This window comes from Netta rufina (assembly GCF_964035555.1).
Source record: "Netta rufina genome assembly, chromosome: 27".
NCBI lineage: Eukaryota > Metazoa > Chordata > Aves > Anseriformes > Anatidae > Netta > Netta rufina.
In genome coordinates this window covers 3628722-3771856 of record NC_140151.1, presented here as the reverse complement: position 1 = coordinate 3771856, position 143135 = coordinate 3628722, and the positions used below count along the sequence as shown (strand labels likewise).

Genomic DNA, 143135 nt, shown 5'->3' with positions numbered 1-143135 from the left:
TTCTGGGTCCCAACCAAAGGCAGACATTGCTTTATATAATTTTTTTTTTAAAAAAAAGCTATAGCCACCATAAAGTGTGGCTGAATCTTTTTCTTCTTTGATAATAGATCTTCCCGTTCCTCTAGAGAGCAGCAATAATATTTGATGAATACAGTGAATGCTGCAGCATTTTTTTTCTTTAAAGGAGCCCTACTGGGCATTGAATCAGCAATTATTATCCACCGGGCAGACATTTCTTGGAAGTAGGGCTGGAGTATGGGGGAGAGACATGATTTTTTAATTTTTATTTTTTTTTTCAGAAATAAGCAGCAATAAAGCACTTTGTACTGCTGCTTTCCACCGTCTGCTGTACAAGCTATTCCTCTAACCTCTTTTTCCTTAGGGATTGCTGCAGAACTTGTTGGTAAAACTCTTCAAAACAGCCCAGCATGCAGCTTTAGGGACGATGCTCTGCAGGGAGGTGAACCTTGTGCAGGACAGTGCTTGTTTCACAAGTAGGGGCTTGGGGAGAAATGGGTGCTGGCTGAATGCTGATGACCAGCATAGACAAAGCTTCCATCGGTGTTTCACTGTTCTCTCAAGCATTAGTGCTCTTTAAACAACTGCAATACCTGGTTGGAGTTTCATAAATGTAATGGTCTTGGTCCCCTGAAAATCTAAGTATTTGTTTGAGCAGTGGCTGATGACTCATTGCGTTGTGCCTTACAGCTCTATATTGAACTACTCTATAGCCTTACCTCCTTCATGTCATTACAAAGATATTAACACTACTTTGTCTTAAGATAAGCTCATGCTAACTACTTTAAAATCCTGTTTTAATTTGTTCAGAACTTCTCTATGTATTTTTCTAAAGCAAAAGTTAATTTTTAGAAGTTCTTTGGGCTTGCTATATTTTAAAGCAGGACCTTGAAATTTAATAATGCTGGGCATTATGTCAGTTGAATCTGTTTTGTCCATTACAAAGAAGCCTTTTAATGACGATCATAGTTTTTTTCCAGAACACTTGTAGATTCATATAAATATACCAAAATGTTATATTAATATATACTTATTTTATTATTTTCCTTTAGTGTTTAATGCCCTGTACTGTTTACAGCATGCAATCCAAATTCTGCATTGAATACCATTAGGTTTTCTACTTTTTCCCCATGGGCTCACACTAATTGATTCTAAAATGCATAAAATGGTTGAAATGTATGCAAGGAAAAACATTCCATTATTTAATGAGCCACTCAAAGTCAGCTCCTCGTCCTCCAATGTTTATGGAAAAGCAAGGCCAATTGTAGCCAGCCCCACAATAAGTCTGGCTCGTTGGCTCTTCCCAGCCTGAAATCTTAGCCTTAAAATAGAGCCACGAGCCCAGCAGGGTTTATTAGGTACACAAAAATAAAGTAAAAAATCTCAATCATCAGTCCCTGCTGCTTCTAACTCAGCAATAATTCTAGTTCAATGCTTGCTGATAGCCACAAATCTAAATTTAGCCAGTTGGCCTTGGCTCAAATATGCTCTAAGTTCTATCATGTCTGTATCCCAACTTGTTTGGGAACGTGATTTTGGTGGGAAACTTGCTAGAGTGATAAGAACTTGAGAATTTGTTTCTGAGCTCTGAAGTCCTGGCTACTCCAGGAGCTGCTGTTCAGAAAAACAGCAGGAAAAAACTCCCATTTACCAGCTTGTGTTCCGGAATCTGCTCACATCCTTATTGTTTCTTTTTTCAAATCTATTTTTATTCCAGCCGTTCCTAGCTGCACATCTTTAGGGATATGCAGATGTTACATAATGAATAAGTCATTTTCCTTGTAGAATGACGAGAGGAGTGGAGGCTTGAATTAGGAAATCTTTCTTGTCAAGTTCTGCAGTTTTCATAAAGTTATTTATATAGTCAGAAGTATCTATCTGCCTGTAACATCGGTTTTATCAGGCTTCAGCATTTCATTTGGATAGCTCTAAGGGGATTACTCAAGTTAATAAGGAGTGTGTGTAGGAAGACCGCAGGTCTTCCCTTCTGTCTTCCTCCCACACTTCCCATCGAAGTCTCAGAGCCTAGTAAACTGCCTTAGAACACTTGGAACTGAAGCCTATGAATCTTCTCTGGTAGCTAATGGGCAGATCATTCATAGTGCACGTTGTGTAGCTACAAGAGGAATATTAAAGACCTGGCTCTTGAAATGTAAGAGTTTATCAAAGAAATTGAATTAAAAGATGGAAAAAAGGAAAGGGGAGAAGCAGCATCAAGGTTTTTCCAGCAATTTAATTTCAATGTGTGTTTCTATGTTTCATTGACTAATAATAGAGTAAAACATTGTCTTACTGTTGTATTTTTCATCTACAAATCTCAAGATGCATCATGAATGCTAATCAGGAAACTTCAGAAGAAATTTGGATTGTCCTACCCAAAAAGTAGTTACAGGATGTTTAAGCCCTACTGGCAGTGTTTTCTAAAGATGGTCCTATTGCATTTGCTTACATAAAGACTACAGTCATCTAATAGCTCCTTATAAGCTGCTCCAAAATTACACCACTGCAAAGTGAAACCAAAACGAGGACATGTTTGTTAGTCTTATGTTAATTATTTGATTACTGATTCTGGTTAAGATTCTGATGAGTGTCCTTCTGAACAGAAAACACTTGCTAGTCTTTCCTGTAGTCTGTCAACGTTTGGAATGATTATGTGCAAAATGAAAACTCTTTCCCCGGGCTAGTATACCAGATATGTAAACCTATCCTATTAAAGGAGTAATTTACTTAACAAGGCACAAAATTGGCTTGCCATCCCATGAATAATTGGAATAAATGTCTGCCATCTGAGCCCTTGCTGCAGTCACTAATGCAGATTGAGATTTGCAAGGTTTGGCTGCACTATGTGCTAAAAGGGCTTGCGTGTACAGCTCGCAGAAACTACCTCTTGGTCTGGGGAATTACAGATGGGACCCATAAGAATCCCTACACATGCTTATTTTAGCTTCCACCAGCCCAGCTTAGAAAAAGCTTTATGTTCTGTTGGGATCTGAGGATCCTTTGCGTGTAACATCCTTTGTTGTGGAACATCATGTGTGATCTAGTATGTGGGAGCCCCTCTCTATGTAGGGTGTATATAGGTACCTCTTACAGGATCAGAGGCCTGGAATCGGGAAAGGAATTTGAAATAACTTTTAATTACATGAAGTCAATCAGGAAGCAGAGCAAACAATACAAAGTTAGGGGTCTGTCTATCTGCGTGTTAGACAACACTTGTTAATGTCCAAGCCCCTGGAGCTAAAGTTTGAATCTGAGCTTGCATGTATGGCAGGAGTCTGCTGCAGACGTGTGTTAGTTCCCACAGAAGGTGAGCCTCCATTTGAGGTTTTATCTAAGTCTTTCAATTTGTTATTGTCATAACAATAAATATAAGGACACTCAGTGGGATTTTGTTTTGGACAGTTTTATCTTCAGATTCTTCTGTGATCATTCGAACCACAGCGGTTTTCAGGATCGAGCACTTACAAGTTGCATTGCTGGACCAGTACTGCATCAAAGATGATAGCTAAGTGCTGTAGCTTTGCTTTTCATGGTAGCATACTGTGAATTATTTATGCCATCTCTTTGTTGTCCTGGTGGCTTGGATGAAGGGAGAAAAACGCATGCGTATGCGGCTTCATTTATAGACCACAGTAAAATCAGATACAAAGCAGGTAGTAGAATCAGTTTCAAGCTGTTGTAAAGATGTGCCGTGGACCTACATGGACAATCAGGTATTAGCTGAAATTGGAGCACCAAGAAATTTTCTAGAGCTCATCATAGTGGATCTGTTGGTATAACAGGTCTATATTTTAGTCTTGTATTGCTGTGTATTGGGTGTTATATTGGCAGAATAGCTTGGATAAACTGTCATGTACGTTCTGGTTTAAATAGATGTAAGCATGAGCCTCACTTTAAAAAATATAAAGCTCTAATTGAATGTGTGAACCATCTGGCTCCTGTTTCTGTAGTCTCAGAACTGCACAAAACCTTAGTACGTGTATCCTCATCACCTCTCTGTAAGGTGATGGCTCCCCATTATCCTTGTTTAGCACGTGGGAATTGAAATCACAAATACCCTGGACTAGCAAAGAGTTAGTTAGCTAACATGGTTTTATGCATTCCTGTGACTTCCACTAAGCACATTTTAGCAATTTTGTAGTCCTAAATATCTTTGTAGTCATGGCTGTGAGTCATTTTCTGAGAATGTTCCTGGGAGAATGGAAACATGAATGTAGTTGTCTGGAGTTTTACATCAACATTGTTGCCCCTGAAATACCTTGTTCTTGTGATCTGTAACTATTGGTTCTAATAATAATAATAATAAAAAAAAAAGAGATGTTGATTGGGTACATATTTACATTAATCACAGAGACAAGGTAAGTGCATTTGATTTTTGGTACAAAGTGATACTGAAACAGGCAGGTGGCTTCTCGGCTATAGCCCCAAATTCTGCACATCCTTGTGCACCTTCTATTACTGGCTAAAATAATACTTTACAATTAAGTAGGTTACTGAAGAGTTTGTAGATTCTATTATATGTGCAGCTGCTGCAACATTTTAAATTCAATTTGTTAAGGGATATAGACATCATCTCTATTAAGTTATAATGTATAACTTAATGTAGTGTAGGAGGGACCATTAGCAAATGCCATATGCTAACCTCAGTCGTGTCCACACTGTAATATAAGTTAGGAACAAAGGCGTATTCCCAGATGCAGTTATCTCCTATGGAAGAGACCTATAGGGTCAGCACGCCCATTGTCCACACTGACTTGAGGGAAGAGGTTTGGGTGAGGGAAACACACAGACAGATGCAAAGCTGTATGATGGATATGCCTGATTACAGCATGAACAATAGCTGAAGAGAGGTTCCTGCAGAGCTTGCTGCTGTGAATTTACTCAAAATTTAATGAGCCCAATCTGCCACCTTTGCATCCAGCAGGAATTTTGCCATTGATTGGAAAGATGGCAGAATGAGGCCCAATACCAGACAGTGGCTAATATTATTATTGCACAGCTTTGCAGCTATTCCTTTTAAGAGATAAAAAGCCACCAGTAACGATACTTGCACATGCTCATGTTTGTAGTTTATAGGAAGTTAAGCTGGGGTTACAGCACTTTATGCTCTGCTCTGAAATGACTGTTCTACCATTACACCTAGTGAAACACCCCTCAGGTGTCCTGACTTTCAGTTCCCTTCTCCTATGCAGTGGCCTAGTTACAAGTCTACCTTTCTGCCCAGAGAGCAAAACAGAATCCAGCGATCCTGAAGCTGCTCTAATTAGCCCCTACTTTCCAAAAACCAGGAATAAAACCCTGACTGATGTACCATCAATCACCTGGTCTAGCTATTTGGTTGTGCTGTTTCCTTCAAAAGCTTTTTCTGGAGTGTTTCAGCCCAGTTTAGATTACTTTTCCAGCTACCTTATCTTTTATTTTAATGGGTATTCAGTATCTCACATTGTTTTGTTGGCTTAGGACAAGACTCCAGTGTACCTCTGTAGCAGGAGTAATATATAATGTCAAGAAGGAAGCTATGTAGAACATAATTACTTGCAGTCTTCCTAAGTAACTTAGAGTCATATTTAAGGTTAAATTTCATTCTCGGTAGTCATGAAAGCCAATTTGATTAGTAGCTTTATGCACAGAAGTTGCCGCTGATATTAGATTACTGCTGCTTTTTTCCCAGATTTTTGCCAGTGTTTATTGATTAAGTGTGCTGCTCCAGGCACTAATAAATAAATAAATAAAATCATGTCCTGCAGCTAATCAATGGGCTGGTTTTTAAAAGTCTGCAGATCACGTTACAAGGGCAATTGCTATTGTGGGTTCAGCAGATGCGGCTGCAAGCTGTGGATTTTGGATGCAAATGTGATTTTTAAAAAAATAGTGTCTCCCTGCATCTCAGCTCTCTGGTTATAAAAATGGCCTGTTAACGCAATCTGGTGCCGGAATGCATTTGTTTAAACACCTTTTTAAGTGATAAGGCTGACACAACCAGAAATTTCATCATTTCTTACTACTCTTGTTTTTTGTATGAGGCAAAAAGAATTTCATATCAGAAAAACATAATTTATCCCATCTTCATTGGTCAATATCATCGGACACAGTACCCCAGTATACACTGGTGAAGAATTAATTCTCATTATTTTACCTAACTGCAAGCAATCTTGCACTCAGTGCTGTTTTAATGGGGGTAAACCATTTAATGCATCTTTTGACATGCCACAATCATGATTTCTTTCCTTCCATTGCATATATAAATGTGAACATTTTATTTTGCGCAGTCTATTTCTCAATTGTGACTTAAAGACATTCATACCTGTGGCATTTTGACACTCTGATATTCTTAAGGGCCCTTCCAGTGTTCACATAAGGTAATACAGAATGGCTGAAAATGAAATACAGATATTTGAAAGTTTTAGAGGAGGAGGAGCTGTATGAGCAGAGATTGCCACAGAGGTAGCTTTAAATTGATAAGGTAAACAAATAATGGTAGAAGTTTTGCCCAAAACGGCACAGTGCAGTAAAAGGAAGGTCAATCTGAACCCATTAGGTTGTCACCCATTAACTGATACTACTGTCCTGCCTTACAACTGCACAATATAATGTGGTATCCATACAAGAAATCAGATAGCAGTGTTGAATCTGATCTCACCCATAATTGTTTAACTCCATCTTTATCAGTAGTCTGTCCTGATAAATTACTGGAACCTAAATTAACTAAGGAAAGGAAGACTTTTTATTGATTTCTATGGACTTTTAATTAGGCCCTCACATAAACCTGCCTGAATTCATTAGAGTTCTGGGGGCTTTTTCAAGTATCCTGCCCAATTCTGAAGTCTGTTTATGTTCCTAACTTCATACCAAGTCATCAGGAGGTTCGTGTGGAATAGAGGATATCTCTATGCACCCCCACATTCCCCTACAGAAGGGTCATAAACGCTTGGAAAATTTTGAGCTGCCGTGATAGTGCTTTTAAGTACAGCAGTGGCTGAGGACTAAAGCTGACATTAAATGAACCTTCTCTTCTAAGTATTTGCCTATTCAATACTCTGTTTCAGTGCTCAGCAATGCTTATTTCTGCATGCCTAAGTGTCCTTACTTCTCTTTTCTGCACCTAATGCTTCCTATATTTTACTCGTTCAAATTGATAACAAATGTGCTCTTTTGAAATGCAAAACAGTTGCAGAAACAGAAGAGAGAACTCTGAGTTGGGTCTGAAGCTGTGATGAACCTTTGTTTTAATAACAGGTGGGTTCACAGACATGAAAGAAAAAGCTTTTGAGGGAGAGAGGCTTGTCTCATGAGGCTGCTAACATGTTCTCAGCTTCAGCTGCTTTGAACCACCGTGTTCCAGTAGACATTGCATTTCAGCCCAAACCTCTTCGATTATTTCTAAGGGAAGGGGGGATATCTAACCACAGAACACGGAGCCACAGTAAGAAAGTTTATAAAACACCTGAATAATCAAGAATCATCCTACAGGATTTAAATTTTTAGTACCAAGTCACCATAGGCCAAATCTTGCTTGCTTCAATTTTAGTCAAAGGATGTTTTATAAGAATAGGTTCAACAGGGATTTGGCCTTGTCTTTCACAAGATCATTTTTGTCTATCTTAGCTGTGACATGTCTGCAGAAATGTCAGTGTGAATTGTCTAGTGATCAACAGTGATGGCAAAACATGACACTTGTGTGTTTGCAGATAACAGCAAACAAATTGAACTTTCATATCAGGCATGTCAATATACCAAGCAACTCTATTCTTTTGGAAATAAATGCTCTTTTCTGTTTCTTCTCTTCTCTTTCTCTGTTTCTCTCCCACACCCACCCTTAGCCACTCTTTTCAGTAGGTAGAACCAACGGTGGTTATTCAGACATTTCAATTTTGGTTTAGTCTTTGTGTTTGCTGTGGTTTAACCTGGCAGGCAGCTCAGCACCATGCAGCTGTTTGTTCCCCACACCCCCAAGTAGGATGGGGGAGAGAATGGGGGAAAACAGTAAAAGCTTGTGGGTTGAGATACAGGCAGTTAATAGGACAAAAGGAAGAGAAATAATATGATATATACAAAGCAGGCGATGCATAATGCAATCGCTCACCATCAGCTGACTGATGCCAGTCCCATTCCTGAGCAGTGGTCCCCACACCCCCCATATAATTGTTCAGCATGTCCACATGGTGTGGAACATCTCTTTGGCCATCTGGGGTCAGCTGTCCTCCTTCTGTCCCTTCCTGGCTCCTTGTGCACCCCCAGCCTCCTTGCTGGCAGGGTGGTGTGAGAAGCTGAAAAGTCCTTGGCTTAGTGTAAGCACTGCTCTGCAACATTAAAACATCAGCATGTTATCAACATTATTCTCGTCCTAAATCCAAAGCACAGCTCCATACCAGCTCCTAGGAGGAAAATTAAATCTCTTCCAGCTGAAACCAGGACAACATAGCAAGCTACAAACCTTTAGGTTTTGAGTGTTAGTATTCTGAGGATGAGAAGCCAAAGGTTGCTGCATGTTATTACTATTATTGATTGGGAAATAGTGTGTTATCCAAGCTGAATCCTTTGCCTTTAGATAGCCTTTGTTTCTCTACCAAAGAACTACAGAAAAGAGGAGGACTTGTTTAAAGCACATTCTCTTTTTCTACCACATTGTTTCATGATACCTGTGCTACGTGGTATATATTTCTTTCTGTACCAATCACCTCGGTGTACTATCAGATCTCATCTGGAACAGTTACCATTTTAAACTGAATTATATCATGTCGTGCAGATTGTTTGGAATTTTAATTTTCTTTTTAGAACTAGGATAAAGAAAAGGGTAAACTGCTGAAGAGCCTGTATGTCTGAGACTTCAGGAGTTCAGCACTGAAAGGGATCTCTGCTACATTATTCAGGAAATAGTGGGTAGACAGCATACCTAATGAGTAGCATCAGGGATATCTGGACTTTTTCTTTAATGCCAGTGCCTTTGTACATCTTGCTAACGTGATTTACAGTGCCTTAAATGAATTAGTGCTACAGCTTCACTGGTCTTGAAAGAATACCTATGCATCATCTTACTTTGACACAGCAGCTAATCGCATCCAGGAGAATTAAAAGGCATGTAGCCATAAATTCTGGCATAAGCTTCAGATAAGGACTGGAGGTGAAAAACTGAGTGGGGAGCCAAGTAGATTCTGCAGCTTGCAAAGTACATCCTGGGCATTGGGGCAGAATTCTGAAATTCACAAGGTCAAAGTAAGCAAAAGTTGTGTCTGACTCAGATGATCAATAGTTCCTGCCCTAATCACTTGTTTGCACTCCCACAGCTCACTGAAGAAACTGGGAATATTTATATCTAGGTCTCTTACCTCTGAAGCTTAGATCAGTGTTCAGACAGACTTCTTTCAGATTCAGCTTGAAGGCAAAGGACCTATACGTGCAGAAGTAAATGTGTGTGTGTAGCCTGGATCTTAAGTGCTCATGTTCTCAGCTATGATCCAAGGAAGTTTGTCATTTTGCTTCCTTACTGCTCCAGCCCACAGCCCCAGGTCCTGTAGCTGATAACCTCTATTAGTAGACAAGGGCTTGCTTTCATTGGCACAGTTATTGTGAAAGGTACCTCTAAATATAGGTATAAAAACGTACAGCAGCCTTACATGACACAGACAGCTTTGAATCTCTCTCTTATGTCTATATAACCACCACTGATTCCACTAGCTTGACTGAATCCTTGCTAAATTACCTCACAGGAAAAGAAGAATCAGACCCCCCTGCTTAACAGAAACCACTGTACTTTATTTTCATTCTGTTTAAAGCAAGAAGGATCCGGTGCTTCAGCTGTCAGCAGGGAGACAGTAGTTATTACCCGTGGAGCTGTTACAGACAAGCAAGAGCACTGAGAAGCTACTGACAGATTTTTATTTCAATTACTGGTAGGCATCGATGTGAATACAAAAAAACATACATTTCTCCATTAGGTATGCGTGCCTGGTTTATGCATAAGGGCTCAGTGACTTTCTTGTTTGCGTTTTGACATGACATCATTTTCCTCTGTAACTGGACATTCTCTGAAAAAAATGTCACTGCTTTCCTCCATGCTTCATTATAGTTTGTCTTTATGTTTCCCCCCCCAGCAGCCTCCGGCAATTAGGCTGTTAATGTAGTTAGGGGTGGATGGACGGCAGCAATCTGGGCTCTGAAACAGAACAGCAAGCCCTACGGTCCTGCAGCACTTCCCTCTTGTCCACGCTGCGTAGTCATTAATAAAGTCCCGCAGGTCTCTCGCTGCGTGCTCTCAGAATTTGGGCTGCCCTTCATGGGGGAGCAGCGATTGTGCCGGTTTGGCTCTTCCCAAATTCAGATAGGTCTGACCTCTGCCTCTGCTGGAATTTGTCTGCAGCAGCTCCCTTGCAAGCCAGTGACAGACAACCTAGAATAGGTGAACTGCAAAATATTTTCTCTGGGTTTCTTTAAATCCTTGCACAGGACTGTTAGTCAGTGGCAAGAACAACAGCAATCAAAGCTAAAGATGTGAGTGTAATAAATTGCTTTATGTGGTAACCTGAGGCAGACAACATTTTGATGTTGGAAAAAATTCAGATCAGTTGTGAAATGAAAACTCAAAGGCATTCCTTTAGAAAATGTTTCTCTGCTTTAGCTTCAGCAAAGTTCTGCTTTTCCTTCATCCTTCTGAGTCAACTGTTTACTGAGGGTGACCTGAATTTACAAAGAGCTGATTTTCTACCAAAAAATGCTTTTTTTTTTTTTTTTTCAAGTGAACTGAAAGTACCACTTCCAGCAAAGTTTAACAGAAGCTTGTAAGAGAATTTGGGTAGAACCTGTGCCTTAGCTTGCCATATAGCCAGGGTGGCTTGGGGAAAATTGCACTGTCATGCCAGCCTCGTATTGGGTCTTTGCAGCAAAGATCCAGGAATTAGGATTCTCAAGCAGGCATTTAGGAGTGCTTGCTGCAGAGGAAGCACAAATATGTGAAAAGCAGCAAACCAAAATATTCTTTACACTCGCATTTATAGACAGACACATGCACACATTTGGAGGCTTTGTTTTGAAGCAGGAGGTATCTTTAGTGAATGTAGATCATTTATATTCTGGTGGGTTTAGCTTGAATGCTGCACAGCTCCATGCCTGCTTGTCTGAGGCAGCTTGCTCTGAGAAGGGTTAAGCTTTGTGTTTGTCGACAGCATTGCAGCAAAGGGGATGAAGTAAGCTTGAAGGGCAGAAACGCTGTACTGCATCTTTAACAGGGTGTGTCCCATCCATTGCTGCAGTCTCTGCTGCAGTGAGGTTTAAATTGGGCTCTGTCTGTCTCGTTAAGCCTCCTTACTTTATGATAATTGGAGATGGCTATCATATTCAGACACAGCGCTAGAATGGCTGCTGATCTGAAAGCGACAATCAGCCCACGAAGGGTGGGAAACTTTGGATAGCACAAATCCCCTGCCCAGTCACCCATTGCGTAGTCCAAAAAAAAAACTTTTTAGTGATTTTGTGCTTTTAGTGAGTTAAAAGGCTCTGTTCCATATATAAAGGAGCTCGCCAGGGATTTTGGCACTCTGTAGCATCGTACTGTGTTAGTAACTTCGCAAAGTCATCGAACATGTTCTGCAGCAGCTGCTGAATATTGCTGAATCAATTTGGCACTGAGAAAAAGATTGTTAGGCTGCTGAATTTCCCTGAGATTTGTAAGTCCCTCAGACTCATTTTACATGCAATTATAAAAGACACTGGCTTTTCACAGTATTGACAAGCAGGTTTCAGAGGATGAAGAGGACTGATTTTGAAATAAACTCCTCTGCCTTCATGACTGCAGTGCTAGCTGCACTGTGTGGGGCAGGTCCAACACCACTTGCGTAGTCATTGCGTGCTGTAGTTATACAAAGCCTGCCGTGGTCTCCTGAGTGCTTGTTCCCTTTGTATTATAAACATCCATCTGTGACGAATGTCATATTTAAATCCTGCGAGTTTGTGTATTGCAAAGTTGGTAGATACTGTTCAGTTATTTTTATTTTGAAAAGGAGACGTTTTCTTAGACTACCTTGTAATTCATTGCGTCTGACATATGGTGCTGCTCCAAGAAGAGTGTTCACGTCACCAAATGTAGTTTCATGCTCAGATCTCATCCTTTCTAATTGAAATGTTGGTCATTTGCATCTAAGACTTGTTCTACTAAACTGAAGCAGTGACAAATATTTTGTTAACCTAAATGAAAAGGTAATATTTAACCAGAACAAAACTATGATTTAGGCTATCCATTTAAAAGCAACTCCCATGTTCTTACACACTCATGCTACTAGCACATTTGTATGCAGGGGCTTCTGCAGAATATGTCGAGTCCACCAGAAACTAATCAGGCTTCCAGCTAATATTAAGGGCAGATTGCAAGATCAGCCTCTGTAATTATAAGATGGCAGACATAATTTCTGCTTGTCTGTGAAGTGTTCGCTGTACTTCTGGCACTGAAAATGAGATAAGTTGTTCAATTTCCTCCTGTGTCGTGAGAGTTCACTGTTCTAAGTCCTGCGGAGACTTCAGAGAAGATTGCAGGGAGCAGGGAGTGGATAGCATTTCACTTAAAATTATAGAGCACATATATTTTCAAAGAAAGTGCAGAGCCAGACTTCAGAGCTCATTGAGCAATGTTACCTCTGGAACAGAGCAGACCCTTTTAGATGACACTGTGCATCAACTGCAGGAACAGTGAAATGCTGCTGATTCATCTCTATCTTTACTTTCCCTTATGTGAGCTCTAGTGCCACCAAGTGCCCATCCCCCGGAAGAAAGCAGCCCAGCCTGATTGACGCAAACAACGTCCAAATAAGCTCTTTCAGGGAATGCAGTGATCTGCAGCAGGTGGGATCAGAGCTAAAATAATCTTTTCTGAAACAGAAATACGAAGGCTTGAAGTTGGGATTCTTCCCAAGCCTTAAAACTCCTTGTAACCGAGCTCTTAATAGCAGATTTAGCAATGTTCCCAGCTTAAATTTGTTGGCTGATAGAAATAATGGTTCAGTAGTTAATAGACTGGGTGTAGGTCCTACAGCACAGCTCACACCAAAAAAGTAGGACCAGCTGCTTTGTTTGTGATCAGTTCCTCACAAACCAGAGACTGAGCAGAATTGTGAAGGGCTGGCCTGAAAGCAGGCGTGAGGGGGTTAGGCTGGGTTTTGCATGTAGGGAAAGAGCTGGAAAGAACATTATTTATTCTGCTGGCCCCCGAAATGCCAGTTCTGCAGTGACAGGTGAAGGAAAGGAGACACGATACTAATCTGTGATCATGGCAGCCTTGAAGCAACGGTAGAGGAGACAATAGATCATACAAATGCATTCATCTTATGTAATTTCAGAGAAGGAAGCTTGCCAAAATTGACGTAAATAGAAAGCCGGAACATTTTTAGGTGTATACTCTACTTGATTCTCAAGTGGACTCTGCCAGGACTCACTGTGCTGCTTTTTTTTTTTTTTTATACCACTCAAGGTGATCCAGGTTTGTCCTGCATTCCTTCCTCTGTGTTGTAAGAAGGCAATAACGGTTTTTTTTAGAGCTCAGGTGATAAAAATTCTTACTGTTCTCTTCCTGCGTGTAGAACTTTTACTGGTTTACATCATTTCCAGCAGTCTGATATCAAGAGTTTAGTCCTTGATTCCTTTGAAACAAAGTTTAAAAGATTTTATACTGGCTAATTATGCTACTAGAGCAGTGCTGTTAATGAGGCTGGAATACATGTTCAAGAAATTAAACCTATTGCCCGAAATAGGAGCAGATATCCTTGAGCCTTTTGTACGAGATCTCCCTTTGGATGGGGGAGGCTGTAGCCTGGTGAAAAATTGTTCCCTACAGTGCATTTTGTAATCACTGCTTGCATATGAACCTGACTGACTTCTTCCTAAAAGGGCAAAAGCTGGAAGGAGCCAAGTGGCAGATAAAGCTCTCTGAATTTTCATTCCCTATCTTAGAAGAAAGAATGTGGAGTCCCTTAGGCCAGGCAAGACCATTGTGTGCCTCACCAGGAGATCTGTCTGTTCCCTGCCGAGCTGAAACAAACATTTCCATGTTTATAGGGCTGGCGATGGCTTCATCAAATTGCAGATCAAGTCTGCTTCTGCTTTCCTTCCCTCAAACAATATATTGAACTGCTACCTCTGAATTAGTCATCCCATCTGGCACTTGCTGAAACCAAGGAGCTAAATCTCCAGGCAGAAGAGAGTGGGGCTGGTCCCTTAGCTGACGGATTTGTATTTTAACATGTGAGAAACCTTCAGAGGCCTGAGAGGTGTCAGCGTGTCACCCAAGGCAGCCAAGCGGGGCTGATGTGCAGCAGCTGAGAGCCAGCATGCCCCTTTGCTTTCTAGTGCAGCCTTTGGACAAGGAATTACAGATTGCACGTGAGCATGCACAAGAAATGCTGTTAGGATAAAAGACCTTGTCTTTTTTGTGCAGTTTTTCATTCGTTATGCTGCAGCCTCGGTGTGTGCAGTTTGTATCTCGAGACTGAACTAATGTGCCGGGCTGTCACCTCTTTGTGGTCCTGCACGTGTTAATGACAGAATGTGGGCCCAATCCTGGAGTCCTGCAGGGCTTAATCCTCCCCCGTGAAAGCTGGTGTTGGGTCAGATACTTTATCTTGCTCGCTTTAGTTTTGCTGTCAGTAAAACAATACTGTAATTGTCTTCCTGCCTTTCTTGCGGTGCAGTTCCAATGAATAAATCAGTTTCTAGACCGCTGTGTTAGAGATAAGTACAATTTGGGCAGAGTGTTGGCAATCTGTGCCTTTTGGATTTCTATACTAAACTCACTAATTAAAATCCAGAAGAGTAGGAAGGCAGAGGGCTTTTTCTTACCCTCTACAGAGCGTTACCAGTTGCCAGCAAGTAATTTTATTTTCTTTTGCCCGGTTGGTTGCTTGAGCTCTGCTCCAGGCAGTGCGTGTGCTCCCAATGCCTGGCAACAGCGACCTGACGTCAGTCCCGGCACACTCCTGAGCAGCAGAAATAGCAGAAATAGTGCCTTGTCACCGTGCTCTCCTTGGGCTGAGCTGCATCATGCTGCTGCAGGGCTAGCCTGCCTTCGGTTGCCTGCACAGAGCAATGCAGAAAGGCGCTTGGGGGGTAATTAGTGCTGCGGGGGGAGCATGGTGCATGCTGAGGGCACGGGGCTGAGCACAGTGGTAGCTGTTTCCTACGGTACCAAGTGGCTCCTTGTTGGCTGATGGCAATTTCAGTGCACAGCAAAGTGGCAGAAGTGCTGCCTGCCGTGGTACAAAATAGTAATCCATGCAGGGCAGCGGTTCCCAGTCCCTGCAGGACCCGTGGAGCAATGTGCTGCAGGGAGTCACCCCTCAGGCAGCTGGCCACACCTCGTCTCAGGGACTGCTGCTCTCTGGGACTCCTGCAACTATTTAGAACATGAATGTTTTTTGCCGAATGTATATACAGCATGCTCAAAGTAAAATGAGGGTGGTACAGGATAGAAGCCCACAGAAGGTATCGTTGCATTGCTCTGAGGTTTGTCTTCAACATGAATTTACAAAGTTGAATGGACACTTAATCCCTGCTAGAATTTTGCCCTGCCACGTCAGGCTTTGAAAAGTGCAGACGTTTTGAGTTGCAGTTTATGTGTACATCTGCAGAGATCCTCATAGATCTTGATGCCACAAACGCCCTTCTTGTTTTAAGCAGTAAATACTGGGAGCATCAATGAATGACAGTTTTATCTCATGTTATTTCTTTGTGCTGGAGGAGGTCGTTTTTCACATAGAAGAGCATTAAATCGCTTCTTTGCTGTTGTTTGCTGCAGAAATATTTGAGGCAGGCAGGGATAATAACAGGAAATAATTTTGCAGGGACTGAAATACAGCCTGCCAACTCTTCGGCTGTGCGAAATGCCCCCTCCTGTATTTACCTGGAGCTGTTTAATTTGCTTTTTTCCTGCTTCTGAGGAACCAGGCCGCTGGCCACAGGCGTCACAAACCTGCTGGAGCCTTGCCACAACCAGGTGCAGGGGGTTTGAGCACTCTGCAGGGAAGAGCAGCTTTCCATGCTGATCTTTTAGTGGCATCTAGCGTTTAATATTTGTAATAGCATCCTCTCACAAACATTTGGAACTGCAGTAACCTTGAGAATTTCCCTTGATATTAAGCATTTGTCGATCTTTTTTAAGCGGAATATCACTTATATGAGGGATGTAGGCTTAGACCTTTTAAAAGCAATGTTTTCCAATGCTTTCCTTCTCCCTACATCCCAGTGCTTTCCTTTGATTTGGGTATTTAGTGAGCCTTTTCTTCAACTTTGATGTATTTGTTAATAGTTCTCACTCTTAGTGGTTTTTCTAATCTCTTTCCCCATAGTCGAGATTCTTTTTCCCAACAATTGTGATAGTTCTGGTTCTCTGAAGGGATGAAACAATCTCTTGGACTCCTTGCTAGAATTAACTTCACACTTTGGGAGCATTGAGACAACAGAGGGGGGCGTCTGTGAATGGTGCTGGCAGAAAGTTTGTGTTTGGGCTCTGTACCCCTTGCATGAGAGGGGAAGGGAGAAGAAGAAGGCAGCACAAGTAACAGACATGAGAAGCAGCATGGAAGTTGAGAGAGCTTAATGGCCAATGCCAGAGATCTTCAAAACCATAGACACTACTGCTGATAGGTGTTTTATTTTGCCTGTTCAACCCATTCTTGCAAGCAGTGAGAAGCAAGCCCACTTCGCTTCCTTTCCTTCTCTTCTCTGGTTCACTTTATAAAAGAAAAACCCCTCTACAGTGAGGGTATCTCAGTGTATGGGACTGATGCACTAGAAAAAGTGATTATCATATTGGTATTGTTTCCCAGTTTTGGTTTTCCAGGTTCTGAATACATCTTTCATCCTTTTCAATGGGAGAAAAGAGAAATAAGTTGAAGAAAAAATAATTAAAGATAAAACTCATAAAAAAGAATCAGTATTAGATGAATGGAGAAATTCTTAGGACTACAAATGTATCATTGAAGTGCTAATTTATTTGTATGCAAATGAGCCATAAGAATGAGACATAAGAAAGTCATGGGCTTTATTTTTTCTTCTGAAGTGTGCATCACATAATAAAATTTTGTGCTTATCCAGAGCCTTTCCTCTGAAGATCTCAAAACTCCTAATGAAAATTAACCAAGCCCTGTAAGTAAATACAAGAGTTTGTCTTTGTTTAAGGATACAAGGAATACCTAGAACCCCAAGTTGTAGGTGAATATTTCTGAAGAGTTGCACATAAGCATTAATTGTTTACAACAAAACAAAGCAGCTCTACCTCCTTATAACTGAAATCCGTGCTAAATGGAAACTAGCCCGAGCCACAAAATTTGTATTTGGGTATTAGATTGGGTGAGTTCCTGGGTGAGCCTTTATTGTTTGTGGCTATGTCTAGAAACTACAGCACTTGGTTTTAGCTTGTGTTTACCTGTTGTAAGATCTATATTTGATTTTTCTTTTTATCAGCATTGATTTATCACTTGAGAAATAATCACATATGACAGTGGTGACAAGCAAATATCAAAATCCTGTGGGATCAAAGTTGGATCCTTCTACTCTTGCTGCTCTCTGTCCATCTGAATCTGCATCTTCCCATCATGAACCTGATCACTGTGATGGATTTGACAGGAAGCAATCTCTGATCAACGGCTGAAGCAATTATTCTTCTTTACAGAATGTCTGAACTCCTTAGGAAAAAACACTCCTGTATGTAACAGGCATCCAACTTAAATAGGTGGTTTTAGCTTTCTGGTATCCTCAGTGTCAAAATCAGGGGTTTAATTTTGTAGTAATACACTTCATATAGACTTCCCAGGAGCAGAGGGAGAAAGCACTGCTTTTAAGAAAGGAATTATTGATTGCAGTTGCCGAAGAGAACTACGACATCTGCCCATGTGTCCTAAGAATTATTGGAAGCTCATTTCCAGCCATGAAAATTTTGATTAAATCTGACCACACACCTCCCTGCTGAGGACACTTTCGGGAACAAGCTCTTCAGACATTAAAGATGTAAGAGATGCATTAAATATAAAGCAGTCGATATCCATAATTTAGCTGTGATGGATAGATACCACAGGCATTGCAAGAGGGCTTCTACTAATAGGCACTTTGGAATTAGCCAGTGATTCTTAATGAAAATGCCTGCCAGCACTTCCTCCTTTTAATCTTTCTCATGATATCAAAGAGGAGGGAGGAGTGGGATCGCTGGAACAAAAGTAAAATATAAATTCAGGGTTTGCAAGTCTCTTGGTAGCTATTCCAGTTGTGCCATAGCAGCTGGAGCGGAGGGTTCTGGCCCATGTGGTAGTAAGGTAGGAGCAAGAGAAACTCAACCTGGATTCCTCCTGGTGTAAGTAAGCAGAGTCACAGCCTGAGGTACCAGGCTACTAGCGAGAACCACAGGCATCCACGTCTGTACCTGCAGTTCATGCTGTTACGCCAAGAATTTTGCTGAAATCTTCCTCTTGTTGAGGTTTGAGCATTGTTGAGTCAAAGCATTGCTACTGACTTCAGCTCTCAGTTCCTCAAGTTTATTCTTCTGTCTGGGGATTAACTGAGCTCTGTTGAATCTCATTGGTTATAAAAAACCAGTTCTGTTTTCCATAGTAATGGGAACAGTATAATGCAAAACCCCCACAGTAGGTTGACATTAAAATTATTTTTCCAGCAATACCTTCCTACAAAACATCTCCACAATAATTACTCTGTTAGATAGAACAAGAGGATCTAGGCACTTTCACAGTGTGAATGGGGGCAGGTTTTTTGCTGTTCTATTTGCAATTGCTTACATAGAAAACAGTGTTAGAAAATGAACATGTTTTAATGTAATAATGAACAAAGGGCAGAAAACAACCCTATGACCATTTAGCTCTGTAGAAATAAACAATCAGTTGAAAGGACATCCAGGAGTATTATGGCTTTTTGATAGACTAGTACCAGCTTGAGACAGAGAAGTTTAAAAAAAAACCACTAGCTGTGAGAGTGATATTTACAGGCTTCTTCCTCTAGCCTCAAGTGGTCTTTAAATAAAATAGCAAAAGAGTAAAATGGAATGGTTAAACCAGAGTATGGCAATTATCTCTGAAGTAAGTTACTTGCTGCTTGCTTTTCATCATTCTTAAGTTGTAAAGCTCAAGTTGGTAGCTGAGGAGGGAGTGTTAACCTAGAACTTAACCAGACACAAGCCTCAGCCACACAAGCAAATTCCCTTTCTTGGTGTCTGACGAAACACCAAACCACTCACATGCCTTGATAAGGGACATTTCTGTGGAAGTTTCTGGCCAGTTTCAGCCATGCACTAAAGATACCTATCTGCCCTTCTGGCAGCAAGTCAGTTAGTGTAAATCTGCAGAGAAACACCAACACAGGTAGAGAATTACTCATTTACAGCAGTTGACAATGTGTATTCTGCTGTTTACTTAAATTCGCTGCCTGCCATCGCTTACCGTTTTATGGCAGGCTCCATTTGGGTAGCTCATACCTCATCAGATCCCTTGTTGACAGGACGAGGTCATGGGGATCTTTTTATCTTCACAAATTTTGCAATAAAATCTCAGAGCGCTGAAGGTCTCGGAGTTCTGTCAAACTTGCTTGTGCTGTTATTCCCTAGAAATAGCCACGAATTTCAGTCTAGCAATTTTGATTATGAGATTTTACCTGAGGCCACTGACTTGCAAAACCTTTTTATGAAACATGCAGCAATCTTTCCGACAAAGGGAATTGCAAGATAACCTTTGCCTCTGCCTCCTGCTAACCTTTTTAAAAGGAGTTCAAAAGTGAGATAAAACAATTTGATACCCAGCTGTTGCGAAAGGTCTTGGCATCCCATGCTGAAATGTAGCAGTCAGATGATCTCCTGCTAAAATTAAAGTCACAACCCTTCTTGTTATCACTAAGAGCAACATTTGTGGCATGAAATGTGAAAAGCAAACAAAATGGATTTCAGTGAAGCTGTGCTGATTTACATCCACTGAGGATCGTGCCCACCTAATGAGTACTAATATGAATAATAAAGTCTGGCTTTCAGCAGCAATTCATTCATGAGCTGGAGAGCTGGATTTGCTGCTGGCCCATGGGATTCTTTATCAGTGCATGTGGCAGCAATAAATGGGCTCAAGTGAATTGTAGATGATGATGATAGTTAAAAGCAGTTTTAAAGCGAGATCTCTGAATGCTCTACCGTTTTAGGTATCGTTTCTCATTGTGTTTCATTTCAGGAATATTGAATTTGGGACTTACTCCTACAGGAGTAAGGTCTGGCCTTCTTGTATCAAGTTGGTGCAGGTAAGTAAATGCATGCATGCATCATGCTGGTATTTGCAGTGTTGAACATACCCTTAAGTGTTACAGAGGTGGTGTTAACACCTTGCACTTTCTAATGAAGCAAAATATCCTAATGAGTTTTGCAACTATTGCAGATGTTGATTGCGTGATTGGTGCTTTGATTTGCATGGATAGGATTCATGCCTGAACAAAGGAAGAGATCACCATCTGGATAAAATGCAGACTAGATGGGAAGATTCTTCTGTCTTTCCTTAATAAGAAACAGAAGGAGGAGGGGTAGGAAAACTAAGCTTTGAAATTTTAATAAACTCAGACATGAAAATACAAAGCTATTAAAATAGAAACGCCAACTAACTGATTACTCAGAACCTGTTCATCTGACTTAGGGTTACATCAAGGCAGAATTTTTCAAAGCTGCCTAAGGGTTGTTATAGTCCCCATTCCTGTTTAATTGAAAAGGAGTCAGGTTTCGGTACTCGGATGGCTTTGGATTTTTTTGCACAAAATCATGAAATGGAGATGGTTACATTTCATCCAGAATCCCTCTTGAGAAAAAGCACTAAGACTGTCTAACAAACTGTTCTGCTACTCAGCACCATGTTACCTCAGCTTATCATTGGCATAACTGTACTGAAACGAACAGCTCTGCCTCATTAGGGCTGAAGAAATGCAGGGCTGGCTTGAAGGGAATCCAAGGGCACTGCAGAGCTTCGGGGCTGCAGCCATGGCCCATGCTAGGGATGCTAATCATGCCAGTTGCTGCTGATGAGGAGAAATCAAGTCCTATTGACCTCTCAAGAAACCTGTACCTGCCTATTATTTGACTACAGGTCCTAGAATCATTAACAGTGGAAGATTCTGGGCATTGCTGAACTCAACAGAGTAATTCATATGAAGAAAGCATCTCTGCAGCTTCTGGATTTGAGCTAATAAGGCTGCACGGCACGGTGCTTGGGACGTGCAGTGTCATGTCTTTATTAATTGGGACATACACTAGCAAATCTAAGCCTGAGTGGCTTTTAGCAAAACTTGCTGTTCCTACATTAATTTCAACACGAGTTAGCTCTGAGGTAACTCTCAGATTCCTACTAGCATCGTTAACAGCATCATTAAACATTTAAATACCTTTACAAATCTGTCCCCAAGACGTGCATCAGTTTTGGGAAGGAAACTCGGCTTCATAATCACATAATTGCTTTGGGGATTTTTTTTTACACAAAAGCAACAACTTTTACGTTGCATTTTCTCCATTATTGGTCCTCTCAGCAGCACTGTTTGCCCACAGTTCTGCTTATTTACCAGCCCAGAATACCGTGCAGGATAACTGTTTGCTATCATATGCAGTTAGCCTCCCGGGGAGTTTGCTGCTCTGTTCAGAGAAATACTGAATGCTCTGCTTAAGAAGCAATTTATGCTGTGTATAAATAAAACAGAAACAGTGAATACCCATTTATGTTGGGCCTTGGGTCAATGAGCTGTGCCCAGAGCTGCTGTGTACTTCTTCCAGTGAAGAAATTGTTTCCTTCCATCACTGCAGGAGGTCTGAACAAACCGTATTTGCAGAAGAGAGGGATCTTGACATAATTCATGGACTTGTTGATTACACTGTCCTGTGCTTGCTCTTCACTCCCAAGTAGCAGAAAGTGCTTCTGGACAAGTTTGTTGCACCTTACTCCCAGGTGGTGATCAAAAGATGGTAGTAGTAGCTGCAAATCACAGCTTAGGTGATGAATGCTTGCTATTTCTCACAGCTGTGCTGGTATAGAGTAATCCAGAACGAAAAGAAAAAAAAAATTGCCAGTGAAATTGGTGGTTCGTACAGTGGTTTTGTTGACAAGTTGTTTAGAAATATCCCTGTGACATTAACAGAACAACAAAATGAGCTGACAATATGGTAATGCCAAGTAAATAACCAAACTACCATTATCGTACAAGCATTTGCCTTACTTGGATAACAAAATGTGCAGTGAAATCTTCAGCTATATAACTATATTTCTGTGCTGTGAGATCTTCAGATAAGGTTAATTGTTATTCCACGATAAAACGTGTGCAGGCAGCTGGGTGTAAATGGGGCTTTTTCCCATTTGTGGTGTATGAATATATTTGCATATTTAGCTGATTATATTGCTTACTCTGCTGGTTTTTCTTTACGATTTGTGCTAGTGATCAGAAAATAAGGGTCAGTTTCTGAACTAGACCTGATCATTCATCAGCAGGAAGGCTTGAACTATTACACTAATGAAGAGGTGGCTTTAGTTGTGGTAGGAGCTTTTTTGGGGATGTGCTAAAACCACTTAACATTTTGTGGAACAATACAGTTTTATTATTTTTTCTCCACTCTGTTTCCACGTCCTTTCTGTTAATTTAGATTGTAAAATGCTTGATTCCAGTACCATATTTTTTTGGTTGTATATGCACAACACCTAGCTAGGTAGGATCCAGGCTGGAGATCCAACTGGGAGAGTACTTAGTGCTTCAGGAAAAACTTTTTTTTGCCTATTCCCTTCATCCATTGAAGGTGAGTACATTCTTTAGCTGCTGTAGTTCTTATTTGGGACATAGGAGGGCACTAGAATTACGTTTCTTTAACTCCGGTTATTCCACAAAGAAAGAGATGCAGGTGGGTAGTACTTGAGGAATGTTTCTAGGACATGTGGCTCTTTCTAACTTTACGTCTTGAAGTGACAAGTGTAGATAAAGGATTTACTCCAGCAGTCAGATCAATTGCAATTGCGTTGTTCTTTCAGCTGTGAAAGGTAAAAGGCACAGAAGTGATACGGTGCTCTTAGTGTACTAACGTGAATAAACCCCCGTCACCCAAATTCTCTCCCACTCTGATGTGCAGCATGACCTCAGTCTTGTGGTTTTGATGCGGTATTTATGTAAACAGAGTTAATTTCTAATTGTAACCTTGATGGGAATTTAGCTATCTTCTGTTTGGGGCAGAGAAGAACAGGGTCCAGACTGTTTACCATTGGTGTCCCTGGTTAAACTGCACTTAAGCATTGAAATTAAAAAAATAATGCATTTGGTAACATAAGATTAAATAAAAAGTTTCCTAAATAAAACTGACTTTCAGGGATAGCTGCAATTTCCTATTCCATGTGCCCTAATATTTGCAAATCATTGTATTTGATGAATCATACGCCAACTACCCTTACTTCCGTTCAAAAAAAACACAAGGCAACAACAACAAAAAAAAGAAGCAGCTACTCTAGTTGCTGCTTGTCTGTCTTTCATGTTTTGCTCTGTTTTTCATTTGCTGCCAAGAATTTGCTTTAACTGGGTTGGAAAATACTGATGCAGCTCAGCCAGCTCAACTATAAAATCAGGAATCTTAAAATCAAGGTGCTAGGCTGTCAGGCAGACTCGGTTAGAGAACCTCTAGCCAAAGGCCTTGGCAGCCAGAATACAGGTGGGCTTTCAAAAACTCACTGCGTTTTCCTCCTCCTTAAGGGAGTTTTTCTCCCTTAATATTCTGGCCTCAGATCCAGGCACTTTGCACAGTCCCTCCCTGGTCACCTCCAGACGCTTACCAAGCTGCCTCTCTTCTCGTTTTGGGGTGATGCTACAGAAAACTACTGCTCAGCGTCGCTAAATGGAACAGAAGAAGATTTTGGCCGAAAAGAAAGAGGTGTTTTTCTCTTGCGAAGGAGGGTTATTATAGCTAAGCTTGGATGTTAGCACGCACGTGGCACCTTGAACTGCAGCGAGGAATGTTTAGCTTGAAGTACTGCAGCTTTTACAAGACTAACACTTCAGGCATGGCTAAAGCAGCCCTCCAGGGCGGATGGAAAGTTCCCTGGACTGGGAGGAATGTGGGGTGATGCAAGAGGAGCCGTCTCCTCTGCATCGTTTGTTCTGCCACACACTGCAAAAGGGTCACAGAGAGGCCTTATCCCAATAGTATAGGGGAATATTTTTGAATCCAGACAGTGCAAGATCAGATCAGAGGAGCTTAGACCAACCATCACCCCGTTTAGTTGTCTTGATAGCCTAATTGCGTTGTTCTTTGTGTTAAGGTCTCCAAGAATTTTGCAGTATTAAGCTTCCTTTTAGAGAAAAAGTTTGGGTGAATCTCCCAGAGTAAAACTATTTGCAAAATGCATCAATATTTGCTCTTCATACAAGTGCATGAAGTTGTTGGATGCCCCCATGCCGTTCCTGTAAGCCCTCAGCTCACCACAAAACCCCTACAAGGTCTGTGTTTAGTGGCACTACTGAATCTTCAGCTAGAGATACTGTAGGCTTTGTGGATAAGAACGACAACTTCAGGTAGGTGTCAGTACAGCATCAGAGGCACAGTTGGCTGGGTTGAGTGAGTGTTTTGTACAGAACAGATTAGTTAACCAGTTCCAGCTTGCAAATCTTGCTGTTTTGTTGTTACAACTTGTTCCACGCACTGACAAACTCCGCGTGGACCCTTCAGGTGCCGTGCAGGTACCGAAAGAGCCCGTGTCCACGTTTAACCTTCTGCTGCTTGGTGCTTCAGTAGCACGCAGCTGAACAAAGTTGGGAACACCCCAGTCGTGTCGTGAGCAGCCCTAGGGAGATCAAAACATCGTCTGAGAGAAGGGTTTGGCTCTCTAGTGGGAACTGGGCGTAACGTTACAGCACATCACAGCTGGATGAGTAATGGACTGGGCATGCAACAGATTCGTAGGCCACGCATTCTTGTCAGATGACAGACAGCAGGTATTGTTAAAAAGCACAAAATATTGCATGGTGGTGCTATGATATCAGGTGGCCTTGGGTTTAAAGTTTTGGCTGGCAAAGAACAAGTTTATTTGTCGGAGAGGGCAAATTACCAGTACTTAACTCTCATTTATGTTACTCTGCCACTTAGAGGCGTCAGTGAAGATGAAGGCAAATTAAATTTAGAAGAAACACATAGATGGGAGAGTGTGGTATGGAAAGTATGCTCGGAACACACAGGAGGGATGGAGGCTGGGAATCAGCAACGAAGTGATCTGCATGAGCTGAGCAGCAGAGCTGCCCCTAGTGCTCCTCACTTGGAAGATAAGATTATTTTTTCTCCACATTCGTGTGCTTTAGTGCAGTTATACAGGTGGTTGCGTTTTCAAACAGTCACACTTATTGCAGTGTTCACTGCTTGGCATGGAGACAGGCATACTGCAAAGATAAAAAGCACATTAGTGACTAAGAGCTCCCCAGGGAGAAGGACCTGGACCTTCTCAGGTCCAGTTGGCTTTGTAGAAACCCCTGGCTACCCGCACAGCCCAGGGCAGGTCGGGCGGTGGGATGGGATGCTCGGGGAGGTGGTGGGGTCACCGTCCCTGGGGGTGTTCGAGGAGAGGTTGGACGTGGTGCTTGGGGACACGGTCAGCGGGTGGACCAGATGACCTTAGAGGGCTTCTCCAGCCTTAACCATTGTGTGTCTCTGTCACCAGTTTGAAACTCTCCAGCAGGTCCCAGTTCACCGGAGGCTTACACCAGGAACCCACCCAGCCCTGCAAGCAAGAGCCTCGTATCTTCAGCAGAGCACAGCCCCGTAAGCTTCCTAATTTTTTTTTTCCACACTACTTTTAAACTAACCCTTCAGTTTCCTTCCTCCTTAATGGCTCACTGCTCCAGCAAAGCCTGCCGCCAGCGGCTCCCCGGCTGCTCCAGCAGCAGGAGCGGCCGCAGGTGAGTCCCAGCGGGCGGAGCCGAGCCGAGCCGAGCCGTGCCGGGCCGCCCCCGGCCTTGTTCCCTCCCCTCTGCTCCGCTCCTTGCCGCTCGGCGGCGGCCGGCACTCGGGCGGCTGCGGGCAGTTGTCCCGCATGGCGGAGCGGCCCGGGCCGGGAGGCGGTGGCACAGGGACCGAGCCGGGCCGAGCCGAGCCGGGGGAAGCGCCGCCGGGATGGCCCGCTGGATCCCCACCAAGCGGGAGAAGTACGGCGTCGGTGAGTGCCAGCCCCAGCTGCTCCCCCTGCCCGGCTCCTCTGCTCCCCCCTTTCCCTTTTCCCTTGCTCCCCCTTTTCCCTTGCTCCCCCTTTCCCTGCTCCCCCTTTCCTTGCTCCCCCTTCCCAGCTCCCTGTGCCTCCCCCCCACCCCCCAAGCCCTCCCCATGCAGCACCTCCCTTCGCTTCCCCTGCTCTGTGCCTTTTCTTCCTCCCCTGCTGCTCAGCCCGCAGACCCTCGGTTCCTTTCTCCTCCCCACACTTCCTCCACTGCTACCTTCTTTTTTCCCCAGTTTCTGCCCTCTTCCACTTTCAAGTTTCAGCCGCCGGCATCCACTCTTTGGACCCGTGCGGATGGAGGCTGCGTTCAGCGCCCGCCCTTGGAGCTCTGGGTCTGTGGGCTCAGGACTGACCTTTGTAGTTTTGCCTCTGCAGCGTGTTTAACAGCACGGAGAGATCTAATGTAGCAGCAGAAATGCCTGCTGTTGTCCCCAAACGGAACTGTGGATAGGAAAAGTAACGCCAGGATAAGAAGTTTGCAGTGTGGGAATTGGGGATTCTGGGGGATGGCTTTGCAGGGGGGGTGGAAATCTTGACAGTGATATTTTGAGGTGAGGGGAGGAGCAGTGAAGGCTTAACTGGCACCTTGTGCCTTCTGCCCTGTCCCGATAACAATTAAAAGGAGGAGGTTGGACACTGGCTTGCCTCTCTCTAGGCGGAACATAACCAGTGGTGCTGCCGATAAGTTCCCATTTTCTTGCAAGCGTGACAAATCAAAAACCACACAATTCTGAGGTTGATTGCAAGAATTGGACGGGAACGATATGCAGGAAGCCATGACTGACACACAGCTCCTTACAGTTTATTTTAATGCAGGGCGCTCTTTTGTGCCCTGTGGGTTCCTCGGTGGACTTTTTTTGATGCGAGGCAAATTTCTCATTTCATGCTTGCCAAGTGTCAGTTGCCCCAGCTCCCATGAGGTTGCTTGTTCAAGTTCAGTCCTTGGGCTGAAAAATGAGGGACCTCATCCAGCACAGCTTTGCGTAGTGACTCTGAAAACCAACTCGATTGCAAAGTGGCTTTGCAGGGAGGCAGCCTGCTCCTTGCAGGGCTGTGGCTTAAGTTTGGCTAAATAGCTTCAGAGGTACCGTATGCAGCACGGCCTTATCTAGTTCTGCTCTGGTAACCAGGAGGGTGTGGAGTGCTGTACGCCCTGAACTTTGCTTCTTTCTGGGCAGCCAATAGCCCAGGCTGTTTGTACGTGGCAGCCCGTGTGTATGACTTAGTGAGATTACTCCAAGCGTCAGGAATTAAAAATGTTGGGTATTACAACCAAATAAGCTACATAATCATAATTGAATGGCTGGGCTAGATCGTTGTGTGTTTTTTTTTTTTTTTTTTTTTTTTTTTTCTGTGCCCTTTTTTTTTTTTAAGCACAGCTTTGAGTAAGGCTCTGCTACCTGAAGAATGGCCTTGGGCAGCGGGATGAATCAGAGGCACTCCTCTAGTCAACATTTCATCTTGCTTCCGGGGTGATTTTTGTGTGCTGGCTTCAGCCAACTGCTGATTAGGACATCTCCTCTCCACAAAGGGCACTGGCTTGTGAGTAAGCAGGGTGGAGGAAAAATTACCTCTTCCCTTATGTTGCCGACCAAAAAGTGCTGGTGGGAAGCGTCCCCGTAGGTCTGTGCGTTCAGACAGCTGTGTGAAAAGGATGCTCACTTCCCCTGCCTGCAGACTCATGGACCAAACTGACCTAGAGGCTGTACTGCTTCCACTCTTGCTTTTATTTTGCAACACAGCTGATGGAGTTAATTCCCAGGCAGTAAACAGAATTATTTATGCAGTGACAAATTTTATCAGGCAGTGTCTGATACGTGGTGTTAATGAATCTTAATTTGGTCAGTTTGATATTCGCAGAGCTGTCGGTTTCCCGTCTGCAGTTGCATCCTGTGCCCTGTTAAAGCCTTGCTCTCAGGTGCCAGTCCTCTCTGCATTCCTGCTTAATGTGACTGTCAGAAACAATAATCAGGCCTACTCGTCATAGGCAGGCTAAGCGTGTTCATGGCTGTTTGTAGGATCTCAATTTCAGTCTGTAGGGGTACTAATACTTGGGATAGAATGTAGACTGATCACATGAGATGGAAAAGGTCCACTTCAGTATGGAAAAGTGCAGAGCAGGGGCATTAAGCTTCTTCTCCTGATGCCTCAATCTCAAGAAATTGACGTGGGTTGAAAGGAAATTGTGAGCCTCTTGTGCTGATAATGTCTGCTAGCCAGGGTGCCTGGTGGTACGAAATATGAAGGTGGCTGCGACAAGGGCAATGCCACTGGTTCTTGTAGTGTGGGCCCGTGGAGGGTAAGAACTTCACTCACTGGTAGCGTGGGCAATTTGATGGTTGTGAAGTGTAAAGCTAGAAGTTCATTCCTTTTAGAAACAACAAACACACGCTGGGTTTGTTAGTAATTCGCAGTTTGGAAGCTAACCCAGAGCTGCTCGCTTTTTTATTTATTTTTTAAATACACCCCTGTAAATCATACCAGCACAGTAGGAAATTCCGAGAAGTTAACGGTGTGACTCAGTGTCACTTGTCTAATCTTGGCGGTTCGGTTCAGAATGGTTTATCTCCTGGGTTATATTCTACAGATTGAGGGTTCAAATGGATTTGCTGCCTTCCAGGAGTTTTGTTCTCAATTGGTTAAACCTGTGAGTGCTACCTTTAGCGTGGATACTGCTGATGGCATATGGACTGAGTTTGAAACTGGAAATTACAGCATCCTAAGGGAAACATACGTGAGAGGCAAATGACTTTCAGTTTCTCACTCTCGATGACTTTTCAACCCAGTAACAGATGTGAGTTTGGAACCTTCAGCCTTGTAAAGGGACAGAAACACTGCTGATCGTCTGCTGGGCAACATCATGCCTTTTGAAGCAGCAATTGGGGGCCTCACTAAGCTTCCTTGCAATACGTTTCACCTCTAGGTTGGGAAGGAAAGATACTGAAGTTGGACGGTCTTTGCTCCAGACTCAATGAAGTACCCTATTCTTGGAGCAGTGCTTTTCTCAAAAAGAAGTTGGCACTTGCAGAATGGCTTTCACACAGACTCTGTTCTGTCAAAAGAGTTTGCACTGGAAGAAAGAATACCTGAATGGCTCCCCGCAGCTTTTAACTTTTACTTTCTGCTTGTTTTAAAATGATTAACTTAGGGAATCCACAGTTATTTATTTTTTTTCCTGCTGGCAGTGACACAGGCTTGCATTAACTTTAGCTTAAGTATTCCACTTCAGTTGTAAAAGCAATTCTTTCTTCGGTCATCAACTGCTCTTAACCTGTAAGTGTTCTTTGTGGACTGGAAGAGACCGTGCTCTCGGTGCTTGGCTTCAGCATGAAGTATGAGAGAAATCTGGAGTCTGTGGAATGATAAGATCACAGAGTCACAGAACGCTAGGGATTGGAAGGGACCTTGAAAGATCGTCTAGTCCAATCCCCCTGATAAGATGTTCCGTTGCAGTGTATCCAGGCTGCTATCAGAAGTAGTTGGAGCCCGTTTTTTTGATTGCTGCCTCATGCAGTCTGAAAAAGCAGCAATGGCAGCGTGGTAAGCCAGGGCGGGGAACTGAGCCAGCCCCAAACCAGTTCAGAAATAAAAAGTGCTGGGTTTCCAGCCAGAGTAGTTTCCAGATGACAGCAGTGATGCGTCAGGTACGCATGCTTTCTATGTCTTCTCTGACTGTGAGCTAACAGGATGAGAAGTGTTTATTTACAGTTCTGTAGGTGATTTGTGTATGTATCTACCCTTCAATCCACAAATATGGTCTCCTACAATGAGAATTCAACTGGAGTTCTGCTGAAAGAGCTTAGAGGCGTGAGGTCCAGAACAGCTCGTGTTCAGGTGAGGTTGGTGGCTTGCACCTGGAGGCACTGCTGTGGTCACCTCTTGAAATGTCTCTTTACCCAAAGTTTGGGGATAACAGCTGCTCACAGAGCTTGTGTGCTGGGACTGGGCAGGTTATCGTGCCTGAGCCTCTGCAGTTGAAGGTTGTAATGGAACATTTGCTCCACACACCACGAAATGCTTCAATCCAACAGCAAGCTTAGAGCTTGCAGCAAAAGGCTGAAAGCCACAAATTGCCATGTTCTGCTTGGAAGGAGCAGGAGAAACCGAAGGTATTATTTGTTGCCTATGGTCTTCCAAAATTGTTAGATGTATAACTTCGTATGTTATTATGAGCCCAGAAAACTTCACTGGTCAATGAGGTGTATCAATGAATTGTTTGTATTTTAGTAATCTTTATAGACTCAAAATCAGTCATGTTTTGGGTAGAAAGTGTCGTAAAATGTTGGGCCCAAGGGAATCTAATTGAACAAAGCACTTCAAGTAGTTTAGTGGAAAGTATTTTGGTTCGTCTGGTACATTTTTAAAGAAAAAAGTTGAGAAACTTTTGGGCAGCTCTAATTCCCAAGCTTTCTCTGCCTCTTCACATCCCATTCCAGGGATTTACATGTTGTATTCCAGCTATGCAAATACACGGGTGGCTGTTTGAAAGGGGCTGGCTTGTTTTGATCCAGTTCCAAAAGCAGCGGGGCCATTTGCTAGGGCTGAAATACCTCGGCCATGTTACCAAGAGCAGCTATTTGTTACAGGGGCAAGTAGCAGCCCCCAAGTTTTCAATCTATCATCTTTTATTGGGTGGGGGGGGTGTTGAATAGATTTTTATTTTTTTAACAGACAGGTAATTACCCCTAATAGTTATTGGTGACCTTTTAAACCCATTATATTTCTCCCTGCTGGAGGGACCAGCATGTAGGACTATTCTCGTCGCAAAGAAGTATTTACTCTGCTGAAATACCATGTGGTGGTTGAGTTACAATCAGCTGCGTCATGTCTTAGGAATGGCAGTAATTTTTCAAATGTAAACCAGTCCCTGGCAGCTACATTTGTGATTTATGTGAGCAGAAATGCAAAGGATCAGAGAGGAAGAGAGAGTGCTGCAGAATAAGATTTTCTTACTAATGGTTTGATTTGTGATGACTTCTGATACGCTTGGCCATCAGGTCTTGGTTTCATGTTCAGACTTCATATATCTTCTGCAAAGTTGTCTCGAAATCCAGTCTGTGATCAAAGGAGGCTCACAGCACTGATAGCAGTACATCATGTCAAATTAGAGCAAATTTCATATTTGTTTCAACTTGCTGCTTGCCTTGTGCTCCCCTTCCTGCAGGCTGCTGCTAATTGGCAACGTTAAGTGCACTCTGGTGTGCTGCTTTCCTGCCCAGGCTCCAGAAGGATGCAAGAATCTGGCTGCATCTGGATGCAAGAGTACCTGGCTGTATGAGCAGCCCAGATTAAGTAAATTTCTCTCTTTTTTTTTTTTTTTTTTTTTTTTTCAGAAAAGTGTGCTTAAGGATATCAAATTAGACATTTAGACCTACATCAGGTTAGCTTCATGGGAGATGTTGTTTAAAAAGGGAGAAAATGGTACGATGATAATATATTTACCTAAATTGGTGCAAAACCCTGCATGAATATTCTCCATCAGCTTAAGATGGATTTATTTGGATTGCAGCTAATCAGTTAGCAATAAGTTCAGGCTGGATTGAAGGCCCATGTATTGCCATGTGGGCAGCAACAGATTATTTTTTTTATTTCAGAAGGAATACCTAAAACTTACGTCACTTCAGTAGATGTTTATGTATAGAAAAGCACTGAGTGGTTTTATGCACCTGGTTTGTCAATGCATTATCTTACTAAGCATCCTCTTTTCTTTTCTTTTTCTTTTTTTTTTTTTTCTTTCTTTTTAATGTGATTTAACCTTTTCCTTTACATTAGGGCAAAATACTGTAAGGACTGAAGAAAAAGCCATGTCGTTCATGTCTTATTGCATCTTGATTCCGTTTTCATCTCCTGTTTTTATATAACGCTTTCAACTGCATTAATACATCCTCATCCAAAAAGCACATTGCACTGCTTTTTGCTGACAGGCTGTTCTGAAACATGCACTTAACCTTTTTTCCTGCAAGCTCTCAGATTCAAGATTCTCACTCTCGCCTTGATTTCTAGAAATTGAAGTTAGTCTCCCAGTGGCTTTCGCTCAGCACAAAATAAACTGGTCGTGTGCTTCAGAATTTGTTTGTACAAGCTTGCATCCTGTTCTCTTCTGTGTGTTTCTGAAAGGAACTTCATCTGTGCTAAATCGGTAAAAGAGCAGTCCAAATGCATGTGTCCAGTAAGTGGAAAATTCTTTATTTAGAAGAGGCTGTGAGGGAGGGGCAGTGCTGGAGACCACAGGGGGGGAGCTCTCCTGAGCTATCTACCAGATTTTTTGTGCCTGTGTGTGTGTGTTTGTGCTTTTTTCACTTTTATTTTTGGTCAGGGTTGATAGAAATTCTGAGTTTTCACAACAGAACAGCTGAGCTGTGTTACTTTTTTCCAGGAATGGATGGAGAGAAGTACCTCTTAAGTCTTAGTGCAGCTGCTTAGCTTTTTTGTTTGCTTGTTTTTGTTTTCTGTTATGTAAAGAATTATTGGATACTGCTCATTTCACTTGAAGAATGAGAAAGGAAAAAGAGATCTGATGAAGTGATTGCTTCTCAGCCCTCCTTCCCCTTACAGAAAGGAATGCGGAGAAGTGGCAGTAATGGAGTAATAGAAACAAGAAGCGTGCGGCCTTGAGGTGAAGCTGAATTACTGAACGAAGATGTAACAATGGAAATGGAGCATACGTGATAAAGATGAGCTGTGCCTGGCTGGATTTACGTGTGGGAGCAAATGTTAGGGAGAGGTTTTTTAAGAGCAGCGCTGTGTGTAGCCATTGGAACCAGGAAGGAACCTGTGCCTGCAGCAGCAATGGATTGGGGCTTTTGTACCCGGATTTTAACTGGAAGCCAGGCAGAGTTAACACCCCAAACCACGGACTGCTGAAAGCTGTGTTTCATTCACATCCTTGGAAAATTCCAGTTGTGGCTTCTTATCCAATTTTTAGATGGATCCCAGATCATGCTTAGGCATGCTTTGCTGTACTATTTTCTTCCGACATGTTTCTTTGTCAAAGGTGCAGAAACTTCCAAGTGCTGAGTGTAGCTGTGTTGCTGCAAGGTCTCTTCCCACCCCTGCATTTCCAGCATCCTTGTGCTCTCTCTCTTCATTCCTATCCATGTTACCAGTTTGTAACTTTCCAATTATTTCTGCCTGGGAACGAAGAGCTGACAGAGATTATGATGGGCAAGATTTGCCCAGTTGAAACTTTAAGGGCAGATAAGCGTTGTTGGGTGGGAACCCTGCCTGCCAAAATTTGCAGCTAGTCTCTCGAGTTACAGCCATTGTCTCGCCGGCAGCAGCTCAGATTTGCAGATCATATCATCATGGCAGAACATTAGGTCAAGCCTGCCAGCTGTTTTATGGGTGCTTTCTGTATGTCAGCAGAGTATAATACATCCCATTATTAGTCTTCTATAGGATTACTCATTTTTGCAAGTGCTTTAGTGTTTTTGAAGCTTACAGCACATAGCACAGAAGACCCTGTTGGGACAGCAAAAGAGCAACAACAAAACCAAACAATAAAAGCAAGGGGGGAGATTTAAATGTTTCTTTTAACTATGCATGGCCCAATACATGTTTTATTTGTGTTTACTTGCTGACAGCCAAGTAAATCTCAACGTGTTTGGAATCATTATTTTAAATTATATAGAAACAGCAGCAGTGCTGGATTTCAGTTTGCAGCCAGAGAATGAATAAATCAGCAGTCTGCTCTGCAGCTACGAGCAACCCTGGCTTCTTGAAGCTTACTGCCTTCGTAGCCTGCATTGTGGTAATGAAAGGGAAGGAGGCACAGGTGGGAAAGCTCTGCAGTCCATACGTAGTTATACTTTGTAGTAGATGTTTTTAGCTCTGGGCAAGCCTTCCTAAGTCTGTGATAAGGACAGTGAGTTTAGCTTTCAGAATGTAAAGTGAAGATAGAATTAAAAACCTTACCTGTTTGCTAACAACAGTTGTTATAAATCCAAAGTCTAGAACTTAATAGTCTTAGGATTCGCTCTCCACAGAGGCTAAACAGCACTGTCTGACTTTGACTGGAGTGTTTCCCTTACCAGATTCCTAAAATTAGTTTTCTGATCTGTACTGTGTCTCAGTAAAAACAAAAAGCAGCCTGTTGCTCCTTTCTTTCCATGATAGAAAACAAAAATAAAGTTAAATTAACCTCTTAGTTCTAATGTACCTACAGAATTTGTAGTGGAACCAATACAGGGAGATCTTGTAATTACAGAGCAAAATAGGGGTTGGTTTGTTTGTCTGTTCCTGTTTTCCAGAATATCTAGAGCCTTCCCAGCTCTGTTTTCTCCAGGGCAGAGAGAAGCTACCGTGAACCCACTCCTGGTATATAAGTAGCTGTCTTCTTCTCTAGGGCTACGCACATTTTCCATAACTACTCGTGTTCTTCCTCCATTTGTTTATTATGATTTGTGTCTACCAGTTAATGTTGAAGGTAATAACTGCAAAGCTTTCAACAGGAAAGCTAAAAACCTTGGTGCTGTTGACAGCAAGAAGTTTGAACTCTTCAGAGCAATATCTGATGTTTTCTTTCTGAGTTAATGGTGGTATTTTTTCTTTAATTCTTTATTCTTTTTGTTATTTATTTTTATTCTTAATTCTTTAATCAGTTTTTTAAGTTCCTCAGTTTATCAGCTGTGTCTAAAGTTTATTTGGTGTGTAAGTTGACCATGCAACTTACTGCTCCCAGAGTCCTTTCTCTTTTTTTGCTAATCCGTATTAGCTTGAGTCTGTCTTCCCTTGCTTTTGGTGCTTACTGTATTTCTTAAGTAGTTCCCTGTGAAACTAATCCTCTGGACTTCAAAGGCACTGCTGACATGCAAAGGACTTGTACCCATTTCGTGGCTTATTCTTACTTTGCACAGTAGAAGCAATATTTGTGCAAGTGTCTTGTGACTTTTGGCTGCTTTAATTCTGGGTATCGAGCTTGAGATGTGACGGTCTTGATTTTCAGGATCTGTCTCACTCCGTCTTTTTAACAGTCAAGCCTCTTTAGCTCTTGTGAAGCATCCAAAACTGCTGCTTGCATTCTGGAGCTTCTGCTGAGCTGTCTTCTGTTAATTAGATACCAGGCTAATTGTTCAGAGGTGTCAACAGGCTGGAAATACCAACCTCACTAGTACCAGCTGTGCCGACTGGTTCTGAATTTCACACTGGCCTCTTGCACATTCCTGTAGTTCTTTTGCCATGGGGTTGTATTTGCTAGCACAAATACAGCTAGGAGCTATGGAAGTTACTGATGAAAGTTTATAAAAACTGGGAAAACTTCAACCAATTACAGATTGATCGAGAAAGAATACAGGTATAATAATCTCACCCTGTCATTAAAAAGTGGAAAAATATACAACAGAAATTTGTCAGAGTTTCTTTTATATGCTAACATGGTAAAGGCACAAACATGGCTAAGCTTAAAACTGTCTTAGTCCAAAGTCATAAATGCATTTATCCCCTTGCTACCAAGTGAGGACTGTGTTTTCAGCTCCAGTGCATTTAATTTGTGGTAGAATGCCTAAAATAATGTCATGAATTTTGGTGCATTTGCCAGGAACATAAATAGGAATTACTGGACTGCTTTCTAGGTGGACAGTTCACTGCTGGCTTTAAAGACTGAGGGTGTTAAGAGTCCTCGTTGGACCAGTTGCAAATACAATTTAAGTTTCCAGCTTAAATGATTTAAAAAAAGGTCTTTTTGGTACAGTACAGACTGTACCTCCTAGGAAGATCTCCCAGGAGTAGAGCGGGGAGCATTGTTCAGAGGATGAATTGCTCTGGCAGCCTCTTGAAGCTTTCAGATAGGCGTCTGGCACATTGTCAGGATGTGTCTAAAAACAGTCATGATGGTTCTGTGGAGAGTCTTTAGCCACTTCTTGCACTCTCATTTTTGGAGGTGTTGCCGCAATAAAAGCGGGCCTCGGCCTGGAAAGTGCTGAATCTGGGCAAAAATTTCCCTGAGATACGAAGGCGGTAGTAATAATTTTTTGTTCTTGGGAAGGGTGCTGCTTTGATCTCCCTGGTAATAAAACAGGTTATAACTTCAGTTAGATAGTTCTAATGCTGTTACAAACTGTCACAGATAAACAGGGGGCAATTTGTTAGGAAAGAGGGTTTGTGTGTGTGTGTGTGTGGTTGTATTTATTTATTTATAGGAGTACCTGCCTTAAATATCGGAGGTCTTACTCTTGCAGCACTTACATTTTCAGTGCTCTGACAGTGTAATGGGTGCTTTGAGCTACAGAGAAGTGGAGTTTAATGTACAGGAATAAAATGAAACCACGGACATCCATTATGGAGAGCAATCCATTCCAAAGCCCGTGTGGAATAGGAAGCACTAAAGGTCCAGAGGCCGACTGAAATCCCTCTGGTTATGCATATTAGAAATGCTACTGGTGTTAGTCCTGCCTGGATGAGTTATCTCAAGGGCGAGCTTCCACGGAGGGGCTGTCTGCTGGCGGCAGAGAAGCTTTTGGCAGCATATCCCGAGTTTCCTGAAATTAGAGTTGGCCAAGCCGTGCTATGGATTCATCTCATGCAAATTGTGAGAGCTCGTCTGTCTCTTTCCAAGCACATTGATGGAAAGGGGAAAGCATTGGAGGCCTGGGAACACTTGGACACAAATTTGTGTCTGTGTTCCTGGTGGGTTGGGGCTGCAGCTGGTGAAATGGGATCCCTTAGCTGTGTTTCCCCTGTGGGTCTGTCAGCTTGAGTTCAGGGTTGCTGTGTGTAGGTGTGATGCTAGCAGGAGACAATGCTGAAGGTTTAACTCAAGTGAACTTGATGGTGAAGACTAGCCTGTAGGCACACTTGGACTGCGTGCTCAAGTGTTTTACTCATTAGACCTCCTCTCATCTCTGCCCTCTCTCCCTCTGGAAGCAATGCATACAGTGAAAACTTATTAGATAGTAGCACTCAGTTCTGTACAGTAGTATTTCCAAGTTTTCTTTTCATTTCCTTTGATGTTTTGCCCAGTAAGATCTAGGACAGTAATTTAAAGCCAGTGGCAAATTCACTTAATTCTTTTGAAAGTGCCACACACTTTCAAGTTGGAAATTAGCTGAGTAGTCCAATTTATCAAGTGATGGCTGCTTTGGTGCGGTTTTTTGTTTGGTTCGTTCTTTTGTTTCTACAAATCTGCTTGAAAATTTTGTTTCAGAAGTTGCTCTTGTGCTATTTTTAGGCACAGAAAGTACACTTTCAGGATTGGAGGCAAAAGACAGGGTGATTACACACTTTGTAAAATGCAGCAGTGATTGTGTGTGCCTTGTGAGTGAGCATCTGTTTCTTCACAGGCCATAAAAATGGAAACGTTCAAAATCAGAGGTTACTTTTGTGAAAACTGGATTGAAAACCCCTAAAAGGCATGTGCAATTGTCAACACCGGACTAGAAGCACTGCAGTATTCAGAAGGCTGTAGGTACGGACCCCTGTTCTGTAGGAGGTAGCCCAGAGTGTTTATGTGCCTGTTCTCTTCCAAGGCTCTCCAAAATGGAAAGTGCAGAGAAGATGCATAATATTTCCAGGGCTTCTCATGATACCAGTGGGCCAACCTGAATACAAACCAGATTCAGACACAGCTAAAGCCAATGGTAAAGCTGTTGAATTCTGGGATCATGTGACAGATGAAAGTGTTTTGAAGTTAGAACAATGCTTTAAAGGACAAGGCTGTGATTTAATATATCTTTGGGAAAATACTAGTCTTTCAGGCTAGGTGTTACTGCTCAGATTTCAAAGAGGCAAAATAAACCTGCAAGGCGTGGAAGATACACACCTTACAATAATATCAGGCACCTATTAACCTAACGAGATCTGTAAGTCACCTGTCATTATGGTATCCAGTTCCTGTAGCCTCGCCAGTAGATGAAAAGGAGCAGTCTTGTGTTGTATCGTGTGTATTGGGAAGGTCGCTGTGTCACAAACAGTTAAATGTATGTCGTGGTGACTGAATGAAATAATTAACACACCAGACTGATGTGTTTTGTGAAGTTAGAGCTGGTGAAGGATGCAGCTTTGATAGCACCAGGATCTGAGACCTCGCAGATTGCAGTATTAATAACAACATCGGCAGCTGTTGCGGCACCTTTCCTCCCTGAGCCAGCTTCATGCTGCTCAGAATTGAGTACCACTCCGAATGACAGCTTAGTGTCACTGGTGGCTTTTCCCCTTTATCAACTAAAGGAAGGTTGGCTCGATTAAGCAGCAAGATCTTCTGGCAGCTGGACTGTGAACTGTGAAGTCAAGGCACACCTTCCAGACCCAACAAGCAGTGCGTTGTCATCTTTATGGACTTAGGAGCTGCTTGTAGCACGTGAGTGCCAGATTGGCTGCTCCTGCACGTGTTCATTCCCCTTGAACACCGACATGCTATTGCACGTTGTTTGGTTTAAATCAACCAGACCTGGAATAGACCATGGCCTTAAAAGTGTCTTACACTGACATTAACACTTGTGATTTTATCTTTCATCTTGTATGTTTGCACACTGTTAGGTGGGCAGCACTATTGACTGCAGGAGATAGATGGAGGCTGGTAGAGCAACACGAACAAAGCCAAGGGCTTTCCTCTTAAGTATGGTCTAGGTAAGCTTGCAGATATCCTTAAATGATTGTAGAAAGAAGATGGATCAAGGCAGCCTGAAAAAAAGTTCATAAAAGTGTAAATCTTCAAGAAGAGAGAGGCCAGGCTATTTTCTTTCTCTGTGTATCTGCAAAAGGGGATATTTCGTGATGTTCCAAGGAGGCTAGAATTGTAGGGCTAGTAGAAGGAAATTCATTTTGATAAATCAAGCACTGGGATACATTGTCTGTAGTGTAGGAGTTGGCTCCCACACTGGTTCTGATTTATTCCTCCATTGGCTCACAGCATTCCCTCTTACTCCAGACATAAGCTGAGACAGCTAATGTAGATTAATTCTTTATCTGAGCTTAAAACCCCTAAGGGCTCTTTAGAGTGAAAATAACAAAAGGAAGTAGAGAGCCTGGTGAAGAAAATTACACAGCTAACAATTGTGTGTGTATTACCTATATGAATGCTACTTCCTACTATGTACTGTGACTCTGCTGTGCATTATTCTGGTACTTATTTTCAGGAAGATAGTTTAGAAAATTACTATGCATGTAAAAACAGCAGATACACGTCTGTGTGAATGCCCAAGTGTGTTTGGCTAGACTTGGTTTCTGGTGGGTTTCCTACTGTAGGTTTTCTTTGCTGTTGGTTTCCATGGCCTCGTTTGAGGAGAAGGCAGCGAGAGAGGCTAAGACTTTAAATTTCTTTTGTCTGGGCAAAATGTGGGACTAAGTGGGTGAGATTTCAAGGCTTGTGCAAGTGTTGTATCTGCCCATACAGACACTGGTTTAGTATGTCATAGTGCTATAACCAAAACGCTCCATGGCCTTCCTCTGCTAGCCACTGATACAAAAGTAAGCCCAGAAAAGTCACTGCTCATCAGGAAAACTTACTGTACAGTCTTGTCAGCGTAACTGGGGTATCTGTGTGGCTCAGATCACTGAAGCAGCTGCAGTCTGGCTAATTCTACCCCAAGCATGCTTAGGAAGAGGCAGAGCAGTTTATGCTGAGATGATATTACTGATACCAATATTAGCATTATGGTTAGGACATATATCTTTATCCTTTATTGCAGGATAGATGTACCGTGGGAACAGAATCTCCTTTATTTTCAGGCAGCTGCCACTGTGGTGTAAACGCTTTGCAATAAATAATTGAAGGGAAGATGACTAATGGGAATTCTGTAGGCATGAAAAGATGGAGATTATTTCTTTTTCCTTTATAACCAGTATGTCTTTTGCTTCAATAGTTCTGAATCATCTCAGCTTGCCCGATCCGAATCTACTAAGAATCTCTAATTAAAGCACAGGGGCTAATTTGTCATTGGGACTGCTGCTTGATGCAGAGCATTGTTGTGGAACCAACTGTGGTTTTTGTTGGTAGAGTGCAAAGCCATCAGAGACCATTAGATCATCTAGTTGGAACATTTATGTAATGCTTGTGAAGCCGTCCCTTTTCCCATGGGTGAGGTCGTTAAGTTGGGTTTCTCTAAAGCAATCCAGGCTTTGAGAGATTAAACCATTGATCCTAGCATATGATCCACAGGCTGTGATGGAGAAGGATGGGAATATCCAAATGTTGGTGGTAGCGTGACTGAGGAGGAAATCTTGCCCAATCCCAAATCTGGCAATCAGAGCATTTGTGCAGGGCAGACTGTAAAACCTTAGATTATTAGCCTGTCCCATCTCCAGGATAATACTCTGTTATTCAGAAGAAGTCAGAAACATCTTAGCGTGCTTTTTATCAGCTGGGTTTCTGGAATCACACTTGACAGGTGAGCAGCTCCCATCCCTGTTTGGATTTGGTTATTGGCATAGTCTTAGGCTGGACTCTGGGTGTTAGAAGCATGTTGAGGACAGCGTGAATCCTCCTGCTCTTCTCATGGTACATGGAAGGAATTAACCAAAAGTGACAATTTTGGAATTCAAATTAGAAAGGCCATACTATATTTTCATGTATAGGCAGATTATCTAGTTTCTCAGTTCATTTTTAATGCTCATTTTTTAAGATAACTATGAATGATTTTAAGGATAAGTAAGAATCCTTCCAAATGTACTCCTGTGCAAGAAGTCTGCCTGAATCAGTAAGATGATCAAGGTCTACCTCTAGCTCATCAAATGATTGACTCTGAAGCTTAATAATGGCTGTTAATTAAGCCTTCTTATCCAAATAATGCCACTATTCTGCTTTACATTCAAAATACTGAGCATTCGCTTCGAAGTTTGCAGAATCGAGGCCGAATGTCGGCCTCAGCCATTTCAGAAGGGGTCATTTTTTGCCTAACAGCATGTATGTTTCCCAGTGTTGAACCATGACTTGCTTTTCTGAAGATATCTGCCACACAAATCTTAATTATGCTATTTTCAAATTTTCAGACACAAATTCCTGGGTCGTACAAGACAGTTTTTTGCTCAAACATCAAAAAGCCTTTGTTCCCATTAAGAATTAATTCCTTGGGCAGTTCCTTGTTTTTTAAATAAAGCCACTGTTTTTTTGGTTACGTCTTGGCAGCAGACAGCATACCAGGCTTCTCCGAATGGGCCTGTCCAGCCTAAATGCCATTTCTTAACACAGGGCTGTTGCAGCATGAAGGCACATACTTCTGGTTCCGTACAGAAGTTTTTGACTCCTCGCTTGAAAGATGTAATGAGACGAAGTCTGGTCGTTGCTGCAGCACTGAATGTGATTCTTTGTTCGGAGGAAGCAAGGCGCAGCCCTTTCCTATCAGATAGTGGCGAGGGCAGACTTCAGAGAAGTGGGACGTGGCATTTGGAAGCTGTTATCGGGTCTCTGGGATGGGTGGAGGGGTGGTTATTTTGAGCCCAGTAAGAAATAGCGGATCTGGAAGTGGCTGTGTTTTCCAGGCCAGTAATCCACTTTTCAAATATGTTTAAGCAAGTTACTCTGCTTTGAATTAAACACAAAATGGTAGGTGACAGTTTCTGCCTCATTCATTTTAGTTTCAGATGTTTTAGCTAAGCTTCCCTTTTCAAGCTGTCTTGAAAATGAATTATGCTGTTATGGCTAAAATGGCTCAAGGAATTAATATTTAGTTTTCATCTGAGTGTGCTGCTGGTGAAGTCTATGTGCCGTTCAGTTCTGCCTCCTATTTCCCTGCATGTAAGAGAGAACAATCACTACCTTTCTGTCGTGTGTCAGTGCTGTTATGTGAAAGGTGCTGCATTAGTGCAGGAGGTCACTTCTCCAGGGATGTGTTCAGCTGCACTCTGAAGAGCTGATACAAGTGGCACTGAAGCTGATGGCACCGTCACCTTCTTCCCAAATTAATGGTGCCCATACGAACTGAAGGAGTAAGCCTGACACTGCTTTTGTTGAAATATTTGCCAAAATAACCCACTGGTTTCACTAAAAGCCAGGTCAGGCTCACTTTATTGCTGACAGACCTCTGGTGAATCAGGAATGTGCTGTGATTAATCTTGTCCCTTCGTCCAGCTGGAGATTGACAACGAAAGCTGCTCTTCCCATCAGAACCCTGCCCTGTGCCAGCCTGCCTCCAACTCTGCCTTCTCAGAAGCCTCCAGCTCACCACTAGCTATTGCTCAGCGCCCTGGAAAGCCCAGGCTGCCCCGGAGGTGTCCTTTGCCACACATTGCTCATGGTGCTGACTGTTGGGTGATGCTTCAGACCGAGCCGTGCACCCCCTGACATCCCCCTTGCTCACCCAGTTGTGCAATGCCTGGGGAGTTCCTCCAGATCTGTTTGAGGAGTCGCCTTCTGCCCTGGAGCATGAGAATTGCTTCTTATCTTCACCTACGTAACTCTGGCTGCTGTCATCGGCCATAAAGTTATCTGTTGCCCTCTTCAAACCACCTCCAGCATTTACTTTGCTGACCTTCCCTGCCGGTGAAGTGCTCAGGCTGAATGCACAGCTGAGGAAAATATTTCCTAAACCTACTTGCTGCTAAACAAACTGGGGAGCCTCCTTCATGCAAGTCAAATGATACAACACATCGCCTGTAGTTATACTTGAAGAATAAGTTCATTAAAACAAACCCAGTATCTCTTAAGGATCGGGGTTTTCTTCTCTGCCTCTTTGTTCAGAATAAATCTGTTAGACTTCAGTGCTGCTTTTCATTCAGGGCAACAAAAGGAGCAGAAAGGCTGTTCTGAAGTGAATTTCAAAGGACAAAATCTCAATGGAAGTTTAACTTGAAGGGAAAAGACTTAACTTCACATATTCCTACAAATTCTGTGACAAAAGTCTTTTTCTTTTTTTTTTTTTTTTTCCTTCTTCCCTCCTTGCAGCATTGTCAGGTTTTCGTAGGAAGGATTTTTATTTTTTCGTGCCGTGGCCGTGTTTGTTATGTGTGGCTTCCTTTTCCTTTTAAGTTGGAAGGAGGTCAGATTAAATACACATGATGAAAAAGAGGCTAAACAGTTCAAATAACTGCGGACGGACAGTTTCAGACGGGGCTGACTTGGAGCAGCAGGAAGCATCGGTTGCAAACAGCAGAGCTCCCAGGGAAAATATGCCAGCAATTTGTCTTTTATAACCTTGCACATAACCGTTGGGTAGGAGACTTTATATACAGTGGCCCTCTGTTCTTGCTTCATTCAGTCTAGCAAAGCAAGATATTAACAAATCTCGCCTGCCTTTGATGTACGGTGGCAGAAGCGTGTTCCTTCAGCTTGTAAGTGCTACATTTGGGGATGAGAAATCTTCCCTATAAAGCAGGGAGGGAGAAAAGGGAGTTGTATAGATAGTTGTTTCTCTTGGGGCTGTTGTGCTTTTGGAGGGGAAGGGAGCTGCATTCAGTGCTCCCTCTTCTCGGGGCTGTTGTGCTCTTGGCTTTTGAATGAGCTGCCTGTGCTCTCCAAAGAAAGGCTCGTCTGATGCCCGCCCACCTTTCTGTTGGGTGCTTGGTGCTGCTCAAACTGCTTTTGTCTGAAGCTAAAGCAGCAATTTTATGGAAAAATACAGGCTTGTGCTTATAGAATGTCTGTTTGTCCCAAAGAAACCCCAGGCAGCTAGAAATAATGTGTAGGAAACCCTACAGGGATAAGCACAAGTGCATTCCCACAAGGCAGCCGTTCCTCGCGTCAAGCCCAGCCCTGAAACAATCATTTGAAGGCAGCAAATAAAGCAGGGAGCCTGCAACCACGGGAGGAAACTTCAGAAGACACAATGTCATCAGCCAAGCTGGGAACAGGCTAAGATGCTGCTGTTTAAATCTCTTAAGTCTGGCAGCGCGATGGGATTAGTGGTGTCCGTCTGCACGCTGCTCGGTGCCTGGCTTCACCCAGGGAGCGACACCTTGTGTGCTGTGTCCCCGTGCCGGCACTCAGAAGGAAGCCTGGATGGTTTTATTGATCCAAACCCCTTCCTGCTCCACTTGGGGGAGATTTGGGGCTGCCCTATCCAAGCAGGGGCTTGCAGTGTCCCCGCTTAACTTCAGGATTTGGCAGGTTTACTGCCGCAGGAGGCACGGCCGTGGGGAGTTTACTTTCCTTTGGGCCGGGCGCTGCACTTTTCTGCTGACCTCCACAGATCCTGGCGGAATTATTTGCTGCATCCAGCAGAATGGTTTCTTTTTAACCAACTCAAATCCAACATTAACTGGTTCTTCTCCCAGATGAATGCTCCCGGTGCCTGGCAATAAGCGGCGCTCCTCAGCACAACGCTCTGATTTCTGCGGTCATGTTTGTCTTCCCATAAACATTATACAAGTTTTTCTGCAAAAATATCAATGGAATTTTTTCCCTCTAGGGGCGTTCACAGTGTCTGAGCTGACTGTCCAGCTCACCAGTCAGTTTTGAGTATCTTGGCTTAATACATTATGGTTGGATATTGAAGGGTATATATAAGATGCTGAAGCAGCGCCATATAAGCCTGGTACCATCCCTGCAATCCCCTTAAAAACAGTGCAATAATTACACACACGCCCCATGAGGGTCTCTGCAGGCACTGGAAGTCACAGCAGGCATGAATTAGGGCCACGGCGGACATGCACTGCCCCTGCAGCTTAAAAAAAATAAGTGCCTGTTAGCGATCAGGGGTTCCTGCAGATATTGCAGTGAACTGACACAGCCTGCCAGCCTCTGCTGGATTATTTATAGTTACGATATTTTAAAGAAAGTTAGTATATTTGAGATAATTTCCGGCGTGGTAAGCCACAGTCATTTGTTTGCCCTGGATCCTTGCCAGGAGGCGATATACCTCATCTTGCGGAAACGATAGGCATTTGATGCGAATTTCCTGACACAGGAGCTGGAGTTTTTATATTTAATTTTCAGAGTGTTCTTCAAATACAAACCCGCTGAAGGCTGAGGAATTTTCCCAAAGCCCTCTGAAAAAGCGTGCCTGATTTATTTGCCTTATAAACATTGTGCTTGCTTCACTAATACATTTTCTTGGGAAAATGCTTTTTAGAGATGTAAATACGATATTTCTATATGAGAAGGTCACACTGCTATATTTAAGATGTGGATTTTCTCATCCCTACTTACACCAGTGCTAACCAACTAACTAAGATCATCTCATTTCGGTAAAGGATTGCTCTATTCTGACTTTGATTTATCAATTCATTGAACCATAGCAAAGCATTTTCCTGGCTGCTTGAGGCAGCTTTTTACTTGAATTGTTTTGAAAGCAAATTCAAAGGGAGCTTTCTCATCTTGCCAGGCAGCTCTGAGGAGGGCTCTGCACTCCAGGAAAGTTGCAGAGACCAGGCAGTTTACAAGTGTGGGCTTCTGGACTTAATCCTATTCCAACTGGAAATCCGATAAGCGTTCAGATTAGCTTTAGGGATTAAATTTGCGGAGAATCTCAAGTTTTCGTGCTAAGTTTGGTTGGTGGCTGGGAAGAGCCTTCAGTAGCAAACAGTCCGAGGCACTTGGTACAGAATAGTGGCATTTTTCTTATGGCAGACGACTGATACTGTTTTGTGTGTTCTTGTGAATGCTATGGTGTAGTTAGCCTCATGAAGCACTAATAAAAAAGGCAATTATCTAATTGATTCTCTGCCTGGGGTAGTAGTGACCTTTGCCGGGCAGGCTGTCAGTAAAATGTGAAGTTGCAGCTTCTTCATCTGGTGTCATGGATCTGTGTTCATAGAGGTGAAAGAATAACTTTGGCTGCTGAGAATAATGTGTCATCCTTGCAGGAACTGATGGTGGAATCTGGAAATAGATATGCTCCATACTAAGCTATCTTGCAAATGACACTCTGAAAAAGTAACTTTATCATATTTTTCCAAAATCATATTCTGCCTCTGGCAGGTGATGTGTTACTAGATTTCAAAATCTGATTAGCTCACAGCTTTTCTGATTGTTTAACTCTCTCTCTTTCCCTCTCCCTCTTTCCTAGCAATCTACAATTACGATGCTGTCCAAGATGTGGAGCTCTCCTTGCAAGTTGGTGATACGGTTCACATTTTGGAGATGTATGAAGGTAGGTTGCAGATCACTTCCAAGAACTTTGCAGTAGTGTTTGAAAGTAAATAAAACAAAGCAAGATATTTTAAGTGTAAGCTTCATATTTAGATTTTCAATTTCTGATAAGTTTTCCATGACTAAAGTTTACTATGTCGTGCTTGCTGCATGCACCTGATTTTTTTTAAAGAGTATAAAAATATGTGAAGCAGCAGTCACTTCTATGCTGTTCCTAGCAAAGGTTTGTCAAGGTAAGATTTTACTGACAACTCGAAGCAGCACTGCTATAGAAAGAAGCACTTTTACTTCTGGCTTTTCATTCTTGTTTTTACACCACACATTAACCTCGTGCCAGGCCAAGTAATGAACTGATCCAGATGGGAGGGAAAAAACAAAAGAAAAGCTTTTAGCCTGAATTAGTTCTTTGATCTGAGACAACGGAGGCTGTGGTTGAAAGAAAAGTAGGGGGCAGGTCTAATTGTTTAAAAGTAATGCTGATTTAAGCAGTAATATCAAGAACTGGCAATATATGCTTTTAAAAGATACCAGTGATGGAGCTTCTATGTGCTTTTTAGGCTGTCTCTCCTAATACTTTCCAGTAAAGATTTTCGTAACACGTACCTTAATGTAAAATATCAAAATTACTTCTTTACTCAAGATGAAAACGATACGTGCTCGTGTTTCCTACCTACTTATTAAACTAGACTGTTTAATGAGGATTTCAATATCGGGAATGGAGCACAGCCGTGTAATTATTTTAAAGATTGCACCTATCTATCCCTAGTTCAGTTGGAAGGTTGTGTCTACACTCTTCCAAAGCCTAAATGCTCTTTCCAAAATATAAATGCAATCATTTTCAGAAGCAGCATCAGTTTGAAAGAGACTCGGTGTACAGCCTCTTCAGTATCTCTGCTGGGAACGGCACGCTGCTTGTTTAGCAGTTTGTTCTTAGCCAATTGTTCTCTTTCCATTCCTCTTTGGCCTTGACGCTGGAAACAGCCAGCCGGTTCCTACATGTCAAAGCAGATTATGTTGCTGATGTGTGTTTTCACACTGATGTGTGTGATAGCAGGGAGTGTTGTGTTGTTTGGTGTTTTTTTTTTTTTTTTGGAGGGGGGGATTAGTGTGTAATACAACTAATTAATGAGCTGCTTTTGTCAGTGATAAAAACTGTCTTTATGAAGAGCATGCATTGCATAAATTCCAAAATGTTGGAGTGTTTTATGTTTTTTTACAGCAAGTTTTTTGTTCAGTCCTACTCATTGGTAGCAGTCAGCTGTTTGTAACAGAGTGACAGCCAAGAACACAAAATGAATCCCCAGTGGCATTCCTTTTATTACCTGAAATGTCTCACTTTGGAACTTCAGCCTGAGAGGACTGATTTGTCAGTTGTTTGGGAAAGCTAATGCATTTTGCTTGTTTTCATACGCTGAGCTGCTGGTGTGCATCCTAGCTTGTGACTGAAGACCTAGGAATTACCACAGCACAGCTAAGACGTTTTCCTGGAAATACAAGCCAAAAATTTGAGCCAGACATTTGTGAATCCAAAGGAAGAGATGTAGATGTCTCTGAGATGGTAACTGCTGTGGGTCTAGTCTTGTTTGCCATTAATATAATTAACCTTAAAACTCTGATTCTTGCAATGTCTTACTTGGGCTTCAAGTGGGCTTTGAAACAGCACAGTATATTTATTACGTATGACGTTGTGGAGGATATCAATTTTCTTAGACTTACCTTCCTTTAAAACAAAAATACTTGTACCTAGGTGTCTTGGTCTTGATACTCTTCATATTTGTAAACTGCAAAGCAAGCTAATTTTTCCCTTCTTTCTCTGGTTGGCTGTCTGATTGCTGAAGGGCATGAGGTCTTTGTACAGAATGACTTTTTCTACTCGATGATAAGATAAATGCCACTTATCCAGTTGTTTGCCAAATATTGGCAAAATTGGGCATGTGCTGCAAAATCCAAGAGCTAAAGGAAATTTGCTGCCTTCAGAATTTTGAAGAGTTCTTCAGTGCAGGCTTTACGTTCTCTCTCTGGGGACCTGTCCTTGAGTGGTGAGCTGGGGAGGATACGTTTCTGTTCAGGGGAATCATCTCTAATCTGCAATATGTGTTATTATTTTTTGCAAGCTGTGGGAAATGGCCACATTGTGGATAGAAGGAATGCGTGCCCACACTCTGGGATTCAGACCAGGTTCTTCTCCCGATGCAAATAAGTTTGCACTGAATTTGTTCCTAGTTTGAGTCTTTATAATTCCTCTGACTGCTGCAAGTAAATGAGGCCATCCCTTGCCTTATTTCAGTACAGTGCAGTGGTGTATGTTGTGGCCCTGAGAGATGGGACAGTACCATGGGAAAGGATCAAAGACCTTGTGGTTAAGCACGTGAGCTGGGGCAGTCTCTGTAACTGCATCACTGGGTGTAACTTGTAGTTGTTTAAACTACTTTAATTTGAATGCTTTTATTCATATTTCCTGTTGTGTTTTTTTCCATTTGTTTTTTGTGTTTTTCTACATGTTGCATAAAAAGATTTAATGAAAGGTAAAATTAAGGACCTGTGTTCCTTTTAAAACAACAACAAAAAGTCTTTATGGTGTTTTGTTGCAAGAGTTAGTCTGCTATCCTTGCTTTTTCAGTGAGACTTCACCTTAAGAGACTGTTGTAGTAGCTGAAATTTGCAATGCAATCTTCAACTGGGAAGTTTTTCTCCTTTTAGCACATCTCTGCTTAGAGAAAATAGTTGAGAGAAACTCTTAAATAGTCAGTCGTTCCTCTGAAGTTATAGGCAGGTGTTTTTCTTTAAAGAAGAAATCAGCCAGTTGGCCAGTGCCAAATGCTTCCGTTCTTTTTAAAATGAAGGAGAAGATTACTGAAAGTTGGAGCAGAATTCTGACAAAAATGCATGAAGTGTTTGCTGAAAGAGTTTTTGCAGAATTATACACAACATGCTTCTTATGCAGTGATCGTAAAATATTTTACAGGAATATGGTTAATGGCAGGAGGCCATTTCAGATGGGGAAGCGTTGATATAAGAGGGCTGAGGAACTGTGTCAAGTGGAATTGAAATCACTGGGCAAAGATTTGTGTTAAATTCTGTCAGCTTCGTGTCACACCCTAAACAACTCGTACTATACCATTCAATTAATTACCACATAGCTAAAAATAGAATCTAATTCTTCTCATCCCTAATTCAGTACGTTACCCATTGGTACATGATCAATGTATAACCTTCATCCCGTGGAAGGAAGGGAATTTCTTCTTCCCTCCTGATTTACTGCTGGAATATTGGGGATTATGATTGACTCATCATCGCATCATTGCTAGAGAAGGGGGCTAAATGTGTGTTTTTAAAAAACAAAAATCAACACCCTCCTAAATTGTAATTTGTGGGTGAGAGCTCTCAGATCCATGGCTCTTCATGGAACCTTCGTGGCTGAAATATAGAAATGTTGTTATTAAAAATAAATAAATAAAGCCCTTCCTTCCTCTGTTTTCTGCCTGATTATTGTCTTCAGTCCCTTTGCCTTCTTGATGCTCCCTCTGCCAGTCAGAGCATAATCATCTTGCATCAGTAATGTTGTCTGCTTGATAGCTCTGAACACCATCCATGCACTGTGGACCATGATATTTCCTGCATGTTTGCAGAGAAGTAGGGTCATTGTTTTCATGCAAGGACCTTCGGGAGAGGAGTCAAAAAGTGGTGCTCTGGGAGTGTGGCTGACCAAGACCTGTGGTTGCAGAGACCTTTGGAAGAGTGTTTGTAGGGGCTGAATTGGTGCAGGTCTGCATCCTACCCCAGGGCAGCACAAGGCACCTTCCTGGCCGCACGTCAGCATTTAAAATGGAACAGATCCTTCTGAAATGTTTAGTGTTGTTATTTCCAGAACATTAACTTCAAGAGGACTGAAGGTGATTGGAGACTGTTGGAGAGGGCAAGGAACAGGCACCCAGAGGCAAGAGTCCTTGGTCACACATGGCTCTGACACAGCCGAGACAAATGACGAAAGTGAGGGTGGAGAGGAAAAAGCCCTTTGCCTCCTACAGCTTGGAGACAGCGGAAGAAGAGCCAAGCGACTTTCTCACAGCAATGCTTCTCTTCTGTCTACTCATTAAGCAGGGCTTGCTGGAGGGCAGGAGAAGGAAATACAGCCGTTCTTTCACACACATTTCACAGACTTTGAAGTCACAATACTGGTTTAACCGCAGGTGCTGAAGAGTCATGTACTCTGAAAGAGGCATGTGCTTCTGAGTCTGGGGGGTCACAGTGCAGGCTTTGCATTTTATACTTTGCTTCTTGATATTATCTTGACGAGATCTAGCGATGTCTGTACCAGGGCAAGCAGATTTCTTTTTCCTTTATCTAACAGAACATTCTCTTTCAGTTTTCCTTTGAAGGAAGGCTTTCTTTTTCTATGACTCAGTCTAAAGAACCTAAATAATGTGAAGCTCAAGCACAATCTTTGTGATGATTTGGGTGAAAACGAACTTCATAGAAGACTTTAAAAGGGGTGAAGTGGAGTAGGACTTGGCATTCTTGAATGTACTTCTCTTTGCCATATACACACTATATGATCTTGGGCCAGTAGTTGTGTGTGCATGCCTGTATTTGCCTCTGTGCTTATCTGTCAGATGATCTGAGCAGTTATTCTTGTGCTGTGCAGATGATTTGTGAGCTTTATGGAACAAGGATTGTCACTCTTACCAAGTACCATGGGACAGCCTGATTTTGGTATTCAGCCCTATCAGTGTAACCCAAATGAACGAGATCAACAGATTTATGCTGTAGGATTGTGGTGGGAATGACAATGTGTACTTAATTTCATGTAGAGAGGAAAAAAAACCTTCTGTTTCTCTTTGACAGGCTGGTACCGAGGATACACACTCCGAAATAAATCTAAGAAGGTATGACCTCACTTCTCACTAATTTTTATTTCACACCTTGCCAGACCCCATGCAGTGCTGGAATTTGGCTATGCTCCCGCTGTATCTCTTGTCTTAATCCTATGCAGATCAATATGTCCTTTTCCTTAGTGATAGAAATAAATGCCCTTGAGCTAAACATTGCAGAACCATTAATGAGGTACTTCTCCAATGTAGGCACGCGTAATGCCATTTGAACTAGGGGAATTGCCTGTTGTATATCTGCATACACTAGTTTATTGCCTTATTATTAGGGCCTTGGACCTGTATGCATCCAACATTAGTTATATATAGTGGTGAGGTTAGGGCTTTGATTTGACTTGGAAAATATTCCAAAAATTATGCATGCGTGGATCTCAGCCAGGCCTTCTGAGGTTTGTGAAACCAGTCTGAAAACTCCATGGAAATCTGGTTTCCCATAGGAATCCTGCCACCTCTCATGTGGTAACATCCTTCACGAGCTCTATTTTTCAGGCCTAAAGGGGGATGAAAATAGAAAAAGATTGTAGCATTCCTAGAAGGGTTGTTGCTCCTAAATAATACATAGTTGGGACTGGCGAATTCCTACAAATGCTATGTGTTGTGAGCTTTTCTAGAGAACCGTGGGTCCACAGCATCTTAACAAATGACTCCAGAAATGTTTTGTAGCAAGGGTGTATGACTGATAGTTTGCAAGATTTTACACTGTTTTGTATAGGAAGGTGAGTGTCATTACAGTGAAGCAAGAATTTCAGTTCTGAGATGTAGTAACATCAAATATAGTGTTCAAACATGCAACCTGACTCTCCTTACTTTGTTTTTCTGAGATACACTGACTGGCTGACCAAACACACTTCTGTTGTGGGTAAACAGTAACGTCAGTCACAGCCACTGTGCTGCTGGTCATGCTCTTACCCTCCTTCTCCTGCTTTTTGTTGAATGCATTTTTGTCATGTCATATGCTCTAGTGTGATTTATTTATTTACTCATTCTGTTTATTTATTTTAGGGCATTTTCCCAGAAACATATATCCATTTAAAAGAGGCAACCGTGAAGGACCGGGGGTAGGTTTGATCTTCTTGAGATGTTTCGTTGGTAGCAAAACCAATGATGGAATCCGTTTCATTTAAAGACAAACAAAAAACTTTGTGATTATTGTAGTGAGTGCTTCTGGTCTGTGTGTACAGCACGAGATAACACCTGTGCTGGACTTCTGGAGCTGCATAACTTCTCCTTTGTACATCCCAAAACAGTTGTAGGCATAGATGTAAGAGAAATAGTACTTGTAAAAATAAGAAAGGTCTGCTAGACAAGTTAGTAGCAAGGCAGGTCGGTCAAGTTACGTTGAGATCCTCTGGGGAATCCTGTGAATCATAACACATTGCTGGTCACAGCCAAGTAGCCAGCAGGAGTGTGGATTCCTTCCTGCCTTGGAAAACATTTTAGGAAATGATTCCTCATTTGATTCTTGCAGTGGATTCTGTGATCATTATGGTGTGAGGGGAAAATAGAAAGACTTGCAATAGAAAGAGACTTTAGAAAGTACTTTATTTTTTTCATTAAATAACTGTAGTTGAGTTAGCCTTGGAGGCGGGTGAATATTCAAAACTTATTTTTCGTTCATTTAGCATTGTGTTTCTGGAATGGATCCACTGAGAAGAACAAGGCAGAAAAAAACTTGAAACATTTTTGCATTAAAATTATATTTGCATGTTAAAGTTTGCGTTAAAAATGGGTAAAAATGTGGATGTATGGGTTGGAGAACCAATTGAACAACATAAAAATCATGGTATCGTGAGTGAATTGTATGAAAATCTAGGCTGCTCTTAACTTCTATTTACATATTTATGACAAAAGGAGGTTTTACTACTGGGTTTTGATCTTGAGTATAATGCCCTTTTTCTATTTTCTCCTTTTTTCTTTAGACAACATGAAACAGTGATTCCAGGTGAACTGCCCCTTGGGCAAGAGCTGACTTCCACCCTGAGGGAATGGGCAGTTATCTGGCACAAGCTCTATGTGGTAAGCTTGCTTCGGTGGTTGGTATTCAGCAAAAGAAGTGAGAGAAGGGCTACTTCATTCAGGTTGAAATGCAAACAGTGTGGAAGTCTTTCAAAGGCTCTTATTTCCTTCTGTGCAGCCAGAAATTTGTGTGTACATGGCAAGCAGTAAGGCTTGTTAAGAATGGGAGTTTCCAGAGTCCAGCTATGTTGATAAGAGACTTAGAGCTGCTGTGTTTCAAACCCCACGTTGTTGGGGCGGGGGGATTCGGCAGCAGTTGAGCGTATGTAGAAGCAGAATTATCTTCAGTTATTAAGAAGATAACTGTCTCATGCTTTGTTAACTCTGTCCTGTAATTTTTTGTTTTGTTTTGTTTCAATTGTCTGGCAAATAAAATGAACAAAATATTAAATGATGTCAGATGAGATAAGACTGGGCCTTTTCCAGAGCACTTTAAGATCTCTAAATAGAACCTGATGCAGAATTGAAAACCTCTTATTCTTGTAAAACTGACCTTACAAGGGGCTAAAAAAGTTCAGCTCTCCTCTAAACAAATGTGCAAGCACAGACAGAGTGGCAGTTTAGCCCGTGCCACAAAGTGTTCGCTGTACTTGAATAATTTGTGATGATAGAGCACTGCTGAAGACTTGACTCTCAGCATCAGCTGCCACAAGTCACACTCAGCATTGTGTCAGCTGGTCGGGGTTGTGAGTGTGACTCACAGTTTGCTGTACGGTGAGGCTTCCTGCTTTGCATCCCTCCTGTGTGAGAGCAGGAGATCTTAGTGAAGTTGTGCGAGAAACCATAAAGCTTTAACAAAACGCTTAGCAAGGGTGAACCCTGTGTTTCTGGACATCATGTAGATATTTAATGGAATGCCTGAGCCTCACCCCTGAGTGCACGTACAGGTCAGGTAGGCAAAGGAGAGGAAGAGATCTAGGGCTGTGGGTGCTGGTAGGACATTTGACCTACCAAGGTCCCACAATATGTGGCATTCTCAGTAGAGAGAATGACAAAGAAACTCGACAAAGTTACTACAGAAAAATCAGCTCAAGGTAATGCACAGATTCAGTAGTTTTGCTAAAGTTGGTGAAGTTCTTGCTCAAAGAAGCACAGCTGGAGTTCACAAAGAACTGCCTTCTTTTAAAGGTGATTATTAATGCATGTTAAGAAGAGCCAAGCGATTTCTCTTTGGTCAGTAATGTGTTCAGCCTGCGGAGTAGTATGTGCCCTGAGACTTTAATTAAGATGAGAGAATTGTTTTAAATTAGCTCTAACAATTCAGTTTATCCAGAGCAAGTTTTGCTATTGAAAATTTCATGGGGCCACAAATACGTTTTGTTTGTGAGCCACGAAACCACAAAAATTTGTTCCACCCTCTTAACTTAATGAGAAACCGTATGTGACGTTATTGCTGTGTGAAAAGAGAGTTTTATTCCTGACTTTTTTCCTTGCTGAATAATTTTAAGATCATAGCCTCAGAATCTGTGTTTTTTTTTTTAAGAGCAAAAGTCTTTCATGTTCCTGTGCTTAACCAACATAACTCTTAAAATAGTCCTGGAAAATGTTGTGGTTTGAAATGGATTTGAGTTTATTTTATTTTCCCCCTGCAGTATGTATTAAAAGAAAAAAATAACAAAGGAGGAAGGAGATATTTGAGAGAAAGGGAATACAGAGGATTTCTTTATTTGGCAGCATTTCATTCCACTTTAATTTCTTTGCTTTCCAGCAGACATTGTACCAATGGGTATATCTCCACTGCAAAATAAATACGAAAATGAGCAGGGGTTTTTAACTTGGGCTGGTTAATGGGAGTTAGCTAATGTAAACAGGTGCAGAGATAACTCAGGGTTAGCTCGTGCCAAATTAAGATATGCTCTGAATTTCCCTGAAAGCTAACCCAAGTTTTCTTCCCTTTTTAACGCAGGTTAAGAGTACACTTATTTTTGCCTTTGTTTACCAAAAATGTCAGCACTATCTGCCTTGTATCAACTATAGGCTCGTCTAGCTTCCGCCAGCCCCTTGACATGGGTCCAAACTGAAGGAAGATGGCTATTTATAGTTCCCTTTACATTGATATTCTCAAGCATGAGTAGTTTTTATCATTCCTGTTCTTTGCAGGGCCCGGAACGGGGCAATAACTGAGGTGAGCCTCTCGTTCTGCCATGTGGGAGCAGTTGGGGCTCGTGGTTAAACATTAACAGCCCTGATACAGCCAAGTGACACCAGTCAGCTGCCAACTGGATGAAGCAGCAATACGCAGTCGACCAATTCCCACTAGCTGTTGGGTGAGATGTAGTCAAAAAAAAAAAAAAAGATCATTTTGGAGCTGCAGAGCCATACGCTGTGTCCCAGTTGATCAAAGCTATGGCACTTTCCCTCTGGAAATGAACTGCACTTGACTCTCAACGTAAGACAGTTGTAGTAACTGGCTAACCATGCAAAGGAAAAAAAGGAATGAGGCCTGAATTCCTTCTTCAGACTTACAGCTGACACTTTTAAGGGCTTACTTACTTACCTAAGCATGTACTGCTGCAAGTATGGTGGCTTACTGCATAGCTAATCCACTTCTGAATTGCAGTGTCAGCCTTGGAATCTGGGGCTCTGTGAAAGAGGTGTACAGGTATGACTAATTTATTAGGGTGGAACCAGTTAAGAGTATAAAAAATATTTAATTAGAGATGATAACAGTAGAAACGGGAGGAGGAAGCTCTTTAACAAAGCAGGTTTTGATGTCCTGCTCAGTCAGTGCCTTGTAATTACAGATGCTGAGTCCATAGCAAAAGATGAAAATGCAGTGACTGCAGCAGAGCGGAGCGAGGACTGGGGTAGACGAGGCAGATGGTGTCTGGGAAGCCTCCTTCAGCCATGTTATCTTTTAATTGCATGTTTGGATGATTCCTGGCGTGGTGGGTTCTAAACAGCTCCTGTAGGACTGATAAAATGAACTTTCAGGAGCCTCTGTTACCATTTTGCCTGGGTTAGTGCTTGAGAGCACGGAGTGAGTCAGGCCTGGATTGCACTAAGGTCTATGCAAATATAAACAAAAATGAGTGCTCTGAAGAGCAGACAAGCTTCAGCCTTATTTACTGATAGGCACCAGCCGGGGAGATGATTGCGTTTCCACAGAGCTGCTCTGATTTCCATGAACTCCTCTCTGGAGGTCAGGCATGGACGTGGCAATCCAGGTGTGAGTTACCATCAGGTAGAGTGTGGACCTTGAAATATTATATGCATACTGGCAGGCAGGCAGCCATGAAAATGCATCCATGGACTCAGCTCCCTTAGCATTCTGGTTTTACAACATAGTTACTAACACTGTAAACAGTGGTGGAGGCAGAATTTCAGTGAGTCAAGTTTTTCATCGTGTTAGCGTTGTATTTTGGTGATGAGCTCTTTTTCATGTGTACCAAATAGGTTGAAGAATTACTTTGGCTGGTAACAGCTGCAGGAGGGATAGGTGTGAGGAAAAAGTTTATGTGGACTTCAGTGTCATAAGTAGTTACGTTTTGATATCACCTTTAGACTTTTAAAAGCAAATGAAATGTTTGCTTTAAAGAGTTTTACCATCTAAACAAGCAAAACAAACAGGACATGCATAAAAACATCACACAACATCACACATTCTGAGTGTGGCAGACCCTAAATCTTAAGACACTTAAACCTTGACAGTGCAAAGTGCTGGAGAATTTTCTCCATGGCCTAATCTTGTCTTGTCATATGGTGCCTCTTTTCTCAGATATTTTTAGTTAAATGCAACTTGAATGGTAGATGCAGTTGAATACTTCTCAGGAAGCTTACTGGGCTTATAGTTTTCAGGCTTTCACTGGCTTGAAATTGTCCCTTGTTTTCTGTAGGATAACAAGACAACGCAGTTCCGTCATGTCCAGCAAATGACTTACAGTCTGATAGAATGGAGGTCGCAGATCCTGTCTGGAACTCTTCCCAAAGATGAACTGGCTGAGCTCAAGAAGAAAGTCACTGCTAAAATTGACTACGGTAACAGGTAAACTACGAACACTGTCCCAGGGTCAGGAGAGAATCCCATATCCCACTGAAAGCTCTGGAACTGTGTTATGAGAATGGATGCAGATGTTTATTAATACAAAATGGTGTAAATAACCACACGAGGAGAACACTGAATCAGGCTCTCCATTTTCTCTTGGAAAGGGGATAATTACAGCCTTCAGTTCCCATCAGAACATGGCTAACCTGGCAGGTGGGCACGTAGCAGTTGGTTCTTCATATGCCAGCATTCTCTTTAACTTGGCAGGAAGCCTTACCTGTCTTAATTCTGCAAAACTGCTGGCACAAGGTGGCATTTCCCATGGAGCACAATTTGTGCCTGGCTATCTGGAGCCAGGATTTGGATACTGCTAATGAACTAAACTGCTTTATCAGCAACTGAGTAATGTGATTCTGTAGGCCACCAAAACTGCACCTTTCACTGGTTTATACAGAACAGAGATTGTCTCCAGAACTCATTTATCTACCTGTCAGACTTGATTCAGGTCAAATTAGTCAATTAAGAAAAAAGCTTATGGCAAAGAGTAATAATCAGCCATAACCCATAAGCTTTATAGTTATACCTACCTGTTTATTTTAAATATGTTTAAGTGAGAACAGAGATGATGTCATCTTAGCATAAAGTTACCTAATTATTTTTCCCTTAATGGGAGAACTGCGGGTGGAGGAGGGGAATGAGGGAACAGCATTTCTAGGAAAACCAGCAATGTGATTACTGGAGTCAATTAATATTGGCTGCCTAGAGCTTGGTGAGTGGTTTGTGCTCTTTGTCACCTCTGCTTCCTATATATTATGTCACTTCTGTCCTCTGATTTGCATGCTGCTCAGGATCCTAGGTTTGGATCTGGTTGTACGAGATGACAATGGGAACATCTTGGACCCAGATGAAACCAGCACGATCTCTCTCTTCAAGGCCCACGAAACCGCATCCAAAAGGATTGATGAAAGAATCCAGGAAGAGAAGGTACATCTCTTGGTGCTGGCTTTGCCCTCTTAAGTAACTAGTACCCACTACATTTGTACATTCCTCTTAAGGATATTGTGCTACTTTTACAGCAGATCTAAATTCTTTTATGTAGTTTTTAATGGGAGCACTGTCCTTCTTTGCAGTCCCTGCAACAGAATTTGGACCTCCGAGGGCAGCCAATATTCAACACAACCCACACGTATAGCCTGTATGTAAACTTCAAGAATTTTGTCTGCAATATTGGAGAAGATGCAGAGCTGTTAATGAGCCTCTATGATCCTGACCTCTCCAAATTCATCAGGTGGGCTTCTATTTGTATGTATAGAAGCAATTTAGTGCTTGTAAAAAAGTCGATGCAAGTTAGAAAGGAAGAGCCAGCAGAGTAGTTTTTTTTGGTTGCTGCCTCAGTGGTGATGCAGAAGGGGATTATTTGACTTCTGATAAGAAGTCAAGGTTCTGAGCACATGCACTCCCCTTCATAAATCTGGGCATTTCTGTGTTACATTAGTGAAATCCCAGATTGTCTATGTTCTTAAATTTTCCTAATGTTTTCACTAGACTTGAGGCAATGGATTAATCGTGTACCTTTTGGTCATGTATGGGCATGATATTTGCTGTCAAGTCAGTGCAATTTCACACCTAAGAGCTGCTTATTTAGTACTGGTCAGGGAAGATACGAAGAACTTTATCAAGGAAACATGTAGGTGTCAGGCACCCTCTGTCTCCATCATTGAGGTTATCGGGTGTAGAGATGCGGTCACAGTTGAAAGAGGAAGGAACTGAGAGTATCCCTTCTCTCCATGCCTGCCTTCAGTGAAATGAGTCACCTCAGAATCACGTTGGCATAGAATATTTTGGCAGAGCTTTTCAGATACTCCTAAAAGATCAAAACACTTTTGAGCTTTTTCCCAGATAACGGGAATGTCAGGTTTTCATTTTTTTATTTTATTTTTTTGCTTCTGTTATTTGTAGTGAAAATTACCTGGTTCGTTGGGGCAGTAATGGGATGCCTAAAGAAATTGAGAAGCTAAATAACCTTCAAGCAGTCTTCACTGTAAGTTACTGTATTTACATCCTGGAAATTCTTCCCCATGCTGCAGACATGAGTTCTGGATTCTTTCCATTTCCCCTCCTTTCCTTTCCTTCCCACCTCTGGCAGAGAGGAGCCACATGGGGCATTTCAAGGTGTTTTTCATGGACACTTAAGATCTTAGAGGCAGCCGCAGAGGAACGGTTCTGAGAAGTGTTTTGTGATGTGTCAGTCCAAAGCAGTAGTAAAGATCTATTACTTTGAAATGACACTGTCAGTGAGTGCTGCTGAGTCCTCTTAGGCGCTTCTCTTCCCAAGCCTAACTGTTATGAAAATCTAGGCTTGAGATTAGAATTGTTTTGGTTTTCAGCTCGTTGCTCTGCTGATTCTCTTCTGTATTAGAATTTATTTGCCACAAGTTGTTAGTGGAATCATTTCTGACAAGTAGCAAAAGTGGCACAAACCAGCTGCCTTGTGATTGGATCTAGTGCTGTGGCAGTTAACACTCCTTCCAGTACTGTTACTGGGGTACTCAAAGAGTAGTAGGATATTTAGGAATTGCTGTGTGGAAATTACTACAGATACACTAGCATGTTGTTTTCCTTTTTTTTTTTAAAAAGAGGAGAGTTCCTTTTAAACATATGTACAACCTAAGAAGTCTTTTACCCTCTGTCTGTTTCTCCTCCATTCATAAAGCAGATTGATGTAACTTTATTTTAAATGATTTCTAGGATTTAAGCAGTTCTGACCTGATCAGACCAAAAATCAGCTTGGTGTGTCAGATTGTGAGGGTGGGACATATGGAGCTAAAAGACGGGAAGAAACATACGTGTGGACTTCGGAGACCGTTTGGTGTGGCAGGTACGACAAATTCAGTCACAGGACAAAAGAATATGGTCCAGTGGGTGGGACAGTGAGCTAAAAAACATAAGCTGTACACCGGCAAAGCCTATTAACCTCTTTGTGTCAGCATCTCTGTCTTCAGAATGGAGGTTCTGATACTGAGCTGTATAATGTGCTCCTTTGGGATCTTTCAATTAAAGTAGTAAATGAAGATGACACGCTGTCAGCATTCACTGTTTGGTTTGTCACCATCTGAAGAGATAACACACTGCTCTCAGCGCAGTAGACTTTTCAGATCTTTGCTAAAGAGGGATTTGCTCCTCACAACGAGTAGGATAAAAGTGGATATTTCCTAAAGGAGCTTTAGTGAATGAGACATCCAGTTCCCATTCAGTTCGTGTGATCTCTTGTGAAGAGACTTGCTTGAGATTAGTCGGAAAAACAGTTTCAATAATCAGGATTTGAAACCTGGATCTATTTTTTTTGCCTTGAAATACCTGAGTCCCACCTGTGTTTTTTATCAGCATGAATATTCACATTTACTACCATGTGCTGACTTCTGCATCAATGAAAAGATGCTTGCTAAAGTTTTAACGATGAGAGTGGCCTTCTGTATTGCTGTCATTAGTGGCACTGGACCAAACTAAGCAACTGTTTTTTTCCATTCTGATAGGGGAAAGCTCTCTGTAATCTCTTTAGCAACTTGGCAGAACTGTGTGTTGAATTTGTGTTGTTGCAGTGATGGACATAACTGATATCATACACGGAAAGGTGGATGATGAAGAAAAGCAACATTTTATTCCGTTTCAGCAGTAAGTACTGGACTTCAAAGTTCATCCCATATCTGGCTCATTTAAGCCAAGCTGTCCTTTGGAGAAGGATGAATTTGTATGGAACCTGGCAGCATACCAAGGGCTCTACAAATAGATTAGCTAATGGCAGTAGTCAGCTTTTTGAAGGAAAAGATTTTTGTCAGTCCTCTGACACATTTGTTCCCCTTGATTTACATGTCTGTATGATAGGGTAAATTACGTAGGGGGTCTTGGCAATGCAGCTAGATACCCATATCATCTGAAGTAAGAAAGAATACAGTGCAAAATAACGTTGTGGGGTTTTGGGGATGTGACCTTAAAAACTGTTATGAGACTGATGCAAGATTTTGAGTAACACCTGAGCACACAGGGAACACAGTCCTCATTGTCACTGCTGTGCAGCACCCAGTGTATTGTCAGCCTGTAACTTTCCAGATTGCCTTGTAAAGGTGGGTCAGAGAAGAATAAGAAAGGGATTTCTCCCTCTGTCTGGGAAAGAAATTCAAGCCCCACTGTCTTTTGAGTTTCTGTAATGCTAGAACTTGTGTGTTCAGCCTGCTCTCTGATTGCTCACTTTTTTAGCACACTACAGTGATTAAAATGAAACTTCTTTGAGAAGAATCAGCTAGTTACAGGCCTAAATACAGCAGTCCATTTGGTGTAGCCGTATGGTGTTGCAAGGTATTTTCAGGGGAGAATTTTGTATGTTTTTTTTTTTTTTTTCTTGTGTGTGTGTTTTTCCCCTACCCTCTCAGGACCTGAAAGGCTGCAAAGAAGGATGTTTTTTCATTTGCAGAATAATGGTAGTCTCCTACTTTTTTTTTTTTTTTCTTTTTTCCTCTATTTTCTAATGATTTTTTTCTAATGAGTTTAGATCCAAATCTGGACACCTCTAATGGGGTGGGGAGTCTGAGGAAATACTTGATTCATTATTGATGATGTTGGACTAGGAGTGAAATCTGGTTCTAGATCCAAGCTCACTAGATGTGTTTGTGATTAGGGACAGGTTCAATATGATGTCATTAGAGCCATATTAATTAAGACCAGCTAATCTACGTAATCTCTTAGGGACAACTCAGAGGCAAACCTGAATTCAGGGCTCATTTCACCCGATGGGAGCACAGGGCCCTGTGTAGGGACATGGTGAGCTGTTCCTGCATGGTGACACTCAGCCAGACTTATTCTGCAAGGCAGCCTGTGGATGGAAGGAAGAACAAAAGGGAGCTGCCTGTGTTTATGGTTGTCCTGAAGGCTGCTATTTCAGCCTGATAAAACTGTTCATGGAGTCTTTTAGGAGGCCCAGGTTACTTATTCTAAGCCAGATCTAGCACCGACGTAGCTCCTCGTTTGAGAGTTTAGATGTATTTCCATTGAGTTTAGGCAGGCGAAGGAAAAACTTTCATTTAAAAAAAAATATATTTGGAAATTAGTCAGGTGTTGGCCAGCCCTTGTCTTGCAGAGCACATGCTTGATGTTGCTTCCATGTCTGCTTCCCAGTCTGTTGTTCTTCGCAGGATTGCCATGGAAACATACATCAGACAGCGACAGCTAATTATGTCCCCACTGATAACTTCCCATGTGATCGGAGAAAATGAGCCCCTCACTTCTGTCTTCAACAAAGTCATCGCTGCAAAGGAAGTGAATCATAAAGGGCAAGGTACAGCAGTCAGGCGAGAAGCTGATGGGAAAACCTGGTGTGGGGAAAGGTTCCCCTTGCTTACAAAGGAAAGTAAATGGCTTATGAAAGTCCAGAGATCAATGCTTACTGGAGGTTGCTGCCTACCCTGAGCCAAACCTATGGTCTTTGTAATGACTGCCATCCCAGCACGCTGGGAGTTAAAATGATTAAATACAAGCTGTTCTTACTCAGGTGAAAAAAATAAATCATCTTTCTGGCTGGTGACTTACTTGCTACAAACGTAGTACTTTTTTTAATATGTGCATACAATATTTGGAAGTGAACATGGCTTATTGCTTATTCCAAATACTTTCTTCTGGATTCTCCTGCAGTTGCTTGTGTATCTGGCTTTTACTTACTCGTGCGTTTTCATGTTTCATGTTCATATTCAAGAACAAGAAGCATAGTTTCATGTTTTCATACTATTTTTTTTCAGTAAGGTAAACATTACCCTTCTTATCTTAGGTCTTTGGGTCTCCCTGAAACTGCTTCCTGGCGATCTAGCACAGGTTCAGAAGGATTTTTCCCACCTTGTAGACAGATCAACTGCTGTGGCTCGCAAAATGGGATTCCCTGAGATAATTCTGCCTGGTAGGTCCCACGTGCTTCCATACTTCTGTAGGGTAGAAGAGGCGTAAAATTCTGTAATTTCTGCTATGAACAGATTTATTATAAAACTAGCTTAAAAACAATTGTTTTTCACTTTTCATGAAGTTTCAAGCTGATCTCCTATTTTTTTGTGAAAAATCTTCCTTTGAGAAGCAAATGAAAAATGATAGCATTTGTACTCTGGAGGAAAATATCTGTTTAGACAAAAAGATGGTTTGTTTTTTTTTGCATAAAGTTTTGACCCTGCTTTATTTAATCCATTCGAAATGGATTTAGACCTCACTGGTCTAAACGGATAGAGCTCACAGCATTAAAAATTGTTACATGAAGACATGGTACTTTTGTATTACTCGAGGTGAAGTTGCAATGATGTTGCAATGATGTGATGTTGAATGCTGTCAATTAACTGGTATCAGCAAAGGCTATGAAGAAGAAAAGGATGTTGTGGTACCCTAGGATGTCGTCTTCTACAATTGTCCCTGCAATGAAAAGAACTCATTTAGTGCTATGAATTTTAGGTGATGTTCGAAATGATATCTATGTCACCCTGGTACAAGGAGAGTTTGACAAAGGCAAGAAGAAGACTCCCAAGAACGTAGAAGTCACCATGTCAGTACATGATGAAGATGGCAATCTCCAAGAGGTATGATGGCCGTTGTGAGATATATCGAGGCTGCTCAGTTTGATAGATGATAGCTCTGCTGGCCAGGACCTTATTTATTATTCAACTGTATGCAAGAACTGTATGATAATGAACAAGAGATATTACAGGTGACTAAATTTGAAGTCACTTTTTTTTTAACATTAATAACAGAAGTGAGTAAAAAAAGAATCATAGAATGACTTGGGTTGGAAGGAACCTTCAACATATCTAGTTCCAAACCCCTGCCGTAGGCAAGGATGCCACCCACTAGACCAGGTTGCACAGGGCCTCATCTGACCTGGTCTTTAACACCTCCAGGGATGAGGCGTCCACAACTTCTCTGGGCAACCTGTTCCAGTGCCTCACCACCCAAAATGGTGACATGGTTTCCTTGATCATGAAGCATAGACTTTGAGCAACTCTGCAAGCTACGTGCTTTGAAAAATTCCAACCTAAGATACTTCTTTCTTTCATTCTAGACCTTACCTTTTCTTTTTTTTTTTTTTTTCCCCATACCCTTTGTCTTTTTGTCCAAAGAAAGCTATCCATCCTGGTGCTGGTTATGAAGGTGTCTCTGAATATAAGTCTGTTGTTTATTATCAAGTCAAACAACCTTGCTGGTATGAAACTGTAAAGGTAAGTGTGTGCAATTTAGTCTTGCTCTATTGTGTAGAAAAGGAACTAGCTTAACATTAGTAGGTGCATCATAATCTCTCTGGAGAGACAGAATGCTGGTGCTGCATTTTTTTCTTTGTATTATCATGTGCAGGTGTCCATTGCAATAGAGGAAGTCAGTCGTTGCCATTTAAGATTCACTTTTCGTCATCGGTCGTCACAGGAATGTGAGTATCAGAAAAGACTGACAGAAGTATTGTACTTCAGCTGCTCATGTTGAGATTTTGAGTATCCACTAAAGATGTAACACTTGCATTTCTACTTATTTCCAGTGCTGTGGATTTTTTTGGAAGCAAAAACAAAACAAACAAAGAAACCTGATACTTCACAGCCTTAGGAAAGGGTTTGGGGCTGGTTTTGGTCTAAAATTTGTATGAGATAGGGAGCAATGACCCTCCTTAGAAGACAGTTGTCAATGCTTGTTGGTACTTGGCTTCTCAATGTATGGTGTTTTTTTGTTTGTTTTTAATTTCTTTTAAGTCCTTCACAAAATTCAGTGCAAGATTTGGTAGGACTCTAATGATCTTCTTATAGAAAGATTTCTGGTAACTTAATTAAGCAAATGAAAGGTAAATGAGAAAGTTTAGAGCCAGGAGACTTCTTCAGACTTCTTCATAACGCTGTGAAAACAGATCAATAATGTTAGACTGATCCCTTGAAAGACTAAGGAAAAAAGTCTTTTAAGGCACTTGGAAGATGGAGTGACACACTTTCATGTCCATAGCTTACAGGTAGATTTGCAAAATCCTAATCAAAATTTTTGTGTACAATTATATACGTCCAACCAGCAGGACAAGTAGCCACTGAAACTGTGTGGAGAGAGAAGCTTCAGAGAGGAAGTTTTTTTTCTGGGTAATTCCAGATACCTGCTTAAGGGAAGGGAAGAGAGCTCTTTCTGCTGTGGGTCACCAAGTATGCTGCTTCCATTGCATTATCATGTGATGTTATTAAATAAAGAAGCTGCTGTAGTTACCCAGCTGCACTATGGACAGTATGGACGTAAATAAGATAATTACTAATAAAGATATTTTTTTGTGTGTGTTTACAGCTAGGGATAAGTCTGAGAGAGCATTTGGCATGGGCTTTGTGAAGTTGATGAATGCAGATGGAACAACACTCCAGGATGGCAAACACAACTTGATTGTTTATAAGGTAGCTTGGGTATTTGCACTCCTTAACTTCTGTTTAACTAATCAAAACAACTCTGCTGGCTGATATATTTTTTTTTCTTAGCAGTGTAAACAGTGTTGTATTATTGCAGAGATTTTTAACAACCTCTTCCAGAGTAATAGGACAGTAACCTTTTTTTGTAAGGTACCACCAGCTCTGCTTTCACTACTCAGTTTTCTAACTCCAAATCTGGTGCATCCTAGTATGTATCTGTAAATAGTGTCTTTCCTCTAACATCATTCAGTTAGACAGCATGCAGTAAACAGGCCTCGTGAACACCTGCCTTAGAAGATCAGTGTGTGACAGGAAGAGGGTCGTGGTGCCTTTAATCCCAGTAAAAGGAAAAAGCTAATGCACTGCTATAGAAATCTACAAAGTGTGTGTGGGAGGTGTACCTCATAAATTCTGTGGTTTGTGTCACTCAGAATGAGCTTAGCTCATTGGCAGTGTATGGGCAGCTTCTGTTCCTTAAAGTTAGAAGCCCAAACAATGTAAGTGAACTACAGGCATGAAAAAATGCTTAGAGCCTCCTGTGGCTGTCACTGTGTTGAGGGGTGTGTGGTGGTACGGTGTCTGCAGATGAGAAAGAGGTCAGATGAGGTGTTCTTAGCGTGTGAGATAACCCATTTCATTCTTGTGGTCAACCAACAGGGTGATAACAAGAAAATGGAAGATGCTAAATGCTATTTAACCCTTCCTTGTACAAAAATGGAGATGGAGGAGAAGGAGGCCCCTTCAGGGAAAAATCTGCACCATCTAGCCAACTTCACACCCACTAAAGATAGCACGAAAGACAGCTTCCAGATTGCCACTTTGATCTGCTCCACCAAACTCACCCAGAATGGTAGGTCTTGACACCACTGGGATACTAATACATGCTTTATATTTGAAATAAAGAAGGTAATTTCTGCAGATTTTTTGGTGTTGCAGCACATGTGAGCTTACTGTTTTACTTTCAATCTTGCTGCTTCATACATCAGTGACAGCTCAGTCCCAGCATCAGTATTGCCCATACAAACTACAGAGATGTTTTTGCAGTCCCTAGTGATCATATCACATGGATATTTTATCTAAATTACCAATGTTAAATCTAGTGGGTTTGTCAGCATGTATAGAAATGGTACCTGTTAGTGATAGTGTAAATGTGCGTTCAGAATCCTTTGTTAAAGGTTAATTATCTTTTTTCTATTGTTTGTCAAAAATGTAGCCATTAAAACTAGTCTCTGCAGCGTGCTGTTGTGCAAAGTAGGCAAAATAAAGGTAGTTGTTTATATGTGAATCAATACAGTACGTGCTGGTACATGTTGTGAGATTTAAATGAGTTAAGCTAGTACAGTTAGGGAGGGCTCTTGGTATAATACACTCATTGACTTTGGAAAGGAGACATGTGAAAAGACACCAACTGTGACTCCATCGAGGTGTACGCTTGCAGCTGCTGGGAGATGGGCATGAGCTGTTCTCATGAGCCACGCCAGTTTGCTTAAGCTAAATGCCAGACTGATCCATCCGTGTGCAAGAGGGCCGAATCTGAATTTCATTGTCTAGTTGTTGCTCTAGAGCAAACACAGAGCATTAGCAAGAAAAGTCACACACTCTAATAAATGTCCTAGCTTGATGGATCTTCTCTTGAGTGAATGAGAAGCATGCAGATTTGTTTGCCAAATGTTATCAAATTACACCAAGGTTTTCCATTAATAGCAAAATGAACTCTCTTGCCAAGACAGAAGAGCCACCTCAAGGTAATGTTCTGAACGTCAGTGTGAGTTTTCCTTGTAAGCGGATTCTAAAAATAACCTCTAGTACTTTTTCTGTATTGTTCTGCAGCCAGTAAGTCAGCTGTGTTGTTGTAATCTGTTTCTAATTGCTGATGTTTTGCCCTTGCTAGTTGACCTCCTGGGTTTGTTGAACTGGCGTTCCAATTCTCAGAACATAGCCCACAACCTAAGGAAGCTCATGGAAGTGGAAGGAGGAGAAATTGTAAAGGTATGCAAAGGTATATTGCATTGCATCCAAAAGCTCCCTCTATGTGCTTAGCTGTTTTTTCCAGCTGCTGAGTAACAGCAGAACAAAAATATATTCTTTCTCCCAAGAGCTCTCATTAGTGGAATTCAGCAGAATTACAGAAGTTAAATGTTAAGAGAATCAAGGAGATGGTGGTGACTTTCTTTTCCCATGTAATGTTGCAAAAGAGAAGATACATGCAAAGCCTAGCTGTTAATTTCCAGTAGCCTAGCTGCTAACTTCCTATAGTGGCTCTGCTCCTTCTTTGTGAATAGGGACCTGTAGTGGATCTAGGAACAGAATGCAGAAAAGGCTCAAAGACCCTCTAGTCAGAGTGAGTAACAGGTGGGGAAGCACCAGAGAAAATGACCTTCTGAGGGAGTTAGGAGGTGATGTTTCCTGTGGTTCTCAGTGTGGATCTTTCGGGATTATGCAAGGTCATGGCTTTAACTGTTTTAATTGCTGAGCAACTAAAGTAAGTGCTGTGTCATTGCAAACCAGTCTCTATACGCTGTACATTTTGTAATTGGGGTTGATTTGGCCCAGTGCAAAGTGCAGCTACATGGATTTGGCCCAGTGCAAGCTGTATTCAGCAGCATGGACCTTTGCTCTTGCATGACAGGCTAGATGAAAAGGCAGGAGAACAGAAAAGAAAGTGGGGACAATCAAAGCTGATAAGAAAAATCCCCCTTTCTCCTCCTAGTAGGGATAATAGCATGATCATCACGAACAGCATGTGAATGAACACAGGATTAAGATCGCTTTTTCAGTGTTCTTTTGTGTACAACTTTTACAGTTCAATTGAGCTAGGCTGGAAAGGGAAAAATGATCCAAAAGAACAGACTCCTGTGCAAGGTTACAAAAGTAATACTCTTTTCTTAACCTTTTACTATTTGTTCCTCTAGTTTTTGCAAGACACCCTTGATGCACTTTTCAACATAATGATGGAAATGTCAGAAAATGAAACCTATGACTTCCTTGTGTTTGATGCACTGGTGAGTGACTTTTTTTTTGGTGAATTTTGTATGTTTGTTTTCTGGCCACATTTTCAGTCTATTCATGATTCCTCTCTTGGGTGGACAATTGGTATTTCACTCCAAAGAGCTTAAAAGTGAAGTGACTTGTTTGGAGTCACGGTGGTGGAATAGAGGCTGCGCACCCTAAATCCTAACCCAGTGCTTAATGCATTAAGGATGAATTCTGTTATGAAACTTTATAGAAGGGTTGTAATAAATGAGTAAAAGACTTGACAGGAAGTTTCAGGATATTTGGAGAGGCTGTTTCATGTGAGTGTGAAAGGCAGTGGCTTTGGTGTGCAATAACAAACTTGTGTACTCAGTGCTGATCAACAAGTTGACAGTTCAGGAAGAAAAGTGAAGCCAGATGTATCCAGCTGACATTGGTTGGGGCTAGTGACTAAAGGGGGACAGAATGTCCTAGCTCTAACATGCCATTGTAGTAGCAGGACTGAGAAGTTCCAGCCTGCAAAGAATCATTTCTTAGCTTTGAAAAACAACCTTCAGCAGCTCTGTGCCTATTTCTACACTCTGACAGTGTCATAGCATGACAGCTTCACGGAGTACCTGCCCTTAGCCCTAAGATTTCCTATCTAAATGCTGATGTGCCCTGCCTTCCCTCTGAGAAATGATGTAGTCACACACACACATACCACTATTTAGTCAGAAAGTGAACAATGTGATGTGTAGTATTAATGTTATTTGAAAAACAAAGAAAAACTATGATCAAATAAAATAGATGATGTGATTAGAGACTAAGTTGTGATGCAGGTAGTTAAAGGTGGTGGAGCTCTGTACATCTGTCTCCTTTTGAATTTTTGGCAGGTATTTATTATTTCTTTAATCGGAGACATCAAGTTCCAGCATTTCAACCCTGTACTTGAAACTTACATTTACAAGCACTTCAGTGCAACTCTGGCATACGTGTAAGTATTGGTAACCACAGACCCACAGGCTGTCACTCAGGCAGCATCTCTCAGATCCTTTCAGTAAATGACACTAATGTGATCAAAGTAGCATAGACCAGATGACTGGTTTTGTCCCTATTCTCTGCTTTCAGGAGAGAAAGAAACTCTGTAATTGCCCTTTTACCTTGTAAAAAGTTCCTATTATCAGATTTTTTCTGCAGGGGAAAGACATTACTATCATGGAAAACACTGCATCAGGACATGTGATTCAGACTCTTTTTTGACCTCTAGTCCTCTGTCTATTTTTATTTTTATTATTTTGTTTGCGTTTTCAAAGGGTCTTTGTGTTTTGCAGACTGCTTTAGTATCAAAACCAGGTTTAATGCAGTCAGTGTGTATGGAAGATATTGTAAGTCGTTGTAGGGAGGGAAAATTTGATTAAGGAGTACAAATTCATCAGAAATCTGGTCTAATAGGTATTGCTGCTTGATGGAACTGCTTTGTTTTGGCATTGTCTGCTCTGGTCCTTGCAATCCCCCCCAAAGTACTTTGAGCAGAAGACAGTTTGACATATTCTGTGTATTCTCTGCTGCAAACTTAGTGGTATGTTTGAATGGGGTCATAGGGAGCAGAAGCAGAACCGCACAGCTGAAATGATGCGAGTGACTTCGTGGTTGATGGTGGTAGAGATAAGAAAGGTGTTTGCCCCCACTGTCTGCCTGCAGCCAGGCAGGTTGAGGTGGCCACAGGCTTCAGAGAAGGAAGGGCTAAATGTTGTTATGGCGCTTAAACATGCTGATTGCACTCTGGTAGGCTGTCATTTGCTTAGGTTAAAGCAATTTAAGTAGTAATGGGTTTTCCAGATTCCTGAACCCTTCCTTGTAGGGAAAAAGGAACAAGTCAAGGAGCTGGAATTTGTAGACAAACTTGGCAGCCACAGTTCAGGCTAGTTTACTGAAAATTCACGAACTGGTTGTAAAAATCTGGCACCCCAAGGAGCCAAAAGCTTCAGTAGAAAATAGGCTGTGAAGAGGAACTGCTGTTCGTTATGTAATTGTTAATTATAGTTCCTCTGCGGAATAAGGATGCTGGGCATACACAAATACTTAACTGTGTCTTTATTCCCCTTTTTGCTTTTCCAAAGGAAACTCACTAAAGTACTGAACTGCTATGTGGGAAATGCCGATGACTCCAGCAAGACAGAATTGCTGTTTGCTGCTCTGAAAGCCTTGAAGTACCTATTCCGGTTCATCGTTCAGTCGCGAATATTATACCTGAGGTGAGGCTTTGCCATTGCCATCTTTATTACGTCCCTTTTGTAAGCCAGGGCTTCCAGTTAATACCACTGGAGAGGATATTCTTCAGCATGTCCTCAGGAGCTGTAAACCTCGAGTCATAAAGAAGAGTGTCTTTCTACACTTCGTCTACAGCTCAAAAAAAATAAGTTCAGTAAAAATTGAAATAAATAATTTGAAGAGGGTATTCCTTGTAGTTGTCTATACCATGCTAAAGGCAGCGTATGGTACTACTTGAAAAGAACCTATTATTTAATTTTTTTAAAAAGAAGCATGGAATGACTTCCTCATTTTAAGAAGCTTCTGCATTTTGAAGGACTCTTCAAGATGTGTTACGTATAATATGCAAAAATAATGTAGTGGTGTCAGAGAAAGCCCTGCACAGATTCCATTTTAAAAAAAGAGGTACACATATTGCATGCAGTGGCTTTTTCACATTTTCCTTGATTTTTGCTTAGGAGGTGAGGTGATTGATGACTACACATTGTGTAGGATATGGTCAATGATAGTGGTTTTACCATAGTCTTAAAATATATTTTGAGGAATTTACAGTGAAGGTTTGGAATCCTTTTCTCATGTTCATTGTGGCACAATTAACAGAGAATAAACTGGATTCTTTTCTGATTTGGTTGTCATCAATAGGATTTGTAGGCTGTGTTGAAAGTCTTTTTGTTTAAGACAGAAATGAGCTACTTGATTCTTGGAACCCAAACAAATTGTGAGGCAATGGCAGTTAGAAAAATACAGCTTTTCCCTTGTAACAAGTTTAATCAGGAAATTACTACCGTAGTAACTGCAGAATCCTCAGTGCCATTTTTGCACTCATCTTTTTGTGGAAGGAGATTGATGTGAGAGATTCTTCCAAAGGATAAAATTATATTTCAAACGCTGTGACACTATTAGCCTAGATTTATGTATATAACTAGCTCTTTCTGTTTTTTGTAGATTTTATGGGAAAAGTGAAGAAGGGGATGAATTTAATGATGCGATACGCAAGCTGTTCCTCTCCTTCAACGTCCTTATGGACCGTCCTTTAGAGGAGGCTGTCAAGATTAAGGTATGCATGATTTGCAAGGAGAGGTATTATCTTCTATGAGATCATCTGATACAACTGGGGGAAGGCAAAAGAAGGGACAAGCTTTGAGCTGCATAAACCCATTCAGATGAGTCACACCAGAATCCTCTGAATGTCCGTTTTAGTGAATGAAATGTAAGAAAAGGAATATCTAAAGGAATATCTAAACTGTAAAGTTTATCAGATAAAGATGGGAGCTTTCTGTACATTCAAAAACTGGCTTTGCTGCTGAAAACCCTGCAGCAACTGCTAGGATGAAAAATAACAAGTAACCAAGATAGAATATAGTACAGTGTGGAAGACACTTCAACCAGTAACACTGAGGTTGTGAGTAATGGAGATGGAAATGCTAGATCACTGCAAAAATCAACATATACTGGGAATGAAAGTGCTGAAAAAGCAGGCGGTTCCTAAACATATCTTAGATCTTATACTTGCTTGATTTTCTGGTGTCAACTGGATTATGAACCTTGCATTTGGGCTCTTAGAAGGAGCAGAGCAGCCACGTGATGAGGCTGGCTAAATTGCTGAAGGTGGTGAGGTCTTTAGATTCTTTTCTTCACAGTCCTTCTAACCAACATGCCTTTCTCTGCTCAAAGGAAAGATTGATTCTAAACTTGTAATTAGCATTTCAGTAATTTGAATCCCAACTTTGATTCTTGTGTAACCAGAGTTACAGCTGGCAGCAGCCATGGAACTTCACCGAGAGACCTTTAGTTGCAGTTGCACCCAGGTGCCTGGATGCTACACCTATAAATGCCATACTGGGACCTAGATAATGTATTCCTGTCTATGTGGACATGCTAAAGTAAAGAGAACACTGAGTCTATTTATGTAGTGCTTTTCATGTCAGGCTATGAGGAGCTTAATCCCTGAAGCTGCAGGATGTTTGCAAAAACTGTACAACTTGGCTACAGATCCTTCCTCCTTTACCTTTTCTGCTGTGCGCTGCAGATGTGTGGTTGCTGGAGGCTCTTTGGGTGCATTAATTTGATCTTAAGCCAGTTCTCTGCAGGTGTCCATATATTTGCTCTTGCCAAAACTAGATTTGCCATGTGAACCATGGGCATTGTTGAGGTTGTGAATGAACTGGCTTTCAGAATGAACGAGCTAATCTAACTTAATCTAACTCAGTCTTCATGTGTGCTTTGTCTTTACTTTTTATTTTTTTTTCTTGCAGGGTGCAGCTTTAAAGTATTTGCCAAGCATCATAAATGATGTCAAACTAGTATTTGACCCTGTTGAGCTCAGGTAACCATTATTAAGTTTGTGTGTCCTCCAAACTCAATTCATCTATTGGGAAAATTTGGGAAACGTTCCTAAAAACAGCAGCTGTGACTATGATGTGATAATGCACATACTGCATGATTTTTTAGGAAGCTCCTTGCAGGGCTTTAGAGGAAGTCAGTTTAGTTCAAAGGAGTCTACGCGGTTCAACTGTTCTTTCTTAGGAACTTTTGTTTGAAACCAAAATTTGAGGACTGGAGAACCATGTGAGGAAATGCCATGCAAGTTCCCACCAAGTTTTAATGAATGCTTCTGAGGTAGAATGGAATATGTGACAAAACAGAAAACAAAAGTTATATTTATTCAAGAAATTCACAACACTGTGGATTTCTGTTCTTCAATATTCATAGCTTTACCCAGAACCTCCCTTTCATGCCTCCTTGTTCTGACACTAATAATTTGCTCGTAAACAGTAGACAGACAGCAAATGTACATGGGATTTAATTTAATGGAGTCTAAGATTAAAATGAGTCATCACTGTTGATGAAAGGGGCATCTGGAAGAATATGCTCTTGCTGTTGTATATAACAGTGTCTCAGGCTTCAGCAGTGCAAAATTATGCTTTCATTTTGTATGATTATTTTATGCTGGCAATGAAGGGCATGTGGTATTCCTATTTATAAGCTTTTGTGGCATATATCTATTGTATCTTGGGATGCAAGCTTCTTATCGAGAGGCTTAACCCCGTTCAGTTTGACTGAGAGCCCTGTGCTACCTTTCTAGAAAATGAGTTAAGTTAAAGCTCGGTAGTAATTTACCTGGAGACTGCTGCAGGTGACATGTCAACACGGTGACAGCTGCTTGACTTGCCCAGGTGCAAGACAGTGTAAGGGTAGGTGGAATCACATTGGGTGAAAATGCTGACCATCTGCTTACTTTGTGGTTTGCACGCTAGTGTCCTCTTCAGCAAGTTTATCCAAAGTATTCCTGACAACCAGTTAGTTCGACAGAAGCTAAACTGCATGACCAAGATAGTCGAGAGTGATCTGTTTAAACAGTTTGGTAAGTAGTGCATTGAAACCTCTGGTTTCTCCATGGAGCCATGTACCTTTACCGACAAAAATGTCTTTCAAGTTTGTGTCATTTAAATCATCCATCAGTGGTAGTCTACAACTAAATCTATCTTTAGAAATATTCCTTGCCATAGTGGCTCTTAAAATGAACATCTGAAACTTTGTTGTTGTTACAAAAGTAGGATCCTGATTGAGTATGTTAATCTAGAAAGGGACAAGAGGAGAATGATCTGCTTGGTGTAATGCATATCATTACAGGTTATTTGTCTCTCTTAGTCTCAGTGGTAACTCAAGTGGATTTAGGTATATGTTTTTGTGTCCAAGATTAAGTTAAGAGCAGAAAGATACAGTGTGGTACCTATATACTGAATGCTGAAGGACTTTGAGAGCAAGATATGGTGCCGTTTCATTTTCAGAATGCAGAGATGCTCTCCTGCCTCTACTGATAGACCAGCTAAGCGGCCAGCTGGATGACAATTCAAACAAGCCTGACCATGAGGCCTCCTCACAGCTCCTCAGCAGTGTTCTGGAAGTTCTGGATCGGAAAGATGTGGTGAGTTTGTGAACTGTCAAGGGTGCAAATTAAGATTAGTACTTTTTTATTTTATTTTTTTAAAGTTAGGACAAAGGACTGTTCTCGACTTACGTTGTATTGCTCTGTATTTTTTTCTGTCTCTTTGGACATAAAGTAGCTGCGTTTGAATGAAAAGGGGCTATGCAAAGATTGAATTGGTGGCTGTCACTATAGTACAAAGAAAAATGTCTTTCCCTTCTAGGAACCAAAATGTTATTCCCAGCTACTCTGGTGACTTGTTGAATTATGTGGAGCAAGCCATCTAAATATTGGGTTTCTGGTTGAAGGAAGGGCCACGGTCATTATTCAGTTAGGGGAGTACAGTTATTTGCCACATTAGTCATGAAAATTGATTCCAAGGTGCCTTGGAAAGAATAATTTGAACTGAAGAATTGTTCAGGGAACAAATATCAAATCACATTGCCTGGTTCAGTTTAGTTATGCCAGCATGAACAAGTGAAACTGGTACAAATGAATTTTGCCACCTCTTCACCAGGTGTCTACCTGCAGTAGTTGAATCAACTGCTGTTGTGTAGTAAGTCGTCTTTTTGCATCTTCAGATAACAATTAAGCACTGTCAGGGCAGTCCTCCCACTCAAGGAGCTCTCTATAGAACAGAATGCATCAAGAATTGTCTCAAATTTTCTTTATTAAATCCCCCAGGGACCTACTGCTGTCCACATCCAGCTGATCATGGAACGCCTGCTACGGAGAATAAACCGCACGGTGATTGGAATGAGCAGGCAGTCTCCACACATTGTGAGAGCCGTTTACTTGCTTCCCTTACTACCTTACCCTTTGTTAGAGTGCAATTCTCCTGGGAGATTTCAGTGTGTGGAGTGGTTTATGAAATCATCTTTCCACTTCCTGCGGCACTTCTGTGCCACTACAACATGGCTTTGGGTGGCTTTCTGGGAGCTGGTATTAGGATACAAATTGTTCTATTCTAACAGCAATTTTAACTGAGTCACAGGTGGCTGTGATTTCAAGTTCCTTTGGGCCCCTGTGCACAGAGAATTTGGTTTCAGCCCATTTCTAATACACAGAGAATCTCTGCTGAGAAGAAAATGTTCTTTTGCCACCTTCACTGAATAGGATTAAATGCTGAAGGACCAGACAGCTCTGATTGTCAATGCTGACTACTCTGTGGCATCTTAGAAGGTGTATGAAAGTTTATATATTCTAATTTGCACTGCACTTAGTGTATAGAAAGATGGAAAAATAAGGGGCTGAGCATGGATAGCAGTTATTTTTAACAGCTCTAAAATCAAGTCATTGCTGTTACCAATATGTCATACATGAGAACTATATAGTTGTACGTGTTAAATCTAAAAATGTAGTGGCTTATATATTTCCATGTATATAATATTTATATATGTATAAAATTACATACATTCATATATTCTTTTATTCTGCTGTTTGGAGGGTATGTTTTTCTTGCAAACTGATCTCTGGGGAAACAGATAGACCCAGACCTCAGACTTGACATTTAGGAAGTCTTAACTGGTTTGGGGTAGAGGAGAAAACAGTCACACAGAACGATGTCAGGACATAGATCAGCATGATTGTGATTGGTAATACTTGATTAGATGGAACCTGAAGGCACATGTCACACTTCGAGCTTATGTTGCTTAATACAGAAAAATAACAGTATGTCTTGTTTTTCATATTCTAGGGTATTTTTGTGGCCTGCATGACAGCCATCCTGAGGCAGATGGATGATTTCCATTACAACCATTATATCAATACTTTCAAAACCAGGCAGGACATTATTGTAAGTCAGCTTGGCTGGGGGATTATCTCAGTCCATAAAGAATTATTTTCTGCTTCTGAAAGGTCATTTCAAGTTACTGTATTCAGTTTGGACTGATTATACTGCATTCATCAGCAATTACTTATGTGTACCTAATGCCGCAGCCACTGGGGATATATTTGCATCACCCCTGCTGGGTATGGACAGTGGATGTTGCTGACTCTGTGGAGCCTGAGATTAGCATTTGTAGCATGAGTTAAAATGTTTAATGACTGATGAAGTCTGTGCAAGTAAAAGGTCTGGAACCAAAAGAGTGAATGTAGATGAAACGGATAAGCGTTCCCCTTCCTCCATGCTCTCCCTGTGTCTCTTAGTGGTCGTGTTCTCTTTATCTCCTTCTTTCTGGTTCATCCCCATTTCAATTAAGAGATTGGAAAGCTTTAAAATGTATTTAAAGCAAAGAAAAGATAGCAAATTTGAACATACATCTATATTAATTTCTTAAAACAGGAAAGACATCTATTAATGAAGTCTTATGGGATAATAGCCAAAACCTAAATACTGAATTCCCATCCAATCCAAAATGCTTTGCTTCCTTTAGTGGACAGCAATGCAAATAGTTCTCTCCATGTTAAAAACTGTGTACAATTCATGTTCTCAAAGACTTATAAGTAAAACCAAGTGGAACATTAGGCTTTTTTTTTTTTTTTTTTTTTTTTTTTCTTTTGAGGCACTTAGAACAAACTGTCCTGTCCAGATTTGTCCCCAAACTGTCCTAGAAAAAGTCAGAACCAAACCCAGTATTTATGGACATCTCTGAAGCATGACACAGCAGCTGTTCTAGTTTTCTGTCCTAGTGCTCCTAGTTTTGCAACTTGAAGTGCTTGCTAATTTAAATACTGGCTGAGGAAGAGCCTGGAGTTGTGTTCTTCATGTACAAGCTAGATCAAAACCCACAAGAAAGTGTTTATAATTCATTTTGGATGGCAAGGTCATCCCTGTGGTTCCCTGTGCAATTGGAATCACTCACAATCTGTTGAGCAACATAGCCACCTACAGGACACGCACGTTTCTGTCACTTCTGCATCTAAAGGGCCACTCAGTTGGATAGTCTGTAGAGATCATTCAGCATCTCGTTTTAGAATTGTTTTTTATATTATACAAATATTATTTTTTTTTTTTGTGGAGAACTCATTAGAAAATAAAACTTAAGTAGATTCAGGTATATTGCTAGTGTTCATTAAATGAATGAGCGAAAAGGTTTTCAGCAGGGTTGTGTAGAAATCCTGTGTCTGAGGAACAAGAGTACAAGGAAGACACCTCCGATGGATTTCAGACAAAGGTGCATTCAAGGCAGCATTGAAACTAATTTTGTGTTGAGGGAACCTCAGTTCAGAAATGTTTCTCTTTCCTGAAGAGCAGTTGAGCTGGTAGGAGACCATCCTTACTTACGGTCAAGGTGAGATTAAGCAGGGGCTTTAAAGCTTTATTGTAATGCAAACTGAGCTTCAGCCTGAAGTTTACAAGTTGAAGGTGTATCTTGCTTTGCCCTTTTAGTTCTGTGTCTTCTGACTCAAATAGATTATTTCTTTTATGTTCCTGTGTGTGAATGTGTACAGCTTCTGCACAGAGGCATGTCAAGAGGGTGAGTTTGTAAAATCATTAAAACTATGAATATAATTTAAAGAGATACTGATCCAAAATACCAATTTATAATCAAGTTCTTATCCCCTAATCAACAGAAGCAAGCCCATGTTTGTGGTGGTGTAGGAGTTACTAATACCAACAGAAAGTTGCATTCTGTTTTATTGCAATAATTATTTTTATCTATTTTTATTGTTTATTGTTTTTTATGAGTTTTTGTATTTTCAGGCCTGGCATAGCATCATTACTTGGTTGGTTTAACACCATTACAAGTTAATTTTTACCTTCAAGGTGCCTCTTGTCAAGTCCAAACTTTTCGGTCAAGCTCTGATTTAATAATGCCTAAAGGATTTTTACTGAGGCAGCACCAAATGCCCATTTCTCTTTCCACATTAGTGTTGCTTGCCAATTTTTTAGAGCAAGCTGTTCAGCTTAACAGATCTTTTTTTGCTGGTGATCTTTGTAAGATGGTGATTTCTCATGTGACCTTCTTTGTATCCCTCTCATTTCTGAATGCTAATGGGCTGTCTTTGCAGAGAACAGTCTATTTAAATGCTCAAAGGTTAGCATTTATATCTGTAGAGACCACAGTATGGAGAGATCAATATTATTGATACCTTCTTTCACTTGTCTCTTCTTTTTCTTTTTCTTATCCTGCAATTCAACCTTGTCTTGCCAAAGTCTTCAGGTGTGCTAGCTTTGTTTGGGGCAGTTTGGCACTCGTGCAGGAAGTTTCTTTCCCATGATAATATTCTAAACCATGTGTCTGAAGCCGTATTTGCTGCCTCTTTGTAAAAATACTTCTTAATCTAAACTAGAAAAGACTTAAATAGTTGAGGAAGTGAAAAATATGTTTTAGATTTCCATCTTTGTAGAAGGTACTGCCTAGGGCTGTTATGCTGTCGTCACTCAGGCATTTGGAAAGTGCTTGAATATTGATTTTGGTTCTTCATCCATCTTGTGCACCAGAACTCTTTATAGTGTAGCTTAATTTGAAACAGTAAAGGTAGATTTAATTAAACAGATCAACATGTTCTGTGGAGTTATTTCTCCTTCTGAAACTGAATGGATGAGATGTCAGAGATAATTGAGTTATTGGAATATGTTCCTGCAGTAAGACATCCTTCTTAGGAGGTGTGCTGTATTGATTGCTAATCGATGTAGTAGTTAATCAGTGCACTTGCAAATAGCGCAAATACTTCCAAATACTTGCATTTCCCTACATTTTCATGCGGATAAAAAGATTATGCTGTTCAACCTGTGTTTTTTATTTTTTTCTGACAGGATTTCCTGATGGAAACGTTCATAATGTTTAAAGATCTGATAGGAAAAAATGTCTATGCAGCTGACTGGATGGTCATGAATATGATGCAGAGCAGGTAAATAGTTGCTGCTATTTTAAGTCTCGTTACTGCTTTGGAGTCTTCTTGGCTCGGAAAGGAGGGTGGTTCACCCTGGCAGGCTTGCAAATCACTGGAGTTACATAAGCTTATTTTCTTTTACAGATTCAGGGTAATTTCAGTTAGAGTTTGGTAAATTCTAGTGCCTGGCCATTTCTGTTGATGGAAATGAAAATTTCTTCTCCTGCCCAAAGGCACACAACCAAAACCATGTTTTCTTCCAACTGTTATTTATTTATCTGTTGGAGTGTGCAAGATAAATCAGGGAAGCCCTTGTGGTTTCAAATCTTGGGGAATCAACTCACAGACATAAATGTGTAGTGGATGAAAGCGTGCTGGCCTGTGAACTAGAATTACCCAGGTTCGTTTCTGTCCTCTGATGTGGAGTTGTCATACGGGTGCATTAATGGAGAAGGACATGGAAGTGGCAAGTTATTTGAATGCTGTGGTGGTAGGAATGGGCTAAATTTAGGAGGAGCTGCTGTGTGGAACAACACTGCGTGCTCACAGAGACTGACTTAAAATATGTTTATTTTTTTTTATCATCTGCTTCCAGTCAAGGTTTCTTTTGCATAGAAACAGGAGAATGACTTTTCCTGAATGTCCCTTTACTGTCCCAAATCTCATTTGGGAGCATCTGTTCTTGTTTCCTGAGCTTACATCATAAACCCCGAACTGCAGTGTTGTTTTTTTGTTTTGTTCTTTTGTTTGTTTGTGTTTTTTGTTTTTTTTTTTTCCTTCCCATAGCCACCTTTTATTTGATGTTTTTACCTCTTTCAGGGTTTTCCTCCGGGCAGTGAACCAATTTACTTCTGTACTCAACCGTTTCTTTCTGGATCAAGCAAATTTTGAACTCCAGGTAACAGTTCTATTGTTTCTGGATTTTCTTTTGGAGCTCGGTGTTTCCTGAAAGGCCTGAAGAGCAAGCAAATCCCCAAGTTACCAGACTTGTTGATATGAAGCATGCCAGTGATAAATATCTGTAGAGTCTTTGTAGAAAAGCAGATAAATGCAAAGCAGCTCTGAATTCCAGGACTGTGGTTAGTACAGCAAAGCAACTGCTGCAGTCTTTACAAAGTCAAGCTGAATGGGCCTGCTGGCCAAAGTTGACTTGAGTGTGACTAGTTGAGAACACAACACTGTGGGTGGGGAACCTGTTTTCACTTCCTTAGGTTGGAAAGGCCAAGGTAAATAGAGTAAGGAATTCTGAGTTGCTGTATGCTACTGGCTTGCCTGCTGTGGCTGAGAACAGGCTCATCTATGCTTCCACACTTACTATTAGTACACTTCCTCATTAACACTTACCTGTAAGACTATAGTATTTGGGACTGTGCAGCTCTGTTGTGCAGGTTGTTGCTTTTCCTTTGTCTTCTCCTATTTTGGACTTGTTTCTCTTCCACAGCTCTGGAATAACTATTTCCATTTGGCAGTGGCCTTTCTCACTCATGAATCCCTCCAGCTGGAGACCTTCTCACAAGCCAAACGCAACAAAATTATCAAGAAGTGAGTTTAAAAAATTGCCAGACCTTTTTATTTTTAAGCAGCTTCATTTGTACTTTTGCAAACGTACCCTGTACGGTCTTAGAATGAGATGAAACATGCCATGGAAGAGCTTGCTTAATGAATGATGATAAAGGGAGGAGGGGTGACTAGCACACAAGTCAGGCCTTTGAAACTAAGATGTCTAAGTCTGGATGCACAGGTCCTGAGCTGAACTTAAGCATCTTGCTTAAAAAAGAACTTTTTCCACTGTAAGATCTGCAACAGAAGGTTTGCCATAGTTGCCAGAGCAATACTTTATGTGATTCCTCAGCCATTATATGAGTTAGGTAAGCAATGATCCTAAAAGCCCTGCAACCTCTTAGTCCCCAGTCTTTCGTTTTTTGATTTTGAAACCCAGAGCACTTCAGAGTCCTTAACCGTCTCAGAAGTAGTAAAATGAGCTTAACGCCTGTGCATAAAGTGCAACAAATGGTAGTAACTTGTTGGGGAATGTGTAATTTGTAGGAACTTGGCCAAATTCAGAGAGATTGAACAGCTTTTACTTCTTTGTTTAGCTGTTATGTGCCTAAAGACCTTTGTAGGTCTAGACGGAGAATTTTGTGGGGGCATGCATGGTTAATGTTTGCTGCCCTGTTTCTGCAATAATTTTAATTAAATAAGGGCTTTATTGTAATTAAACCTTACCAATAAATGGTAATGGCCTGGTAATTAAACATTCCTCCATTCTTTTAATATCAGCAGTTGAAGCTTTAAGGGAAAGCATCAAATACAACAAACAAAATTTGAGGTAGAACTGTGTTGAGCAGCAGGGCTGCAGTTTTTATCTGCTCTTTGGGAATCTGCAGTCTCCTGCCAGAATGGCACATGGCTTTTTTCTTCCTCTGAGCATTGAGCATCAGTGCTGGGCAGGATGATGAAGAAGAAAGATACGTTGAACATTTTAGCTATCCTTAACAGGAAAGTGTGTGGTATTGAGGAACTTCTTGGTAGATGCTTGGTAGGGAATACAGCCTGTAAGACCCCTTGGAATCATTACCCAGCATATTTAGGTTTGTTTGGTGGTTTCTTGTGTTTTTTTTGTTGTTGTTTGTTTGTTTATTTTAATGGGAAGATAACAGCTTTTGTGGTTTTGCTGTTAAATTTCTTCAGCTTTGCAAAGGTAACATCAGTGAATAGGCCGCCTTCATCTTTTTCTTTGTAATACTTCTTTCTAGGTATGGGGACATGAGGAAAGAAATTGGCTTCAAAATAAGGGATATGTGGTATAATTTGGGTGAGTTTGAGCTGAAGAATTATCTTTATTCAAGCTGTTAAGCTGGACTTCTAATTATTTGTTTATATAAGCTGTTCGTGTTTAATGTGGGGAAATACACAGGCTGAGCTGTCCAAGAGTACAAAGTTTCTTTCCCTTTTTTGGTAAATAACCTTCAAAATCTAATCTTCTCTCATGTCAGATAATGAGATGATCTCTTAGAGGTTCCTCATAAAGGAAGTTCTACCATATGAAGGCCAAGAGTAGAATTTTCCAGGGAGCCTTTGATTTGCAACATTCATGCAGTTCAGTTCTGTTCTATTTCTAGGACTATTACTGAATTTTGGAGTGGTGTTAAGTAGCCATTATCCACATCAAAAATGCATTCTAATCAAAATGTCTGTGGCTTATGGTTTTTATTTTATTTGACTAATGTGCTTGCACATTTGAATATCCACATACCGTGCAACTTCAAGCAGCCATATTCCATTAGGATGTATCTGACTTTGACTTCCTTGCAGGTCCCCACAAAATAAAATTTATTCCAGCAATGGTAGGCCCAATCCTGGAAGTAACCCTGGTCCCAGAGCCTGAGCTACGGAAAGCCACCATTCCCATCTTCTTTGATATGATGCAGTGCGAGTTTAACTTCAGTGGGAACAGAAACTTCCACATGGTAAGGGAGCCTGGTACGTTCGGTGCAAATGTTGCAGTGTGCATTAGGCAAGAAGGAGAATTTGAACAAAAAAGATGTGAAGCGCTTTTGAGACTGTAACAGGGTACTGAACAGAATAGTTCCTATTTACATTTATGATAACAACATAAATTCTCCCAAAGCAGATTTTGATTGTAATGTAAGTTACTGTAAAGAAAATTGCTGTACAGTCAACATCTCACTTGAATTATTAATAGTTGTTCTGCCTAATCCCTCAATTTTAAATCAGAGGACAGAGCAGAGAACAGGATCTCTGAGTTCCAGCCCTGTGCTAATTTCTATGAGTTAACTTTTATTGCTACTGAGAAAGCACCAGACAGGAAGGAGAAAAAGACGGTCTTCTTTTTTTCTAAGGTTAACTTTTCTCTGTGGTTACTGAGGACTTTTTCTTCCAGCTTTTCTCTGGGGATATCAGACATTAACATTTCAACTGGCAGGCAGGGGACACTCAGTTATGCTGTAGACAGTCTTCTCCCTGGAGGATGAGTAGGAGACATCCATCCAAGAGGCAGCCACCTTGGCATTTCAGACTGTTGTCAAATGTGACTTGTATTTCCCAAAGCTCCATCTTCACACCAGCTTGGACCCCAACTTCAGTGTGTATATGGGATCTTTCTTCCCATGGGGTCATCAGTCTTTGGTGTGGTTGGCCTCAGGGTCTCAGGGGTTCTTGGAATCATTAGAAAGAAACTGGATGTGTGGCATGGATTTTCCATGCCAGTGATATTTATATCATAGTTACAAAGTCCCTCATATTTTGGAACATGAATATTTATAACTTTGTAACTGAGTTATAGCTAAAACTATGTTCTTGCCCTGCTTGCACATAACAGGGCGTATCTTCATAGCTGAACAAATAATCTCAGAGGACTTGGTTCTTGTCACATGAGAAGTTGCTTTAATTAGCAGTCACAACCATTTACGCTGGTCAGAGAGCTGAGACTGGCCCTTAACTGGTGGTAGTAATTCAGTTGCTGTAGGGTGAGTGAATGACCATTATCATCCATAAGATGGTTGTTAAAGATACTTCTTCATCCCAGCAAATCTGAACTGGTAATGGATGGAAAAAAAATAAATGCTTCTCTTAAAAAGGAGAAGCGCTACCCCAGAGCATCACCTTCCAGGTGTTGTAGGATGAGAAAGGGAGAACTCATATTTCTTTGCTCCGTCCTTCTCATCTTGACACCTTACCACTTTTGTTCTGGTCAATAATGAAAGCATCCTCTAGCTTAGCTTGTAAAACCAGTGTTTGATGGTGTGGCAGTTCAGAAATACCATCCACAAGCATTACTGATCATGCTGGTGAGAGCTGCCATGTATTTGACGTGTCTTTTGCCTTTTCAGTTTGAAAATGAGTTGATAACCAAGCTGGACCAGGAAGTTGAGGGTGGCCGAGGGGACGAACAGTACAAGATTTTGCTGGAGAAACTGTAAGTTTTGTAGTGAACATGGATGCTCTTTGTTTACAGCATAGTTGGCTATTTTTGTGATGCAAAGAAACCCTAATTTGTTGCTCCAATGATTAGGGAGATAATGCAGCTGACAGTGATTTAATGCTATGAAGGAGCTCTCAGACTGGCTGATTGCCTTAAAATAATGCTTTTTTATTGGAGCAGCAACTTGCACAATTATCCTAACCTTGGGGATACAAGCTTAAAGACATGTGCTGATCTGGCAAGGGGCTTTTAAGTGGAAAAGCTTGGGAACAGCAGGATCAGAGCTAAACCCATCAGAGCCTTGTTTTAGTACCAGGAGTAGAGCTGAGGCTTTTGATTGCCAAGGTAAGCTTTGGCCTGTCTGATGTGAATGTCTGAGGTCTGTGGATGTGCTGTGCTGTTCTGCACTGAGAGTCTTTGTTCAGGGAATGTATTTGACTCTCTTAGCTGAGTGGGTAATTACACTGAAATCCTACTTACTCAGCCACAGCTCTGAGTGCTAGTATTCCCTTACACCTCTTTGGATTTTGTCTACAGCCTCCTGGAGCACTGTCGGAAGCATAAATATCTGTCTGCTTCTGGAGAAGTGTTTGCTTTGCTGGTCAGCAGCTTGCTAGAGAACCTGCTGGACTACAGAACAATCATGCATGATGAAAGCAAGGAGAACCGCATGAGCTGCACTGTCAACGTGCTGGTATGGGGCAGGCTGGAGGTGGATGTGGGTGCTTCTTTTCTGACCTCACTTTTGCAGTGTGGTGCTGGGGTGGATCAGGTGCCCCAGAATAAATTTGAAGGCTTTATTTTGCCATGCGAAACGATTCACTGGAAAAGTCATTTTTTCATGTACCTCCATCCAGGAAGAAAACCATCAAATAGGAGGCCACTAAAATTTTTTTTTAAAGGATTTTAAGTAATTCTTTATGCTCTTACTGGTTAATTGGTCCAAATCAGGTTACTGGCTATTGACAGCTATAAAACATAAAGTTGTATAGTCCAAAATCAATTAATGTGGCTGATACTTGTCTATACAATAACTTGAGGTCCTGAAATACAGACTGAAAAGGTGGCTAGCTGATAGTTTGGGAAGTGTGGGCTTAAGTCCCTGTTCCACTGCAAAGAGTAGCTGTAACTTTGAACAAGCTGCTTTCTGTCTTTCCCTTAACCCTTTTCTAGAGGTGATGGTAGCCCCATCTTACGTCAAAATGATGGTTTTTGGCCTGTATTTGTCTACGTGACCAAAATGATAGCAAACGTCTTTGAAATATCCAAGGCTGATCCTTAAGTTACTTGTCTAGCATTGATTATGCAAGTCCATGCTGGCTTACATCAGTTTGACTATTTTTTTCTACTTTTGACAGAATTTTTATAAGGAGAAGAAACGAGAGGACATTTATATCAGGTAGGTTGTCTCCTTCCATAGACGTGTGTAGAAGCCTTTATTTTCCTTACAGTTGTGTACACTGATGGAGGAGTCTGTCACATAAAGTAACAATGACTTTTCTTTCATTTAGATACCTCTATAAACTCCGGGATCTGCACACAGACTGTGAGAACTTCACAGAGGCAGCATACACTCTCCTCCTCCATGCAGAGCTGCTCCAGGTAATACATTAAAGGCAGTTTTAGTTTTCATTCTCCTAGTGTGGGCTTTAAATTAAATGTAATCAGAGTCTAACTGAAATGTGAACCTTCATCCATGCAGAAGGTTAGTCTATCCACTGTGAGGATTTCTTTATCTGTGGATGTTCTAGTTCTTTCAATTTTGCTTGTTTTCCTCCATGCTAGTGGTCTGAGAAGCCATGCGTCCCTCATCTGCTTCAGAGGGACAGCTACTACGTCTACTCGCAACAGGAACTCAAGGAAAAGCTCTACCAAGAAATTATCTCCTTCTTCGACAGGGGCAAAGTGAGTGTCTCTGTGGTGTTCTTCCTGTTCACTGGTAAATACTTAACTGGTGGCTGTAGCTAGCAGAAGTTGGTTTTAAAGAGAAGAAGAGATGTAGTTCCATAACAGGCCTTGATGCTTGAGGCTTGGCTTCTTAACAAAGACAGGAGTACTAGAATGAGCAGGGCATCCATTTGTCCTGAAGATGTTTGAATCCTTCAATTTCCTTGTATAGAGATTCTGTAAAAATAACTTTACTCAAGATACTAGCTAGGTGAGAATCTGAAGTGTTTGATTTGTTCTTTTCCTGGTTAATGGGTTTTGTTAGTTCTTTTTGCATGGCAATAAATAGGGCTTGTCTGGCTGATACAGAACTTGTGTCAATTGCACTTGGGATAGATGGTTCTAAGAAGGCTAAATGAGACAAACCCAAGGAAGCCTGATGAAAGGGATGATTTATTGGTGTAGAAAGAGACCACGTGAGCTTCTCTGTTTTGCTGTTTATAGGCATATCCTTCCACTTCTTCGTGACTCAGTTTTCCCTATCAGGAGTAACAATAGTAACTTTGCATTGTAAATCACTCTCAGATCTACAAATGAAAAAATGTGTCACTGTGATTTCTGCAAAGAAATACACAGCGTGGAGTCTAACAAGAAGTTGGCAGTACTGCCTGAAGTGCTGCCTGAATTGAAATCAGATGAGTTTTTGTGTTACCTACCTGTGGTAATGAATGCTTTTAACGGAGTCTTTTGTTTTGTGCTCTTCTTCCCCCACCTGCCTCTCTTCATCCTTCATGGAGATGTGGGAAAAAGCCATTCAGCTAAGCAAAGAGTTGGCTGACATGTATGAAAACAAGGTCTTTGATTATGAGGGACTTGGTAATCTCCTGGTAAGTTTGTTTTCTCAATTTTCAGCAGGCTGTTGACTGCTTAAATTAATATTTTTGAGCAGGATAAGCCCAAAATACACTTATGTTAAAAGCAAACAAACTACCATAGCCCCCTTGTTTTTTTAAGGGTTAATACTAGAAGAATGTTTCCATAACTTCTTCATTTTTAAAAGTGTATAATTTTGACCTTGTAATCTGTACGACAATATTGTGTGAAGATGTTTAGCATTGTTAGTGCTAATCAAATAAGTTAACATTTGCATAGTATATTACCAGGCTCCATAAATTTCATCACCTTGTTGTTCCTGTGGTAAAATTACCGTGTGTGAACACAGAACTATAGAATGGGCTTGGTTCTGAATGACTTTTTTTTCACGGCTAAAAGATGTAACCAGATGGTCTTTATGTTCTTTCATATGAGAATCATCTGCCCAGTTTTATTTCTGCCAGTTCTCTGACATTTGTCACCATTTGTGTCTGCTTTGCTTCAGAATATGTTTACTTTTAATTTGTGTTGCAATAGTTAAGGATTTCAAGTGTCCTCCTGGAATCCCAAAAAACATGACATTGTTCGCATGTCTGCAAACAAGAAAATGAAGTTGATTCTGGCCTAGACAAACCAAATATTTAACCAAGTAAATGGATAAATAAGAGATACTGTATCCAAAAAAAAAAAAAAAAGATAATAGTATTCTGCAGGGGAGAAGTAATATATCAGGAATTGTCACTGGGAATGTGAGCTGCAGTCTGGCAGTGTCCTTGAGCACTGAGAAGTGAAAATGCTAGTAACTTTTTTTCTTTTTCAGAAAAAACGAGCTACTTTTTATGAAAATATTATGAAGGCAATGAGACCTCAACCAGAGTACTTTGCAGTTGGATACTATGGTCAGGGCTTCCCCTCTTTCCTCCGGGTAAGAATTCTTCAGTACTCAGGATCTGGAGTGGTGGATACCCTAAAAAGCCTGAACTCGCAGAGCCTCCAAGAAAATTCAGATGATCCTTTTTTCGTTTGAATGCTACTAATACATATAAATCCCTTAAGTATTGCAAAAAGCTCAGCATAGAAAAAAGATGAGTAGGAGGTGATTTTTTTTTTTTGTATTCTCAGCTTTGTTAAAAGTTAGTGTGGTGCAAGTGAGTTTGTTAGATGATTATGTTCTCATATGGACTTAAAACAGAATATACCTTTGGTATTAGTGCTCTATAAACTTCTTCAGAAATACGATTTCCAAGCAAAATACATTGTTGTTGTAATGATGATTTGGTAGAAAATGCTTAGCTTGTAAAGAACTTATCCCATCTCTTTTCAGTCTGAACCTAATTTTCAGGACATGGATCGTTGCAATGCTAAAGCACATTAGTGAGAGTCTGGTCCCACACAGAAGAATTAAAATGCAAAGATGCTTCCTGTTTGAGATTGCTGCTAAGCACTGCTGGATCTGTGCTAGCTGTAATACGAGAACCTAGCCAAAGTGAGTCAGATGGGCAGGGTGCAGCATAGTAGAAAATATTCCCAACTATTATTTAAAATCAAGAAACATTTACATTTTCAGACTGGAGTTGTTTGAAGCTGCTGTCCTTAAATCAAAGCCAAGTTTAATAAAAAGGAAAAATGTCAACTTAGAACTGTGGAACTGGATGGCATCGAAAGCTTTCTCCACTAGGTCATGTTTTTGAATTCAGTCCTTCCAGAAACCACCACTGCTTGTTGGCCAGCATGAAAAAATCGGCTGTTGTCTACTTTTAAAGTCTGTACTGCAGAACTGGCGTAGCTGTTTATTTTGTTAGGGGTAGCTGAAGAGGGCTGGGGTAAAACTCATGCTTTTGCTGAGTCCTACCCTTTAAAATCCATTGCTGCATCTTTGCTGTCTGTTTAAGAAACCCCAAAGTTGTCTTGCTGTCTGATGACAAACCTGCAGCGTGACTTGAGGCATCGAGGAAAATGTGCACACCACAAAACACGTGATCTCACGTGCCCAGACATCCCTGAACATGTCCCTGTCGGCTTGTCAGTGGGGCAGTCTGTGTCCATCAGTCAAGCAAGCTGGTGAAAACTGATGGCTAAATAAAACAAGCCCAGAGTGATAACATGAGCAGTGCTTGCTGACCTGTTGTGGCAGTGGCTGACCAGCACGTGTATCCAGTATACATGCTGGATAAGTATACAACAGCTCACAGCAAATGGGATAAAGCAAAATTGCTAGAAGCATGAGCATGTCAGTAACACTTGTATGTGAAATAATCACTTTCTGGGCAGCTGTGAGGATGCTGTTGCAGTGCCTTGCCGCTGTGAGTTGCTGTGTTGTCACTCCAGTTCACTGGAGTTGTCACTGTGATGCTTCTCCCACGTGTTCTGTTTGTCAGGCTAGGAGATAGCCCTTCGTGTAAACCAGACCTCTGAGACTAGTGTGTGTACACTGGAAAAGGTATTTCTCCTTGCTTTTTTTGCTAATTCTCCTTTTCTTCTGCTACCCACAGAACAAAATTTTTATCTACCGTGGCAAGGAGTATGAACGAAGGGAAGACTTCAACCTGAAGCTACTGACCCAGTTCCCTAGTGCTGAGAAGATGACCAGCACTGCCCCTCCAGGAGAGGAGATCAAGTCTTCTCCTAAACAGTGTATCTTTTGGTTCTAAAAGGTTTTGGCACATTCAGGATCTGTTTCCTTCTTAGACTGTCAGGATTAGGAAATAACAGATTAATAAGCAACGAACTTAATGGTCTAGGAGAGCTTTGAAGCAGACAGTGTGTATGAAATAGGACTATCCAGAACCATAAAAGTGAAGTTAAATGTATTGAAAAAGAGAGAGAATTTGATGTTGTAAGAGTTAAATGACTTGCTGCTAGGATGAAACCTTAGTGGGTTGCAGGTCAGGATTTTTTTTGTACCTTGCTCTCAAGCAGGTGGTGCTAACTGCTGTGCTGTGTACGTGATCCAGTCTGGTATTTCCAGGTGAATGAGGTAAAACACAGGCAGTGAAGGTGGGAGGAAGTATGCTCTCTTCTTGCTTGCAGATAACTAGCATTTATGAAATGCCTGCTTTTTATTTTCCCTAGAAATTACATTGTAAGAAGTGTAAAACGATTATTTATGTTGACGAAAGCTGTTGGGTGAACAGCCTTCTTTTTTTTCTTTTCTTTGTCCTGGTAAAACTCCGTACTGTGTGACAGCACCCCACTAGGCTTAAGAGCTTTTTCTTAACCGTGAGCACGACCAAGTGCAATCAAGTGGAGATGCCTCAGATATGTATTTGTGACTTCCATCAATATCAGACATGCTCCTGGAAGATGTACGTTAGTTAACACCAAGTTTACTAGGTTTCTGGCCTGTGTTATACAGGCCAGGATGGAGAATCTGGTGGTCTATTTTGGCTTTAAAAGTCCATGTACAAAGGCGCAACTCAAGCAGTGATACCAGATGCTTCCCTTGCAATGAGCCTGCCAAGCACTAAATCCACATAGGAAATTAAAATTCATTCAAGACCAAACTTGGTATCAAAAAATGCCTCCTCTGTTGCTGCTTTGTTTCAGCTACTTCCTTTGCATCTGTTTGTGTTTGTTTTAATGTTTTTGGCTCAAGATGAACCTGAACTGCAAAATTTGGATCCAGATCTGAACTCTTCCAAAACTTTGGGGGTGTTTGGTTCCGGGTCTTTGGCATAGCCCCATTATAAAGGGGAGCAGCTGCATAGCTTGGATTTGGTACAGGTCCTTCTCGGACTCGTACAAACACCTTCTGAAAAGATGAGAAGTTTGAGTGCCCAAATCACTGTTGTATTAGGCAGGGGTTGGTGGTTCTGTAGTTTGTTTTAATTTCATGCTTTTTTTTCTTCCTGAAAACCTCCTTTGTGTTGGGTTCTTTTGACTTTTGCTTGGAACCAGTTCCCTTGCTCTTGCATGATATAATGTCTTGTGCTTCCTTTGGTTGTTTCATAATAGTGTACTGCAGATACTAATTAATCAGTTCACCATTTCGGGGAATGCCTGCATTATAAACTGGCCAGTCTTGCACCAGTTCTGAGCTGGAAGCTATATAGAATGCTTAGCATGGCACAAAGCCCAAGCTAATAAGATCTCTTGAGAGAAGGAGTGTATTAGCTTGGGCTCGGTGCTTGATCTGCTCTAGCAATGAGGTTTTGGGTTCAGACTTGGCAGGTATCCAGCTGGCTCTTCAATGCGGGCAGAATGACCTTGCCTTTAGCTACATAGGGTTTTGAAAGAAATAGCCATAGTGAAATCAAGGATGTATGGGGTACCCACCAGTAAAACTTCACCACTTCAGGGTAAAATTGGCAGGTGGTTCATGGAAATAATCTATTCACGTGAGTCAAACTATTTATGCTTTGCTTTTCCATACAGATTTTTACTTAAATAAGGCATTTTATGCAGTCCTTAAAACAGAATGAAAAGTAACAACGTAGTATCTCCAAGCACAACATCATACAGTGACTGGTTTTTCTTGAATTTCTGTTAAGGTTCACAGGTGCAAAAGATGAAGACAGTGTAGATGTTCGCTGATAAAAATAGCCTACGTTCTTTAGCTAGTTTTATTGATCTAAAGATTTGGGGGGCAATTTTACTGCACTGGGAGAATCTGGCAAATAACCAGGCAGAGAGGTGGAGAGAGAAGAGAGGAGATGGATGCACGCGTTACAGAACCTAGTACAGAGTTTTGTTTTCGTGTCCCTGAGGTAAAAATCTTTAGCACCCAGGCTCCCATGCATTTCACCAGGGAATTTGAGTAGTTGGAAGGATTCGTATAGGGCTTATCTTTTTGGGCTTTTAGTTCATGAGTAGCATGCCAGCCACATCAAGCAATATAATGTCTGTGATTGTTGATGAACAACTAAGTATTTCTCTTCAAACATGACAAGAGCACAGGGAATTGTTGAGAAGTCTGACATTTGATGAAAACAGGAAGGGAATTTCTTTCCCTCTTCGGTTTTCCCAGAAGAATTCATGGTTTTTCATCCTTAACTATAGCTGCCTCAGATGTGCAGTGCTTTATAGTGAAGCCTGTGATGAACCTGCCACCTAATTATAAAGACAAACCTGTTCCTGAACAGATCTTAAAGTAATTTGTTTTCCCTTTTCTCTCAACATTTCCTCTATATTTTTCTTAACTAATCTAGTTATATTCAGAGTGCCTATATGTCCCATGTAAATTTGCTTCCCAGTCCAGTTTAAAGCTGGACATTTTGAGAGGAAATAAAAGAACATTGATGTAATGAAGGTAAGTCATTATTATTATACTCACTGTTTTTTATCTGCTTCTTCCTAGTTACTACAGAGCAAATGAGGTACAGCAGTTCACACACTCACGACCATTCAGGAAAGGAGAAAAAGATCCAGAGAATGAATTTGCTGTGAGTCTTCTGCTTTTAATGTCAGCTGCCTTGGTTGTCTGTTCAGTGCAAAAACTGTTCTATGCTTTTTTTTTTTTTTTTTTGCCAGTGGCATTTTGAACAGCACTGTCACAATTTTTCTTCCACCTGTGGCAGTGGAGTTTTGTTACTAAAATGTAGGAGGAGCAGAGGGCTACACTTCATCTTTGCATAAAGATTGCAATATCAAGTGATGTACTGAGGGGCTCCTTAGCTGAAGTTGTAATGCTCGAAGTCCTTGATGCAGGCATACGTGAATACTGTGCTGTCTAGCTGCAACATCCTAGAGAGTGTAATCTGCTGCCTGCTAGATTGTGGGTGATGTAGCCATCCTTAAGGAGGCTTAACATCTGACTATGAAGGATCAGCTCAACTTTAGGCCAAATTTTAAGATTTGCAATGGAGAGTGAGCTTTGGGTGTAGTGTAATAGCAAGTTTCCTTGCTGCCTGTGAGGCATACTGTTGCTCACATGCAGTGGTTGGACATACTGCATATAACTCTGGCTAAATACGCCATAATCATACTCCTGGAAGTGGTTTACGTGAAGGACCACAGCCTTCTGCTGCTTATATTGATACCACTTAAGTTGCAGAAGTGGTATTTGTTGCCAGAAACACTGGGTTCCATCCCAGTTAATGAAAGCGAAAGTCTTTGTGCAAATCCTGCCAGCTAGCACTGGAAACCTGGTTCCATATTCTAGTGCAGAAAAGAATTATATTGCAATACCAATATTTTACTTAGATCTTAGATTTTTTTTTTTTCCTTCTCTAACTAGACTATGTGGATTGAAAGGACAACCTACACAACAGCATACTCATTTCCAGGCATCCTGAAGTGGTTTGAAGTCAAGCAGATTACAACGGTGAGTTTTGCATGTGAATTGCATTTCATCCTCTCTGATCTTTTGTCGAATAAAGAGATTTGTAAAGTTTAGGACTAGCTATTCCACCGTAGGATGCGGCACACCAATAAGTTCTGCTTCAGATAAAAGCAAATGTGTGTCTGCTTTGATGTGCTTGTCTTTTGTTGTTCTTCAGGCAGCTGTACCACAGGCAGCCAAGTTCTATGTTGGCTGCGTAAAGCTTGGGAAGGTGGCTACTTAACACTCTACTCAGTGGCTAATTGTTAAACTGTTGTTACCTTCAGGATTAAGTGTGATGTCATTCTTGTATTCCTCTCTGTGGCAAAATAATTAGCACAGGTGGTCTGAAATCCTCTGCTGTCAACCGTCAAGCTGCCATTCATATATAGGGAGTTGCTTCGTATTCAGTGGAGGAGAATGAAGGTTTCCTCTTTTCTCTTCTTTATCTCAGGAGGAGATCAGCCCCTTGGAGAACGCCATAGAAACGATGGAGCTAACCAACGAGAAAATCAGCAACATTGTCCAGCAGCACGTCTGGGATCGGAGTCTTCCAGTACATCCTCTCTCTATGCTCCTGAACGGGATCGTGGACCCAGCAGTCATGGGAGGATATACCAACTACGAAAAGGTGGGCTTCACATTTTGCTGTAGCTCAGTTTGACCTCCACAGTGTTGCAGATCTGGATTGAAACACGGGAGATGGAAGTTCAGTTCTCAGCTGTTAGTCAGGTGTATTGCAGTATATAGCTTTCATTCAGAGCTTAAAGAAGAAGAGAAAAAGTGAGATATTTCCAGTGGGTTGAATGGTGGAAAAATTCCACATTCTTAGTGTTTAAGTGTTAAGTTTTAGTGCTGTGCCCTACTGGAGTTAAAGAGTGATCCATGCACCTCTTTTGGGCCTCATTTACAGTGGTGATAATAGCATGGCCCTACCTCATGGGGGCATTGTGAGGTGCTTAGTTAGCCCAGTGAACAGTGCAAGTATCAGAAATAGAAGCAAAATAGCTAACATTTCTCCGTTGCTTTAAAATAGAATGGTAAGGCAAATGAAGATTTTTCTTTCCAGCAAATACTCTATCTTTGCAATGTTGCAGAAAAGAACATGTATTTCAGGGGAGGGGGGGAAAAAAGAATGTTTCAGTGTTTCCTATCCAGGTTTATTCAGTTGACACGGTGTGTGTTCTTTCTTTGTGGTGTTTAACTTAGGCTGTTTATTCCCAGTATCTTAATTATTGTTTCCCCGGCACAAAATATATTGCTGATTTCCATAAACTGAATGGATGGTGTTAAAACGTCTTTAATTCTTCTCAGATGTGTTGCAGTCACATGAAGTGAAGTGAAAAAGTTAAATAGGAGAGGGTCTGATATATCTGGGGTATAACTCTTCTGATTCCAGAGGAGCTGCATACTTCGCCAGGGGTGAATTTGGCCCCAAATCCTCCCGTTTCATGAATTAAGGTTGACATAAAGTTTAGAATTACGAAAGTGGGAAAGCAGTTAAAACTAGGAAACACAATGTATCTGCAACCACATCTGGAAATACTCATTTCTGGTTCATATTTTCCTATTTCAACTAAAGATCAGTACAGAACATTTGGCTTTTGTGGGCGGCTAAAATCTTGAGTTTTTTAATTGTTTCATTGTAGCCAAAAGCCAAAGTCTGCATTTTTAACATGGGCTTTCTTCTTGCAATAATTAAACACTTTAAAGAAAAATCCATTGGGACATACTCGGCAGTCCTTTCACAGGCTAACCTCCTCTTGACATCAGCCTTTTTCAGAATCATACCACTAGGCCTATAAACACTTGTACGTACAGTCCAGTTAATGGAATGCAGGGCTAGAATATATGCAGAGGCTGAAATAGATCAGAGACCACGTTTTAAAACAAAATGAAAAATTATTAGAGATTTTATCTAGGAAAAGAAAAATTAAATTCTTCTGACTGGGAATTGTGATACATTTCAATGCAATGTTCTGCAGAACATAATGTGAATTGGCACAATTTTAAGACTTCAGTCCAGGAAGGCTGTGTTTGTTCAACTCTTAAACCAGTACCAGATTCTGTTGATTTAAAGGTAAACACATAAGAAGTGTAGACTAAAGGCGCTTTGTTGAACCATGCTACGAGTCGAAATCTTGACACAGGTCTTATTTCTATTGAATCTTCACATCAAGCCCCATGTAAAAATGCTGTACTTAAGAACTTAATGGTAGATCTCAAGGAGACTGCAGGCAAGAGAAGGTCTGTTCACCTTCCAGAGGCTGAGAGTATTTGCATGTCATTGCGTACTGCAGGTCATTGAATGCTAAAATGAGAGAAACCTGAAGCGAGAGCTCCAAGACTGATTTTTCTGCTCATGTTTGGGTACCAAATAATATAGCCTTGATTATTCAAGTCAGTACTTTGAGAAGGGAGTTGGAATTGAAGAAAACCCTTCTGATGAAGTAACTGTTTATTCATGTACCAGGTTTTCATTGAAAATACAGTTTTAAAAAATAGAAAAAAAGACATCTTTTTCCTTTTTCTGGATGAATAATCAAAATTCTTTGTCCTTCGGCTTTGTGTCAGGGAGATATTAAAGACAGTTTTGCTATGAGAAGTAACGGCAGTCAATTGCTTTTAAAGTACAGAGATCTTCACCTTAGAACTAGCTGTGAAAGCAGCATAGTGGCTATATAATCTTCTCTCTTCACTTTTAGGCCTTCTTCACAGAGAAGTATCTTCAAGAACATCCTGAAGATCAAGATAAAATTGAGCTGCTTAAGCAATTGATTGCTCTACAGGTATCACACTGGGGAAGATGGGGATGTACTACGTGTGACTGCAGGTTTTTTTCCAGCATCATTATTTTGGAGGGATAAAATGCAGATTAATACTAGAAGAACAATCTGAATATGTGTAGAATTTTATTTTGAGGAGAAATACCATATTCTAAATCTGTGGTTTAGAATGTTGCACATACAATACCATGTCCTGGTGTTGCTCTGAAATGTTATTGTGGAATATTTGCCAAAACAACGTATATTTTTTTCCTCTCAAGAGTTTAACAAAATATCTGTGAACTTTTCATGAAAGCATCAGATCCAATGTTTTGTCAGTCTGACCATTAAAGTTGTCTATTTTGATCTGCATAGCAATGAAAACTGGCTGTGTTTTCGTAAAAGAGCAAATTTCACATTTGCGGATTGCATCCCTGCAGGCCAGTTTTTACATATTTCTATACAGCAGAGCGTGATTAAAGCCACTTCACAACAACTTCAACATCTCTGGAGGCTAAGTTGCGATATTTAACGTTTAACATCCCATGTTTTTCAAAGCAGAATGTGGAATCTGAGTATGGAAGCAGGAACCATAGGTACAGATGTGGATCATATTTATTTGTAATACACACACACAGCTCAAATAGACAGTCAAGTTACTACAGTGTCATAAGCTATGAGTCAGTAGCTGAGTATGTTATGATTACTTTTTTTCCTCTGCAAACTTAAAACACACTGATGCCAGTCCTTAGATTGTATCTGAGATGTATAACACGCAGAGAAAATTCGTCCCTGGAGCAGATGATCTGGTTTGTCTTCATAACTTTATTTTGTTCCTCCTTTCAGATGCCATTGTTGGCAGAGGGGATCAGGATCCATGGCGAGAAGCTGACAGAACAGCTGAAGCCTCTACACGACAGACTGACAGCCTGTTTCAAAGAGCTGAAGAAGAAGGTGGAGAAGCAGTATGGTGTGATAACTTTGGTAAGCTTATCTTGTTGTCTGGTGTTTGGCCTTGAAGTAACACAAATCTCCTCTTCCAGCTTGTGAATGAGTTCGTGTTAAGTGATTTGTGACAAGTGTGTTTGTTTGCAGCCTCCCTCCCTCACCGAAAGGAAACCGAGCAGGTCAGGCTCTGTCGTGTTGCCCTATATCATGTCTTCCACGCTGAGACGCCTTTCTGTCACATCCGTGGCATCTTCTGTGGTCTCCACGTCCTCCACATCATCTGACAGCACTTCCTCCAGGCCAGGTTCAGATGGGTTAGTAATCAGCCTTTGCACATGACTTACAAGAGTTGGGGATATGCCTTTGCTAGAATGGGTTTATGTTATTTTCCAAAAAAAATGAGACTTTTCTAATCTAATTAGTTACTCTTAAAGATTCATTTTATGAACAATTATAATACCTACACCTTTATGGCTTTAAGTGGTGATTAATATTACTCCAATTTTACAGAGTGAATCAGAGTTTGAAGCACAGGTAGGGATAGTTTTGGGAACTGAATCTATGACTGTCTGTCTCATGAGTCCCAGTTCTATATATGACACTGAAGAGGAGTAGGGGCACGGCGTATTTCAGATATACACTATTTCTGTTTCCCACGAATCATAGAAAACAGAATTGTAAGATACTACAGTGTAACTTAGTTTGATGTGGTCTGCAGAGGTGTTACAGTCACGTGGTACTCATTTCACCTGTTTGCAGCTGCATGTGTGTCATTAAAAGGAGCTGCAATACATGGAACCACTTCCTTATGTTACTTCTCTTTACATCTGCTTCGCATCTGTGGTAAGCAGGGGAGTCAAGGTGATGTGCTCAGAGGCACACAGCAGACTCAGTGGCAGGGTTTGGCATAAAATGCAGATTTATTCAGGCTTCCTCTGCAAGTAGTTCACGCTTCACCTTGTATAAAAGATGTAATACTCAAAATTGGTGAAGTAACTTAGGAGCACAAATCTCATTGAAAGTTCACTGGTCCTAATTCAGTTTTCATGATAACTTCTGCAAAGAGATCACAGCTTTTTGACAGCACATGAAATGTCTGACGGACTAAGATTTTGTGGTTTTTCTCTCTTCTGGTGTGGGTTGCAGATCTATTCTGGAGCCTCTCTTGGAGAGAAGAATATCAACAGCCTCGAGAGCTGAGGATCTGCCCATCAAAGAAGATGGCGATAACAGGATTTGCAAACTCAAGCGGAAGGAGTGGAGTATTAGCAAGTCTCAGGTTATTGTGGAGAAGGAGCCAGAAATGGAACTGACTTTAAAAATGGTAACACACACACACATACATGCAATAATAAAATCCCAGCAGGAGATTTTAGTGTTTCCGTTGCTTTCAGCCATGCTTGTCATTGGGAACTTCATTAAATTGTGGGAGGGAGGGGTTCAAATACCAAAAGCCTTGGTCATCTGAGTAATTCGTGCTTTTTTATTTGGAAAACTTGTGTCACAGATCAAACTGCAGCTTGACTTAAAGTACAGACTGGAAGCATGAGGCACTGATGTTTCATCTAGGTGCTCAGTGCCCTCATTTCTTGTAGGAGTGGATGACTCTGTGATGCACTTAGCACTGTGTAGAATTGTTCTGTTTGTGTTGGAGCAAGTAGATATTGCTAGCCCACACAAAAATCCAGCTGGCAAGCCAGATGTTCAGCTGCTATCAGTCAGCATCACTGCACAAATCAAATATGCTGCAAGGTGAAGATCAGTTTGATAGATTGGGGAGTTGAAAAAAAAATGGTCTGGTAGTTAGGTCACCAGCTTGGGACTTTGAAAAACTCATTTTCCAAATCTATACTCTGCTCCAGACTGCCTGCATACGGGCAGGAGCGTTTATTCCTTGAGCATTATTTGCAAAAGAGGAAAAAAAGAGAATATATACCCCCACGGGAGTGTTGTAAAAATGAATATATTGGAGACTGTTGGGCATTCAAGTTAACAATGCGATTCAGAATAATTGCCTAATACAAACAGAAAAGCTTGAGCCCAAAAGTAGAGTTGTGTGAGCTTGCAGTGTTGGGGATATTGAGATTTATGCTGTGTTACGCTGTCAGAGAATATGCGATAATTAGGTACCTTAGTATTTAAGCTGGTGGCTCAGTGGTACTAATTTGACCTAACACGTTGTGTAAATAATGAAAAAAGATCAGCTCTTTTAGTTTCCTTTCCCTCCCCAGATCTCGGTTGAATCTGGCAGGAATAGGTTATGTTGCTATAGATTCAGGAATTCTCATCAAATCTGAGTGATGCTGCCAGCATTTGGAGTCCACAGAATACTTCTATAAAAGGGGAGCTGTGGCTCTAGAATCCTGACATTTGGTACTGACAGCCTTTCCACCCAGGAGGAAAATCTGGGGTTGTAAATATTAGTGATTCAGGAGGCCTGGCCCTCTGCCTTTGGAAATGCATTGAATTTGAATTCAGTTGAATTAAATGGATTTAACCCACAAACTGTGATGTCAGCTGCTGATCACTTCATTAAGGAAAGCTAGAGGGAAAAGAGCTGGGAGAAGGCCCGCTTTTATCGACCAGTTCCCTGTGACAGCACGGCACATCTGTCCAAGGCTTTGCTTTGCAGAGAGTCGAGAGATGCAAAACAGAACCCCCACCCTCCCTTCTCCCCCCAGATCTCTGAGGGCACGTTGCTTGTGTGATCAGCTTACTGAAGTATACGAGCAGTTTAGGGTTATACTTCTGCTTAAGAACATTGCAAAGTACACAGAAAGCTGTTTTTTTATAGCTGCTCTGTTCTGTAACTGCACAGTGCAGCGCGAGAATGAAGCAGAGTGATTTTATGCAGCTCTTGAATAAGCTGCTTGGGAGCTAGAAAGCCAGAGGGAACCAAAGGTTCGCTGTACGTCCAGCAGCTTTGGGCTTTATTTGGTTTATATTCACTGCACACCACTGTGTGGTCCCTTCTGTGCAGGGAGAAATACTAAATTGCTCAGTGGTGGAGAATTGATCTCTAAAAGAGCTTGGTGAGTTTAATTACATCTGTAAGCATGACAGCCTTCTCTGTAAAGCATATTAAAGGGACCTTAAAATGCCCTGGGCTCTTGGGTCCATATTTAGAAGGACTAAATTCCACCTTTGTCTGCTTGGCTGGAACGTCCTTTTGGCTGCCTTTGTATCTTCAGGCACGTGGTGCTAGTGGGAAACCCCAGGCACTGGGATTGAGGTGGAATTTTGATGTCTGAGTGAAGCTTTTGATGACTCTTGTACTGCTGACATCTTTAATAGCACTGGCAGGAGGAAGGTTTGCTGGAGGAAGGCACACTGAATACTGCAGTCCCCAAATCAGACGGTTACCACCAGGCTGAATGTGATGTTTGATTAACCACCCAAGGACTTCCTGGTGGCAATGAAGCCTTTCAATTTACCCCCATGGTGTCTCAGGAAATAAATGAGAGCCGTTTTGACAGATGATTGCCTGAGGCTATGGGATTGGGATTTTTAGAGCTCCTCAAAGATGTTGGGTGCTAGCTGTTCTTTAAAGGGGCTTTAAGTTTCCAAGCCCATGTATGCTGGTGAGCCTTCAAAGTAGGGAAGCCAAATGGTTTGAATGCAGAATACACAGGTGACAAGTGACACTGGAAGTAACTGGAGCAACATCTCCAGAGTCCCAGATGTAAGGGGTGTGTTCACTGAGCCTGAAATGGGCTTGTCTCACGGCCCTAAGGAGCTGGATGACACTGGCAGTTCTGCCTTGCACCTAAAAGTTGGTATTCTGTCTCTTTGGAAAGGCTTTTTTCTCAAGTTTGTTCACAGAACTGCTAGTCAAATGCAGCAATTTTTCAGCCTCACCCCTTTCCCTGACCTCTTCCCTTCTTAGTTAAACTGTTTTTTAATAACCTCAGTCTATTATTGTTACTACCTCGTTAGTAAGGTCCCAGGGACAACTGAAGGTGTCACAGGAGCACAGCGTGTGCCTTTTGCTATAGCTTAGTCAGCGCTGTGGTTTCACCCTTACGTTTCACCTGAATGCACCTTCCTCTCTTAACAAGCTCTAAAGAGCCATGCATGATGCCTTTGTGACAAGTCTGATTATGGGATATGTATGCAACAACTTTGCTGACTTCTAAAGGTTTTGTTTACTCTTTGTTTTAACCAGAGCTTGTCTGGAAAAGCACAAAGGCCAAAGAGTCTTCAGTTAGGAGACAACAAACTGACTTTGCTTCAGAGTTCTTCACTCCAGCAGTCGTCGCCTCTCAGCCCACCGCCCATCACTCCCAAAACGCCAAGAACCCACAGTAAGTTCTGTAATGGCAGCAACTGAGTAGTAGGAGTTAGGATAAATCTGCTGAGGTAACCTCACTGGGGAGGCAGGGGGAAGGGTGCTGCTCTGAAGTACACGGAAAGTGACTCTGGGCTATTAATGTTTGTAGGAATTTTTGTCTGATAACAGCATTTGGCAGTGTTATCAAAGGCACTGTGATTATACACGTGACTTAGATATCACTTGATAAGTCAAATGAATTTCAGTGAACGTGATCTGTGTTTTTCAATTTCTTTCTTTGTTTTCTCCTGTATTGACTTGTGGAGAGGAATATTAAATCTCAAGGTGAACACAATGTGCAGCTAGTGTAGGTGCTTGGTTGTGTTTTTTATTTGTTTGCTTTAGCACATACTAGGCATACCTCTAGTGAATTCACTAGTGGAAGCTGCATCAGGCCTGCATGGTAGTTAGGTTTGGTTTCTGAAGAGGCCTCTGGCTAAATTTTCTGGGCAAGTCTTGCCCAGAAAATGATAATTTCGTTAATAATTTTAGAAGGAGCTACTGCTCTGCAGTTTGGAAATTCAGCTACTAAGTGTTACACCTGAAGGAGGAGGAATTTGTCTTGAAGAATTAGTGAAGCGAGTAATTTGCAGTTACCTCCCATGCATATCCAGTGGTGTCTGTAATTAATTCTGAAACAATATGTGACCAAGGTAAAAATGCACCTGTATTCTCACCATTGATGACTTCCTTTCTAGTAGTGCTGTTACGTTTCTCAGCCTTACTGAATGTGAAGCCTCACTCTTTTACTTAGCAAGCAGTTTTAATTATCATTAGTAGCAGGACAGCTTCCCAGGAATTATTCTGAAGTTTGGGTACTTATCTGCTCCATCAACTAGAGTTAAAATCAAAGTGAATTCTCAGGTTGAGGCCCTCGCTGAAAGGAAATCCCAGTGAACATTGCAGATGTGATAATGGATTCAATTCTCTATTCTCTCAGGCATGCATTTTTCACATAAGCTTAGACTCATTTGTTGGAGGTAGAACTCTTCTGGGCATCTTGAGCTTAAGGGAGATAAAACTGTGACTCTGGTTTGACATAGCTGTTCAGGCTTAGCTACTAAAACAGATCTAAAGTGCAAGATAATAAACGATTCTCCCTTAAAGTCATATATGGTCAATTCCTTTTCTCACTCCTTTTCTGCCTGCTTTAATGTCTTTTCTTACTGGTTTTGCTTCTAGGTTTTCCCTCATTGCAAGCTGATGGTTTGTCAACTGCTAGCTTGCAGAGTACCCCACCTCCACCTCCGCCTAAAAACAAACCCTACGAGAATAGCAACCCGAGGAATTCTGTGGAGGTAAGGAAATGAGAGCTGACATTTTTCTGGAAGCCAGCATTCGAGCAGGACACCACTGGAATTTTCCGAGCTGCTTCTAGGGTGGTGCTGCTTGAAACTTGTCTAATCATTTTACTGGTTCCCTCCCTGAAACCACAAAAGAATAAGAAGATTCTTGTTTTGAGAGAGGGCTAACAAGTACAGTCCCTGTTTCAAGTGGAGGTTGTGTTGTCTTTGGTTAGGCAAACTGGGGGGGCGGCACAGGGAACTATATTGAAAACAAACATGCACAGTGATTGAAAAGGTTCAATAACATGGTCAACATGTAAAATAGTACAGTAACCTGAAACCAAAAAAGAAATTCACACGTTTTCAGAAATGTTTGTCTCTTTTTGAATCCTTAGCTCAGAAGAAACTAATTTTTCAAAGTATCATTACTCACTTAAAAGTTAGCCTGTATTACATCACTATCTTGGCTGTAGTCTTTTTTTCTTAATTTCATGAAGTTGATTGCCTTCTAGGAACATCATATTGACACTTCTTATACTGTATTGCTAATGCTGCTCTTCCCCTACAGTATCTCAAATGATTTGTGGATACTTACTTAACATGCAAATACCATGGTGGTTATGTCAGAATCATCTGCCCCTAAAATGTAGGTGATTCTAATGTGACACTGTTGTTGCTTACCATTGTACAGTGTCAGAAAGCATCCTTCTGGAACTGTGATGAGAATGTCTTCACCAGTACAATTTACAGAGGGGATTTATGGAGTACTTTAGTAAAAGAGCTGGAATTTAATGAAAAATACTGAATGATCACACTTCACAGAAGGTGTTAACTCTGACAGCACAGAAAGACAACAGAGCAGTTGATTATTTACTTCAGTAAGAACGAAATGACAATGGCATGAAGTCCTGAAACATGGGACAAATGGGAAGTTTTCTACTCGGGCCTTCACTTGGTCTGAATTAACTGTTCTTCTGAGCAGGGGCAGTATGGCTGATGTAGGTGGTGTGGGTGGAAGAAATATGCCAGCCTTAGAGATGCTGTGGGAGTCGCTGGTTCAAGAGGATTAATAAAAAAGCCTCCTTCCCTTGGGTCTTGTAAGAAAACTAATTACTAACATGCTCTGGCTTGTAACATTGACCCTGGCTTATAGCCAAATGGAATGGATTCAAAGGCCCATAAAGAGAGGTTGTAAAAGTACTTTCTGAAGGGTTTTGCTACTTTTGTTGTCGTTGTAAAGTTGAGTCTGTCCTCCTTTAGTTAAAATAGTCAGGAAATCTTGGCAGTTTCAGCTAAGCATGAGGTAAGCCACATAAGCTTCTTGTTCACCTGGCCTTTCACTTTTCATTAGTTTATAGGATGCCCCTTAAAACAAGCAAAGGGACAACTTGAAAGGACCTACCAGTGCAGTTTTCTGCAAGAACAACAAACACTGTACAAGCCCATGAGTTGGGCGGGAAGGCTGTGACTTGTTTTAGCAGAATTTCTGCTTTGCTGCCACTTTTATGGAATCAGTTGCACCATTCTGATTTGGAAACATTTTATGTGGTGCAACTCACTGAGCCAGCAAGATAAAAATAGTTGAACTTTTGAAACCATGAGAGAAGTGGGTTTCTTTCCATTTTACTGGTGAATCTGGGACTGGGCAAGTGACTCCCTGGCTCAGTCAGGCTGCAGGTCAGAAGCAACTGAAGCATATCTGCAACTAAAGATGATTCTACCAACTGAAAAATACGTGTTTCTGTTAAATCCTGTGTCCTTGTTTGCCCCTCTCATTGATTGCATGGAGCACTGAGAGGAAGAATTTAAAGATTTTTTCCTGAAAGAAGAATTAAGAGGTGTAGGAACTTTTGGATTTCTTCTGTTTGATAAGCAAAATGTTTTTGTTTTATCTTCTCAGGCTGCTCCACCACTACCCAACAGACGTGAAGCCAAACCTCCCCCTCCTCCGCCAAAAACCAGAAAATCCAGCGTTGCCTCTTCAGAGCAAGGATTGCAGTGAGGATTCTAACTTGCTTGGCTCACAGCAAGTGCCTAGAGTGAAATGGCTGCTTTCTTTTCACCGACATGCTGGGCCTTTCTGACCCTAAAGACCTAGTGATCTCACTTGCCATTCCAGTCACGTCCCTTGGAGTTCTCCCTGGGAAATACCAAAAGGAACTTAGTTGTAACTATTCCTAACCTCTGGTTTACCTTTCCAATCATGAGACACTAATCACATGTGGGAAGAAGTCAGCCTACTGGAACTCCTGTTTGTCTTAGTCTTGTCTGTCCTGAACTCGGTCACTGATGCAATTTCAGCAGCTCATTCCTAGCGTAAATCTGTCACTGTAGTGATTTGCACCAGTGCTTGAACCAAGGTAAGCCACACCAGTATGAGATGTGTTCTACAGTATTTTCACATGGGTTCGGTGCAGCTTTGTGGCTGTACTAGTGCACAGAAACCTCCTTTTGCCCTGTAGCATTGCCGAGCCCTGCTTTGCATGAAGCGAGACGATCACAGCCATGCCTAAGCTGTGAAATGTCTGCTCCTGAGATGTCAGGTGCTGGCGTATGATATGTGGTCTCCTAAGATTCTTGATTGCAGGCAGAGACCTGAGCATTGTTAGCAGATAAAGAAACCTCTTTTCTGCTAGTCATCATAGGTACTTAGGATGAAGTGCAGACATTCTGCCTTACGCCACCTCTGCTCAAGTAGTGGCAGTCACTCACTCCCAGTGGAGAGTTTAGGTTCACCAGTACTTTGTCACAGTTTTGCTGTTGATTCTGGTTTTGACACTACAGAGCAGTCAATATTCCTTCCTTTGTTGTGTTACTACTTTGTTTTGCGTCTGGGACTTGGTACAATATCTCATCTTTGTGTGCTTTTTTAATAGGGTGTAAAAAGTTATTTTTCTCCTGTGAATGTCTTAGAGCGGATAGAAGTTTCATCAAACCAGTACTGTATTGAGAGCAGCAACCTGGAGAGGATGGAGTGGGTAAAACTGGTCACATGCACCTCAGAAACAAAGTTTGGTAGTTAATGTAGCCTTTACTTTGGCTGGCCAATTCCACGTAAATAATTCTCATCTCCCCCCTGGTTTGTGGCAGTACTTGCACTTTGTTTTGTAGCCTCCCTTGATCTAAGTTGCTAAAAGCCACTTGGGTTTTAAGGAGCCGTTCAGATCTGGGAGGCATGTGGAAGATTTGACGCTTACCCACCAAGTTTCCTGTTGCTTGGATTATTCCAGCTCTGCAGCTTTTCTTTCCTTGGAGGATGGGATAATAATATTATTTATAAGTATTTTGTTAATCTGTTTATTTTTTTTCTTTTAGTTATTTATTCCCTGCTGTCTCCGAATGTTAGCATCAGTCTTTCTGTTTTATTTATTCTAGAGAAAAAAATGACATGATCTTGGGTTTTAATGTTTTTAAATTCATGCAATCCATGCAGAAAAAGGCTGTTGCACAGTTAGAATACCCTATCCTCACAGTTACGTAGTGACCAAACATAGAACACAAATACCATTGTTATTTATGAACCAGATGGGCCTTAGACTCATTCATCATTCCTCTGTGCCTGAGCTGCCACCAGAAGATTGCTGTTTAAAAAAAAAAAAAATCAAACAAAAAAAACACACAACAAGACAAAAATACTCCATAGTATTAGTGTTGGCAGTTGCCTTTTGCACCTTGTAGGGCTGCTGGTCTCTGAGCTCGGGCAGCATTAGATCGGCAGCTCCCCTGGGGTGGGGAACTTGCTTGGCTGCACCAGGCTTACAGGGAGTTTGTACAACACTTAGGCCAGAAGAAAATTCAGTTTGAAATTGTCTTGCAAAATGTATTTCTACTCTCTTCTACTATTAAATAATCTAGATCACTCCAGAAATAGTCACAGCACCTCTTTTTTGCTTTGTGGAAGTGGACTTTCCTAAACTCCGCGTTCCAGAAGCAATGCACTGTGGAGAACTTCCCTGTTTACTTCTCAAGCTACATGTTCTAACTTTCATGTATTTCCCCCCAAAGTTGCTGCTGCCAGCTGGTGCCACATTTACCGGCAGCTGCAAAGTCTGTCAGGTTTGTTATTTTCTTGGTTTGTAAGAATTGTTCTGTTCTATCACAGACGAGATATTTTGCCGTGCTGTTCTGCCTGTGTGACTGGCCTATTTATAAACGTAGCTTCCACAGTGGCTGTTATTTTCACTGATGTTTTCTAGGGAAGGGAAAAAATCGCTCATTGTTATTGTTCCCTTTCACTGTGAATCTCAGGAAACACGGGAGTTTGCCTGCAAAGTTTAGATCCAAACTGTTTCATTAGCTAGAAGTTTTCTTAGAGTTGATCATAAAGAGGGACCAGCTGAAGTATGTGCATCTAAGTTCGTTTGAACTTAGATAAAATTTTGAATATTTGGTTGCCTCTTGTGGCCTATTCCTTTTATCATCATGTTGATGAAGATTCTTCTGTGTGCTCTTTCTTCCAGGAAATAATTTTGCTCAGCTATTAGTGTCAATAAACTTCTGATTATCTGGCATAATTCATGGAGAGGTGTTAAAAACCCTGATGAGGATGTTGCTTACAACAGTAAATAGACACTTGTTTGGTTTGAGGTTTTTTTTGCAGGCACTATATCACTATTCTCACATGACTTCATGAGTTTCATCACATTAGTGAAAACTTATTTGGGAAAGGCTTTAATTAGACATTAATCTTTTTCAGAGGAAAACAAAATCTTGGTCTTAGAAGTTCCTTTGGCTTCTGTGTTAACTCGAGTTAAAGAAACCTGCAGAAGTTGCATTTATTTTGCTGCCTATCAACTTATTTATTTATTTTTTCTGTCTGCTTTTATTTTGCTGGCCCTCTAAGCAGATTGCATTCATTAAAGGGTCATATCAGATTCACATCACAGAGCAGGATGGAGACATTTTGGAAGCAGCACTGCAGTCACAATCATGCTCACTATAGCCCACATGCGATTGTCTTCTGGGTTGTCACCTTCTCTTGGGAAATCTCTGAAACCTTTCTGGACAACTTGAATGTGTTTCAAAGCCTCTCTGGTGCATTGTAGGACTTGTCCAAGAACATAATGTGGAGCTGACATAGACACTGCTTGACTTGACAACCACAGGGCTTTCTTGTCTTTGGCTTTTTTTGTCCACTTCTTCCTCTTCATGTAGCTACTGTCTTCCTTCTGCTGCTGTCGCACACATAAACTAAAGGATCCTCTGGAACTCCGTGTGAAGAACTTTTTTGTCTTCAGTGAGAACTTTGTTTAAGGCAGAGCAGCAGGATGTGGTGGGAATTGCAGAAACCTGAAGCTCTCCATCAGCTCCTTGTCTAGTCTACATCCATGTATACATTAACACCACCTATTGTTAATTCAGTGCCTTGCCCCATCCTGCATCTGCCTGTTGCCTCATTCCTTGGTGCTTTTTCCTTTTCAGAGGAGGTTTGCTTTTAACTCCTTTGGTTAGTCAGCAGAAACAAGAGACTACAGGAATCTCATCCAATGAGTTGTCTGTCATGGGAAAACACAATAGACAGGAGGTTTGGGTATCTCAGTACCAAGTGACTTCTGAGTCTCGTTTCCCTGCCTTTCTGATCTGCTTTACTGACTTGCAGGTGCACCTTGTGCATTCACCAGGTATTTTCCTGGAGGATGGAACTGGTCTGTGCAGGAAGACCTTGCTGGGGGAAGTGTGACCTTGGGCAGTTTTTCAGCTGATCTTCAATGACCCTTTACGTGATGCTTTTTAGCTTTGAGGAGTCAGTTCTGACTGTGCTTCTTGCAGCCTGAGTCCATTGCTAGTCATCTCCCTGTCTTTTTTCTTCCCTTTGTTTCCTATTCCTGTGAGTACAGACAGGAATGAATGGAGTACTTGGTGTGTAAATGGTTAATTATCCTCTCCCTTCCTTTTCCCCTTGGATCATGCATCTGGCAGTCATTGGGAACACGGTCCTGTCTCACATGTGCTGGTCCTAAGTGCTGGTAGCCGAACTAACCCTAAATGCCCAAGTCAGCTGCCTCACTTGGCAGGTTCCTTGACTTTTTTTGTTCTGCTGTCTGCACAGTTGAGGCCTTTCTTCTTGCTGCCTCTGTTGCCTGGCCAGTTGGAGATGGTTGTAGCTGAGACATCACCCTTACTGCAAGGAAAGGAACAGCTGATGCCTAAAGACAACAGGGCAAGGAGATCTCCATTCCCACAATGTTTGGGGCATTTTCATTGGCAGATTTTCTATGCCAAGGGTTTAAAGTTGAACAATTCTTTTTTTCTTTGTTAGCATTATTTTTGTTCTAAGAGCCCGTTTGAAGTGCTGTAAACTCTTCCCTCTTCTTCTCGCCTTTGGGCAACCTAACTCACAGGTAGGAGTTCAGTTTTCTTAAGCATTACTGACTGTGAGGTTTGAAGAGTTGCATTCTTAGCTGATACAAGTCAGCATCGTTTCCTTAGAGGTACCAGATGAAATTTCTGTACTGTGCCTAAGTGACTTAGGGCTTCACGCCAGTTTTGGAAAAAAGTATCATCTTCAAGTGTCAGATTTTTAAAGCAATTGGGCTTTTAAGTGTGTGAAAAACCGTGGGGCCTGGTTGATTTTAATTAAGCAGAATTTAGTGCCCACACTCTTGTGAGAAACCCCACTAGACCTCTGATTTTTAATTTTTTTTAACTTAAGTTATGAGATCTAATCTTCAGAGACAATTTAAGGTCTCACTGCTTCATTTTCATCTTTCCATGTTTCTTAGATGATCTTGTAAATGTCATCCAATGTCTTTTAACCTGTAGTACTGAAAATGGGAGTAGGGGAACAATCCATAATGGTGGCTTCTCTGCATGCCAGAAATGAAAGCAAGCAGCAGCATTTCTACCAAGTTCATAGTTCTGAATAAAACAAATCTCAAAGTGAAATATCCAGTCTGCAGAGAAGACAAAATCTTAATCCCATTTCATAGCCATGCTGTTCAAAGCTAGTGTTAAATTTCAAGTCTTTGAGGATTTTTTTTTTCTCTTCGGAGAAATATGCTCAACACTTGTTTTCTGGAGCTTTTAATTAAAATTTGTCATGCTGTGATAAATTCCTTTAAAAATGTTACAGGCTCTAATCCATATCAGGGGAAGAGAGAAACAGACAGCTTTCCATTTCAGTGGATTAGTGGATTAGGAAAGGACACCGATTCCAGTGAGGGCAGCTCTGTGATCTGCAGTTGCAGAAATACTGTGATGTGTATGTAGCAGTTGTTGGGAACCTTCACACTGTGCAGCCCGGCGTACGTTCCACGATGAACAGTGAGTTAGGCTTGTAGGAATAATGGCTCAGATTTTCTCTCCTTATTTATTTTTATAATTGTAAATGGAAATAATAAGTTTAAGATGTCTGTAGCTTAACTGTAATCTTTTTTTTTTTTTTTTTTAATGTAAAAACATTCCTGACCATTACTGCTACCCCTTTTTCAATTCCTTAATTAAAAATCTATCTTGTATTTACTGTTGCAGACTGTTATCTAGTGGACCAAGGTGAGCTTTTCCAAGACTATATCAGAAAGAAAAAATACACAAATAAATATGATTCATTTATTGTGTAGTAGGAGGTGGGCTTTTCAAAAGCACATGAGGTTCACTTAATTCTGCTCCTATTAACGTTCTTCCTAATCTTTTGAGTATATCACAATGTTTATTTTACTGATTATGATGTAAAAAGATCCCAGTTGGAGCAGAGCTAAGTTCCTGGTGCGTGCTCTGCCACCAGTAGATAAATAAAACCAGGTCATGTTAATGTCTGTGCCTGCCCAGCACAGTCCCCAAGGGGGTACAGTGTGAAAATCAGGTGTGGAAAGCACCTTCAGGGCACTGTGTGTGTGTACACAAAGGAGTCACGGCTGTTGGGAAATGGAGGAGCTTAACAAAAGTGAACAACGTCTGTTTGTGCAGCCTTGGTCTGAGCTGGTTTAAGGCTGTCACTGAACTCACGGGACATGCCTGACTGCACACGTTGGACCTGCATTTCGGAAGAAGAGTGCAGTTTTTGTGTGTGTGCACAGAGGTGCAAGTCCTCAGCAGCTCTGAAATTCAGCCCCAGCGTGCCTGGTGTTCACTGATGTAGTCAATCACTGTTGGTATTACGAGGGTTTAATGACATGATAAACTGTGGGACGTGTTTGTCTGGAATTCAGGAGAATGTGGATGTTGTGTAATGTGTTTTTGTGAGTGCTTTGAGATGCTGGGTGTGATGGTTCAGTTACAAAACCCACCTCTACAGACTGCAAATACTTTTTTTTTAATCCTCTGCAGTTGAATCAGCAAAATATACGGCTTTTAAACTGGCTCTGAGAAAGAGTAGGAGCCAAGCTTTGGAAATGGAGTCTGCATCTCTTTGGGTAAATGGCGCGTGATTCACCAAGTCTGTAAAGCAAGGTGTATAAATTCTTGTGTTTTTTTTTTTTTTTTTTAAATGTATTAACTATTGTAAAGTTTGTAAATACCTTTTTAATATAAATGTAGTTTTTATGAGTGAACCAGTAAAAAAAGAAAAAAAAAAAAGCATATAAAAGTCTTTCATGTGTGGCCTACTGATGTGTGAGAGTAATTGCCTTCCAACAGTAAATTTATTCTTAATTTTTAATGTTGTATTGCTGTTGTATCCAGAGACCGGGGAGATCAGACAGTGCCCTTGTCCAGGCATTGCCCATGCGTGTGAAACAAAAGCTGTCGTGTCCGAGTTTTCATTGCAGAAAAAGCCAACCCTATGGTGCTGATTCCCCACCACCGCACTAGAATGTGTTCTCTTTTAAGCAGGTAATCTATACAACAGCATCTTTCACTTAAATACAACTTCACAGAATTTATTCACATAATGAAATCTAATCCATTTTAGGAGGAACTGGTTTTAACGTTGCTTTGAAATTTTATTCTGGGTCCGTTGTTCCTTTGGCTTTGTGGGTTTAAATCTTCTTTCGTCTGGCTTCTCCTTCAATCAGACTTGCCTGTAAGCACACACATACACCAGTTTTAAAGAAAAGAAAAAACTTTGATGATGGAATTTTAAAGCCTAGTCAGATGCTAACATATTCATAGTGTGGTTTGCATTGGAAGGAGGATTAGAATGACATAAATCTGACCCGACATGATCTCTCCACCACCTGCCCGGGGATCTGATCAGACAGTATAATGTAACTGACACTCATAATAGCCCTTTTCATCCCAAAGTACATGACCAGCTTTACATCTGTTAATGGGCCCACCACTGCAGCAGTTCTTGGAGTGCAACCCGACAGCTGTTGAACACTACATTTTGACAGCGGTGTAGGAAGAGCAGCATGAACTTACACAAAGCATCAGTATGTCAAATGTCCGTGAGCTTAAGCAGTTGGCCAAGACACAAGAAAGCAAAAGTGTTCTGGGGTGGGATTGTTGCCCTGTTACCTTTTTCTCTATACCTTAGTACTGTTAGAATGGCATGTGCTGTGTCACACCCTGCTGGATCTGGTCTCCTACTTCAGTATTTATTTATGTCGTTACCTCTGAGTTGAAAGCCTGAAGTTGTTTTGGATCGACATGCTGAATGTGTTATTGTTTTCTCTTCTGTATCTTAGCTAGGTGTATCTTTGTTTGCGCTCAGTTCCAGCTGCTCCAGGAAATGATGAAGGTAACTTGAAAAGTTTTTTCCACGGGGTGGGCCATTTCCTGACACCTCCCCTCGCATTGCGTAATATTCCTGTATCAACTCCAGGAATGTGTCACATTGGAAAACCTGCATCTGGAAAAGTTTTAATTTGTTTTCAAAGTCATTAAGCAGCGAGAAGTAAGGCCGCATAATTCAGGCTATGTTACAGGGATAAGTATGCAAAGTAACCACTAGATGCAGAGGCTTAAAAGTTTTTTGCACATATTGTGTAAGATTACCAGCAGTTTCCAAGCAAACCTCAGAATTTGACTGCAGTGGAAGGCCAAGTTTCCCTCAGTGAGCAAAAAGCATCAAAGAACTCATTTCATATATCCTGATAATTTTTCTGCTATCAGTCCGTGCCTAATATAGTCTTTTGTAGGCCAAAAAAAAAAATGTATAAACATACTAAGTTAGTGTTGGCTCTTCGTACTGAAAGTAGTGCTATTGGAAGCCAGAGTCACAGGCATAGATCCCATTTTATGTTCTGTACAAATAGGATTGATGATGACCTAAAAGAAACCCTGGAATTTAGGAGATTTCCGTGTGAGAAGCGAACAGAAGTTGGACTGACCTGTCTGCATCGCTCTTACTGAGTTTCTGAACGATTCAGACCAGCTTCCTCAGTGAAAGGCAAGAGTATGCAGTTGAAATTTTTGGTCTTTGATTCAAAAATGAAGTAGAGATTGAGCGTTTCCACTCCTAGGACAACTCAGAGACGTTCCCCAGAAAGTGGTGGCCATCTGGCCTGACCAAGGTGTTGCTGTATGATTTGAAGAGCATGGTTTTTGCTTGAGAGTGTTCTTTCTGTGGCAGTTAGTGTGAAGTCTCTGCTGTCACTGCATTAGAGCATCTCATGGAAAATACATTTCCCAATCTGGGGACCTTGGGAGCAGCAGCTTCCATATGGCTCCATCCTTCAGTTGCAAAGTGCACCCCTGAAGTTAAGCATCTGTGAATGCTGCATGGATTTGTATTAAGGGAGATAGAATGCATTTGACTTTGGTTTTTGTTTTTGTTTTAATTTAGTGAGTAATGACACTGCTACAATGGGAACAGCAAGAATCATGTAGTTCCAGGACTGTAGACTGAAGGTACTTGAGAACGATGCAGATAATAAGGGTTCAGCCACTATCACCATATGCAAACTAAGCTGACATTCCTCTTCTTTCATCACTCCTACCCCACCCCTACCCTGTGTTTTCCCAGCCTGGACTAGTCCCCTGTATTCCACAGTGATAAAAGAAAAAACATGTTACTTACCATGGCTTCCTTCAGATCACTAAACTGGGGATGCTGATATGAGCCAGGGCATTCCGTCTTCTGCACTTCCCCTATTTTTTCCATGTCATTTGCAATCTGAATTGGGAACGGACACAGCCTTCATGAAGAGATATCTCTGCTAAGGCAACCATGCCCTAGTTGCAGATAAAGATGAAACTGTTCCACTGCACAATTTAAATTCTCCCCTTCCCTAGGTGCTCGCTTGTGCTATAGCAAACTTTAAATCAGAATGTTACAACTGTGGTTAAAAGAGCCTACACATGAAATATTAGAAAGCATGGGAAAAGCATCGGTGGACAGAACTTTTCACATCTGCTTTGTGGTTTGAATCCTTCATTTAAGTGCTTGCCATCTAATCCCACAACAGCTGCCTGTTGCCACGTTCTCACTGAAGTGGATGAAAGTTGTCATAAAGCAGCTGATCGGAATACTGGCTGAAGCTAGGGACGGGATGAGATCAGGTTTAACCTGGAAGTCAAATTTCAATCTCTGCTTCAGAGAAGACTACCCAAGCTTTGTGTATGCAATAGACGGTACTGTTCTTTATGCAAGGCTGTCGAATGTCTTACCCTTATGCCACATCACAGTCAGCTCTCCAATTACTACTTTAAGAAGTCTTATGAATGTGTGTTTCTATAATAGATACACATGGAGAGAGAGACAGTAATGCCTGAGTCTCCTCTGATCCCATCCCATGGCATTTTTTGCTTGCATCTGGTACAGGTGAGGGATCCAAGCAAAAACGAGTTGCTTTACAATCCTGAACCTACCTCTTGAAACGATTCTCCCAGATTGTCTGCGTTCCTTTTTCCTCCTGGTTGCAGGCCATAAGACCAGTGCTGAGCCAAGCAGATTTCCACAGACACAGTAAACAGGAGGATACCAACAAAGGCCTTCCTGGACTTCTGCATTCTGTGAGAGAAAAAAAACATCTTTTTGATCATAATGTCATTTAAAGCTCAATTTTTATCTTACAGAGTCATGGAAATGTTACATTTTGGGAGTGAATCTTCGGTTCTGATCCTCTGCACCCCAGTGGCACTGTGCCTACACACGAGTCACAGCTGGATTTGGAGTCCCTCAAAGTGTGGCTTAGCTCATTAGAAAGAGATCTGACATCTGAGGAATTTGGATGGAGATCTAAATTAGGATTTTTGAGTGCCCTCTCAGAATTTTAGGAATGCCTGGATCTCCAAGGTTCACTGAAACTCCCTGTTGATATTTGACAGATGTATTCAGTTCAGCCAATTTCTGTTCTAGCAGTCTTTAAAAATTGCTCTTTGCGGTATCTTCTAATGCAAATTTCTTCCAATACAAGCCTCTCTAAGGACTGAATAAATGAAATAGGACGTGGTGTGTTGTTCAAGCACATTACCTGCTTGCTGAGAGAGGTTGCAGAGTCACTCCACCTCTTCCCTGTTGGAAAATGTCCTGCGAGTTTGTTTGTTGCCTTGCTTTTATATAAAACCACCCCAACACCAAACCTTTCACAGCAGGTGACTTCATCTAATTCCATCGTGGGGACTGCAATTTTGTTCTTAATGTTTCTGTCATGTAAAGAAATAAAGCACATAATTGGGACGCCCCGGTGTAGGTATTAAATTCAGCTGTTTTCGCTAAGAGCCGCGATGGTAACAGCCTTTCTTTTAAGAGGCTGTAAATCTGACATTCAGATCTAGCTGGCTGTGATTGCCCCATGGAAAACAGTCGTTCCTTTCAGTAGCTCCTAAATATATATACTTCTTTTAAGTAAAATCTCTTTGAATTTGATGTGTGTGCCTTACAGGAGTTGAAATGGATGAGGAATTCAGTTTAGTCTCTGTATATCAGACCTGAAGGAAACGGACCTGTGGTGCATAAACAGGAGCCTAAGATTGCACAAGCGCACAAAGCATTTTGCATGCTCCTTTGAAAGTCCCCCTCCTTAATGTTTGAATTAAAATACCTTCATATTCTTTGCTCTATAAAGTGCAAAGCAGTACTACACTGATCAAATAGACACATTTATTCGATTGGAAATATGGGGAAGGGACCCCCTCTGTTGCAAGATGGGATCTTCCTTGAATAGGACTTCCCAGGCACTTTATTTTATATATATATATATACATAATATAATAATATATATATTTATACATGTATACATATAATATAAATGTACACACGTGTGTGTGACTGTATACATTGCAATACTTTGGCGTTTTTGGCTCTTGAAACTTTATGCACTGCAGTTTTATAAAGTTGGTAGCCATTTGCATTCAGCACTTAAATTCAGTAATTTTAACTGCAGAAATCTTTTTTTATTTATTTTTTAATCCACCTGGCTGCTATTCGGACTTGCTGTGCACCGTTTTGTGTGCAATTGAGTGTATCACGTTTCGCAGTCTTCAAACATCCTCTCTTCCTGCCCCCACAACCTCTTTGAGATTAATGGATTAAAGGTAATTTAGTAAGTAAATAATGTGAGGAGGGTTTAGTGACTTCAGCAAAGAGTAATTCTTCCTGCTCTAATGCACACACACAGCACGAGTAGCCAGCGTTTAGCTTCAGCTGATGAGCTGATCAAGCTGCGAAAATTGTTTCTATGGGGGAAAGGTTACCTTAGCGTGGGCAGAGCACTTGAAAAGGGAGATTTTCCTTTAACTGTTTTAAGAGTATTCCCTTTTCTGATCAGCCTAGCAACAATTAAGGTTATTTCAAATTAAACGTAAGATTTTGCACATCCTGAAGGATGGCATTTAAAGAGGGGAGCCCAATAACTGCTTAGCACCTCTTATTAACCTATCAATTAAAGCTAAATCTAACAACAGCCTGCTTTTAATATTTTTCAGCAGCTGTGTTTCACAGCAGGTTTCCTATAGCTGCAGAGCTGCCCTCCTGAAGCACGTGAGAAGGAGCACCAGGAGCTGCGCTGGCAAGTGAGCTGTTCTCATGTCTTCTGCTCAACTCCAGACCGCAGCCACACGTTATATAAAGGAGGTGGGAGGTTAGGAAAAAGAGTTCAGCTGGTTTTGTTTGCCCACAAATAGTTTTACAGCCCTGCGTAATGGAAACCAACAAACAAAACTGATTCTGGCAGAGGCAGAGCCTGAATGGGGACTGCTTCAAGGGCTGGGAGTGCTTCGCTCTGGCTTTGTCAGGCGGGTGCCAGCTTCATGCTGGCAAAAGAAATCAAAGTGTGGAGCTGGGGCTAGCGTGTGACCTCTCTTTAGTTTTTGGACGCTGGAAAATAGGGTTGACACAGCCTTCAGAAGAGCTCCCAGACCTTCACATGCATGAGTTTTCTGGTTTGTGAAGGGAAGTGTGAAAGTCTGTCACTGCAGTTAAGTGCCTATGTGGAAGGCTAGGACTTGCCTGGACAATCTGGGTTTGTGGATTCTCATTCCAAGAATCAAGACCTCTTCTATCAGAAGGGCTGGAAAGGTGTTTCTGAACCTATTTAGATACTAACAGGCCTAAGACACAAGTTTTGGCATTTGTAACCCAAAGAAGTGTGCTGTAGCTGAGAAACTGCATTAAGAATGGCATTTTTCCAAATTTTGCTCTCAGGGTGATTTGCAACAGCCATACAGATGCCTTGTATTTGTGTTGTCACTGTTGTACTGTGTAGGTTATTAGACTGAAATTGTGAGCCCTTTGTAGACCGAAGTCAAGCAGTTTTTTTTTTTCCTCCAGAAATGCTTTAGCACTTCCTTATTAAAGTAACACAGCGGAGCAGCTTTTACTGTGTGATGATAATCTCTGATGTGGGAAGTGGGCCTTAAGTAGCATACATACCTATGGAAAGTGTGGTTAATGACTTCTGATTCCAGCTATTTTATTAAACAAATATGATGGGTGGGGACAAAGCAGATGAATGACAAGTTAAAAAAAAATGAAAAGAGACATGGGAGAAGTTCTCAGAGTGCATTGGAAACTGCAGCAGTCCCCCCCAAGGGCTTATGAAAGGTGAAAATCAACTTCAGCTGCACTAGTTTTAGATTTGTATACAAGGAACTATCAAATTTAAATTTTGGCATCTTTTATATCTTATCTTTCCAAGTTAGAGTCATGTAAGGTTGAGTTTATGTTGTGTGGTTGTTTTTTTTAAATAAAGACCAAGACACACTTATATTTCACACTTTTATTAATGCAATTTAAATTAGGCTGGAACCTTTAATTACTGAATATGCCACTTTGGGCTATTCATACAGCTTTGTTGTAGCAAAAGAGGTACCTTAAATTCATCTGTGAATGAATGATGCCACATGCTGTGATTATTTAAAACATAGTGCTTCAGTGAAAGTTCAAATATATTTTATACACAGTGATTATGAAAATATATTTTTTCCATACAATATTTTACTTCTGCTAGCTAGAAAATAAGATAAAGAAAAATAATTCATTTATTTCTCTAGCCCTAGGAATCTTCTTCTGCAACATACACATCACTCAAAGGAAGCGATGAGGTGGGAGACAGGACTCCAAAATCAAAGTACTTCCCTACAGCTGTATTTCAACAAGGCTATAGCGTTGTCCTAGAGACAGCTCAAGAAGCCAGGAAATCCAGAAGGAAAAGAAATCCTAATTCCAAACCACATGGCTGTAGGATTTTGAGTCCTGGAAGTTCATGTAATATGCCTGAGTCAACCCAACTTGAAAATAAGGGAGAATCCTGCACTTCTCCCCAAACAAATCATAAACCTTTCCATAAACTAACCTGTATAGATTGACGGCAAAGCAGCATTTTCATAGCAACTACTGAGACAGTATGACTTCTGTTCAGAGGACAGCAAATCTGCACCTAAAAGGCAACACACTGAAGTAACTGCAACTCAAACCACTGCTAACAGTATTCCATTCTTTAAGTTTTAGGATACATTTGTTCTTAGCTTCCAGTAACGGCTGCATTTCCTTAAATTCAATGTTAGTTGTAACTTTGGGGTATTTTAAGTAAGCATCTGAGGTATGAGTTCTTGATGCACCTTTTTTTTTTTTTGGTATAGTTTCTTCATGTGCTTTTTGATTGTATAGAAAATAAATGTTTTGTTAGATGAGAACTAGATTGATACTACAGCAGAAACAGCTTATTAAACGAAGTGCACCACCACTTAAAGAAATGCTGAGAGGCTTTCTGCACTGCAGAAGTCATAGTTCCATATTTGCTCACAGGTAAAGCAGTTGTGGAAAGGGCGCTTTGCCCCATGCAAGAGGCTTTTACAGCCACTTCAAGCAGGCCCAAAGTGGTATATTAAGATCTGGCTGGGGAAAGGATTATGCTCATGCTTTCAAGGATTCAGTGTACAATAGTATTTGCATAGTACATTGAGGCGAAAGGGGTGCCATTTATTCATATACTGGAGTCACGACAGGGGAGAAAGGAGTAAGTGCTGTGGCCCCAATGCCTATCTCTACTTTGGTGAGAGTGGATTGTATTTTCTTACACACATTTAAGTTCCCACAAAGAATGAAACATCGACAGGTACTCCAGGTTGGGAATGGATAGGACAATTAAAAGCAACAGCATGTTTCTTAGCAGCTGTGATTGATAGTGCAATTTTATACTAACACAGAAAGGATTAAGAAAGCCATACAACTTCTGATGGGGGCGTTTTTGTTATAACTCGATCTGCTGCATACGCAGATCCCTTCAGTGGAAGGCTTCCACAGCACATTTTAGATGATGATAAAGCTGTTCAATACCTGAATTCTAACTACTACAAGGCAATACGTTACCTGTGATGACAGTTAACTACTGTTTTCACCCCGAAAGAAAAGAGTACCTGAAAACAGCCTGTGGACATTGTCTAAACCACATCAGTCATTTAATACACTGTGCATGAATGAAGAAACTAACTGTAAATACACTAACTGTAATAACTGTAAACCTGAACTTCGTTGCTACTATACATGAATAACATTTTCTATTCATATTGCAGCTACAGATTTAATAAATAGAATTGCATATATTGTGCTTTATAAATTAAAACGCATTCCAAAGTGAGGCAATGCTAAACAATGAATCTTTAAAAAAAAACAAAAAAAAACACAAACATTCTGGTCCTAGAACCAGCCCCCTTCCTCACTCTGTTCAGAGGCAGAAACAGTACCTGTTTCTACCTCTTCAGTTAAAGCTCCCTCCCCAAAAAGTGATCAAAGAGTTTACTTAGGCACTACTGCAAATATAAGTCATCTAATAACCATTACTTCTAACTTAACAAGGGGAGGAGGTGAAGAAAGTCACAAATGTTCTGATTCCTTCCTCTTCAGCATATTCTCTTCCCTATCTGACGCTCTGAGACATGTGCAAAGGTGTCAGCATCTCTTCAAAAATAGCTCCTTTTACATTAGATCCCCTCAAATTAGCTTCTTGTAGATCACAACCTGAAAGATCACAATTCTAAAGAACAAAAGAAAGATTAAGTATTAGTTGAATATGTACAGAACTTTGATCAAAACCTTAACTGTATTTATACAGAAGCCATGTCCACTTCTTTAATTTTAACTTCCTTTAGTGTATCACTCTAGTGTAGTTTGAGTTATTTCTTTTAAGAAAGTGGTTGCTTCTCATAGTAGGAACTGGATTTATTTTTAAGTTGTTAGACTTACACTCTTTACATCAAATTACCTTCCAGGAACTGCTCGTTAAGCAATGGTAGAAGAAAGCTGCCTCTCGAGATCTCATCATATACTGCACTGAATGCTTTTCTAGAACTTGAGGAAGAACTGCTACTGTACATAGCTTGAAACGAGCCAGTTTGTCTTTCTACAGCAACAGTGAGAGGAGTGTACAATGTGCCAACAGTTGGGTAAGATTCCATTATTACTCTACAAATGACACACCAGGAGAAAATACAAACAGAACATGCACCTGCACTTCTCCTCAGTGTTGGCATGACCTCACACTAAGAGTTAAGTTTAGCAGTATTTCCAGGCTTCACTTTGGAGAAGATGCAAGCCATTCCTGTGGCTTTGAGACACTGCAAATCCAAGTCTTCAGACACATCTTCCAAACTGAGGCAAGAATGAAATAGGATTTTCTAGATGATCCATATCTCACTAAGACTAATGAAAAGACTACTACATTCTGTCTAGTATGGAGGTGGAGAATCAGCCAAAAGCCAACAATACCCCAAATTTTATCAGTTGTCTATTTAATATATAGAATTAACGATAACTCACTTCCAAATCAGTTCCTGCCAAAGTTGCTCCTCTAAGATTACAGTTTTTTAGTTTTGCGTTTTTCAGTGTTGCCACTCTGAGATTAATTCCTGTCATTTGACTGCCTTCCATGTCAACACCTTTCAGGTTAGCACCTAGAATGCAAAAAAAAAAGTCATTTTTACCAAGAAGAAGAGTCAGAAACGCAGCAACTCCAGAAAGATGCTTGCTCAGAGCCATGTAAATTGATAGAGGTCAAGGCAGAACTTGGAGTTTAATAGTTGCATACTCAGTCCTGCATAAATGGCCTCTTCTCATGTAAGGATGCATTGCACAAACTACGGCTGGATCTGTCATATGGAACTTAAAACACATGTGGTTCAGTTTCCAAACAGGCAGAACTCCTTACCTTCCAAATTAGCTTTAAGGCCTGATGGATCTTCAAAATTGCACCCTTTTAGAGATGCTCCTTCTGCATTGGAACACAGCATCTTTACCCCTTGGAGGTTTGCACACTGATGGAGATAAATGCATCGATGAGATTCATGAACAATGCCAAAAATGGTCACCTTATAGTCTTAATTTCTGTTTAGGAAGTTAAAGTACAACAGCCTTGTTACTGTGAGACAGTGTGAAAACTTGCCATAATATTACTTCATCGTCAGGAAGGCAGGTTGTCTCCTCTTCCCTACAGAGGGGTAGGATTTTTTTTTAATATATATTTTTTTTAACCTATTAAGATAGCTTCTAAGCTTTTGAAATAATCTAACTAGAATATCAGAAATATTGAAGAACTATGTTTTACATCTATCTGCTTGTTTCCCCTTTCCTTAAAATAAAGGAATGATATCCCAGACTTTCCAAGACATAACAATTCTTACTTACATCGAGCACCGATCCAGAGAGGTCAGCTCTTTCAAGATTGGCACAGCATAAGTTGGCATGCGCTAGGTTGCAACGGCTTAGGTTGGCCATCTTGAAGTTTATATAGCGAAGATCTAGTCGTGAAAGATCTGCTCCACTGAAATTAAGACCCTAAAAACAAAAACCCCCAAAATTACAGAAAATGGGGTGCAGCAGCTCAGACCACAAGAAGTTGTTAAAAGACTCACACACAAAGATATATGTACACACAGACATACACAACAGGACCACCTATTCTATTACATAAGACTAATGCAAATGCAAAGCTCTAAAGCATTGGCTTAGGTTATTCAAGCCAATCTTAGTTACATAGAACAACTGAAATTGTTCCTCAAGGAAACCTTCAACCTCAAGAAGGAAAGTGGTCCAAACAGAGCATTCAGATTTCCTATTACAGTCACTCTGCCACAGCTTGGACTCAAAATTCAATTAAAAAGAGAAGGTGGGGAACCATTTGAACTTCGTGTTATTTATCACATGATGCTGCAGGATATTTCACCACCTGATATCAACACCACAGAACGAGACAAAGTCTGCATTTTCGTACCTGACATCGCAGCTCAGACTTGGTTGGGGTTGCCAGCAGGAATCGCACAAACTCTTTTCGAGATATAGGAGAATGATCCTCTGCTGGCTGTGAATTCTGTTGAGAGAATTGTTTAAGAGCTAATACAGATAGGACTAAGTTATATATTGCCTGGAAGAACAGGAGATGCACGTTCATGTATAAAAGCAAGCAACTTACCTTAATAGCTATTTCTAGGTGCTCAATTAGTGAATCGATACCGAAAAACCTGGCTTCTTCCAAAACACCTAACAAAACAAAGCAGTACTTGTTCATTACAAGGAGCCATTAAACAAGATACCACTCTTCCCTTACTGGCCAAGCAGCACACAGCCACACCAACAACAGACCAGAAACTTTGCTAATCCATCCTTAGTATTGGAAGAGCATCAGTTCCGTCTAATTTCCCCACTTGTTAGAACTCTATTATTTAAGCTACACTAAAAGAGAAACAGATCACTTGCTGAAGTTGAAGGAATCTCTAACAAATGCATGAACTAATAAAACTGTCAGCCACACGCAGTATGCTACATATAAGCAGACAGAGGAAAAGCGACCTTGCTTGTGCTAAAAGGAAAAAATGAATCAGAGAGGATGTTTCCAACACCAGCATTAAGTTAAAGATATCAAATCCAAGATTATGGCCAGATATTAATTAAGTATGGAATGTTTAATCCTCTCAAGGTAAGCTTAAACAATTTCTTAAACCAAAGGTGTGGAACTGTACTCCTCGAGAGTAAAGTCACCATAGAAAAATCCCAAACATTTAGATAATCATATAAAAAGTGCCAGTGATTTCATCATGTTTACCAGAGGGCATAGTTTGACTTTAAAGAGTAATAATTGAGGAGATGCCATCCAGGTAATACTTACCTAGCAAATTGATGCCATCATTTACAATGAGCTGTCCATGACGCAAATAGTTCAAAATTGGCTCAAAATACTCTGGACTGCGGTCAATTAGGAATGCTCCTCTATGATCTTGCTTATTTCCCCAAGCATCTGTTTCCACAAAACACATATCATTAAGTTTGATATATTAATAGAAAAACATTTGCTTCAGTTTCAGATTGTTACTGCCAAGGGGGTACTTTCCAGTTGCAAGGGTGTTTTTTTTAGAGAAAAGGAAGGAAAGTAAGAGTGAGGGGACAATATCCCCTTACCTCTAACTCTCTCCTGCTATAAATAACTAGAGCATATTTCACCACATGCATAAGAACCATTGCTAGAATAAAAGCAACATTAAGATTTTACTCTGCCCCTGCTTTGTACAGTGTTTGCCCATTGATCCTGGTGACAAAACATCAAGACACAACAAAAAGAGGAAAATCTAAAATAAAAATAAAAAGACCCCAAACATATGAACAAGAGCTTCAACTTGACAGTGCCTTTTACCTACTCTGCTAATTTGTTAGCTTAAAAGGTGAATTTTATTTTAAGACACTAACCTTTATCTTTAAACATGTGGGCCAACATACTGTCAGGTTCTTTATTCACCAAAGTGCTCCTAGAAAATAAAGGCAGTGCAATTTTACTTTTACAGTGGAAAGTTTAGCTGAAGAAACACACTTGCTGGTTGCAGTGCATTTCCTGCCTTGGGCAGCTTGAGGGTAGTAATGGTGTGCAATATAAATTCCAACAGCTACAACACTAAACTGATTTAATTTCATACAGTGCAATAACAAAATACATTTCTGACCTCAAAGGTATCTCAAACGTATTTTAAATACAAAGCACTTAGTTATCTGAAATATTCCAGGGATAAATCCAGGCCCGTTCAGGCTTTCTGCCAGTTTTACCACACATGTAAACTGTTGAATTATTGCAAAACTGCAGTAGCAAATGCCTAATACCAAAAAAGCTGCAGAAGTCAAAGGCCTCCTACTAAACAGTCAATGATTTTTGTAGCTCTTTCTCAATAGCATCCAGAGCCTCACCACCTAAGCCAGCTGCTGTAACCACTGAAATCAAGTCCTTCAGAAGCCAAACTAGTCCCATTTTTACCGTGTCGTGGTGAAGTATCGGCCCCCAACATTGAGTGTTAACCAGTCTGTGTGCGATCCAGTTAGTTCCTCGTGAGGTCTCGCATCAGTCTGAGGATCTACACAGGTGAGAACACAACAATTATTAGAAAAATGGTGACTATTTCAAAACCCTTCATGTGATAACAGATATCTTCTGAAAACTGCAGAAAATTATTTTTTTAAATTCACCTAAAGCAAACCAAACCCTCTTTCCATTAAAGAAGAGGTCAAACAAGAATTACAGAGACTTACCAATGAATGGTTCCCCTTCACAGACAAACAGAACATCATCATCCCTGAAAGAGGGAAGAGAAAGATAAGAAAAAAAAGATTAAGCATAGATCTTTTTTCATCTAAATGACAGTAAGACCCCTTCCTGATTACTTTCAGGTAAATGATACCCAGTGGCCATTAGTTACAACTTCAGTATCTGATTTTTGTCCTGATTTTGCAGGTTCCATGGGACTGCAGTACTGTCAACTTCACTAGAGATGCTACCAATAGATATCTGTATCCATCTGGTAGGAATCACTTTTGTTACTCAACAAGTTTAAGTTTAGAAGAGTTACTTTTCTCCCCGCTCTGGGTGGATTATGTGAAGCCAAAGCAATGCTACAGTTTGCCTCCTTTTCAAAAAAAAAAAAAACAACCTCATCCCACTGCTGAATGAACAGTGGGACTTTGCTGGTGCATTCATTGCACCCTGAATCAACACAGAGGGATGTTAAAAGGCATAAAATGCAGCTCGTGTCAAATTCTGATTCACCAAAATAGAAACGCTTTGAAGTTCCACAGAGAGCATTATTTTGCCTGGAGGAGAAAGCACCTTTGAGGATACTGGCTGGAAATGGTGAGATCTGTTTTGACAGAAAGCTCTTGTTATTGATTAAGGTCAGAGCACTGACAGGCTATTAAGTCTCTTAGTCCACGTCCATGATTTGAGTTTTACTGGATAAACCTTACCTAATCAACGCGATATCATCAATGAGTCCGCCTTTTCCATTGTAAACACTGGTCGCCTTTATTCCCAGCTTATTACTAGCCACAGACAGCAAATCTGACAAAGTGCCATACACGGCCACGACCTGGGGAGGAGAGAGGCAGCTGGAGACCCCCTTTTGCCCAGCTCTGCCCTTTCAGGGCCCTCACCCCCTTCCGACAGGGGAAGGAAGGTGTTCCCATGCTAGTTGTGTGCAGGTTGGGCTCAACCTGCACTGTGATGACTCAGGAGACATTACTACCACGTAGCTTTTAAAGAAACCAGCAAAATTTCACAGAATCATTAAGGTTGGAGAAGACCTCCAAGATCACCCGGTCTAACCATCCCCCTACCACCACTGTCACCACTAAACCACGTCCCCAAACACCCGGCCCAACCTCTCCTTGAACACCCCCAGGGATGGTGATGCCACCACCTCCCTGGGCAACCCGTCCCAGTGCCTGACTGCTCTTTCTGAGCAGAAATGTCTCCTCATTTCCAACCTAAACCTCCCCTGGCACAACCGGAGGCCATTCCTTCTGGTCCTGTCACAGTTACCTGTGAGAAAAGGCCGACCCCCAGCTCCCCACAGCTTCCTTTCAGGTACCCGTAGGGAGCAATGAGGTCCCCGTGAGCCTCCTCTTCCCCAGACCAAACACCCCAGTTCCCTCAGCTGCTCCTCACAGCCCTTGTGCTCCAGGCCCTTCGCAGCCCTTCTCTGGACACACTCCAGCACCTCCACATCCTTGTGTCAAGGACCCAGCACAGCACAGCACTGCAGGCGCAGCCATTCTGTGGCAGGTAGAGCAGCTTCCCCCCACTACCAGCAGGACCTTGGAGCTCTTCTCCAACCCCAGTTACTCCCTGGTACCTTGACTCCCTTATTCCAAGTTTTCCTGGTTCCTTGGCTCCCTTATTTCATGGTTCCTTAACTCCCTTATTCCCTGGCTCCTTTATTCTGCAGTTCCCTGGCTCCTTGGCTCCCTTATCCCCTGGTTCCCTGGCACCTTGGTCCCTTATTCCATGGTTCCCTGGCTTCCTGACTCCCTTATTCCCTGGCTCCCTTACTCCATGGTTCCCTGGCTCCTTGGCTCCTTTATTCCATAGATCCCTGGCTCCTTGGTCCCTTATTCCCTGGTTCCTTGGCTGCCTTATCCCCTGGTTCCCTGGCTCTTTGGCTCCCTTATCCCCTAGCTCCTTGGCTCCCTGACTCCCTTATTCCCTGGTTCCTTGACTGCCTTACTCCATGGTTCCCTAGCACCTTGGTCCCTTATTCCCTGGTCCCCTGGCTTCCTGACTCCCTTATTCCCTGGCTCCTTGGCTCCCTTATTCCATAAATCCCTGGCTCCCTGACTCCCTTACTCCACAGTCCCCTGGCTCCTCGGTCCCCTGGCTCCCCCTGGCTCCCCACGGCCCCCCAGTCCCCTATCCCCTGGCTCCCTGCAGCCACAGTTCCCTGGTCCCCTGACCCCATGGCTCCCTGCCTCCTCAGCCCCTCAGCCCCCCGGCCCGCTGCCCGTCCCCCCCCCGGCCGCACCTTCCCGTTCCGGGGGCTGCCGTTGACGAACAGCGTCACCCGCCGCATGCCGCCCGCCCGCTCCTCCCGCTGCACGAACCCGGAAGCGCGGCGCCCGAGCGGCAGCGGCCGCGCCCAATCGGCGCCCCGCCCCGCCCCGCCCGACGGCCAATAGGAGGAGGGGAGGCGGGGCAGAGCGCTGCCGACTGCCAATCAGCGGAGGAGAGAGCTGTGGCATTTGCATACAGTGGCTCGACGCCGAGCGTGGCCTGGGATTGGCTCGCCCGGTCACGTGCGGGGCGTCAGAGGGGCGGTTATTTCAAAGCGGTGCTGCGTCCCGGCTGTAACGGTTCTTGATCCTTCCGCACGGAGCTTGTCAAAGAGTCCCCAAATCCTACCCCCTCTACTGGCTCCGGGGGACGGGGGCAGCGGCTCGGCCGGGTCCCGATGTGGTCGCTTTGTCCCCGAGAACCTTGGGTCGCGGTGGCTGCGGGCTGTGAGGGAGGGGAGCCAAAGGAAGGGAAGGCGCGGAGGGATACGCGGTGGGGCGGCCCGGTTTGAACGCGAGAGGCGGGCGGCGGCGGCGGTGAGGCGGCTGTGAGGGGGGCGAGGAGCTGAGGGGATCCTGAGGGGAGCGGGGGTCGCTGAGGGGACCCTCGGGGGACGGGGGGGCTCTGAGGGGATCCACGGGTGCAAAGGGACTCCTGAGGGGTTGGGAGGCTCAGAGGGGACCGGGACGAGGGGTTTTGTTCCTGTAAGGGTCGCCAGGGTCCCCTCGCCCAGCCCCGTCTCTGTACAACCCCAGGGAGGGGGTGTCAGGTCTTGCTGTGACTTGAGCACATGCGGGGTTTAACGGCTTAATTCCTGCTCTGCAGTATACAGAAAAAGCATGCCTTCTTGGGGGTGAAGCTTCTGTCATGTTTTCCTAGGTTCTATATGTTTAATCTTAAAATGCAGGAAACCAAGCATAAAAGGCATTAGCGTCTTTAACTTCCCCAAGTTAGTCTTTACTAATGCTAGCTAATACTTATTGCAACGTTTATTATAGCAAAGCAATCATGTTGTGGTTCACATATTCGATGCTAACGTGAAGTTTGTCATAGGGTAAAAGTGCAGCCTCCTAGTTACTTACTTGTGAAACATCTGTGGTGAGGTGACAGGTGTGTGTTTTTATTTTTCTTCCCAGCCTTTTTACGTCTTTTTTTTGTGTAGCTTTCTGGAGATGCACCTTTCCTTTTCCACCCACACTGATAAACCCCTCGCTATAGAAAAGTCCAGGAAATTCTGAGGTTTGGTAGTAGTTTGAGAATGGTAGTGGACTCTTACTGAATGCCTACTAACATCTCTTATTCTCTTTGATAGGGAGCTGTCATTACAGGAGAGCAAAGAATGACTCAGTGTTTCATTTGCCTCAAAATCCATCACTAATAATGCACAGACTGTCAAAGCTTGTAAATGTTATCCTGGAAGTTAGAGGTAATGAGAGTAGAAACACTGAAGAGAAGGAAGAGACCTCTTTTTCTGATCTATCACAAGACCAGAAGATTTACAAAGTGACTGAATCAAAAGCCACAATGGCATCTGAGAAGGAGAATTTAAGCGATGGGAACCAAGTGTGGTTGCAAAAACGCGTCCTGAAATACTCCAAAGTCCTAGAGAAGGAATCGTCCCACAGCAGAAAGGATGCTAGCTGTCCACTTGCTGAATGCTCTGTTGATACATTGAAAGGGGATGTGGTTGGTGAACCTTCCTGGTCTTTGAACAGTAAGGAAAATTTTTCAAGTGGACCTGGTTCATTGGGGGATGAGTGCTGCTTGCCACCCAACAGGGACAAAGCGGAAGAAAAATCCTATTGTGGAATAGTGGAGAAACCAAGGAGAAAAATTGTTGACTTTGCAACTGTAACAACCGCTGAATTTGGGATTACTCAGGAAAGTTTTACTAGTCCACCTATAGGTAAGGCTGGAATGATTCATGTCCTGTTGTCCTTCTCAGAGGGACATCTGGAGGTCAGCTAGTGCAATCCCTATTAAAAGCTTCAAAGTTTGGCCAGGTTGAGATTGTCTGGCTGAGCTTGAATATATCCAAGGGCAGGAATTTGATTCAGTTCTCTATTTGCGCTCATTCCCTATTCTGTTTTTTTTCTGTCTTGGTGACAGAACCTTTTTCACAAAGGAGTTGAGTAGTAGGACAAATTCTGCAAGTATTGTGTGTGGTTCCTTAACCTGCACTTGAAAAAGTTGAAAAAATTGAAAAACGGCTGAATTTCTCACTTATGTGGTTTAGTTAAATGTAAATCTTGCTTTTTGTCCTCTTTTTTTCTTACGTAGAAAAAGAAAGTTCTACATCTTATTTTTCTGATAGTTGAGCAGAGTTTTAGAATCTGTTTTGACTTGGTTGAAAGCCTGAAAGAGAAGGAAGGTTTCCTAAGCTGAGCAGCTAAATATGGCTGTTTCCGTAAATAACACAAACTAATCTTTAAAAAAACAAAACAACAACAAAAAAAAATGCCACAAAAAAGCTGTAAGTATTCTGCTGTAATTTTTCTTCGTATTTTTTTTCCTTCTGTGTCATTTTAGGGAAGTCTCCGAATGCATTAAAGTTAAGACGAAGATCAGCGATTGGAGTACGAGGGTCACCAGAAAATAATGCCCTTATTCAGTACCTTGCCCAGCAGAGAAGCAATCGGCAAAAAGAAACTTTTACACAGGTGAGAGTCTTGCTCCAGTGTCAAAAGTGTTATTTTAGTTCCCCTTGGAATCGATGGGTAAGACTTCAAATTTAACATATGCTGGCAGAAGCATATGTTTAAATCAGACTTTTAAAGTTAGCTTTTGTTATTTCAAACTAACATAGACTGTGAGAAAACTAATTCTGGAAATGGCCTAGAAGGAAACAGCAGATTACTTGATATGGTTCATTTTTAATTTTTTACCATATAACTAAAGCAGCAGCCAGATAAAATACAAGATTTTCTTTTTCCCTGGGTATGTTTTATGCCAAAGTATAAATACAAAGTAAAAAAGCTCATGTCATCTTAGAAAAAGTATCTCATGACATTAATTTTCTTTTAGCCTGCTAGTCCTTTTAAATTCACCAAGTCATCGAAGAACAAAATCACTGTCTTTCAAACACCTTTGAAACCAGTGCAAGAAGCTGAAGGGCAGAAGAACTTCCCTGGACTCTCACAAGAGTCTGGCACTTCTCAGGAAGCAGACTGTTGTAAGTTAATTGTATTTCTGGTACAAGATTAATCTTAAACATTAGGTCTTCCGTTAAAACAAAACCTATTAAGCAACATAATATAAAACAAAAATGTTTTCCTTTACAAGGGTAGACAATGGTTTAGTTATGTGTGTTTGTTTTTGGTTTGAGGGTTTTTAAGCCTGTCTTATTTCTTAGTGCATCCTGAACAGTGATTTCTCAACATATCTTGAAGAACATTGAAGACTGTTTTTCATGGTTGTTCTCTTAACCTTACTTTCTAGATTTATGCCTTGTCATGTACTTTTCACAAATCTTACATTCTTTTGGTGAAGAAACACCAAAATAGCATTGCCTGAAAGATTTGAAGTTTGCTGTTGAATTGTTTGTTTTTTATCACTGTAGCTGAGAACCAAGTACCATTCACAACAAAGCGCAGCCTGGATCAACCGAGTGAGAAGCCTGTGTCTGACTACAGTGGAGCTGATTTGAAAGAAAATTTAAAACAGAACTTGAGCTATGTCAGTAAGCCTGATTCCAAGATGTGCACCAGCTTGTCTTCACACCAGGATGTGACTGTCACTGAACCTGCTCTTTCTAAGGTACTTACACAAATGTGGGCAAAGAAAAATAACGCAGCAAATCTCCCTTGGAAGACTTATTTTGTCTTATTATGACAGGTCAAGGAAAGCAAAATCTGGTGTGGACACTGATGTTACGGACGATGGGGATGCTACAAGCTGTCCTAGTTAGCAAGATTGTTCTGATAATTATATGGAAATTATTATATTAATAAGATTTATATATTTATTAACTTATTTTGAATACAAAACTGGCACTGTGGGATGTCAAGTGCACAGATTTGGCAAATTGCTTTTTGCAGATGTCAAAACCAAACCTACTGCTCATTGGGATGGTTTTGAATGCGATTTTAAATCTCTGCCTTGTACGTCTTTGGCAGTTGCTTGATATTCCATGTAAATTAATTCATCCTCATTTCCATTTATGGTACCTAATCCTTTTAAGTTTTTAGCCTCGTTATCTGGGGAAAACTAAAACAACTCAAGTAATGGATGACTGAGGAAACTGCAATCCTTGTTTCTGCTGGGATTAAAAACTAGTTAATGTGTTTTTACGAGGCACCATTTGCAAGTAGTTCCCTCTATCTTTGGCCATTGAGACTGATTTGAAGAACTTCAGGTTCTTTGGCCAGATAGGTGTGATCTGTGCTATTTGGATTGAAAGGTTCAGCATGCAGGTGAAAAATATTTTCTGCTATATTCAACAACTGTTTATTCAGTTGAGGATTGAGAAACCTCAGTGTGTTTTAAGAATGTCAGTTGATACTTCCAGTGCTAATGGATGAAGCAGTACTTTGGCAAGTATCCCTTGTATACATTAGAAATGAGTTAGTGAGCATACAGACAGAAACAGGTAGATGTCAAGTACTTCACAAAACTCAGCAGGTTATTTTATCTCTTTATCATGTCGTGAGAGTGTGTATATGTATCTTTGTATTCTTGTAACTTTTTCTAGGAATGGGCTTATAAGCAACGCAATCCTATTGAATATTCGGATGCAATTCTCATTAGAGATATCTTAGAAATGAGCCATGGTAAGAAGTTTCGTTGTTATTATAATCTTGTTATATTCTTACTAGAAACTAACATATATTTGGAAGGTGGAGCAGGTCCTCTTGGGTGATATGTTAGCTATGTGATACAAAAAGCAAGTTCAAACAGATACAGGGTGGCAATAATTGTTTAAGAATTTCCCTTGATTTTGCTAGGCCATGCTTAAGGAAAAGTATCACTGAGCACTTCATGTCTGCAAAGCAGAATGTGCAGACTCATGGGCAGAGAGAAATCCCAATGTGAAATCTTACCCTTCACGTAACGCTCCCATTTCATTTCTGTTTTTAATAAATTGCTCAAAGTATGAAAAAAATATGGCATAATAGTAGCAGAAATTCAGAAAATAATTGATTTTTCTTGATACACCAAGTGAAATTGCTGAGAAAATATATTGATGTGTGTACCTCTATAGTTAAGATTGCTAATACTAAAGCCTTCTCAATTTTACTTCAGTCTTCAATTTTCACATCTGTGTACTTGCTCTGAAGATTTCAGTCCTGACCATATCAGTAAAGTCAGAAGTAATGTCATATCAGACCTATACAGAAAGAATGCTAATTTTGCAGAACTGGGCCTGGAAATCCATGATGAAAGCAAGCCACCTGTCACACCACTACGAGTGGGAAGTGCTTCATTAAATAAATGTACACAGAGTGGCTCCCAGCTGCGATCTGTGCTGAAGAAAACACCACCAAAAGAACTGACGGATTGCATTAAGGTTGGTCTACTAACTTAGGTGGTGGTGGGAATGCTAAGGCTCGGCTTAGCATTTGATTTGAAAAAGGACAATCTTTAATTATGTAGTACTGATTAGATGATTTTATCACTTAAATTTTTATAGGAATACTCAGCTGATACTGTTGGCAGTGGAGGAAGAGAATCTCTCACAGTCTCTGAAGTAAAAATCTGTGAAGCATTGCAAACAGGTCTGACTCCGTTTTTATGGGTTTTCTTATTTATTTATTTTTGTGGTGGTGGTGTTGTAAATAGAGTATTCCTTAGGATGATAGGGTCTTGCCTTTTTTGCAAAATCTGAAGAATGTGAGTTCACTAAGCAGTTGGTGTCTTTTGCTACAGTAGAGAAAACTGAACAATACAGCTGTGAAAGGCCAAAGAAGAAAAAAGTTACTTTTGGAGAAGATCTCAGCCCAGAAATATTTGATAAAACTTTGCCTGCAAATACTCCCTTGCGCAAAGGAGCAACACCAGGCCGTCATCCGGGATCACAAAGCAATAGCCCTTTTACAAGGTCAAGACTCATTGATGAGCCATTACCCCAGCCAAACTTTGAGTGCGATGATGTAAGTTGGTTTAAACTACAAAAATAGCTTCTTACAGTCTCCATGAGCATTCAGTATTTTAACTTTTGTTTGCTCATCTTAAAGCAATGCGTTGAGCCTCTTGAAGAGTTACGAGAGGATTCTGTTGCTGCAGAAGACCTCTCACCTGTTGAAAATACCACAGGTAACCTTGAGTTGTGTTTTTGTCATTAGATAATGCAGCTTTCTGAAAATTGAAAGGTGACGATTGTGGTTTTTTGTTTTATAGAGGTGATATTAGTACTAAAAGTTAAATGTTCTTGCTTTCTTCCAGAGGTCACTGGTGTAGCTGCAGAGTCTGCCTGTTGTTTAGGTAAAGTGGATGTTATTTCAGCTATTATTCTGTGCAAGTGGCTGATCTAATTAGACTTACTGCTTTAAATAATTTGGTTTACTATCTTAATTAAGATATTGCAATTTTGATGTTTTTAAAATAGCAAGCAACACAAGAAAATGGAAAGGAGGATATACGTTTGTGTGTATGTCTCTCAATGAAAGCTTTACAAGCACTGATTTTGTTAACCAAATCCTCCCAAGTTTTGTTTTCTTCTGTTCTGATTTATATTGTAAGGCAAGCTGTTTTTTCTTTAATTTTTCCATGTTTGATAGTCCTTTATGCATAAAATATTACTTAAGGCTAAGATCTAAACATGCTGTGCATAATGTTAAAAACTGTGTGAATAATTTCCTCAATGTGTTTGGCCTTTTTTGTTGAACTGAACCAATGTTTCTTTTTTTCTTCATATACAGTAAAAGAATCTGGGAAATCTTACACAATGACAACTCGTTCCTCTACTAAAAGGAAGGTAAGTTTCTTTAATGTTTTTTTTTTTTTTTTTATCATCTTCAAATAGGGATGTTCTGTATACCTCTCGAACGTATATCAGAGCTTTTGCAGCCTCAGATAAAAGGATTGCATAGATCCAGGTATATGGAAATATCTCCCCTTAGTGCAGCTAAGGAAATCTCATTTAAGTTATTAAAAACAGCTTTGCTTACAGTCTGATATTTTAAATTTACGATTTCCATTTAATTTTGCTGGAACTTTTCCAAATAGTCTAGCCACAGCAGAAAGTTAGAGATATTCATATGCTTTAATTTTATTTTCATGCTTATGGGCTTCAGTCATGGAAATCTAGGAAGTTGCATTCATTGAACATTTAGGAGAACAGAAACAGTTTTCTGTCTAATTTTTCTGTTAGGTTTAACTTTTTTGAGATATTAGAGTGTGTGGGAGAGGCTAGTAGCTTCAAATTTGTTCTGCAGCCTCTGGTGATTCTCTCACTATTACTGAAAATGTGATTTGTGTTCCCAAGTCCAGTGCTGAAGATCTTCACTATAACAGTGAATTGTCCACTAACCATAAAACAGACAGCATCCTACCTGTATCTCTTCTGGTTGCTGGAATTTTAAGGTGCATAGAATTTCTTGTACAATTCCCATAAGAAATGCTTTCAGACATGCTCCAGTATTGTACAGTTCTAGAATGATTTATTGGAGGGGAAAGGAGGGGAAAAAAAAAAGGCAATTAGAAAAGTAGCCCATCTTGTCAGAAAGAACTAACTGAAGATGAAAATTTACCATATTCTTATTAGAATGTCCTTTTTTCTTAAAGGAGAGCTCTATTGTGAAGAGACAACCTCTGTAAATCTTAACTGCTGAGCGTCCAGCTTTTATGACTTCATAGATGAAATAACAGACTATTTGCAGCGGGATTCTTATAGCTGTTGGACTGTGTTGCTTTTTAGAAAAAGCAAACATGCACCTGCACAGACACACATACACATGTGCCCCAACAACTTAAAATTTCATGTTCCTCAACAGTGTAGCACCACTTCAGATGAGGTTGATCTTAGTATCCCAAGAGCCACAAGTGCTAAAAATGTTAAAGATACCAAAAATCCAAGGAAAAACAAACTTCAAAGACCAAAGAGTATTACCACATCTGCTGCCAAAAAGACACAAGTAAGTGACAGCCTGGTGAATAATAAATTTTATTTCTCTATCCAGATGTCTCATGCAGTTAGGTTTTTTTTTTTGTTTTTTTTTTTTTGTGATTATTTTGATGTTTGTAGTAAAGATTTTCTAAAGAGTGTTTTGTTTCCTGTTGCTGCTGGTATTCTCTTCTTCATGTCTGCCTTGTTTTCCTAGACTTTCTGGCATGCCTGCACTGCTTGTTAGGGCTGACTAGCAGGGCTTTAAACACTTGCAGGGCAGAAAGGGTACTTCAGAGACGAAGAGCAGAACCATTGCAAATTCAGGGACACAAGATGAGTTTGTGGTGCTTCTCTTAGCAACTGTGGACAGTTGATAATTCTTTGAACTTCCCCCCTCGTATGCCAGTTTGTTTTAAGTGTTATAAAAGTGTGAGACTTCTGAAGGATTTGAGCTTTTCGTATATTGGAAGGGAAAGCAAGTAATCCTTTTCAAACCGGGAAGATACTAATAAGCACGAAAGAAGAATCTGTAGTTTTGAACTGAAAGACTCATTTTTTTGATTTCCAGATTTGGTTAAATGAAACAAACAAAACTCTAGTATCTAAGAAGTAATCCTTCTTTGTATTGTAGCTTTTAAATTAATGTGTAGATAGCAGAATAAGAAGGACCTTAATTTGAGAGAAACAATTGTTTTCTCTCAAAATCCAGTAACAAAAGTTATTTGTTGGAAAATATTGCAAAGGATCATCGTAATTGCATTGTGCTCTGTTTGGTCTTCTGCATCTCTTCAGAGAACAAAACATGCAAGCTCTGGGAAAAGAAGAAAGAGAAAAGTTAAAAAATCTTTGTATGGGGAAAGAGAAATGGCTTCTAAGAAGCCTCTTCTGAGCCCTATCCCTGAGATTCCAGAAGTTCTCTCTTCTGCCTCATCTCCGAGCTCACCAAAGGCAAATGCACTTCCAGGTAATGTGTTTGTAGTTTTGTTTTGCCTTACTCATTCTTTTTGCTTCAGTAGTTGTTTACAATGCTGTTGATAGTTATCTTCACTTCTGTACATAGGTAAAGAGCACAGTATGCGTTTTTCAGTTTTAATGGCTTCTGGAGTGGAATGAAGGAGAAATAAATGTTAGTCTGTAATAAAGCTCAAAGCATCCACTAGATTATTAGTCTCCAAGCGCATCACTTCAACTCTTACAGGACTCCAGTGTAAAGCAGACAACAAAAGAGACTCTGTGTCTTAACTGCAGACTGATGTTTTCATAGGCTTTAAAAATGCTAAGTGATGTGCAATAGCACTGTGGAGAGGCTTTTTTGATGCTGATTGTGTTCTGGAATGCTCATTTAAGAGGTTACTGTTTTGTGAGTTTGTTTTAGTACTTTAGAAATTGATTTCATACATTCACAAGGAGAGTCAGGTAACCATGTGTTATTCTGATTCAGAGGATGCATTTTTAGATTGGAGATCCAGCAGTGGTCAAAAGGATGTTCAATGGAAGCAAGCAATAGAAGGAATGAGAGGGGAAAACATCCCTGATGCTCATGTGTGTCCAATCTCTGAGGACCGGGATGTTGTAGAAACCAGCAGCCCTGACATTACGGTGTTTCAGGTGTCAGATGGTGATCTGAAGTCAGTTTCTGGCCCTGATCATAAGGTAAGTCATCTACTTCAGCATACTACTTGAAAATAAGTTTTGTTCTTGGTGTTGTTACATCCAAAAAACTAATGTTTCTGGGAAGGAAAAAAAAAAGCTAGCTGTTAGTGGTTAAACATTGGAACAGGCTGCGTGAAGAGGCCATGGCATCTGCATTCTTGGAAGGAAGTGTTCAGAACTTGACTGAACAAGTCCTCAGGCAGAATAAGGTGGCCCTGTTTTGGATCAGGTTCCTTCCAACGTGCAGGGCTGTGTTTTTTTTTTTGGTTTGTTGGCTTTTATTTTTGAGAATGACTAGACTTAATGAGGAAATCTGTAGAAGTTGTTTAATTGTCAGCTGTTTTAAACAAGTTTTATGTGGATTGTATCTGCCTGTAATTTATTTTTTTTTCAGTTTCCAAGCATTGTACCAGACACAAACTATGTTTCTGACACATATCGCTGTTTCCAGCAAGCTGAAGAGACTGAGTGTTTAAAAGAGGAAAAAGGAGGTGATTGCTTGATAGAAAATGATAACTTACAGGGAAATTTCCCAAATAAGGAAGAGTGGCTAACAGGGCTAGAATTTCCAGAACAGCAGCACACTGGCATACATGAGATTGCCCGAAGAACTGGCCGGCCACCAAAAAAATCTTCAAGAGGTAGAGCAAGAAGGAGAAGCAGTACTGTCTATACTCCTCCTGTTGAAAAGTTTGATTTTGAAACAATTGGAAATGATCTTCCACTTCCTTTTAATGTGGAGGAAGTCTTATCTGTTCCTCAGCTGAAAAATGACTCCTCAGAAGGCCGAAGGAGGAAGGGGAGCAGCAGTGAAACGAGCAGGGTGAGACGCAGCATGAGGCTACACAAAGATGCAGAAACGGAAGGACTGGCATGGATTCAAGTGCCCAGTGAGATTCTAAAGAACCCTCCTCTGGTAGCTTCTGGTTGCAAAACCAGGAGAACGATAAGCACGTGTGTCCTCACAGAATCTGAGAACATTCGCCACACAGAAGAAAATCCCATCCAGTTTGCAGCACCAGGGAAGGAGAACAGTGACCCTGTTAATCCTGCTGATGGTCCTTGCAGAAGATGGAGGAGGAAGAGCATGTGTGTACCAACGCCTCAGGAAACAAGAACTTGGTCTCAAACCCGGAAAAGGAGCATAACAAATTCTGTGCATAGCAAGGACAGAAGGAACCAAAGACTCTCTGAAGAAGCAGAAATACCTGTTGAAAATAAGGCTAACACTTAGTGAGGTTTCAGATACCTCCCATTTTCTAAAGTGAAGGTCAGTATTAGATTCTTATATTCTCTGTTGGGAGTGCTATTTAGAAATAAGAAGTTCCTTTTATCTTCCACTTGCTTCCTTACTCACTATTTACTCGCTAATTTCCTGGGCAACTTAGAACTGATTTTCCTTGTTTTGATGACTAAAATGTGTACAAGGATTGCTGTAGGGACTAGTGATTTTTTTTTTCAATATACAGCAGTAAGACGAAGTAAAAACTTGTAGATGGATGCATAAACATTACTTATGCAATGTGCTTATAGTTGTGGCACCTGCACAGCAGTGTGGGTTTTCTGCCTGTGAAACTGAACTGTGATTGTTAGTCTGGTTTGTTTCACAGGTAATCTTGGCACATTTGCCCTATTCACAAACGCACAATCGATGTATGAAGTTGGTAAATGGAGAGAAATCAGAAAACACGTGACATTGGGCAATTTTGAGTAACAAGGTTGATAACTAAAAAATATTCTTATAGTGAAAAGTTACTTTTTCTATGAATGGGAGTTAATACTAATCCATACTTTGGTAGAAAGGACTTTTTTTTTTTTTCTTGAAAGAGCAGGACTCGAGCTTTGAAGTCTAATCAATGTACATAAAACCTGAATTTGTCTTGAGTAATCAAACCATATTCTAACAGATCCCCTTTTAGCCAGAATTGTTCAATGTCTTGATATTTCCCTTGGGCTAGATCATTTTTATAAATTATTTTTGAAACCTGTGTTCTACATTTTAAAAGTGCCATAAAAAAACTTCAGATTTTCAGGGGAAAAAAAGAAAAAGAAAGAAACAGAGTTTGGCTTGAAGGGGAGGAGTGTAAAGCAGCAAAGCTTTTACCTTATGCTGTAGAAACTTAGCTTTGCCTTGTCATACCAGAAGGGCAGAGTTTCTACAACTAAGGGCTAGGAAAGACCAGAAGACTGGTCTTTTTAAAAGAAATAAAGAAATCAGTAAATTTGGCAAAACATTTTTTAAAACTTCATTGTTATATACAATTTTTTTAAAATGAAATTGGCTAAGGGAAGTGAAATATTCATCATGCAATAAAGCTGCATTTAATTTGTCATCTTCGCTGTGTGTGTTTTATTTACACTGCATAATGTTCAGTAGTTGACCTGTCATCTTACTGTTTCAATTTTTCTAGTCTGAACAATAATAAAGCATGATGACTGTAGGTGGTCTACTTAAACATTTGCTGTAGCTTTTGTTTTTCATACTGCTCTGTTTCCGCCCTAGTGAAATACCTGTGCCAGCTTTCAGGAAATAGATTTCTCTTGAAAATTTTCTCTTCTGTGACCTTGTTTTTACCATTAGTGGTGTGGAATAAAATGTTTTATGTACTTGGCTGCTTTTATAAAACTTAAAAACAAACAGAACAATTTCATGTTTATGCATGTTTTACTTTTTCTCTACAGACATCATCAGTTTTTCCCAAGACAAGAACTCCTAAGTCAACTTGAAAGGAACTCCGCTAATTAAATGCTGTTCATCTTGTACTGCTATAGAAATATTTTGGAATTTATCAAAACAGTCTCCTTCAGGTTTTATTTTGGCATTTGTGTCACAATGAAAATTTTCGGTTTGGAAACAGGATGGCAACAAAGTTACTTGGGTTAAATTTTGTGGTGATAGCAGTATGTTGGCTTGCCAGGAGAGGGCAGTCTGACATGAGTTTTTGTGGTCATCACTTAATTATCTTGAAAATGTATAAAGTCTTTGAACAAATGTTAGCTGAAATTATAATCTAAAGTTATGTGTGATCAACACTGACTAATAGTAGCTGCTACTTCTAACATTCAAAAAAAATCAGAACAGCAAGTGCACTAAGTACTAAAACTTATGCTAGAGAGGTGAAATGCTTATGTACTTTATTCAGATATGGCTTTCTATGTGGAAATCACATAGCACTCTTAAACACAGCAGGGCTCTGCAGTTGCTGCAGAGATGTTAGGGTTTACCTGTAACATCACATCAGTGTTTACCTGTTACATCACATCAAGCAGTGAGGGAAACCTCTGGAGACTGTGGGTGTCAGATCCTGAGTATCAGACTCGAACGGTCAGGTCAAGTACAGAGACGTCCTGGAGGAAGGAGGCAATAAACTAGCAGATGGACACGAGAGCTGAATCTCCAAAGTGCTGCCTACAGCCTGCTTTTTGTGGTGCTGCTGTCCTATGCGTCAGTCACGGCAGCGGTGGAAGTGTGTTTTCCCTCGAGGTTCCTTGAGTGGATGTGTTAAGTGCACTTTAGATGTGGAGCGTAAGTAAAATCAGAAATAGACGAGCAAGGGTAAGGAGAAGGAAAAACGAAGCTTGCATTTGCCTCCTGGCACAACTTGGTTGAAAAGGGCTGAATTATGTATAGATGCTCAATGGCTGTTAGTGTGGCTTGTGTGAGGGTAAGGTTCAAACCTGCAGCGAAATAAAGGTTACAGTAACTGAATTTAATCTGGCAAGGACTTGAGAGGAGACGAGTCTGCAATTATGCAGGGCCTTGTTGCAGGAGGAGGTTAATGATCAGTTCTCCATATCTGTACTGGAGGCGACAATAAACAATGTTTGTAAATTAGAAAAAAAATATCTTTTTAAGCAGTAAGAAGCAGCTCCAGCACCAGAGATGGCTGAGCACAAGAATAGATTGCCTTGGGAAGTTGTGAATCTCCAGCACTGGAGGCTTTTAAGACTAGATTAAACAAACATCTGTCAGGAATATCTGTCTGTGACTTGCTCTTCTGAGGAAAAGCATCTCTTGACTCCTGGAATAGTGTAACCAGAAATTTGATGTCCGTGCTGCTCTGCAGGAAGAGTGACCAGCAGAGTGACCGGAGTTTCTCCATTTCCAGTTTTGCTTTTCTAAAACTGAGTTTCCATAGACCTTTGAATGACAGCAGCTTCACTCTCCCCATTCAGTGAACAGAAGTACTTTGAGTTGGTCTCTTGTCTTTGTTCCTGGGTGAGGGTATGGGAATTAAAATTCAGGTATATGTGCAGATAAGTCCCAGGATTCAAGAGATTTTGCAGTGGTAGTTGAGTTTTCAGCTGGTAATTGCAGCACTACCTGGAGCAGCCTTTCCTGGTGTTCTGTCAGGTTGGATTAGTCACTAATACCACCGCCAGTTTTACTTGTGACGTGGTCATTGGACAAGAATGCTCCAAATCAGCATTGTACAACTGAGCTGTGTTTTAGTTTGATCAGTCAAGCATCACTACACGATATGTTAGACCAGGAGCTATGCAGTCTCCTGTTTTGAAAGCTAGCCTTTGTAGCCTTCAGTTTAGGTCACCATTTCAACTATTTTTAACTAAGTTCTGTGTCAAGTTTGTGTATTTTAGTGGCGTCTGAGGAAATTTGTGGTATTGGATGTTTTTACCTCTCATTCACTTTCACTACTATTCTAAGGGGAAGCTTTTCTCTCTTCAGAGGGTTATTATAAAGACAGGTCTGTGTATTCAGTAATGATATAGCTAGTAATATATTACCAATATATTGCTTTGTTTGTGCTTTCCCATGAAGTGCAGTCTTAAAGTATTCTTGGCTATTCAGGCAGCTGAATATGTGGAAGCAAGAAGGAGTACATCACAGCTGGGATGGTCTTCCCATAGACTTGCATTCTATTAGTCAGTTGAGAATACAAAGAGCAGTAATACTTCACGTCCTGACTTCAGAAAGTGTTAAAGGGACAGATTAGGGTCTCTATTACTATTTTCCAGCAGTTATTTTATGCCAGTGTTTTGCCACAGTGAAGATGCTGACTGATTACAGAAGTGGAGACTGCATGACCAAGTTTTCTTCCATGTGATTTAAGAGAGTTCAAACAACTTTCTCAACCTGGCACTCATTATAAGCAGGGGAAAGAAAATAAGGAGAATAGTATGTACTATTTTTATCATTTGCTGATAAGCTCTATTTGAAAATAATTGTAAATAAAAAGCTGAAGACATGAAGGTTTTTCTCTGCTTGCTACTGACCAATTTGGCAATTGAAAGGGGAATTGAAATGCTTAAGTGTTGCATATAAATTTCACTACTGTATGTTTATTTACTTGTGATAATGATGTAGTTGTTTAGAACTCCACTGTTTTGTGCTCTAGCTCCTCTTCCTGACTCTGAATCCTCTAGCACTCTTACAGTTTACTTAGACCTGGAAAGAAATTAGCAATGAAGTGATCTATGCACAAGGAAGCAAACAGAAAATCATTGTTAGATCTGTATACAAGGAAATGGAGAGAGGAAAAAAAAAGCCATTGATGTATGCCAAGTATAGTTTAAGCCTATAGAAACAGGAGCGGGCAGTGAAGAAATTTAATTTTCAAGCTACTAACAGGTATGTAAGTGATGGAAATCATTTTAAAAACAAACTGTAACGTGTGGTTGAATATTCCTTCCAATTGCACAATTTTTAAATTAGGAGGTAAACACTGCAAATCACAATGTTTTAACTTGAAGTAAGGTAGTGCCTAACTCCACTGTGTTCCTGTGGAAAAAATGAGGTGGTGCCTGTAACTTATAGACAAGAAGGCTAATGTATTAGTTTTGTAATTAACTCGTGTAAATTGTGCATAACAGAGCAATTAACTACTTTAACCAAGCTTTGGAGGGAGACGAAGAAAAACCTGTGTGCGCTGGGAATGAGGGCATGGAACATATTCCCTAACTCAAACCTGAAAAACCTGGTGTTAGTCTTGGGTTATTTCCAGTGACCCCTTGACTCCCATCTTCCTGCCCCCTGCACAGATTTGGAACTGGTCAGCCATTTTTGTTTTTGGAAGGGAGAGGAGACAGATATAATGAATGGCTTTTATTGTGCAATATTTCAAAACCTTTTTGACTGCGTTCGGATGGGATGGAAAATGTTCTACCCTGTACTGTAGCCAAAACAAACAAAACATATTCCCTAAACCTGGATGTGTGTTTCACTCAAACTGGCAGTAGTTAGAGCTCTACTCTTAAACAAGAATTTAGTTTGACAATTTTTAGGCCTTGTTCAGCTGAATGTAACAGCCAAAGAAAATACGGGGAAAAAAATTAAATAATACACATATTTACAGCTTGCAGGTGGCATTAATTTTTGCAGTTCATAGTGTTTAGTTTCAAGAATCCCTGTTAGTTGGGATATATTGTAAATGTTAAAAAATATTCTTAATTGTCTTTTTTTAAATGAGTTTTCGCTTTTTTTTTTTTATTATTTAATGAAAATAGTCATTCTGAAGGAAAATACATTTTATGTAGCTCCCTGATGGGTGATAAATAGCTGTGATTCAAGGCTTTAAAAGTTTAGGGTCTACCAAGAAACTGAAAATTCTGC

The 143135-nt window shown here is 41.1% G+C and overlaps 4 protein-coding genes across 4 annotated transcripts; 2 read left to right on the top strand and 2 right to left on the bottom strand.

Annotated features, from left to right (window-relative positions):
* Positions 1-26137: 26137 nt before the first annotated feature.
* DOCK5 (dedicator of cytokinesis 5) lies at positions 26138-104753 on the top strand (the record flags this gene model as incomplete). The annotated part of the gene is made up of 52 exons (XM_084302411.1): positions 26138-26180; positions 46112-46195; positions 51040-51080; positions 52086-52141; positions 53003-53099; positions 56936-57084; positions 57933-58068; positions 58215-58372; positions 59044-59125; positions 59833-59962; positions 60684-60756; positions 62271-62413; positions 62900-63025; positions 63562-63686; positions 64224-64322; positions 64456-64528; positions 65410-65513; positions 66183-66375; positions 67417-67514; positions 68438-68527; positions 69374-69474; positions 70601-70735; positions 71697-71808; positions 73007-73077; positions 74009-74115; positions 74543-74679; positions 75364-75459; positions 76376-76474; positions 79382-79476; positions 80278-80356; positions 80900-81000; positions 82215-82273; positions 82774-82928; positions 84312-84397; positions 84941-85097; positions 85762-85802; positions 85915-86005; positions 86189-86308; positions 87088-87177; positions 87984-88088; positions 89656-89797; positions 92171-92252; positions 92460-92544; positions 93339-93425; positions 93877-94053; positions 96128-96211; positions 97034-97171; positions 97283-97449; positions 98282-98459; positions 101301-101439; positions 102648-102763; positions 104652-104753. 52 exons carry the CDS (start codon positions 26138-26140, stop codon positions 104751-104753), a joined length of 5634 nt encoding a protein of 1877 aa, XP_084158537.1.
* A 6913-nt stretch (positions 104754-111666) lies between these two features.
* On the bottom strand, positions 111667-114583 carry GNRH1 (gonadotropin releasing hormone 1; the record flags this gene model as incomplete). The annotated part of the gene is made up of 3 exons (XM_084302228.1): positions 111667-111708; positions 113652-113747; positions 114443-114583. 3 exons carry the CDS (start codon positions 114581-114583, stop codon positions 111667-111669), a joined length of 279 nt encoding a protein of 92 aa, XP_084158354.1.
* Positions 114584-117804: 3221 nt separating this feature from the next.
* Positions 117805-126952, bottom strand: KCTD9 (potassium channel tetramerization domain containing 9). The gene is made up of 12 exons (XM_084302210.1): positions 126839-126952; positions 125286-125407; positions 124575-124618; positions 124303-124399; positions 123747-123805; positions 123172-123300; positions 122479-122546; positions 122281-122376; positions 121695-121844; positions 121219-121324; positions 120831-120964; positions 117805-120048 (listed from the first exon to the last, which is right to left on the bottom strand). The coding sequence occupies exons 1-12, from the start codon at positions 126884-126886 to the stop codon at positions 119932-119934; spliced, it is 1170 nt and encodes a 389-aa protein (XP_084158336.1). The 5' UTR covers positions 126887-126952; the 3' UTR covers positions 117805-119931.
* A 1295-nt stretch (positions 126953-128247) lies between these two features.
* On the top strand, positions 128248-139303 carry CDCA2 (cell division cycle associated 2; the record flags this gene model as incomplete). The annotated part of the gene is made up of 16 exons (XM_084302347.1): positions 128248-128773; positions 129397-129527; positions 129892-130039; positions 130427-130623; positions 131558-131636; positions 132144-132373; positions 132497-132581; positions 132733-132956; positions 133041-133119; positions 133204-133287; positions 133725-133780; positions 134799-134939; positions 135704-135875; positions 136353-136564; positions 136959-137834; positions 139247-139303. The coding sequence occupies 15 exons, from the start codon at positions 128248-128250 to the stop codon at positions 137796-137798; spliced, it is 3204 nt and encodes a 1067-aa protein (XP_084158473.1). The 3' UTR covers positions 137799-137834; positions 139247-139303.
* Positions 139304-143135: the final 3832 nt, after the last annotated feature.

What these genes read in the sequence shown, in the direction of transcription:
- KCTD9 (XM_084302210.1), bottom strand. Translation starts at nt 126,886, where the DNA reads ATGCGGCGGGTGACGCTGTTCGTCAACGGCAGCCCCCGGAACGGGAAG. An exon ending in CCACATGTTTAAAGATAAAG is followed by an intron (nt 123,301 to 123,746) that starts GTTAGTGTCTTA and finishes TTGTGGAAACAG; the next exon opens with ATGCTTGGGGAAATAAGCAA. An exon ending in CCTTAAAGCTAATTTGGAAG is followed by an intron (nt 120,965 to 121,218) that starts GTAAGGAGTTCT and finishes TTTGCATTCTAG; the next exon opens with GTGCTAACCTGAAAGGTGTT.